Source organism: Cynocephalus volans, chromosome 10 (assembly GCF_027409185.1).
Source record: "Cynocephalus volans isolate mCynVol1 chromosome 10, mCynVol1.pri, whole genome shotgun sequence".
NCBI lineage: Eukaryota > Metazoa > Chordata > Mammalia > Dermoptera > Cynocephalidae > Cynocephalus > Cynocephalus volans.
Window position 1 is genome coordinate 45375833 of NC_084469.1, and position 144179 is coordinate 45520011.

The following is a 144179-nucleotide window of genomic DNA, read 5'->3' on the forward strand; positions in this document are numbered from 1 at the left end:
AATTTTCTACAATTCAAAATGACCTCACTCTCCAAATTCCTATTAAACTAGTCAAAGCTCAAGTACCGTAAACTACTTACATTTCACAAAGCTCCACGGATGTTGAAACCGAAGTAGAAGGTTACAAAAAGGTGCTCCCTGTTCTACTGCTCTTCACTGGATTTGGTTGACATTTGTATTTTTACTTTCATCGAATCTTACAGGAGTGATGAAGACACATCAAGATACAAAAAGTGTCACTTTCTCAATAATATCTTTTCTTTTTAATAATCTGTGTCAATGTCAACAACATGATAAAGATGAAGTTTCCTTGAACCTCTAAAAACCCTGCCAGGGAACTGTCTTCTGTGGGCACATCTCACAGGGCCTGACACGTAGCAGGTGCTCAGTGTGTCAGATGAATCCAAGTCCAACATTAGAGTGAATACAAGGATCTACTTTAGATCAAATATTAAATCTGGATAGTAATTACAGGCCACACTCTGTGTCTGTGCCTCGCAGCAGGGCAGGTGGGGCAGAATAAAGTAACCAAGCTCAAACTTGCTATTCTTCTCCTTATAAGAAGTTTACAACTACCAGCATCTGTAGCTCAGAAGCACGAAGTGTATACAAAGAAATTATTAGAAATTATCTTATTATCTTAACTGAAAGCACTAGTTTAAATAGTCTAGGGTTCTACTGAAATTGTTATTCCAAAACATGCAGAGGCAGCAAGAGTCACCCAAAACCACATTTTATTCTATGACCTTTATATTGCTTTTCTGTTATGTAAAGATTGAAGCAATGTGAAAGGGATAAAAAGTATTTTGTTAAAAGAACAAAATGGGTTAATCACAGCATATACACCTACTAAAAACTTCAGGTCTATGCCACACACTCCAAACACAAGGCTAAGTCCAGTAGTAGCTCATGTTCTGGGTTTTTGTAAAGCAAATGGAAATATTTGGAAAGATCAATATACTTCAGTAGAGGAGCCATAAATGCCTTGAAAGCAGAAAGTTGACACAATTTTAAATATAATTCATATATATATTTAAAATCAAACACAATTAAATAGAATATGGTTTTAAGTACATGAATACTTCGGCTTTATAAGAATAACAGTGGTGGTACATAGTACCAAAAACTTATACACAGCCTTTTTGCTTCTTCTGTTGATGAAACTGTGCCTCTATACAATCAAATATTGCAATGGAATAAATTCTCTATTCATTCAAGACTTTCTCAAGGACAGAGGTGATTAATAATTATATATTTATATATATAGATATTTCTTTTTTCTTTTTTTTTTTGCAAAGTCTGAGCAAAAGCAGTAACTTTCTTTCCCCTTGAACAGTCCTGCGACAAGAAAGCACTGGTGCCACAGGTCAGTGGAGTGTGCTCTCCAGCTGGGCAGCCCTGCTGATAGCTGTGTGTCCCGACACAGAAGCCGACTGAGGCTTCTTTCACTGTCCTGAAGACAGAAGGACAAAGGCCACCAACTGCACACTTCCCAGCTCACAGAAAAAGGGGGATGGGGGTGGGGAGAGACAGTCAAACAAAGTCGAGTGCTTCTCCCCTCCACCCACCTCACTCACCTTATTAAAAAAAGATTAGTACAATCTGAGAATAACCATTTTGTTCAAGGTACCACATGAGATAAACTGGAGTGATCGTTGTTAATTTCTTTCTTTCCACATATACTCTGAAAGGAAAGTTAAGTAACTGGAGCACAGAATTCCAGAGGAGCAAATCCTAACGCTCAAAGTAAACTAGATTCACCCTTTTTTTAGGAGGGGAGAGACTAGTTTTAAATATACTGCATCAGGAGTAATTAAAATGCGAAAATTGTATATTGCCACCAAAGAGGACAATGTCACTGAGACTTGACCTGTCAGCTTCCTTCCAAACTAATGCCTCTGTGACAGAAGACTGCTCCACTGAAGACAGACAAGCTGCTAGCACCACTCTGCCACTCGGAGCTGCCTGGCGCTCGGTGGGGCTGACTCACCTGTTTGAGGAGGACAAAGCAAAGCACCTTTGGCACCTGCTTTATGATGCTGCTAGGGATAACTCACTGATGCAAGAATGTACATCAAATATCAGCTTTGTGCGGATCTCCCTCCCACAGGAAATGGTCCCTGTCTATTCCAGTGGGCTCAAACTCTCATACATAGGTTATTGCCATTAGAAAACTAATAATTTTCTAGGAATGTAAACAATACCACTTTGTATCTCTATGACTTTCACTGTGTGAACATCACGTGCATCACTTATGTCTACATGTAATGCTGCATTACGGTGGAAGTCTAGGACTGTCTCTCATTCTTTCTTGGAAACATCAGTGATGTATCAGTGGGAACAAATACAGTGCTCTGTTTTCATTGGCTGTGTTGAAGAATCCAACCAAAGGAAAAAAGTTCTCCTATTTTTCAAAAGCAGATTTTCTTCATTGCAGGTCTTGAGTCACAGCTGAATAAAATAAAATTTAAAAGGTAAGGTACATTTCTATAAGAAGTGACATGTCATTACAGTTAAGAAGACAACCAACACTTAACTTAGTAAGTATTTACCACATATCAGAGCTTATGACAGCTAGAAGCTGACTACATTCTTGTGAGGTAGAATATAATTATTCTCTTTACATATGAGTAAATGGAAGCTTAAAGAGGTTAAGTAACTTACCTGAAGGTCACATAACAAGGACCAAGCATTGATTTGCTTTTATCTTTCTGTTATGGCAATAGATATTAGAATGAGAAAACATTCTCACTTTTTGACAAAGTAATTATACATGTAGGAATTAACCCTACAGCATACTCATAAGAGAGGGTAAAGACACATACACAGATATTTGTTAAAATACTGTTTGTAACAGAGAAAAACCTGAAACAAACCTAAATGGTCACCCACAGGGGATTCCTTAAATGACATCAGAGCCGTCTTTATAAAGAAAAAAAAAAGAACTCTGATCTGCTAGGATTCCAAGACCAAGCTCACAAGTCTGAGTGCCTCCTTTACTCACAGCACTGGGGAGGAAACAAACACCATGGAACACATGGCTCCTGGTCAGATGGAACATATTCACGTGAAACAGTTCAGTGACGATGTGAGGCAGTTTACACTAAGTGCCCAAGCGCATTCTACAGGCAAACGGTGATTTGGCGGTTCATAACAGAGAATTATCAACATGGGCTAAAGAGACTGAGAATTCTTTCCTGGACCTAGGACTTCCCACGTTCATAAAATCATAGAGTGAGAATTAGAAAGGGAACTTTTGAGGTTTTCTCATCCCATTTCTCTGTTCTACTGATGAGAAAATGAAGGACTGGAAGAGTCACTTGTAAAGGGTCTGTTAACCTAGTGCTTTCACACTACTGATTCCCAAGGTACAGGCAGGGACAGACACCCTGAAAAGTTAAAGAGAAAGCCTAGCAAGCTCAAAAAAGTAAAATATAGCAAAATATATGTATGTCCCAAAAATGAAAAGCACACGGTAGTAAGATCTGAATATACAACTCAAATGAAAGGCCTGCATTTTAAATACTGGCTTTCCAAAATGGTTTGTTTCTGAAGTGCATTTACTTATTGTCAAACATTTGATCATCGACATGATAATGGGGAGTCACAAAAACAGCTACCTTGTACTGCTTTATATACCTTCAGCTTGCTCTTTGCTATTTTAGGTTTGGCTGAGCCAGAAGATAAATACAGACAAAAATTATCACCCTTACACAGGAAAGAGGATAGAGTCTACAAAATGTACAGGGCTTTGGTATGAATCAGCTCAGTGAAAAGTTCACAATTAAACCAAGCTTTGATAATGACAGTTCTTAGAGTAAAAAGTTGGCTAGAAAGTTGGAAAGGAAAGGGTGATGAGGAACCTAAACCAAATTCAAACCCTCCAAACTACTGAGGGTTTTATGGGATGCCATCTGAACACATTTTTCTCTCATTGCTAATGTTTGCTTAACGTAAACGTTTGAGGAGCAGTTTAATGCTTTCACAAAGAATATGAGCAGAAATTCTCCTATCACACTAAGTCTTCATGAAATCCATTCAAATTAGAGAAAGTAAAACTGTTGAAGGAACTGGGGATGCTTGGCTTGAAGAAAAGACTGAGAGGGCACTAAGTAGCTGTCTTAACTTTCTAAAGGCTACTTGTGTGTCTGTCATTGAAAAAGACTAGTTGGTGAAGCTACAGAGACCTAGAGTATTAGCTTTCGAAAATGAGAATTTCCTAACAATTGTAACTGTTTGACCCCCAGGAAAAAATGGTGGATTAATCACACCCTGTCAACTCATTACTTTTTAAAGCACTTTTCTGTAAACCTAAACTCTGGGGTAGAACTGGCAACAACAAAATTTTGGAAGCTGGAAGCAAATGGATGATTTAGCAGACCTAAAAAACTCAATCCTAAGAGAAAAGTGGAGGAAGCCGAGAAGCAACTGGTTTACACAGAACCCCTCAAAGCCCAGGGAACGGGTGGCACCAGCACCTCTGGTAAAGGGAACTGGGTGGTACAAACACGAGGACTTATTAAAAGCCTGGTTTAGAAGCAATGAGATCTACAGAGATTGTTCTGCAACTAATCTCAGCCAGATGACTGCTCTTGCCCGAAACCCAGCCTCAGCAGAAAAATCTGAGATCTCTTCTCTGAGCAGAATAAAATGTGTCCCTGGGCTCAGGTACACTTAGGCATGATCGAGGGCCTAAAAACGGGATTAAGGAGGGGCTGAATATAATGAATTCTGAGCCCCCTCTAGCTTTGTCCTACCTGGCTCCTGGACAACTGGCCTTTTTCTTTTAGGCAGGAGACTGATAAAGAGTTTTCTCTGGGGAATATAATCAGTCCAAGAAGAAAGAACTTTAAAAAAAAAATTCTGTCATTATATTTCCCAAGGAAATGCCTGGCTAGTTTATGTTTAACTGTTTTTTTCAATGTAGCTGTATCATTTTGCATTCCTACCAGCAATGCATTAAGAGTTCAAACTGCTCCACACCCTTGCCAGCACACTGTACTGCAAGTCTTTTTATGACTTTAACTTGCAGTTCCCTAATGAATAATGATGTTGGACATCTTTGTATGTGAATATTTGCCATCTGGATATTTTCTTTGGTGCAGTGTTTGTTCACATCTTTGGGCCATTTAAAATCTGAAATTTAGGCTTGCCTCAGTTGGTTAGAGTGCAGCCTTATAACACTAAGGTTATGGGTTTGGATCCCCATGCCGGCCAGCTGCAGAAAAATAAAATTAAAATTAAAATAAATAAAATAAAATCTGAAATTAAAAAAAAATTTTTTTTTAATTAAGAAAAAAAAATCAGACCACCAGTCTTGAGTTTAAGAGTTCTTTATATATCTAGGATACAATGCCTTTATAAGAAAGATGTTTTACAAATACTGTCTCCCAGTCTGTGACTTGCCCTTTCATTTCTTGTGTCTTTTGAAGAGCAGACGTTTCACTTTTGATAAAGTTCAGTTTATCAGTTTTTCTCTCTCTTATGGCTCATGCTTTGTGCAATCTAAGACAGCTCTGCTTAAGCCAAAATCACAAAGATTTTCTCCTACAAGTTTTATAGTTTGAGCTCTTACACTTAAATCCATGATCCACTTAGAGTTAATTATATATATGTAACCAGCTGTTTGAACACCATAAATTGAAAAAGATAGTCTTTTCCCCATTGAATTATTTTGGCACATATGTCAACTGACTACATATGTGTAGGTCTACTTCCGCCCTCTCTAAGTGTTCCAACAATCTCTATGTCTACCCTTATGCTAGCACTACACTGCCTTGATTATGTAGCTTTACGGTCACTGTGAAGCTAGGTAGGGTCAGTCTTCCAACTTTGTGTCTTTTTTCCCCCACAATTATTTTGGGTTATTCTAGTTCATTTATAGTTCTCAAGAAATTTCAGATCATCTTGTCAAGTTCTACAAAAAAGCCTGCTGAAATTTTGATTGTGGGGAGAAATGGTGCTTTAATCACACTGAATCTTTTCATTCATAAACATGATCTACTTCTGCTTTTATTCAAATATTCTTTAATTTTACTCAGCAGTTTTGTAGTTTATATTATACAGATCTTACACACATTTTGTTAAATATATTCCTAAGTATTTTATGTTTTTGAATGCTACTGCAGATTATATTGTTTTTCATATTGCAATTTCTAATTGTTAACTGCTAGTATATAGAAACACAACTCATTTTTCATATTAACCTTATATCCTGCAACACTGCTAAACTTATTAGCAATGGTTTTTTTTGTAGACTCCTACACTATTGTCCAGCAGAACTTCCTGCAATGACAGAAATATTCTACATCTGCTCATACATGGCTAACTGCTATGATACTGAATAAAGCAGTGTTAAAGAGTTTTCTACATAAATGATCATGTCTTCTGCAAAAAGAAAAGAAAAGAAACAAAAAAGATTATACTCCTTCCTTTACAATTTATATGCCTTTTCCCCCTTGCCTCTTTTACACGGGCTAGGACGCCAGTACAGAGTTCTAGAACGGATATCCTTGCCTTGTTCCTACTCAGAAGGAAGAATTCAGTTTCTCCCCATTAAACAAGATATCAGCTACAGGTTTTATCAGGTATAGGTAGTTCTCTTCTATTTCTAATTTCCTGATCGTTTTGTCATCCATGATTATTGAACTTTATCAAATTCTTTTTTCTGCACCTATTGAGATGATCACATTTTCTTTTTTACTCTGTTAATACGGTAAATCATACTAATTGATTTTCAAATGCTAAGCAACCTTGTATTCCTAGGAGAACCCCCACTTGTCATGACGTATTATTCTTTTTATGTATTACTGAATCTGTTCCCTTATATTTTGTTAAGGATTTTTGCATGTATATTTACGAGGGAAACTAGTCTGTGGTTTTCTTTTCCTGTAATCTCTGTTTTTTTGGTGTCAAGGTAATGCTGGCCTCACAGATGAGTTAGGAAATATTACCCCCTCATTTTTCTGGAACATTGTCTAGAATTGGTATTATTTCTTCTTTGAATTCTATCTAAGTCTGGAGCTTTCTTACAAAGGTTTTTATAACTACAAATTTAATTTCTTTAATAGATACAGCATTATTCAGGTTTTCTATTTCTTCTCGAGTGACCTTTAGTCATGTGTGTCTGTCAAGGAATTTCTCCATTTCATCCAAGTTGTCAAGCTCATTAGCATAAAGTTGTCCATAATATTCCCCTATTATCATTTTAATAAGTGTAGAATCTGTGGTAATGTCCCCTCTTTCAATCCTGGAATTGGTAATTCATACTTAATTTCATATTTTCCCTCAACTAGTCTGGCTAGAGATTTATCAGTTTAATTGGTGTTTTCAAAAAGCCAGCTTTTCAAACAGAAAAGACATTGTTGGGTGGGATGAGGGGGGGGGAGGGAGGGGGGTTTCGGTAATGGGCCACAATAATCAACCACATTGTGTATAGACAAAATAAAATTAAAAAAAAAAAAAAAAACCTAAAAAAAATAAAAGTAAAAAAAAAAAGCCAGCTTTTGGTTTTTCTCTGTGGTTTGCCTGTTTTCTATGTAATTGATATTCACTGTTATCTTTATTATTTCCTTCTTTCTGCTTTCTTTGGGTTTAATCTCTTTTTCTAGTTTCTTAAAATAGGAGACTGAGACCTTTCTTCTTGTCTAATATAAACATTTAACACTATAAATTTCTCCCTAAGAACTGACAAATATTAGGTTTTGTTTTGGGATTTTTTGCAGGATGGTACGACAGAGATCAAACCGCAGACCTCAGTGTTATCCACCGTGCTTTAACCAACTGAGCTAACCGACCGGCCCACTTATATTGTGTTTTCATTTCAATTCAGCCCCAAATATTTTTTAACTTCCCTTTTGATTTCTTTTTATAACTTATGGGTAGTGTTTAATTTCTAAGTATTTGGGCATTTTCCAGATCTCTTTCTGTTACTGATTTCTAGTTTAATTCCTTTGTGGCCAGAGAACAAACAGTATAATTTCAATCCTTTAACATTTATTAAAAACTGGTTTTATGGCTGAGAATATGGTATATCTTGGTGAATGTTCCATACGCACATCAAAACGATGTGTATTTTGTTTTTGCTGGGTACACTGCTTATAAATGTTGTTTAGGTCCAATAGGTTGATACGCTGCTTTAGTCTTCAATATCATTGCCTTATCCATTACTGAGAGAGGACTACTGAAATCTCCAACAGTTATTATGAATTTGTGTATTTCTCCATGAAGTTCTATCAGTTTTTGCTTCATGTATTTTGAAGCTCTGTTAATAGATGCATACACATTTAGGATTCCTTATCTTTTCCTGATGAACTTGTGCCTGGTAATACTCCTTATTTTGAAGTTTACTTTGACATGTAGTATTATAGCTATTCCAGCTTACTTTTGATAATGTACAGAGAGCATATCTTTTCCATACTTTTACTTTTGAAAGCTTTATCATACAATCTGGAGAGCTCTTCTTTTTAACTAGATTAACTAGATTATTTAGACCATTTCTGTTTAATGTAATTATTAATATGATGTGTTCTAAATCTGTCATCTTGCTATTTGTCTCTTATTTGTCCCACTGGTTCTTTCTTCCTTTTTTCTTCTTTTCCTGCATTGTTTTGAATTTTTTTTGGGGGGGTGAAGTAGCTGGCCAGTATAGGGATCCGACTCTCGACCTTGGTGTTACGAGCACCACGCTCTTAACCAGCTGAGCTAACTGGTCAGCCGTGTATTCAGTATTTTTTATGGTTCGGTTTTATCTCTCTCTCTCTCACTACTGGCTTATTACCTTTCATTTTTTATGCTTGCTCTGAAGGTTTACAATGTACATCTTGAACTTACCACACTACCCCTTCAAATAATAATATGCCACTTCACATTTAGTGCAAGAACCTTGCAGAAGTTTACTTCTATTTCTCCCTTTCTCTCCTTTGTACTATTATTGTTACACATTTTATTTCTACATGTTATAAATCCCACACCACATTGTTATTATTTTGCTTTAAATAATTACTTCTTAAATACATCTAAAAATTCAGAAAGAATCAATGACGTTAACCTATCTACCACTTCTTTTGTGTAGATGAAATTTCTACCTGGTATCATTCCCTCCTTCCTGAAGTACTTTCTTAGGATTTATTTTAGTTGTAGATCTGTAGAGAATGAATTCTCTTGCTTTTGTTTGACTGATAAAAACCTTTATTTTAACTTCAATAAATCTCTTTCTCCAGCTATTTTAAGGATTTTCTCTTTATTACTGGTTTTTAGCAATTTGAATGTGATGTGTCTGGTGTATTTTTATGGTTATTTTGCTTGTGGTTTGGTGAGCCACTTGGATCTAAGGGTTTATAAGTTTTCATCAAATTTGGAAGTTTTCTAAACATTGTTTCCTCATTTATTTTTGTCTGTACCTGCTCTTCTTTCTCTGAGACTCAAATTTCATATACGTTGAAATGATCTGATATTATCCTGCAGTTCACTGAGGATCTGGGTTTTTTTTCTTCCCTTTTTTTTTTGTTTGCACTTCAATAATTTCCAATGTTTTCTCTTTTTCTTCTTCTTCTTTTTTTTTTTTAAAAAAAGATGAGCAATAAGGGGATCTGAACCCGTGGCCTTGGTGTTATCAGCACCACACTCTCCCAAGTGAGCCATGGGCCGGCTCCCAATGTTTTTCATTGATCCTTTCTTCTGTGGTTTCTAATCAGCTGTTAATACCATGCAGTATATTTTTCATTTCAACAAATTCCATTTGGGTCTTCTTTTAAACTATCTCATATTTCTCTCCTCATTATATTCATGTTTTACTTGATGTTCTTGAAGATATTTTTAATATTATAATAACTGGTTTATGGTTTTTGCCTGCTAAATTTACCATTTTTCTTACTTCCGGGTCTATTTCTATAGTCAGTTTTCTCCTAGTTATAGGTCAAGTTTTTCTGCTTTCTTGGATGCTTGGTAACTTTTGATTGGATGTCAGCCATTGTAACTTTGCACTGTGGAGTACTAAATTTGGTTGCGTTCCCTTAAAGAGGGTTGGCTTTTTTTCTGGCATGCAGTTGTTTCTTACAGAGCAGTTTGATCCTTTCAAAACTTGCTTTTAAACTTAGTTGAGGTGCTGCTTTACTCTAGGGCTAATTTAGCTTTAGTAATAAGGCATAATCTTTGTACACTATCCAATGCCTTGTGTATTACACTCTGGCCAGGAGGAACATGAACTATTCCTCGCTCCATATTCCTGCAAAATCATTCAGCCTTCTAATTTCTGATGGTTCTTTCCGTGTACATCTACATCTTCACCCCACACACATACAGATTAGTACTTGACCAAGGACTCGAGGGGACCTCTCTAAATAGCTCTGTAGCTCTCTCGTTCTGGGCAGCTCCCTCTTTTCTGTCCTATAAATACTTCTAGCCACATCTGGTTCTCTGAACTTTGGTTTCTGACCCTCAATTCAGCAAAACTACTGGGCCCTATTTGGTTTCCCCTTCTCTGCACTTTGGAAGCTACTTCTAGGCAGTTAACTAAGGATCACTTCAATATTACTCTTCTTTCAAGAATTACAGCCCTGTACGGCTTATTGTCCAATATCTGGAAATAGTTGTTTCATTTAGTTTGTCAGTTTTCTAGTTGTTTTAGGCAGTTCCCATAGCAGTTAATCCTTCAAAGGCAGACTCAGAACCTCCCCAGGTCTTTTATTTTTATATACCTATAACACAATTCTTTTCAGTTTTACACAAACTGGATCAGAACACAAGTCATCCTTACCTTTGTAGATTTCTCTAATGGCTGATCACACTGTGCCTGCTGCATAACATCACTGACTATCATTTTAGCAATCTTCCAAGCTAGTTCTTCTTGGGCCTAAAGAAAGTAATTCAAACTATTAATAATTAAGATGGATCAAGATGCCTATAATTAGAAGGATCAAGATGCATATAATCAGTGCTCTAAACAAAACTGTATGAGAGTACATCAAAAAGTTCATTGAAAAATAGAACTAAAAAATAATATGAAGGCCAGCCCATGGCTCACTTGGGAGAGTGTGGTGTTGGTCACACCAAGGCCATGGGTTCAGATCCCCTTACCAGTCATCTTTTAAAATAACAATAATAACAATATGAATCTTTCCACTTTTTGAAGTACCCTTGTATATGCATATCATTTCTATTTATGTGAATAAGAACATTCCCATGTATGAAAGACTCTCTGGCTATGATCACCCTGTGGCTATGATATGTTACCATGTCATTCACTGACTTCCAGAGTCTACTGGGTGTCCAACATCAGGACTACTTTCATATTAATTAGTCAAAATAAAACATCTTTCTTTTTCCACTCCCATCTCTCAATGTACTTAATTATTCAAAAAGCAAGCCTCTACTGCAGAAAGTAAAATTGACAGTGGAGAAGAAAACAGGTAAGCTTTTGTTCTGCATTGATTACTGATGTCTGCTGGTTGATGAAAAATTGAATGTATGGATACCCCTTAATGGCCACAGTCTATGGACTGAAGATAACTTCACTGCCATCACCAAGCAATTTTTAGATGCTAGGAAGGACCCACCCTTTCTTGTTGTATCCTGGATAAGGGAGCACTCATGGGCCATGCTGCTTAAAGATAAGAATTAAAGAAAGAGAAAACTTGAAACCTTACTTAGACAGGGTGGCACTTGTAAGCAGGAATCTCTTTATACTAAAAGTAGAATTTACCTCATCAGTACTTCCATGGACCCATTTCTTCATAGCTTGTGAGAACATGGATCCTAGTAAACAAAGCCAAAATTGAATGTAGATTTCTTGCACAATTCTACATTTAAAAATGCTCTTATTTAAAAGCTGTTACTTCCAGATATGGATATTCTTTTCTTTTGTAATCTCATCCAAAACAGTAAGGAATATTACCATTAATAAAACCTGACCATACTGCTTCCATAACAGAGTATTTAACTTGCAAACATCATGATTTCAAAAATTTTTGAAAAGCTGCTTCAGAATTCTTGATTTTTCTTACACTCTCTTCATTAGAGGAAAGAATTATCATCTAGTGTTAGATTTGCAGCAAACACTAAAAACAAAACAAAACAAAATCCTAACCAGGATATTGTTCTTTGGTAAGAATCTAGTAATACATCAGGAGACACTGATCCACTCCCTATGTATCAAACCTTCCAGACCAGCTCCTACAACAGGCCTTCTAGTACACTTTATGCTGCTACAAGCTGGATCTCTGGTCTGTGTAGATTAGCCAGGTAACAGCAGAGTTTTAAATAGCCATGCTCTAGCCAAGCCATCATACAGCTCAACTTCCTAGGACGCACAAGCCTACATCTGTACTCACATGCTGAGGAATTATCAAGGAGGTAGGCTAGCCTCTATTTCTACGAATGATATACTCAGTGTGGGGAAAACAGGATAATTTAGTCAGGCTCCCTCGACATTTCTTGTAAACAAGTTATGTGTGGGTGGAGTTAGTGCTGGTGTGCACCCATGTATCTTCCTAGTTAACTGCAATTGTGTGTTCTGCAGTTAGCAGAACTGGCTGGCAGAGCTAGTCTAAAAATAGAGCATGTTTACTCTGCTGGCAGCTGCTCAATTTTCAGTTTTTCTTTGGACTTTGCCGGTAGCAGTTGAGTTTCTGAGTTTCTCTGTGGACTGCTTAGTTCATAGTGTTGTGTGTGTTGAATAAAGACTATTCCTTCTTCAACCAAGGCTCCAAGAACCGTTTTGTCCAGTTAACCTAGCTCACAGACCTGAGTGTGAACGGTTTGTGAATGGGCTCGAGGGGTCTGTGAGCTCCAGACCCTGCCCTAGCTCTATGCTCAGCTTATCCTTTTATTTAATAATTCCAATAGGCTCACTTCTTAACTGTACCTTAAACCAAGTGAATTACTCTCTTTAGAATCTTTTTTTTATTTTTTATTTTTTTAAGGCTCATCAAGTGAAGCAGTGGGAGTAGAGAAGGAAAAAAATCTGTAACTGGTTTTGGTAGATAATTTCTTAAGGCAAAATCCTGACTAATTCAGTAATTGGAATAGGACTATTCATAGCATTCATAAAAAATACAAAACCTGGATTCTTTTCCCTCAATGATTTTTATTATTACCTAAGGGTCTGAATACCAATCTAGTCAAATTTTACTACCACGCAAGGGTCAACATGGCCACAATGCTAAATGATCTGATAAAGTCTCAAGTGGCTGCTGAATCTCCCAATGCAGTGTGCTCTCTTCTGGCTCGCCTGCAGAGTCACACTGCTGAGAATCTCCTACCTGCTGACAATCTCTCCTTTTCCTCCAATACCCATATCTTTGACTCTTCCTCCATGCATTCCCTCCTTTTTAATAGGGAGCTTCTCCAGGATCCCACTGTCAGCCTTCTTTTCCTCCTCAACACATTCTCTTTGGGGCATCTCATCCCCTCCTGTGGCTTTAACTTCCTTCAATAGGCAAATAACTCAGAAATTCCTCCTTGGGTATTAAATCCATACTCCCAAATAATCCAAAGGCACCTCAAACTTAACGTGTTCCAAACTGGACTCATTTGTCTCCCACCTACTCCTTTTCTGTGTTCTCTGTCTCAGCATCTTAATTTTTCATCCAGAGAATCCATATTAAAAAACTCAATCTGCCTTCCTTATTTACTCATTTACATATGAAATCTGTCACCAAATTCCACCTTGGAATGCAGTCTTTTGATTTCAATCTTCGAAGTCTCATAAATCTGACCTTCCTTTTAATTCCTGCCGCCACTACCTAATTTCAAGTCCTCTTCCTCCTCTATCTGTATTACTAGCTAACACTGCTGCCTGACTAGTCTCCCTTATACCAGTCTCTCCCCAACTCCAACTTATTCTTATTCTACTGCCAGAGAAATGCATCTGATCGGTACTCTGCTTAGAAATCCCTATTGCTTACATGACAGAGTGCAAGCTCCTCAACATGGCACGCAAGGGCTCTGCAGGGTCAGTATAGCTTCGTCTCCCAACACGCCATCTAGGCACTGACAGGCTGCCACTACAGGTACACATACTCACAACATTCTTCCACAATTCCTCCTTGTTACACTTCCTCCTAGTTGATTTTCATGTACCTTAAGTTACCTTGCTTGCTCTGAAAGCAAAGTTCTCACATGCTCAGAAGCCTCTGAGATAACACCTTCCTCATAACTCAATCTTTTCCTCTGTGCTTTATTACCAGGGTCTCAAAACCCAAATCAAAACTACAGGCTGATAAGTGACAGACATTCTTTCCAGCTGCCCTCAGCAGAGGAGGAGGAGAAGGTAGAGGAAGGGGAGCTGAACTGCAAACAACTGCTGTTAACACGGTGTTCTGAGCCATAGCTCTGCAGTGGCTATTGTTCAATTACGAGATCCCTAACAAGCCACAATCTCCCTACTCCTCACTTTCTTCATTTGTAGAATGAGGAGGTGGTACACACAGATTTGTCATCTAAGAACTGTATGAGCTTGAAAATGCTAAGATATAGCCACTATTTGGAGTCTAAGAAGAGGGGAAGGGCCTCTGTGAGTATCCTCAGAAGAATGAAGAAATCTGGATAAGGAAATTTAGTGTCTGTATCAGTGTACAAAGGGCAATCAAGTTTTAAAAATGTTATTTTTTCTTAAATAAAATAAATATTACCCATAATCTTACTACCCAGAATATCTCTAATAAAATTCTTAAGTATCAATTAATTGAATCAACAAATATTTAATGAATACCAACCATGTGTCAGGCATAATTTTAGGATAAGGAAATACAGTCCCAAATAAGATAGACAAAATCCCTGCTTTCCGAGAGGTCATATTCTAGTCATGAAAGAGAGACTATAAACAAGTATGCAAATAAATGAACAAGATAATTTCAGACAATGAATAAGAAACTAAAGAAGTAGTATGTTAATGTACAGATGATTTTAGGTCATGTGGGCTGGGAAGGTCTCTCTGAAGAGATATTATTGAGATGAGAAGGAGGAGCCAGTCATTCTGTGAAGGCCATGGCCGGGGACACAGCAACTGTAGAGGCCCTAAAAGGGAAGAAACCTCAGAAAAAGAATAAAGGATACTGCAATTAAAGCTCAGTCTGTGAAAGGAAGAATGGTTCAAGGTAAGGTGACAGAGGCTGGGAGGGGACATTCATAGGCCACAGCAAAGGGGCTAGATTTTATTCAGAGTGCAAAAGGAAGGCACGGGGGAAAATGGGGTGGATGATTAAGCAATGTATATGTACAGGGCAAGGAAATGCAAAGAGGAGAGGAAAAGGGTATAACAAAAATAACAGTAACTGCTGTTAAATTTTTTGCATATCCTTTCAGGCAATATTTCAAAGTTTATAACAATATATAGAAAGCCTTTTAAAAACACCATATACAATATCACCTATAGGTCAGCTGGCTCGGTTGGTTGCAGCATGGTGCTGATAACAGCACAGTCCAGGGTTCGATCCCTGTACTAGCCAGCTGCCACCCCCCCGCCAAAAAGTTGTTCAAACATCACCTACAATGTGTTCTAACAAAAAATGTGTAACTTGAATCATTAAGAGTTTAAATATAACTTCCAGTTTATAAGAAATGTGGGGGAGAGAGAAATAAGCTAAACAACACAATCGGGAAAATCCAGAAGGTTGAGCACTCTGTAAAACAAAAAGCCTCATATGCTTACCACGTCAGGGTCATAAAAAAGGAACCAAGCTAGAGTAAAATAGACTGAGACTATACATTTTTGTTTCTATCCTTGGCATCTAGCATGGTGCCTGGCACACCAGAATCACTCAAATGCCTTCTGAGTGAATGAATTCAATCTCTAGGCTCCTACACTACCAAAAAATATTTGACTTAAAGAGACATGTGGACAACCAAAGGAAGTGTCAAGTTATGTGGATGTCTTTAACCAAATTGCAGAAATTCATATTCATCACTTTATCTAGGCATGTCTCATTTAAATGAATAACGCAAATAACTTGATGGATAGGCTTGCTGGTAGAGATGGAATCCTGTGGCTTCTACCTTGACTATAACCCAAAGCTTACTGTTCTTCCACTACCAGCCTAATCCACAACCACCATCATTCCTCCCTTAGACTATGATAAGAATGTTGTTTCCTTGCTTCTCCCCTTAAAACCCTACTTTCTATTTTTCCAAAGAGCTGCCACAGCAATCCCTTTAAAACATAAACCCCATCACATCACTTCCCTGCTCCAATTTGTATTGCAACCCCAACACTTTCAAGTCCTTGCCATGGTCTCTGGTAACCCTTCCAACTCACTCACCTCTACCACTCAGCCCTTTGCTCACTGCACTCCAGCCACATGGGTCTTGCTGCTCCTGGATCATGGTGAATTCGCTAGCTTCAGGACTCTATTCTTGTCCCTTCCGCCAAGAACACTCTTCTTCCAGATACTGCCAGGGTTTACTGCCCCCCATTGTGTTCAGGCCTCTTCTCAAAATGCTACCTTCTCAGTGAGGCCTTTCTTGACAATCACCTGTACAACAGCACTCCCCACTACTGTTTCAGTCCTTTACCCTGCTTTTTATGTTTATATATAAACAAACGAGCACACATACATACAAGTATTTGTTTATCTGTTTATTGTCTCCTCCACTATAATGTAATTCCATGAGAGCAGGAACTATGTTTTCTTCCCAGTGTCTAGAATAATAGATGCACATCATAGGCACTCCACTATTTTTTAGAATAAATGAACGAATAATATGAAAGGACTGAATGAATAAAGTGAGCAGAGACAGTGGTTTGGGAAAAAAGTTCTTATGTATCTTCAACTACTCATAATATGACTTAATTTACATAAAACAAACAAACAAACAAAAAAACAAGCTGCAAACACCCAACATCTATACTATATGCAATAGCTACCTATATGGAACAGGAGCACTTCTTCATGAGTTGTCAGAGGTTAAAAAAAAAAAAACCAGCTCAGAGGTTTTCTATTAATATTGGAGACCCCCATTATCCTCACTGACTGAAGCTACCTAATGACACTTTTCAGAGTCCTTCCTTGCCAATAACTCACAGAGGTCATTCAGTATTTCCTGTGTTCTAAGGCCACCAGTGATCTCATCCCAGTATCTTTTACCCAATACAAGACACAGAACTACTAGATTGTAAGTTTCTTGATGGAAGGATCTGTATCTTCTAACTGCCCAGTGAATACGAGTACAGAGAGAGGCACTCAAATATTAAATAAAAAATGAACTACATAGATTTTCCTTCAATCTTTACATTCTTCCCAAGTGTGCACCTGAGACTTTCTGACAAAACAGAAAATAAATTCAATTATTTGTATAAATAAGGTCAACTAGGTAGTAGGCTCTTTTTTGGTCTAAATTATTTCAAAAATTGTTGCACTTTTTGCTTTTCTTTTGACAGTGTCAATGCATATCTGACCAGAAAGTAGCTCATTCATTAAAATAAAGTGGTGCACTTTATTACCCAAACAATATTTGCATTAAAAAAAATAAGCATAACAGGAATGCAGTCCTACGAAATTCAACAAGAAGATTAACAATAGCTCTTCATTTTAAATGCACTTAACAAAATGGAGCATTTTCTTCTCCTTACTCAAGACAATATTGTCAATCCAACCACACTGAAAAGCTCCATATGTGCACGGATCCAAAATCTTGTGCAAACCAATTGTCTGGAAGCTGAAATCAGTCACAAAGCATGAGCTTGTCAAAGAGGATTTCTGCGTTTAACTCTTGGACTTGATCATTCACTCTTCTGCTGATCAACAATGTAAGGATCTGAATTTCAATCTACTAACATTTTACATATATATTTCATAATAACTTTCAGCAATTTTGAGGAAATTTAATAAAATATAGGTCTCAAGATAAACCTCACGTCCAATGTAGATTGGTATTTCACCATTAAATAAAAAGATAACCAATATTTTTTCATATTGATGGGCCTTCTGCAGTGGTAAAGCAAGTTCAATAACTTTTGATTCCAAGGAAGAGACTATATAGAGATGAGATGACACAAAGCCCTCACTGTACTCACTAGTGACTATAAACACAGGGTAAAAGACATGGTGGTTATTTCACAAAACAAACAGTTTAAACCTTAAATGATCCTTTACCTGTAGTCAATGACTCATGTGAGTAAAGGCATAATATGGAGTATAAAATACCACAAACCTTTTGATTTCTTTACATCAGGTTCAGGCTCAGATTCTCGGATGAACTGCCCCAAGTCACTGACTCTTCCAAATGTCATCTTCCTAAATAAGCATAAAAAGAGAACATAATTTCTATCAGTTTTAAACTTAGAAGAAAAAAAATCAATTTTTAAGCATCTCATCTAAATCTAGAAAGCTAGAAACATAATTGATAGTTACCCATGTTACTCAAAGGGGGGCTTATTTGAAGTAAAATCTTTCTCCACAGAAAGCAAAATAATCTTTACAAATTCAATGCAATTCCTCTCAAAATTTCCAAAAGGTTAAAATGAATAACAAAGTTGATTCTTGTTTTAAAAAAGGAGTAATTTTATTTCATTTTCCAAGTATTAGTTATGCAGCTCACATTAAATGATATTGGCATTTTTCTACTTTACTTTTATTTTTAAGACTGAGACTCTGAAATAGCTAACGTGTGAATTAAATGAAATGTGCAGGAGGCAGACTTAAACATACTATATAAACATGCCATCATCTCGTATATGGTGGCAGAATAACAATGATATTTACTGAGTGCTGACTAGATATCAGGCAATACTTTAATGCTTTTCATGTATTATTGCATTTAATCCTCTCAACAACCCAGTGAAGTTGTGAAATTATTTTCATTTTATAGATTAAAAAACCTAAGACACTAAGTGGTTAAGCAGCTTGCCGATATGTGGCAGAGCGGAGCTTAAAACCTAGGAAGTCAAAGTGGAATGGGGGAAAGGGGCATGGGGAGGGAGGTCGCGGACAACTGCTTGGGTGGGGGACATGTGGTATAATCACAATTTGTGGTAATGGGCACGCTGCCAGTATGGATCCCGCCATCATATCTTGGGCACAAGTGGTGACAATCAGCTTTGTACCCCATGAATATTCATAACCAATAATAAAATTAAAAAAGACCAAAAAACAAAAAACAACCCAGGAAGTCACTCCAGAGCCTTCACTCTTAACCACCACGTTATACTGTACACAATATGTGAAAGTCCTGGGCATGTAATAATGGGTTAAAAAAATTTAAATTTAATACAATATTTTAAAAGATGCAAAATTCTTTACACTTGTAACAATTCCAGACATGAGCTAAGCTTACCCTGCATATGTCCGTTGATATAAAGATTCTGGATCCAGACTTGCAGCATCTACAATTATCACTTCATCAAAGTTTTTCAGAATTCTAATACTGGCTTTTTTCACACTGGACTACAATGGAAATTGTAAAATTAGCAGTCTATTACTCAGGAAACAAATCAGACCTGTGTATGGCATATGACAGATTTGTACAAAACTTTCTTCAGTGTTTGAAATACACGCAATTTTCACTTAACTCCATCACTACTGAGATGCTTAACAGCAATGATTCTAAATGTGTAACTACTATATAGTATACTATATAAATGTATAGCAACTATAACTACAGGAGGAAAGCACAGCATTAAAATGTGTAACATATGCATTTGCATGCCAAATCTGTTTGTTTTCTCAATGACCTAAGTTCCAACAAATGCACTGTTCTCACAGGCATTATTTCCCCAGTGTTCAAAACTTTCATCTGTCTAGGCTTATGTATCTTGGCTAACAAACATAAAGCCCAACTTTGACAGGGTTAACAATTTTTGATTCTCAGTGAGGCTGTGTGACAAAAAAAGCTAACAAAACCTTTCTGAAATGCCTAGCTAGCTGAGTATAGGAAGTTCCCCTCTAGCATTCTACCTCTTAATCCCCACCTGCACCAGAAAAACAAGTCAGAATTGGTATTTTTATGAAACACAGAGCCATGGGTTGACCCAGAAATTCCACTTCTAAAAATTCAATTACAGACAGATTCATACTTATGCAAAATAACTTATATATAAGACTATTCACTGCAACATTGTTTTAAACAGCAAAAGACAGGAACAAGCTTAATGTCCACAACTAAGGGAAAGGTTAAGTAAATAAAATAATTGAACAGACACTTACAGAACACTCTATAGTGGTAGTGTGGGGGTGTGTGGAAGGAAAGGGCTCTCTTTATGTACTGGGAAGAACAATCTCCAAGACACACATTTAAATCAGAAAGAAAGAGGCACCAGAATAAACAAGAGGTAATACTTCCCAACTAATTCCATGAGGCTACTGTTACTCAGATACCAAAACCAGACATCACAAGAAAACTAAAGACCAGTATCTCTTACGAAGTATAAGTATTATCTTACGAGTATAGATACAAAATCCTCAATAAAATACTAGTATGCTGAATCCAGCAGCAAATTGAAAGGATAATATACCATGACCAAGTGGGACTTATCCCAGGAATGCAAGGTTAGCTTAATATCTGAAAATCAATTAATGTAATACACTGTAGCAATACAATAAAACCCAAAGCCCCACATGATCATCTCAATTGACATAAGAAAGAATATTTGACAAAATCCAATACCCCTTCATGATTAAAAAACCATTTAAAAAATTAGGAATAGTAGGGAACATCCTCAAACTGCTAAAGGGAATATAAAAAACCTGTACCTAACACAGATTAAATGATGAAAAACTGAGAGCTTTCCCTGTGTGATCAGGAATAAGACAAAGATGCCTGCTTTTGTCACTTCTATTCAACATTGCACTGAAAGTTGTAGCCAGAGCAATTAGGCAAGAAAAGGAAATAAAGGCACCCAAAGTGGACAGGAAGAAAGAAAACTATTCACAGATGACATGATCTTACATATAAAAAATCCTAAAGAATCCACGAGAAAACTATTACAGCTAAGAAACAAATTTTGCAGAGTTGAACCACAAAGTCAACATGCAAAAAACAGCTGTATTCCCATGCATTATCAATGAATGATCTGAAAATGAAATTAAGAAAACAACTCTATTTATAATGGCTTCAAAAAGAATAACATACTTAGGAATAAATGACCCAAGGAGGTGCAAGGCTTGTACATTGAAAACTATAAAACGTCGCTGAAAGAAATTAAGGAAGACAATCAGCCAACTGCCAAAACAAAACAAAAAAATCTAAGGAAGACATTAAAGAAGAACATATCCTGTGTTCATGGTCTAGAAGACTTAATATTGTTAAGATGGCAGTACTCCCCAAAGTGATCTACAGATTCAATGCAATATTGATCAAAATGGAAAAGTTGATCCTAAAGCCCATATGGAACTGCAAGGGACACAAAATAGCCAAAATAGTCTTGAAAATGAAAAATGCAAAGTTGGAGAACACACACTTCAGACTTCAAAACTTACTACAAAGCTACAGTAATGAAAACAATGTGGTACTGGCATACAGACATATAGATCTATGAAATAGAACTGAGAGTCCAGGAATAAACCCATACGATTACAGTCAACTGATTTTCAACACAAGTGCCAGGACCATTCAATGGTGAAAGAATAGTTTTTTCAATAAATGGTACTGGGATAACTGGATTATCCACATATAAAAGAATGAAGTTGGACCCCTATCTCATATACTACTGTATGGAAAACTAACTCAAAATGGATCAAAGACCTAAAGTCCTTAGAAGAAAACAAGGGATTTGTAAATCTTCATGACCTCAGATCTGGCAATTGTTCTTAAACACCAAAAGCACATTCAACAAAAGTAAAGTAGATAAACTGAACTTCATTAAAATGTAAAACTTTTGTGCTTTAAAGGACACTATCAAGAAAGTAAAAAGACAACCTGCAGAATTGGAGAAAATATTTGCAAATGACATATTTGATAAGGGGCTTGTATCTAGAATATATGAAGAACTCCTGCAACTCAGTAATAAAAAGACAAACAACCCAATTTTAAAGTGTCTATTTCTCCATAAGGCCATAAACACATGAAAAAATGCTCAACATCATTAGTCATCAAGGAAATCCAAATAAAAACTATAATGAAATAAAACTTTATACACACTAGAATGGCTATAATCAAAAAGACAGATAAGTTCTGGTGAGATGTGGGGAAACTGGAAGCTTCATACATTGATGGTGGGATTGCAAAATGGTACAGCCACTTTGAAAAACAGTCTGGGAGGTTCCTTAAAAAGTTAAAGAGTTCGCTTGAGCCAGCAATTCTTCTCCTAGGTGTATACAACAAGAGAAATGAAAACATATACCTACACAAAAACTTGTACACAAAAGTACACAGCAATATTATTATTAGCAGAAGGGGAAGAACAACTCAAATGTCCATCAACTGATAGGTAAACAAAATATGGTACATCCTCACAACGGGATATTATTCAGCCATAAAGAGGAATAAAGTTCTGGTACATGCTAAACATGGATAAACCTTGAAAACATGATGCTAAGTGAAAGAAGTCAGTTACAAAAGATCACATATTATATGGTTCAATTTATATGAAATGTCCAGAATAGGCAAATCTATTGTCTCTATATAGAGAAAAAATAGTTTAGCAGTTGCCTAGGGCTGGAGGAGTGGGGAATTTGGAGTTAAAGTAAAGGGAGTTTCTTTTTGGGTAAAAAAATGTTCTAAAATTGATTGTGATGATAATTACACAACTCTGTAAGTATACTGAAACCACTGACTTGCATGACGTGAACGTGAATTATCAACCGAAGTTGTACAAAAAAAAAATAGAAAAAAAGAATGCATAATATGATTTCATTTACCAAATGACAAGAACAGGAAATGCTAATCTATGCTGTCAAAAGTCAGGAAAGTAGGTACCCTGGAAGGGATAAGGAGAGTGACTGGAAGGGAACACACAAGAGTGCTTCCGACATGCTGGTTACGTGGGTTAGTTCTGTTTGTGAAAATTCTTCAAGGTGTTATGTAGTCATGATAAGTGCAGTTTTTTGTATACTTCACCAAAAAGTATAAAAGTATATTTTATGATTAGCACCTAGATCATTTAAGTGCCTAAATAAAAACGAAACATTCTAGCCTATACCAAAAATCAAAATGGCAACCACACTCAGAAGGTCACCTCCTATATAAACTTAATAGGAGAAAAAGGTACTCGGGAGAGCATTGTTGATGGCAATAAAATAGTACTGTCTATAAAATTAAGAAAACTTATCCAAGTCCCAGTATCAAAAAATTAGAAGTGTTATTTGTCAACAGTGATGAAGAAGTTATTACAATATATTATTAAACTTATGGTGAAGAACATTTATGGTGAAGATGGGGAATATTTCTAGCTCTATCACTTACTGTTGTGTTTAATAACAATCAGTGAACTTTTTTTTGCAGCTGGCTGGTATGGAGATCTGAACCCTTGACCTTGGTGTTACCAGTACCACACTCTACCGAGTGAGCTGACTGCCAGCCCATCAGTTAACTTCTTAGTGCCTTAAATCTCTTGGGGATATCACACTTCATGTGATTTGCGGGAAAATCAGGTAAGGTTTGATATGTGAAAGCACTCCAAAAAACCAAAAAAGGTTAAGGAAATGTATACTGTGTAGTTCAAAATGAAACCAAAAGGTCTCAAGTGAAATACAAATTGAGAAACCTAAGAGTTTACTCAATTATTCTATTAAAAAGCATCCTGAATTAGTTGATAAAATTTTTCAAATGATTCCATAAAGGTCTCTTCAGAGGCTATAAATATATTTCATATTATTTGATTGTTAAGAAAAACAGCTAGAGTGTCAAGCAGAATAATGGTCTGAATGAAGCAGCATGATACTTTACAATATGGCATATTGTTAACCACCATAAATATTTTAATTAGAAAATATAGTAAGAAGGCCGATTTTATTTATCCTTTATTTATACAACTTAAAACTTATAAACATGTGCTGGCTGGTTAGATCACTTGGTTAAAGCATGGTGCTGACAACATGAAGGTCAAGGGTTCAGATCCCTGTACCAGCCAGACACCAAAAATAAAATAAAGTAAAAACTTAAACAGGATGTCACTGGCATTTGAAGGAGAGGATTTCTAAGCCTTTCTTCCTAACGGTAGATGCAAATCAGTCAATACCTGAGAAGTGGAGCTGTCTGAACCAGCGGGCTGAGACTCATCATGAGGGCCAACAGAGCCATGAGCAATCAGCGAAGCATTCGCTCCCAGAAATTCGTCTCCTCGAACTGAATGGATGAGATCATTCAAATATTTATAATAAAGATTGCTGGACAAAAAGCCAGGCAAAAAGACCTGAAGGAGAAGAAAAGCATTATTTTAAAGTTAAAGTCAAATGCAGGCAGCTAAAAGCTTATTTTAAATAAACAAATTTTACCTACAATTCAATAAGTTGACACAAATGTCCTTACTTCTTGTTACACTCTGAGTACTATCTCTCTGTACATAGTTTACACTGTAACTAAAGCTATAATGTGTTAAATTTTGTTGGCCCCCTCCCCAAAATACTTGTCATAAAACTATTATATAGACTTGATATTATTACTTCCTAGTGAGCAGAAAATACTCCACAGAGTGGATATAATAAGAAACTATATTTTTCTGATTTGTGATTAAAAAGTCTTTGTACATACATTGATTTTTACTTTTGAACTAATTTCCTTAAGATAAATTGCCAGGAGTATAATTACTGAGCCAATTTACCCTTCAAAAAGGATGTTATCAATTTGTATAACTAGCAATATATCAAGGTATCTGTTTCCACACAGGCTTTCCAATACTGGAAAATAAAGTCATTGTTAAATAAATGTGTGATGGTTTTATTTGCACTTAGATGTTTTTTTCTGCATTTATTTGTTTGTTTGTTTCTGGCAGCTGGCCAGTGTGGGAATCCAAACCCTTGACCTTGGTGTTATAAGACTGTATTTGCATTTAATAATTATTAATGGTGCTGAGTAAGTTTCCACGGTTGTTATTTGCATTTTTCATTACAAACTTTTCCTTCAAAGCATTTAGCACAATTGTAAATATTTATGTCCATATTTAATATATGGCTTCTTTATAGACTAAGCTCTAGGAGGGCAGAAACCACATTTCCTTTATTTACCACTGGAATACCAATACCTAGCACAGAAATACTCGAAGTATTTGCTGAATGAATCATTCATATCACTTTCCCACTTATCTAGCAGGGGCTTGATAGTAATCTTAAAATTAGTATAAGTTCCTTACATATACACATTTAATAAAAACTTTTTTTTTTTTTGGCAGCTGGACAGACAGTTCAGGGATCCGAACCCTCAACCTTGGTGCTACAGCACCATGCTCTAACTAACTGAGCTAACCGGCCAGCCCAGTAAAAACTATTTTTGCATTTTGTTTTGTTTCTGAATTTTAATTTTACTACCCCGAAAATTCACATTCTTTATATGATACAAATCTGAAACTTTTCCTTTAAAATGAGAAAGAGAAAGATGTTAATTTTAATACCAAAAAATTATTATCCCTGGGTAACAGCTGATACTCTATTCTGTTTCCTATGACTTTCCAATGATTTGGTTTTTATATGTAACTCTTCAGTATTCCCAGAATTCAGTATTTGTGTATGGTATTATGTAGCAGTGCTTAATTGATCTTTTTCCACCTGCATACACATGACATATGTAAGCAACATAACCTTGTGGGCTTCTTCTGGGCTCCATGCAATTCCTAATAAAATCTTCTCTAGTTCATTACAAGAATAAATCATTCACAAATTTCAACACTTTATTGTTAATAAGCTATTAGTGATAACTTGTAAGTGATCATGATACACAAAACTAGTGTTCCAACACTGTTGACAGATACTAATGAAATATTTGGACCATTCCTAAACTAACTTTGCCCAATACTGCTATCTAAGTATCTAAAAAGATGTAATAATAACAACAATAGTAGCAGTTAACATTTTTTAATTCTTACTAGGTGTCAGGCACTATGTTAATAATAAACACTTTATATACATTACTTCATTTAAATCTTCAAAATAACTTTAAGTATCCATATTATCCACATTTTACAGATGAGGAAAATGGCATTAGAGAATTTCAGTAACTGCCCAAAGTCACTCAGCCTACAGAGATTAAGACTAATATACATATACCAAGTCAGACTCAAAGTCTCTGCTCTTAATCACGATGCTGCACTGCTTCAATTTCCAATGTTCTGTTACATCTGGTTTTTCCCACGTTATGTTTTCTTGGTTCCACCAGTAAAACTTCCTGTCGCTTAATACTTTTGAAGTTCTTGATTACCTTCTCCATGGTCGTCCAGGCCTGACGTAATGGAGTTATGAAACAGTTAGGGAGTGGCCCACCTTCTCTGCAGATATTGGATTCAATTTCTAATCGTACAACATCATCAAATCCAAGAGGATGTGTGGCTTGGAGAGAGAAATACCTAAGGTATAAAAAGACAGCCAGAGTGAAACCAAATTCTATAGTAAGTATTAAGCAACTTTTGGCACCTACACCACAGAATCTCATATGGGACTACTTGACACAGCATGTAAACCTAGAATCATAGAACTGGGTGATGACAGCCCTGCTATAACCTTTATTTATTCCCACTGCCCCAAAGATATCTGGGTCAACTTGCTGCCTCCCTATCTGCCTTCCAACTATCCTTAGTTCTTGCCGAGCAAACTCTGCTGTTGTTTAAGACCTATGAGGGCCAGGCTACAACTGAGGCATACAAGTCAATCACAAATATTTAATGAGCACCTATTCTCTGTTCAAGACTTGGTAGATATAAAAAGATTTACAATAAAGTAAGACATAGTCATTTTCCCTGAAAAGAGAGCAGAAAAGATGTATACTCAAGATACAATGAGAACACACCATCATAACATGGAGGCACAAGCAATAAACATGTAGGAATTCAAAACAAAATGACACTGAAGGTGTAGTGGAGAGATCTGATGTATCTGGATAGTACTAACAGACTTGCTGATGACTTGGTGTGGAAAACAGCATAATTAATATTGATAACTCGAAGATTTCTAACTTGATGGGATATAGTGTAGCTAGTGTTTGGGTAAGATGATTATGAAGTGCACATTAAAAAAAAGTATTAAAAGCAGAGGAAAAAAAAAAAAATACATGCTCTGTTCCAAGCACTCTAGGAGCTTCTATCTCCTATCTATGACAGAAAGACTAATGATACATAACTGTGAGTAGGCATATATAAAATATAAAAACAAACAAGTAGGGATCTGTAAAGTCAAATTTGGCACAATGAACTTGGTAGAATGACAGTGCCATTGGGATGTCATACAGTAATCTTCATTTAAAAACTGCTCCCAATGTGAAAATGGGATCCAGTAGGAAAACAGGGTTGCTGCTCTGTGTGCTTACTGAGCTCAAGCCAGGACCTTACTAGTGCCACTATTCTGTTTCAGAACAAAGAAAACTTTTTAAAATCAGCATTTTAATAACAAAAAGTAGGTCTCCCATGTTATAACAAATGTTTGTAAATACTCTTCGATGATTTGAATTTTCAGACACCTCAGACCTAATTTCTAAACGAAAACTCTTGCTATTTCACCATCCATATAACAATGTTTTTTATATAATATCTTCCACAAATATATTATACTAATCACTGGACAGAACAGTAAGAATTGCATTCCAGTCCAAGTTCTGCCACTAACTTGCCCTGTGACTTTGAGGACAATCACTACCCCTCTGGGCCTTAGTTTCATTATCTGCAATATGAGAAAAATCAGACTAGATCCCTAATCTTGCTATTCATCTGAATTATCTGGCATGTCTTCTAAACATAAAGATTCCTGGTCACACTGCAAACCTGCTGAATCAGAACCTCTGACAAAGGAGCACTGGGAACCTATTTTTAACAAACTCCCAGGTGACTCTTATGCAAATGGCCCAGCATAAGCCTGCAGACCAATGATCAGGCACCACTGGCCTAGACGTTCTTGGCTTTCTTCCAAACCTAACATCCCATGGATTTTTCTCTATCCTCAAGTTACACCTTTAGCACTTGCTTGTGGATACAAATAACGAATTACTTTTGTTCACAGAGTAAGAGAAGTTAAATGAAAAGAAAAACACCACGTGCTGTGGAGCTGGCCACAGTCTTATCACTTGTCTGTGCAGATGTTTTCAATTCCATTCACTGTAAGATTTTTCCAAGCCCTCATTTTCAGTAAAAACTAATGAAAAACTATTACTCATTTAGCGACGTGGCTGAGCAGATTTGCACCAGAAAACACCCACACATATTCAAGGCCTATAACAATCTAGTCCAACTAGTTTCATCTTCCTCTTATGTTCCCCACCCCTTTGATTATCCAAATTCATTTCTTCAAAGTGCCACATTCCCCTAAGTTCTATGACTTTGCTTGTGCCAGTGCCCTCTGCCTAGAATGTTCTTTCCTGTCTTCTCTGGCTAGCAAAACTTAATCTATTCTTCAGGATGCCAATCAAATCGTTGATTTGGGAAACACTCCCTGAACACCACCACCATTGCAGTCCTGCTTGCCGCACGTGAACCTTCCCCTTCCCCAACAGAACTTGTGTTTTAAGAACCCCCAAAGTTTTACACACACCATAGGAAAGCAGCTTTTATGCTGCCCCCCATGAGCTCCTTGACAGCAGAAACTGAGTTTATTCATCTTTATTTCCATAGCACATATCAAATGCTCAATAAGTATGCTGAATGCATCTGTTCAATAAAACTCACTTGTCATACAAAATCATGGCATCATTCTGTGCCTCCTGTCCATCATATTGGCCCTTTTTGGCAGCAAGCTGAGACTGGAAGTTATCTGCTGCCAACCAGAACTGTAAGACATTCACTGCATCCTCTTTTTCCATGTACTAGGAAGGAAAAATACAAGAGAAAATAAGACTATAAACAGATTTCTCTCACCATCTCTAATCTACATGCCCCAAGTATTAAAATACAGGACATAAGCAAAAAGCAAAAAAATGCCGTTCTTCAGTTAGTCAGCAACTTACAGTCATTTGAGTTTGAAGCTTTCAAATATTCTTTTAGAGGGGGAAAAAAAACTCCAAAATTAACAAAATACAAGCACCAGACAGAGGGATGCAAACTTTAGTGAACTCAAATAAAAATTACACTAAATTGGATTTGTGGTTCCTTGCCGGCAAACATACGAAGCGTAAATTAACCAAACCAAATCTTTTACACCTGATCATTTCCATCAGTCCATGAGGACATGCTAACCTAAACAAATGCTGATTTAAACGTATAGCAAAGAAAGAAAATGAAAAAACAAATTCACTGAGTAACTGTCTTCTTGTGAAGAGGAAGAATCCAAGTGTCTAAATTACTGCTTTGTGAGACTGGAAATCCTCTTTATCTCTACTTAATAGTCATTTGCTTTGCAACAAAAGAATTTCATTTGCTGAAGCCTAAAAAAATACCATTATACTAAACTGTATGCCTCAAAGAGATTAATATGCTCATTGTTTGTTGCAAATGCTTCACAGCTAAAGTAAAAATGATGAGAGTAGGAAAAAATTTACAACTTTTCTTTCTCTCTTCTGAAGTCTGGTCTGCAAATATTTGTGCACTGGAATCAAGTATGAAATTCTACGGTTTTAAAAACATGCACATTCTCTTATAAGCAGTAGTTTAATTAGGTTTTTCAAAATTAGAGTTATTTTACACTGAATTTTCATGTCCTCTTTAATCTGACTATTAAAGTACTCTTGCCATTGGATACAACTTAAAATAATAATAGATCTTTTTGGAAATGATTAGTCTTTTCTATGTTATTTTCTATACAGGGCCCCAGCAATTATAGTTTAGAGGCTGGAATGCTCTAATAGAGTGTGAACGAAATGCAGACTTTACCTCAGAGAAATAAAAGAGGGCTGACTCACAGAAGAGAATGTCAGCCAGGTAAACAGTTCCACTGGTCAGCACTTCAATCTGGTATTTACAGAAATGGTGACTTCGCAGAAACTCACTAAAGTGCCTGCACATGGATAAAAAGGGAAAATTTGAGGGAACGACCAAGGAAAGAGCTTAATTGGGAAAAATATACTCTTTCCATATTGTCCCTACTGTATCTTAAAGGCCTGTGTCAATGCTACCTCACTTCCCAGGGTGTCGTTCCTGATTCGTTTACCTGTAAGTAATCTCTCCCATCTCTTAATGACTTTGTAGCACTCCTCTGACATTTAACACATGCTACCTCATATTACAGTTACCAAAGAACATGCCCTATTTCTTTTATTAGGCTGTAACTTCCTTCAAGGCAGGCACTATACCTAACCGTGCCTTACACAGAGCAACCTTTTAATAAACATTAAATGAAAGAATGAACACGAAGATTTTTTTTAAGAATATGCAGCAGTAATTAATCTCAAAAACTCTGGAGGCTATTTCAGCAATCTACATTGAATTAGTTACATAGCATCCATTAAGCTTAAAGCATGAACTAACACATTAGGATAGCCCTCTGAAGACATCCATTATTTAAATGAATAAACCAATTCTAATAGTCACACTATAGTCTCAATCACTCCCAAATGACTTCAGAACTAAAAATAAGTTCTTTCAACTTAGGAAATACTATAGAGTTCACATAATTGATATTTGAAAGAAACTATTAACCAAGATAGTCTTAGAGTATGCTTATATGATCTTGTAAATATTCAAAATACTTAAATCCTCAAAGATACTTTATTTTTAGTTAAACGAATCCTCAAAGATACTTTGCTTTTTAGTGAAGCCCATCCCTAACACTGAACCCAAATTCTCAAGAATGCAAAATGTGAAAATATGAAACTAACTTACTCTTGCTCCATTGCACTAAAGACTACAGACTGTGCCAAAACGAAACAGTTGGGGTCCACCTGTCCATCTTCTCCACAAATCTTTGCTGTAAAACAAATAGTAAATAATTAGATTTCCACTATATTCAAACTGTACACATTTGTAAAACTGGGAAATAAATAGTAAGGGCATATAAATTAGGTTTTAAATAGAACTAAAAGAAAATGCAGCTGATCTTGAGGTGAGAAAAGCCTTTCAAAGCATATATGCAAAAGCAGAAATCAAAAGATTTAACAATATAAAATTAATTTCTATACATTAAACATCCCAAAAACAAAATAAAAAAGCAAACAGAAGAAAGAATTTGCAGCATGTATGATGGTTACAAGATCACTATCATTAATATATGAAGAGCTCTTACAAACTCATAAGAAATGTCCCAAAAGAAAAATGAACAAAGGACATGACAGACAACTCACAGAAGAGCAAACATAAAATGGCCAGTATGAAAAGATATATATGCTCACTAGTAATCAAATAAACATAGGTTAGAATAAGGAGGTACTACACATTGTCTAGTAAATTTGCACAAAAATGTACAGTGTACTAACAGTACATATGTTTAATTGGTTCATAATACATATGCTTGAGCAAAGGCATGGGAATACTATGACTTCTGTTAGTAGGAATATAAATTGGTATATCTCTTTCTGGAATGCAATCTGACAGTTTCTAGGATAAGCTTTAAAAACGAACACAACCTTTCAATCAACAATCCTATTTTTAGGATTGAAATCTAAACAATTATGGATTTGTGAAAATATTTATCTGTAAAAAAGTTTATCAAAATGTTATTGGTAGAAATTTTAAAACATAAAATATGCTAAAATAAGGAATTGCCTAAATAAATTACAGCAAATCAATAAGCTGTTTAACTAGCTAGAAAAAAACATGGCTAGAAAAAACCATATAACCATGATGGCTGGTCTCACTTTAAGTTCATGACCTTAGTAGGACCTTAAGGAAATCCAAGGATCATACTACAGTTTCCTGGTCTGTTTACTCTCGCACTCTCCTAGACAACACACAGCTGTGATATTGTGAAATATATATTTGGTCTTCTTCCAATTTCATAGCATACAGCTCCTAAAATCCTTGGAATCTCCGAAGTTATAAGAGTGACTTTTTTATGCCAATGAGATGACTGGTGGTGGAGGGCCCTTAGATAGCTTCAGGATGGGGGCTAGTCACAAGAAAGACCAAGGCAGGATCACATTGGGACTTTCAGCTCCATCCCCCAACCTCTGGGAAGGGGAGAGGGACTGAAGGTTGAGTTGATCACCAACGGCCAATGATTTAATCAATCATGCCTAAGTAATAAAGCCTTTATAAAAACCCAGAAGGAAAGAGTTGGGGGGAGAAGGAGCAGCTCTGGATAGCTGAACATGTGGACATTCCTGGAGGGTGGTGCACCTGGAGAAGGCACAGAAGCTCCGCACCCCTTCTCCCATACCCTGCCCTATGCACCTCTTCCATTTGGCTGTTCATTTGTATCCTTGTAATATCCTTTACAATAAATGGATAAATATAAGTGTTTCTCTGAGTTCTGTGAGCCATTCTAGCAAATTAAATGAACCCAAAGAGGAGGTCCATGGGGACCATGATATAGTCAGTTGGTCAGACACACAGGCTACACAATCTGTCTTGTGGGACTGAGACCTATGGGGTCTGGCAGTATCTCTAGGTAAAGAGTGTCAGAATTGAACTGAATTAAAGGACACGCAGCTGATGTCCACTGGAGAATCATCTGCAGAATTGGTTGCTGATGGGGAAAAAACCCCACACATCTGGGGTCACGTAAGTGTTCTGTGTTGTGAGTTTACAGCATGAGAAACTGAGTTTATTTTTTTCTATATCCTTACAAGAGCACATCTTCTTACTCAAATGTTTAATACTTCTTCTCCTAGTCTCCTTGCTGAGGACTTTGCTTCCTATTTCACTGAGAAAGCAAAAACAATCAGAAAATTATTTCCAGCATCTCCCACCACATCTTGTAACTTACCCATGCATTCTGCATTCTGTCCTGTTGCTACAGATGAACTGTCCTTGCTCCTAGCTGAGCAACCTTCTATTTGAGTAACAGAATCCATCCTCTTTCACCCCTTCAGGCCTTCTCTCCTATATCAACTTTTCCTCTGCTACTGCTTCATTCGCTTCAGCTATATATACTGTATGCTATACTTATATACCTGCTTGTATGCTATGTGATATATTTTATATGCTTACAATACATCTCACCTTAAAAACAAAATCAAAGAACATTGTCCCTTGACTTAACATCCCCTTCCAGCTCATTGTTAGAGCAAAATGCCTTATAGGAGTTGTCAATACTTGCTGTCTCGACTCCTCCTATTCTCTTAAAACTCCGCCAACTTTTGTCCATAATGGCCTACTGTAACTAAGATGACTAGTGCACACGGGGTTGCCAAATCCATTCAATTCCTAGTCTTCACCTTAGTTAACCTTATCATTTAACATCTTTGATGGCACTCTCCCAGAAACTCCTTTCACCTGGATTCCAGAAAAAAACTATTCTCTTGATCTATTACTCTCTTGATGAAAGAGGGCCAACTTAGTGGCTGTTACTTCTAAGTCTCCTTTGCTAGTTCCTCCTCATCTGCAAGACTTCTAAATGGTAGGCATGCTCCAAGACTCAGTCCTTAGATCTCGTCATCCCTTATTATACTCACTCCCATAGTAATGTTATTCCTTCTCCTAGCTCTAAATCCATTCTACATGCTGATGACTTCCAAACATGGACCTCTAACCTGGATCTCTGTCATGAACTTCTCATGGAGATTCCAACTGCCTACCTGACATTCACCATTTGGATATCTAAAACCAACCTCCTGACTTTCTCCATGAGCCATTACTCCCAGTCTTCCTCGTCTTATAAATGGCAACTCCACTATTCCAAGTATTCAGTTTTTAAAAAACAGATTCATGCTTGATTCCTTTTTTCCCTCTCATACCACACACTTCCAAACCATCAGCAAATTGTCAGCTGTATATTCAAAGCATTTAAAAAATTCTACCACTCCAAAGATTTGTGGAAGATGGAATAGGTAGTGGAAGCATAGTTTCTAGATCATTCTGAATCCCCACATAAAAAGAGTAATTAGACAGCAACATCAAAACCCCATGGATAATATGTACAATAAAACTAGTTAGGATGGATATACAATAATAGCTAAAGTGGAGCCTCCTCTGAAAAAAAAAACAAACTCATTGAACTACAGCTACATTAGAATATTCAAACTGCAAGGGGTGATAAATAATTAGAGCAGGATTCAGAAGAACGAGGCTCAAAGAGGAAAAGTGACTTGTCTAAAGCCATATAGGTAATTAACATTCTAAAATGCACAATAATAGACACTGGAATGGAAACTTTCTCATATTTCATAATCACTAAATGTTATCAACTTGATCTTTCAGAAGATTTTTTCCCTCGTGGGGGGAAATTTGACAAAGTTTGAATAGATGAAAAAACAGAACTGCAGTGGCATTTCATTTTCAAATGTTTCATTTGGCTCAAAACTCCTTCCTCCTTTTCTTTCCCTCCCCACACAGTTTGGTTATCAACTGGTACAAATAGACTTCCAAAGGAATCACTAGCTAACCAATTACTCAAATAGTCAATTTTAATCACAACACCCTACTTATATTACTAGGATAAGTTGGTCTAGGGAAGTCTGGCAAATTCCCATATAAAAATAGAGCAACTACACAGAAAAACCAAAATCCCATGACCAACATCTGTCAACAAAACTAGGTGAAATGATATCACCACAAACCCCAAAATACAAGCAGATGGGGACAGCTCACCAACAGCCACAAGGCCTATGTGTTGTAGGTGTCTGTGAGGGCAAGAGAAGGAAAGTGGAGGCAGCATCTGACAGACCCTAAAGGAGCCAAAGCCCAGAGGACCAACTTAAGACCCCAAATGGAAACTGGAAAGGGTCTTGCTACGCACAATAACAAGTGAGTGCAAAGAACCCACAGTAAGAACTGAAGAAGCCCACGCTGGCAAGAATCTGCTGGGAGTACAATAACATACTTATTTCATAAATCACAAATACTAAACTGAGAAATAAAAATACAAAACTTATTATCAACACTTGTGGGAATATAATATTTGCTGGGTGAACAAATGCACCAATTTTATCTGTAAGTATAGGTCTACCTAAGGTCTTCCTGATGAAATATAGTAAAAGCTTTCAAACTCTCTTTTTTTACTATGACCTACAGAGAAATATATTTGTTGACTCAGTATACAGATACATATATGTACATATGATGAAAAAAATTTCCTGAAGTGATGTTTGTCCTTACCACTCTGAAACACTTTGATTTTTCTATTCCAGTCTTTTTTTTGCAGAGGGGTGAGGGCATAAGAGAAGGCTGGTCTCAACCTACAGTATGAAGAACACTGACGACACAGCATAGTAGTTAAGGTGTGGCAGTCTAGTTTCAAATCGTGACTCTACCATGTCTGAGCTGTGTTACCTTGAAAAAGGACTTAAGTTCTCTGTGCCTTTGTTTCCTTATTTATAAAATAATAAGTGTATTCACCTCCACAAGGTTCTTTAGAAGATGAAATTAGTTTATCCATGGAAAGTGCTTAGAATACTGTCTGGCACACAGTGAGTGTTCAATAAGTGTGTGCTATTACTGTTCTTGCCATTGCTGTTATTCAGGTCAAAGTCTAAGAATTTGGGTCCAACATATAAACTTTTTATGTGAGCTATAATCAGATATAAGAAAGTACTTAGACAACAAACTAGGAAGGGAACAATTATATTCCATGTTCATGAAAAATTCTTAGTCCGTAACCAAAAATATTCAGTTTCTGTTTTGGTGGGGTTTTTTGCCATAAATTCAAGCAGTGCTTACCTATGATGTCATTTCTCATTGCTTCTGTAATTGGTATTGGTTTAGCAGCATCTGGAGATATATATTTGGTAAAAGTATTCACTGCATCTTGTTCTATACCTGCAAGAGAAGAAGGGGATAACTTCAAAAATCAAAAAGCAATGTGGGGCCGAGCCCGTGGCGCACTTGGTAGAGTGCTGCGCTGGGAGCGTGGCGACGCTCCCGCCGCGGGTTCGGATCCTATATAGGACTGACCGGTGCACTCACTGGCTGAGTGCCGGTCACGAAAAAACGACAAAAAAAAAAAAAAAGCAATGTGGACCATACTAATGGACTATATTCATGAACATCAGGGCTTTGTTTGCTGTGTGCCCTTACTACAAAATAAGCTTCCATCGTAAAGTTGTTTTTTCATTGTTTCATTTGTAGAACAGAAGAGTTATATGTGAATTCGCCCCTCCACTCCCTTTATGAGCTAATAAGCTCCTTAATAGTAATTTTTTTTGGTGGGGGAGGCAGGGGTCATGCCTGGCCTGTATGGGAATCCAAAGTCTTGACTTTGGTGTTACAACACCACACTCTAACCAACTGAGCTAACCAGCCAGCCCTATAGCAATTATTGATGTACGTTCTCTTTCCATGTCTCTTCTCCAAAGTCCCAACTTGAAGGACTTGCACAGCAATATAATAGTAGAAGCTCAAAAATTCTTTTAGAAATCTACATTTAAAATATTTTACAAAATCATTTCACATACATAAATACAGTCATTTGATGTTCAACAACTCTGTAAGGTTAAAACAATGAATCTCAAACTTTTCAGTCTCAGAAGTTCTTTGCAATCTTAAAAATTATTGAGGATCCTAAAAAGCTTTTGTTTATGTGTGGTTTATCTATATATATTAAGGTATTAAAAATTTAAAAAGAAAAAATTATAGATTCAGTTATAATTAACAATATTAAATCTTTAGATGTTAACATATTTTATTTAAAAATTTTTTCAAAATGAAAACATTAGTGAGAAGGCATTATTTTACATTTTTATAACTTTAATGTTTGTCTTAATAGCAAACTGGTGGATTCTAATGTCTGCTTTGGCATTCGATCTTGTGCTATGTTGTTACGGTCGACATATATATTAAGAAAATCTGGCCTCACAGACATGTAATTGGGAAAAGGAGTACTTGAATAGCTTTTTGAGATAATCATGGATATATTTTTCTTTGATATTAAAACCAAAACTCCACAAGTAGTAGTTTCTTAAAGGTTAGTTAGAATATAGACTTTGAAACCATCCTGTTACATTAAAATCCACTGATCTATCTTCCATATTTAATGGATTTTTTTACTCATGTATAATTTTATAACTTCATATATTGTCTACTATTTTGGGAAATATTGGTACCTTGACTTAAGCAGATCTTCCATACGTTGACACACTGTATCAAAAAATGTAAAACAAAACAAAAAACCCAACAAACTATCACTAATACTACCAATAACCTTATCAGAACACTCTTTAAAGCTGTCATAGCACATAATGGTAAATAGAAGTTTTCCAAAATTCTGATTTTTACTTGAAAAGCTTGAATTTTATCATTGGGCAACATATACTGCCCGTTTTTTTCCGTGAAGCGATAGGCTCACTTCCTTCATTTCCAAACAAATATCTGCCAAATACCCAAGTCTGAATAACCGTAGTTTGCTGGCAGACTTCTTTCGAGTAAAAATGGTGTTCCATTAAAAAAGCAGCTACTTGAGCTCACAATCAACTGTACACATGCTTTCTTAGAAACAACTGTATACTTCGGTATTCAGGAGTGCTTTATGCATAACTCTCACTTCATCACACATATTAAGAAGACATGTACTCAAAGGTTTACATGTAATAAAATTATTATCTATTGCTCCAAAGACATCCTTAAGTAAAAGTGGCATTTAATTTTAATAGGAATACGTGGCAGTAAAGAATACAATGACTACTAGTACAGTTTGGTCCAATGCCAGCAGGTTTTCCCCACCATTGTTTTTGCACCATTATTACAAATATCAACACAGTGAAAAAGACAAATAACACCTTAGAATTAGTATGAAAACAGTTCTGACCTCATGAACCCCCCTGAAAATGTGTCAGGGACCTCCTAAGAGTGTGTAAACCATATTTCAAGAACCCCTGGGTTAACAGAATAAATCATTATCCCTATTTTTAAAAAAAATGGTTTTTTGGGTGGTAGGCCAGTACAGGGATCTGAACACTTGACCTTGGTGGTATCAGCACCACACTGTAACCAAGTGAGCTAAATGGCTAACTTTATCCTTATTTTTATAAAAAAAGAAAATGTATGTACAAAAAGGAAAATAGCTTATCTGAATAAGGTATTTTGAGTAAAAGTATAGAGTTTTTGAATGCAATTGAAGTTATTAATTAGCTTAAAACAGACTATTCCAAGATGTTTGACATAAGCCCCATAGTAACCACAAAGAAAATACCTATAGAAGATACACAAAAGAAAACAAGAAAGGATTCAAAGCATGTCACGACAAAAAAAAAAAAAAATCAACAAAACTACAACACAGAAAACAATGAACAAAATGGCAATAAGTCCTACCAATAATTAAATGTAGATGTATTAAACTCCCCAAACAAAAGACAAAGAGTGGTTGAATGAATAAAAAATAAGATCCAACTATATGCTGTCTACAAGAGATCTAAATCCTTTAGTTTTAAGGACACACATAGGCTGAAAGTGAAGGGATGAAAAAAGATATTACATGCAAAAGGTAACCAAAAGAGAGCCATACATAAATCAGACAAAACAGACTTAAAAGCTTTCATAAGAGACAAGAACATTATATGAAGGTACTTCAAAAAGTTCACAGAAAGATTCATATCATCTTTCAATTCTATCTTTCCACAAATTTTGTGATGTACCCTCATATAATGATAAAAGGGACAGTCCACCAGGAAGATCAAACAATATTTATGCACCCAATATCAGAACACCTAAATGTATAAAGCAAACACTGACAGAACTGAGGGAGAAATAGACAGCAATACAATAATGGTACGAAACTTCAATACCCCACTTTCAATTAGGTATAGAACCAGACAGAAAATCAGTAAGGAAACAGAACACTTAATATTATAGACCAAATAGACCTAACAGACATGTACAGAACATTCCACCAAACAACAGCAGAATATACAATCTTCTCAAGCACACACAAAACATTCCGCAGGATAGATCACATGTTAGGTACAATACAAGTTTTAACAAATTTAAGGAGACTGAAATCATAGTATCTTTTCCAACCACAATGTAACAAAACTAGAAATCTACAGCAGAAGGAAAATCAAAAATTCAAAAATATGTGGAAATTAAACAACCCATTCTTGAAAAAGCAATGGGTCAAAGAACAAATCAAAAAGGAAATCAGAAAATATCCTGAGACAAAAACACAACATATCAAAACTTACAGAATGCAGCAAAAGCAGTACTAAGAGGAAAGTTTATAGTGATAAGCACCTTCATTAAAAAAGAAAAAAGATCTCAAATAAACATCCTAACTTTACACCTCAAGCAACTAGAAAAAGAACAAACTAAGCCCAAAGTTAGCAGAAGGAAGGAAATAATAAAGATTGAACAGAAATGAACAAAAAAGACAATTCTTTAGCTAGACTAAGAAAAAAGAGAAGACTCAAATAAATAAAATTAGAAATGAAAGAGGAGACATTGCAACTGATGTCACGAAAAGAAAAAATATCATAAGAGACTATTATGAACAAATGTACAACAACAAATTAGATAACTTAGGAGATATGGACAAATAACTAGAAACATAAAACCTACTGAGACTGAATCATGAAGAGAAAATCTGAATGGACCTATTTAATTAGAAAGGAGACTGAATCAATAATCAAAAACCTCTCAACAAAGAAAAGCCCAGGACTAGATGGCTTATCTACTAAATATTTAAAGAAGAATTAACGCCAATTCTTCTCAAACTCTTCTAAAAAAAAATCAGAGGAGGGAACACTTCCAAACTCATTTTATGAGATCAGCATTACCCTGATACCACAGCCAGACAGACACTACAAGAAAAGAAAACTATAGGCCAATATCCCTTATGAACAGAGATGCAGAAATCCTCAACAACATACTAACAAATATAATTTGGATCAAACACCATGACCAAGTGGGATTTATCCCTGGGATGCAAGAATGGTTCTACACACAAAAACCGTTCAATGTACACATCACGTTAACAGAAAGGATAAAAATCACATGATCATCTCATAGGATGCTGAAAAAGCATTTGACAAAATTCAACACCCTTTCATCATAAAAACACTCAGCAAATGAAGAATAGAAGGAAATTACCTCAATGCAATAAAGGTCATATATAAAAAGCCCACAGCTAACATCATACTTAATGGTGAAAAACTGAAAGCTTTTCCTCTAAAATCAGGAACAAGGGAAGGATGCTCACTCTCTCCACTTCCATTTAACATAGTACTTAAAGTCTTAGCCGGGGCAATTAGGCAACAAAAAAATAAATAAATAAAAGGCATCCAAATTGGAAAGGAAGTAGTAAAATTACCTCTCTTTGTTAGAAATGATTTTACACATAGAAAACCCTAAAGACTCTATAAAAAAACTGTTAGAGCTAATAAATTTAGTAAAGTTGCACAATACAAAATCAACATACAGAAATCAGTTAACATTTCCATACACTAACAATGAACTACCCAAAATGGAAATTATGAAAACAATCCCATTTACAATAACACCAAAAAGAATAAAATACTTAGGAATAAACTTAACCGAGGAGGTGAAAGACTTGTACTCTAAAAACTACAAAACACTGAAGAAATTAAAGAAAACAGAAATAAATGGAAAAGCATCAGTGTTCATGGGTTGGAAGACGTATAATTTTTATTTTTATTTTTAAATTTATTTTTATTTAATTTATTTATTGATTTTTTTTTTTTTTTTACATTCTATCATGTTGCAGAGCTGAGGGGGAGAAATGAAAGCAGAAGGAAATGGGATGGAAGGAGGAAGGAGGAGGAGTGGGATTGAGGTCTGTGGCACCCCCCTTATTCCCAAAGGGGAGACCAGGGAGCTTTCAGCAGTGGCTTGGTCATTGCCGGGCTGGGTGCACGTCATGGGGGTGTGGCAAAAGCCCTCACCCCTCCACCACCCCAGCTTGGGAACCCAGTGTCCTTCTTGCTGCAGCTCGGTGGTTGTCGCTGGGCTGGTTGCGGGTGTTAGGGGTGTTTGGCAAAAGCCCTCACCCCTCCCCCCACCCCAGCTCAGGAGAGCCCAGGGCGGAAAGACACAATGTTTTTAAAGTGTCCACGCTACCCAAAGTGATCTACATATTCAGTGCAACCCCTATTAAAATCCCAGTGGCATATTTTTACAAAAATAGAAAAAATAATCCTAAATTTCATATGGAACCATAAAGAAGAGCCAAAATAATCTGGAGAAAGAACAAAGTTGAAAGCATAACACTTTCTGACTTCAAAATATATTACAAAGCTACAGTAATTAAAACAGTATGGTACTGACATAAAGATAGACAAACAGACCAATGGAGTAGAACAGAGTCCAGAAATAAACCCATGCATGTATGACTAACCGATCTTCAATAACAGCACCAATACTACATGATGGGATAGCACCTTCAACAAAGTGTAGTATTATAACATCAAGGCCAAGGGTTTGGATCTCCTACCAGCCAGCCACCAAAAACAACAGCAACAACAAAAACCACAATGAGATATCATTTCACACTGGTTAGGAGGGCCATTATCAAAAACAAAAAAGATAACAAGTTTGGCAAAGATGTGGAGAAATTGGAAATCTTGTATGCTGTTGATGGAATAAAAAATGGTGCAACCACTATGGAAAACAGTACGAAGGCCCCACATGATCCGGCAATCCCACTTTTGGGTATCTATCCAAAAGAACTGAAATCAGGTTCTCAAAAGGATATTTGTACTCCCTTATTCACTGCTGCATTATTCACAATAACTAAGATGTGGATACAACCTAAATGTCCATTGATGGATGAATGGATAAACTGTGGTGTATATATACAATGGTATACTACTCAGCCATAAAAAAGAAGGAAATCCTGCCATACGCAACAGCATGGATGAACCTTGAGGACATTATGCTAAACAAGATAAGCCAGCCATAGGACAAATATTGCATAATTTCACCTAAGAGTATATGAAGCATCTAAAATAGTCAAACTCATAGAAGAAGAAAATATAATGGTGGCTGCCAGGAGATGGATGGAGGGGGAAATGGGAGTTGCTGTTAACAGTTACAAGATTTCAGTTACACAAGGTAAGTTCTAGAGATCTGTACAATATTGTAGGTCTAGTTAACAATACTGTACTGTACCCTTAAAATTTGTTAAGAGGGTGTAATAAATTGAATTATGTCCCCCCAAAACTCACGGAAGCTTGAATTGTGTCTCCCAAGTTTTATGCATTAGAAACTTGGCCTCCACTGTAACTGTTGAGAGGGTGGGAAATCCTATTACGGTAATTGAAAGGAAGAGCCTTGAAAAGTTAGATTGTAGGACCATGCTGTAGTGAATAGATTTAAAATGGTGGTCACAGGCATGGTTTATAGGGCTTTAAAAGGAGAGTGAATGAGGAGGTTACTCTCTCTCTTGCTCTCTGCTTCCACTATTTTGCAATGTAGGACTCCTGGATCACTGTCGCCACCACCAAATGGACTTTGGACTTCCCAGCCTGAGAAACTGTAAGCAATAAACTGTTTTCTTATAAATCACCCAGTTCCGTGTATTTTGCTATAAAGAGCAGACACTGACTAAAACAGAGTGTAATCTTATGAATTGGTTCTTACCACAACAATAAATCAACCAATCAATACAAATTCAAGTGGGGGAACTGGGGAGATGTTGGCTAAAGGATAAAAAATTTCAACTAGACAAGAGATATGTTCAGGAGACTTACTGAACACCATGGTGATTACAGTTAATAATAATGCACTGTATACTTGAAAACTGCTAACAGAATATATTTCAAAAGTTCTCACCACAAAAAAATAAGTATGTGAGGTAATGGAGACATTAATTAGCTTTAATTAGCCATTCCAGAGTGTATACATATAGCAAAATATCATGTTGTATGTTATAAATAAATATAAATTTTATTTGTCAATTTAAAAAAATTCTTACTTAAAAAAAAAAAAAAAAAAAAGAATTCACAGGGAAAAAGAAAAGAAAGTACCAGAGAGAGAACTAAAGCTCAGGTCTGACTTTAAGCCAGTATTGTCTCCAAGATACAAAGTTATGAAAAGAAATGTTTAGGGAAATGTGCTTGTTTGAATTAATCCTCTCTATAACCAGGGCCTTGATGAAGGACAGCATTTGTGAAGGTTTTGAGGGACAGTTTTCCCTTTCACCAGATCTAAAATAATCTAAGTTAATTCCATTTCTTCAGTATAGCTACTGCAAGTAAATCACTAAGCAGAACAAAGACATATGTTTTGCAGAAAACGTGTCAAAAAGCTTCAAAATCAGAAGTTGGGTTATTTCTTAATGCTGCTTTTCCATTAATCAAAAACAGCTGCCAATCCCAGACAAATGCAGTAGGAACTGGTTTAGCTCTTTTTTATTACCCTGCATCACTGTAGAGGTTGTACAGCTATTAATGCATATTTATTTTCTGGAGGATTAAATCCACGTAAAGAAGTTTTGATACCCATAAATAAAACATTAACTACATTTCATTTCAGAAACACAACTAGGTTACAACCTTCTTTTGGATCCAAAAATGTCAATTTTCATTTATTTAATTTATGAATAAAAGGACATTTTTATTCATAATACATTTTTAGCCATTTTAATAAATAATAAAATTAACATATATTTTAAAAATTTTACCTTAATAAATACTAAGCTAAGATAAATGCTTTGGTCCAATTTCTAAAATACTCTTTAGTAAAAGAACAGAGAAATTGCTTAAAGCAACTGTATTAGTCCATTTCTGTTGCTTATAACAAAATATCTGGAACTGGTTACTTATAAAGAAAACAAAATTTACTGCTCACAGTTTCTGAGGCTGGGAAGTCCAAAGTCAGTCTGGTAGTGACGACAGTGATCCAGGAGTCTCACATTGCAAGATGGTGGAAGCAGAGAAAGCAGACAGATTCACTCTTCTCTCTCATTTTTAAGCCCTCAGAACCACACCTAGACCACCATTTTTATTCCATTCACTACAGCACGGTCATACAATCCAATTACCTCTTCAAGGCTCCATCTTTCAATTACCATAATAGGATTTCCCACCCTCTTAACAGTCACAATGGGGGCCAAGTTTCTAATATATAAAACTTTGGGGACATAATTCAAGGTTCATTGAGTTTTGGGAAGTTGTAATTCAATCCAATACAGCAATCTTTTTATTTTTTAAATTTTCTTTTTCTTTTTGGCAGCTGGACAGTAAGGGAATCTGAACCTTTGACCTTGCTGCTGCTAGCACCATGCTCTACAGAGCAAGTTAACTAGCCAGTCCCCCTTCTTTGCTTTTTAAAAACGTAATTTGTCGAAACCTGTGAGGCCAGATAACTGCAAAAAAATAATTTTTCTTCAAGCACTGTGGCTGTTGTTTAAATACTAAGTTACTCAATTCAGTATTTCAATAAGAATTTAAAAATTTTTAAATATCTCAAAACTTGTCTTTTAACTCAAACTAATCCTTAACAACAACAAACCTCAAAACACAAAATACTTACTGCCTCCATGAGATGACACAAATGTATCTGGAACTTTACCAAGACTTTCATGTAACTAAGACACAACAGCATTTCATTAAAATGTACATACTTTAGATCACTGGTTTTTAAGGACAAAGCCAAGGTAAGATAGTGCCAGGGCAAATGAAGGAACAGATTTAAATATAAGCAATTAAAGTATAAAAGGTAATGGCTGGCCATCTGGCTCAGTTGGTTAGAGCACAGTTTTATAACAACAAAGTCAGAGAGTTTGGATCCCCATACACATCAGCCACCAGAATAACAACAAAAAAAAGTATAAAAGGTAAAAATTCAAATAAAAGGAATTCCTCAGACTATAAACTTTATGCAATGGACAAAATTTTTTCTGAATGTCCAGCTTGTGACTATTCCATCCATTCCTGCATCCTTGGCATGCTGGCATATATAATAAGTGCTTTCTAAATACCTGTTGAAAAAATTAACTTACCATAAACACCCATTGAAAGAATGAATTTACCATGTACTATCACCACATTTTCATTTTAAATTGTTAGCAATATCTTTATGAAAAAACTTAAGGTCAGGAATTCTTATGTAGAGGGAAGATGTCTAATGGTAAAGACAGCTTGAAGCAGAGAAGATAATCAAGGGAAGTGGGCTCCACCACAAGGAACACAATGGACAGGCCTATTCCTAAAAGACCATTCATTAGGCAGCGAGGTAAGTGGCTATGAGATAGCACATGTACCAGCAAAATGCAAAATTTATAAACTTATCAAAGTCAGCTCAGAAAAAATGTTGTTAACCCCTGTCTCTTTGCATAAAGATCCTAAAACCAAACTCAGTATCTATTTAAATGGAAGTATAAAACATCAGTACATCCTAAAGAAATTACTCAAAAGAAATTATACTCCTCTTGCTGGCCAGCCACCAAAAAAAAAAAAAAAAAAGAAAGAAATTATACACTGTTTTTGAGTTAACACTGATCTTCAGTTACAAAAGTAGTAGGCCACTACAAATCCCCTCATTGGTAAATGGAGTTACAAGGACATATTCAGAAAATCTTAAGCACCTGAGGATGATATATACAAATACAAAAAGAAGGTTTATTCAAGAAAGAGACTTCATTCTTTATGAAAAATGGGAGCTGGAACCACAGAGAGAAGAAAGAGTAAGAATTTCTAGGGTCCAGACAAGTTTTATATATAAATACAAGAGGTGTTAATACATGGCTATCTTCTGTAGCTCAAGAGGTTTTAATACAATGAAAGTAATTATGACAGGAACCAGCATAGCAGGTGTTAAACCATTATCTTCCTAATGTGCTTTCTATTTAAGGGGAAAATAGCAAATCCATACAGAAAACTTCATCCTTTAATTTGATTTGAAATCCTACTGAGCAGGTCAAGATGAAATAAACATACTCTACCCTGTTTCTCCCACAGAATGCAACTAAAAGTATGGGACAAATGTACCTGAGGACCTGGAAACATAAATGGTGGCAGGTGGGTTGACAAAGGAAACCAGAACTCAGGAAGTTTCTCACTTTGTTTCTCCAGTATCTCCTGGCCTGGACTCAAGCTACAACTGCACACCAGATGCACAAAGAAAAAGCTCCAAGAGAGGCCCTCTATTTCTCGTTTGAGGAGCGGAAAGAGGGCTTCTATGGATCCGAGCAAGTGGGAGAAATCCCTTGGGCTTTTTCTGTTTTTTTTCTTTCTCTCTTGCCTCAGCCCCCAGGCAATATCAGAACAGCAATGGTGACAATGGCAGCAGCAGACTAGGCAGGCTCCAAAAGCTCCAAGAATTCTACTCTCTGACAGAGACACTGTAGTCCCAAGAAGGGGAGAATCCCTATTTATTTTTCTTCTGTCCTCTTGCTATTTGGCCAGAGGCTGACAGAGTTGTGGGAAGTATGCTATAGTAAGGGGAGACTACAGCCCCAGATTTCCAGCAAGACAACCAGAAAGGGGTTGGGGTGATCTCAGGAGTCAAAAAATGTCAGGGAGATGGCAGAAAGGAGGGAGCTCTTGAAAACTTATAAAATTGTATGTGTGCTCCTGGGGTCACCCCGAGCTGGTCATGCATGGACCTGACTCCAAGGGCATACCAAAGGCTTAAAGAACTGACCTATGACCTGACCACCAACCAGGTCCCAGAATGGACACCAGGAGGCACAAATGCGGGTAAGATCCAAAACTAAACTGACACTGGAACCACAGCCTACATAATGCTGGTTGGAACTTGTGGCCTAAACCTAACTAAGTCAACTACTTACTAGCAAAAACTTCAACATTTTCCACAGGATTTAAATAAGACCCTGATGGAGTTTGGATGTGCTGTCCTCTCCAAAACTCATGTGGAAATTTGATCCCCAATGTGGCAGTGTTGGAAACTGATTGTGTCATGGGGGCGGATCCCTTATGAATGGATTAATGCTCTCCCTGGGGGAGGGAGGAGTAATGAGTGAGTTCTCGCCCTATTAGTTCCCACGAGACCTGATTGTTTAAAGGACCCTGGAACCTCTCCCCCCTCTTGCTTCCTCTCTCTTGCTTCCTGTCACCATGTGATCTGCTTGTACCCACTGGCTGCCTGCCGCTTTCCTCCATGAGTAGAGGCAGCCTGAGGCCCATGCCAGATGCAGCTGTCCCAGAATCACAAGCCAAATAAACCTCTGTTCTTTATAAATTGCCCAGTCTCAGGTATTTCTGTTACAGCAACACAAAACGGACTAAAACAGACCCAGAATCATACAACAAACAGTCCAGGATACAATCACAAATTAATTGTTATACAAAGAACCAGAAAATCCCATTATCTCACTTGAGAAAAGACAAGAGGACACAGATGCTGGATTATAAAACAAAGATTTTTTTTTTTAAAGAAGCTACTAAAACCATGCTCCAAGAAGTAGGGTCAAACACTCTTGAAACAAATAGACAGCCTCAGCAGAGAAATAGAAGATGCAAAAAAGAAATAAACAGAAACTTTAGACCTAAAAACCTAACAGACAAAGTTTAAAATTCACTGCAAAGACTCAATAACAGAATGGAAATAACAGAGGAAAGAATCAGTGAATTTTTTTTTTTTTTTTTTTTGCCTTTTTCGTGACCGGCACTCAGCCAGTGAGTGCACCGGCCATTCCTATATGGGATCCGAACCCGCGGCGGGAGCGTCGCTGCGCTCCCAGCACCACACTCTCCCGAGTGCGCCATGGGCTCGGCCCAAGAATCAGTGAATTTGAACAGAGATGAATAGAAATTTTCAAAGCTGAATAACAGGAAAAAAAGATTAGAAAAAAGTAAATAATAGAGCGTCAGGGACTGGCAAGACAATAACAACTCTCTAACATTTGGATCATCAAAGCCTTAGAGAGGAGAAAAAGTACAGTGCCAAAAAAATATTTGAAGAATCAATGGCTGAAAACTCCTCAAATTTGACCAAAAAACCCCCACAAACATACAGAATCAAGAAGCTCAGCGAACCGCAAACAGGAAGTAAAGCAAAGAAATCCATGTCCAGATACCATAACCAAACTGCTGAAAACTGAAGAGGAAAAAATACTGAAAGTAGCTAGAAAAAAACAATGTGTGAAATATAAAGTAATAATAATTTAATACTGCACATTAAATCACCAGACACCAGGCAGCCAGAAGGCAGTGAAACAATATTTCTGAAGTGGTAAAAGAAAAAAACTGTCAACCCAGAATTCTCTATAAAGTGAAAATTCCTTCAAGAATGAAAGCAAAATAAAGACATTCTTAGATGAAGGTTAACTGACAGTTCTTTGACAGTAGACCTGCTTTAAAAGAAATGCTAACGGAAATTCTTAAGACGCAAATGAAATAACAGAAATGATAACTAAACTTTAGGAATGAAGGAACAGGGGCATATATAGCAAATATCTGGGTAAATATAATAGATAATTTTCCTCCTCTTAAGTTCTTTAAATTATGCATAACAGTTGAACATAAAAATTACATTGTCTGATAGGGTTTCAATGTATGTAGATGACAACTACAAGTGGGAAAATAAAAGAATCTACATGGTAGTAAGGATTCTACATTCCACTTAAAGTGATAAAATATTAATTTTAAATATACTATGTAAAGTATGTATATTGTAATCCCTAGAGAAGCCACTAAAAAACCTATACAAAGAGATACAACCAAAAACTCAATAGATAAATTCTAAAAAAATTCAAACAATCCAAAAGAAAGTAGAAAAGGAGAAGTCTAGGAGGGGGAAACAGAGGAAAACACAAATAAATAATAAACAGGTAGACATAAGCCCAAATATATTAATAATTACATTTAATATAATTACATTTAAATTATATTAAAACCAGTATTTATGTTTACACATTGTAAGTATTCACAATGCAGTAATCACATTTAATGTAAAAAATCACACTAAAATTTGTATTGAGAGGCTGCCCGGATAGCTCAGTTGGTTAGAATGCAGTCTTGTAACACCAAGGTCAAGAGTTCAGTTCCCTGTACTGGCCAGATGCAAAATAAATAAATAAAATAAAAAATAAAATTTGTATGGAAATAATTAAATTTACCACCACCAACAAAAAAAACAGATTGACAAAATGGGTAAAGTAACATGACCCGACTGTAGCCTGCCCACAATAAACCCACTTCAGGCTGGCCAGTTAGCTCAGTTGGTTACAGTGTGGTGTTACAACACCAAGGTCAAGGGTTCACATCCCTGTACAGGTGAGCACCCTCCCCCACAAAAGATACCCATTTCAAATAAAATTATAAAGGTAGTGCAAAAGTAAAAGAGTGGAAACATACCTTATACCAAGTAAACATTAATCAAATGAAAGCTAAAGTGTCTATACAAATCAAACAACAGATATTTCTGACCTTAGATCAAGAGGGACATTATATAATGACAAAAAAAGCAATTAACCAAGAAGATATAATGATCCTCAATGTGTATACACCTAATACTAGGCCTCAAAATACTTGAAGCAAACACAGGTAGAACTGGAAGTAGAACTGAAAAAGCTTACAATTACAGTTGGAGACTTCAACACTCTTATCTCAGTAAGAGAGTAACATGACTGCATACAAAATATCAGCAAGGATATATAAAATCTGAACACTACCATCAACCAATTGAATCTAACTGTCATTGATAAAAAACTATCCAACAGAAGAATATACATTTTTTTCATTGTACATGGGACATTTACTAAGATGGACCAAATCCTAGTTCATTTAAAAAATTAACAAATTTAAAAGAATTGAAATCATTCAAAATATGTTCTTTGACCATAATATAAGTAAATGAGAAATCAATAGTAGAAAGATAACAGGAAAAAAAAAATCTCCAAACACTTGGAAACTAAACAACATATTTCTAAATAGTGCATGGGCAAAAGAATAAGACTCAAGGGAAATTAGAACACTTTTGCTTAGTTCAAAACATCAGAACATTTTTGTAGGGTGTAGCTAAAGCAGGGGTTAGAAAGTTAGAAGAAAATTCGGCATTAAATGCTTATCTTAGAAAAGAAGGGTCTCAAATCAGCCATCTGTTTCCACCTTAAGAAACTAGAAAAAAAAGAGTAAAATAAAGCAAGCAGGAGAAAAGAAATAATAAAGAGCAGAAAACCAACAAAATTGAAAACAGAAAGACAACAGAGAAAAATCAAACCAGAAGCTGGTTCTTTAAAAGACTGATGATAAATCCCTATACATTCTGACAAAGAAAAAAGATGACACAATTACCAACAGATTTAAAGATAATATGGGAATGTTATAAATAATTACATGCCCATAAATTTGACAATTTGATAAAAATTAACAATTCCTTCAAAGCCACAAACTACTAAAATTCACTCCAGAAGAAATAATTTAAATAGTCCTATATCTATGAAAGAAACTGAATTCATAGTTTAAAATATTCTGAAAAAGAAAATTCCAGGCCCAGATGGTTTCACTTGCAAATTCTACCAAACATTTAAAGAAGATAACACCAATTCTACACAATCTCTTCTGGCAAACAGAAGAGGAGGAAAAACTTCCCAACTCATTTCATTAGGTCAGAACTACACGGATACCTGTCTTAGTCTATTTTCTGTTGCTATAACAGAATACCTGAGAATGGATAATTTATAAAGACAAGAAATGTATTTTTTGCAGTTCTGGAGGCTGGGAAGTCCAAGGTCAAGGGGCCACATGTGGTGGGGGTCATCTTGCAGGGGGGGACTCTCTGCAGAGTCCCAAGGTGGCACAGGACATCACATGACAAGAGGGTTCACAAGAGAAAGCCAACCTGGATTTTATAACAGACCCACTCCAGTGATAACTAACCTACTCCCACGAAGACCAATTAATCCATTCATGAGGGCAGAGTGCTCCTGACATAATCACCTCTTGAAGGCCCCACATCTTAACACTATTACATTGGGGATTGAGTTTCAACATGAGTTTCAATGGGACAAACATTCAAGCCACAGCAATACTGAAACCAGACAAAGATAGTACAAGACATAGATACAAAAATGTTCAACAAACTATTAGGAAATCAAATCCAGCAACATACAAAAATAATAAGACATCACAACCAAGTAGAGCTGATTCTGGGAATGTAACTGATTTGACATTCAAAAATCAATCAATGCAATCTCTTACATTAACAGACAAAAGAAGAAAAACCACTTTTCACTGATACAGGAAAAATCATTTTCCCTGTAACAAATGACAAAGGAAAAAAAGTTCACAAAATTCAACACTCATTCATGATTCAAAACAACATCTTTCAGCAAACAGGCAAGGGAAGGGAACTTCGTCAACCTGATAAGGGGCATTTACTTAAAAACAAAACAAAACTCTATAACTAACTTCATACTTAGTGGTAAAAGACTGAATGCTTTCCCTCTAAAATCAGGAATAAGAAATGAATATCCATTTTCACCACTCCTAATCAACATTTTACTGGAAGTCCTACCAAGCGCAGTAAGGCAAGAAAAAGAAAAAAAAATAATAAAAAAAAAATAACAGTCTTGAAAGGAAGAAATAAAACTGTCCCTATTCCTATTCACAGATAGCATGATTATCTATGTAGAAAATCCCACGCAATCTACAAAAAAGCTCCTAAAATAAATGATTTTAGTAAAGTCACAAAATACCAAGTCAACATACAAAAATCAATCACATTTTTTATACTAGCAGTAAAAAAATCAGAAACAAAACAAAACAAAAAACTATTCACAATAGCATCAAAAAGAAAAAAGAGAAATACCTAGATATAAATCTAACAAAACATGTCAAGAATCTGTATGCTGAAAACTATACAATGCTGATGAAAGAAATCAGAGACCAAAGTAAATGAAGAGACATATCATGTTCATAGATTGTAAGATATACTTAAGATGTAAATTCTTCCCAAAATGACCTATAGATTGAATACAATTTCAATATAAAATTCCAGCAGTTTTTTGCAGATGTAGACAAAATTATTCTAAAATTTTGAAAAAAAAAAAAAAAAAAAGCCAAACCAAAACAAACCAGAACATCCAAAACAAGAAAACAACAACAACAACAACAACAAAACACCCAGGAGGACTCATATCATACTACCTAATTTTATGACTTATTATAAGGCTACAGTAATCAAGACAGTGTGATACTGATACAAAGTAAAACCACAATGAGATACCACGGCACATCTATTACAATGGCTAAAATACCCCAAATAAACAAAAAATTGACTATACTAAGTACTGGCGAGGACATGAAGCCACTAGAACTCTCATACATTGCTGGTAGGAATACAAAATGGTGCACTCTACAAAACAGTCTGGCAGTGTCATATAATACACACTTACCATTTAATACAGCAAACCTACTACTAAGTATTTATTCTAAAAAAATAAAAACTTATGTCCACACTAAAACCTATACACAAATGTTTATAGCAGTTTTACTTATTATCACCAACAACTGGAAACAATCCAAATGTCCTCCAACAGGCAAATGGATACTATGAGGGGTCTTCAAAAAGTTTATGAAAATATTCATATTATCTTTTAATTCTATTTTTCCACAAATTTTTTGAAGTACTCTCGTACATCCATACAAAGGACACTACTTAGCAATAAAAAGGAATTAACTATTGATATAATCAACAACATTGATGAATTTCAAAGCTATTGTACTGAGTGAAAGAAGCCAGTCTTTAAAGGTAACATACAGTATAAGTCTACTTCTATGGCACTCTAGAAAAGGCAAACTATGGAGAAGGAGAATAGATCGGTGGTTGCCAAGCACTGGGATAGAGGAGGATCTGACTACAAAGGTGATAGAACTAGCTGTTCTTCATCCTGATTATGGTGACAATTACAGGAACCTATGCATGTGTTAAAACTCATACAAGTACACATTTAAAAAAGGTCAAATTTACTATATATAAATTTAAAAAATAATAATGAAAAAAGGAAAATCTTGGCTAGTACTCTTTTAATGACTCCACGGCTATTTCTATTTTTTATTGAAATAAATTACCACCAAAGCAAAGACAGTTTCCAAAACAATAAAGTATATTACAACTAAAGAAACAGATTCTGGACTTTGATTTCTAGAAACAGGCCAGACTGGATGTCCAAAGAAGCTCTTTTCAATAATGAATTCCCTCAAAATGCTTTTTAAAAGTATATCAGAGCTCGTGTAAAAGTAAGGGAAATAGTCCAAGGCAGAAACAAGTACAGGTAGTTCCCTTACCTGAAGTCTTTGGGGCCAGTAGTATTTTGGAATTCAGAATTTTAAAGGTTTTTACAGAGGTAACACACTGTGTTTAACATATGGCATATTAATACCCCAGCAGCATCTGGAACAATACCCCACAATTAAACATATTCATATTTCTGCAATAAGTTCATAGCAGTTCAGGCCAAATTTTGTTCATTTTATTTATTTATTTTTTTAAAAGATGACCGGTAAGGGGATCTTAACCCTTGACTTGGTGTTGTCAGCACCACACTCTCCTGAGTGAGCCACGGGCCAGCCCAAATTTTGTTCATTTTAAAGATGACTGTTGATAGTCAAAGCTTTCTGGATTTCTAAATTGCAGATAAGGAATTGTCGACCTGTGGGAGTCAGTACAAATCAAGATGGGTAGAAGCTCAAGACAGGGCATTCACCTGAGGAAAAAAAACCACCACCCTCAAGACCTCCCTCGCGACTTCCCTTGCACTTTATTTATTTATTTATTTATTTTTTAAGATGACCAGTAAGGGGATGATCTCAACCCTTGGCTTGGTGTTGTCAGTACCACGCTCAGCCAGTGAGCCAACCGGCCATCCCTATATGGGATCCGAACCCGTGGCTTTGGTATTATCAGCACCACACTCTCCCGAGTGAGCCACAGGCCGGCCCTTCCCTTGCACTTTAAAGGGCAGTTGCCCAGGGCCCGAACAGGGAGGATTAGACCAAAGGCATGCCTATGGCCAGAATCCCAAAAGCATACCTTGGTGGGTTAACTAAGTGGGGGTGGATGGGCAGGGAGACCTCTCAGAGGGAGACAACAGTACTCTAATGTCAGAGAGAAAGAAAAAAAAATCTCCCTTGACAATTCCTGACCAAAAGCCTATACTCACATGGGTTTATTATGAGTATCTTAGACAAAAATTTAGTTTTAAGTGGTGCCAGGAGAGTAGTAAAGCAGGCCCCAGGTGCATGGCAAAAGCAAATGCAAATACATCTGAAATAGCCTAATTTATAGAGTACCTACAGAATTCCCTCAGTCACAAGTCCAAGAAACATGTTTACAGCCCAAAATGACAAGGCACCAAGAGCGTGATTCTGAAGAAACAAAGATGCTGAATCAGAGCCGCAAAAACTGTAGAGTGGAATTATCAGACAATGAATATATGTTTAATAAATTTAAAGAAAAAAAAAGATGAGATCAAAAGTGGAATGAAGGGTAAAAGGAACCAGAAACTATGAAAAATAATCAAGCAATTTTGAAGGAAAAAAAAAGAATTTCTGGAAATTTAATACTGAAAAATTCAGTAAATTTAAGATGAAAATAACATGATTAAAAAAATGATTCAATAGCAGATTAGATCCTACTTCAGAGAGAATCAATTACCTAAAAGACAGATCTGAAGAAATCACTTACAGGAGAGAGAAGAGGAATAATATGGAGGCTGCCTAATCAGAATTCCAAAAGGTGATAATTAAGAAGTAAGAGTGCAATTTCTAAACTAATAGAAGGAAAAAAAAAGAGAGGTGCTGTTGTCAAAATGCCTGGGTTTTAATTCTAGCTGCTCACTTACGGTACAACCTAGGGCAAGTTACTTAACCTTTCTAAGTCATGGTTTCTCATGTGTAAAATGAAATAATAATGCCTACCTCATAGAGGTGCTGTAACTATTAAATAAAATCCAAATATACACTTAGCACAGGACCTGATGAAATGTCATCTATTGGCAATTTAAAATATAAAATTTTATCTGCAAAGTGCAATAAAATTAAGATTGAGGCAAGGAGGAAATAAGCCTATCCGGATGATGATTTGAATTCAAAATGTGTGGAAGGGAAAAGGAGGATACTTGACCTTCTTCATTTATTAATTCTGTGACACACTTCTTAGAGGGTCCAGTCACTCTAGACTTCCCCCATGCTCCTCTTTCATACACTGATCTGACTCCACTCCTCTCTTCAAATCCTCCCAAATTTGCTAGTGGTTAGAGGAGAAAAGAAACCATTCTAATCCTTTTATTCTTCATTTTAAGTTTTGTTTTGTGAATTGAGAGAGAGGGAGATATACACACACAAGAAAATCACATACTTACTTTTCATTAGTTTTCCTGATAATTCCTTTAGTGGAGAAGAGGAACTATTTCTACTGGCCATTGTAAGTATGGAGGAGGACTCTTGGGTTTCCATGGAAACTTGATGAGTCCCTGCTTTGGCCATTTCAAGATGGAGAAAATGGGCACTGTCACATTCCTGGGAAAGCAGCAAGTGATTCTGAGTGTTGTTAGTTCTATAATTCAGGTCAATTCCTTCTGACTGAATCATAAGCATTTGGGCTGAACTAGAATCCTCCAATCTTTTGTCAAGAGACTCAGTTAAAAAAGATGCTGTAGTTTCATGCTTTTTAGATGGAGAGACCGGCTCAGCCAGTGAACTGTGCTTCACTGTGTTCAGACTGTGTGCTCTTATTCGAGACCAAGTTGTAGAGTGAAAACTTTCGGCCTCTAACCAAAATTTAACCAAATGCTCCATTCTCCGAAGTTCCATGAATTGAATGAAATAAGGGAGGACAAAAGTGTCATGCAAGACTTGTTCAAGTGTCTTTGAAAGACTTGATTTGGTGTCTTGAGTCTGGTAGTCCAGACAAGATCTTCCTAAAAGACAGAAGCAAAAGAATTAGCAGTTCAGTAACAATTTCAGACTGATGTTATTAATCACCTTTAGCAACAGCGGTATCAGAGGTCTTGAATAAAGTTTACTTTCTAGCAATAAAATGAATAAAGAACTAGAAATACTATGGTTTTGGTTACTAAACAAAGTGAAGAAACAACTGTCTAAAGCTTATTTAAATTTTATATTATTTTTCATTATTTCTTAGGTAAAAAAAGTTCTTTGTTACTCAATGCTCATATCTCTTTAATGGCAATTCAGATCATGAAAATTCTTAAGAAAAATAATTTTTATAGTAGACCCAAAGAAAGAAAAAAGGCCAATAAAAATATGAAAAAGTACTGACCTCATTAAAAATCAAAGAAAAGCAAATAAATACAAGATGACATTTTTGGCCTAACAAATTGGATTTTTTTTTTCAAAAAATAATAAGTACTAACAAGGGCACAGGAAAACAGGCAATACTCTCATTGACTGGTGACGAGAATGTAAACTGGCAAAACCTTTTTGGAGGAGCAATCAGGAACAGAGAGCAAAGCCTTAGCAAACTGCATGATTTTCAATCCAATAACTCAACTTGTAGGCACCTATCCTGGGGAGAAATTGTGGATGCATGGATATAGCTACGAAGACTCTTAGTATTATTTATAACAGAATAAAGAGTAGCTTTGGAATTTTATCTTGAGAAAGGAAACTAAAATTAATACTTATTTAACTACATTTAGGTTATGATTATAGCCACAAGCTAATTATTAGAACAAAAAATTTTTAAAAAAATTTGTTTGGCTTTCACAGCATGACCCTAAATAGGGTCATTTTTACAAAATAAACTGAGGGTTTCATCAATTTTTCAAAAGGGCTTTTCTTAATCCTTGATATTCAAATCATTTTCTTTTGAAGCACATCATTATTCTCGCTGACTACCTTACTGTCAATGTTAACTAGTCCATCTTCATGAACTTGAGGAAATCCTGATCTTTTGCAAAACTTACAATTTATTTTAAGTAAACTCTTTGAGATAATGGTAGTTTCACATGCAATTTTAAGAAATAATATAGAGATGCCTGTACCCTTAGTTTCCCCCATGGTAACATCTAGCAAAACTGTAGTACAATATCACACCAAGATATTGACAGTGATACAATCCACCAACTTTACTCACATTTCCCCAATTTTACCTGCACTCATTTGTGTGTGCTTGGGTGTATTTAGTTCTATGCGATTTTATCACATGTAGATTCCTGTATCCACTGCCAATGCACAGAACAGTTTCAACACCACAAGTATTCCTCACGTTGCCCTTTTATAACTACATCCATGTACCTCTCTCACCTCCCAAGCCCTATCATCTGGCAAACGCTAATCTATTTTTCATTTCTTCAATTTTGTCATTTTAAGAATGCTATGTGGGTGGAATTGGACTACATATAACCTTTTGGAATTGGCTTTTGTCTCTGCATAATTCACTTGAGATTCATCCACATGGTTGCGAGTATCAAAGACTTGTTTCTTTTTATTGCTATGTAGTATTCCATGGTATAAATATACCAGTTCCTTCATATATCTGTTGAAGGACATCCAGTTTTTCAGTGTTAAGCTGCTGTGAACATTTGTGTACAGGTTTTTGTGTGAACATACGTTTTCATTTATCCGGGATAAATGCCCAAAAGTGCAATTGTCGGGTCATATAGTAATTGTATGTTTAGCTTTAGAAGAAACTGCCAAACTGTTTTCCAGAGTGGCTGTATCATTTTACATTCCCACCGGCAATGTATGAGTGACCCAGCAAAACTTATACTTTTACTTTGTGATCATATGCATTTTGTTTACAGTGTATTGCTGAGTGTGACCCACAAAGACACTGACACCATGGCTTTGAATATAAACAAATATTAAGGGAGAGATGTCAAAAGAGGGGCTAATTTTATCAGAGGTCAATTCACTCATGGATCTTTTCCAATTTATGACATTACATGCAAATTTTTATAAGTGCAGAAATGGGTAACAAATATTCAGAAAAACAAGGATCTCCTGCCTATCTTTTCATTTTGGGAGAGATTTTAACATAACAGATCTTACCGCACATACTGCTAACGTGTCTTAGACATTTTTCCACGTCTCTTTTAGACCTTTAAATGGCTACACTGTAGTCCAGAATATGAGTATACCACAATTTGATTATTTCTCTATTAACAGATATTTACATGTTATTCCTAATTTTTTGCTATCACAAAAAATACTTCAACAAATAGCCTTATACATACTTATATATACAGCTGTGCATATATGTAAGCATATCTGAGGGCTAGGTCTTAGAAAGAAGTGTCACCTACATGGGATGCATATTTTATATTTTGATTTAATACTTCCAAACTACTTTCCCAAAAGTCTTCATCAATTTACATTATCACTAAATGGGAGTGGCCATTTCCCTGCATCTTCTCTAATATTTAAATGATAGAACTTAAAATACATGCTCATGTGTTAACATATAGTGTGTTAACTCATTATCTTCATCTGCATTTCCCTGAATACTAGTAAAGTGAGGCATCTTTTTCATATACTTATACTTAGTGGTCAAAATATTTCTTCTTCTGGAAATTGCTCATTTTCCTACTGGACATGCTTTATATTTTATATTTATAGGAATGCAACATAGTGCCACCCATCACACTTATTGATGTTATTTTAGTTTAAATACACTTTTTCAAAATGCCTTCAACTTATATAGTCCAGTATCCTACGACAGGAGTTTCACATATTGTACTCAAATCCTTTCTCCAGTAGGAAGTTAACAAAAAATGGTAATCACTTACCTAGGTCACCAAAATGAGCGGCCTCCATGTGGCTTGGCTGCTTCTTAAGTGTTGCTGTCCTGCTACTTGAAAAGGAGTCCATGTTGGCAGAAATGGCATTGATTGCAACATGACTTGGTCCTGCAGCCTCCAGCAAGGCATGATTTTTAGTGCTTTTTTGTGGGGAATGTACGCATACTGAAGCTATAATTTTTCAAAAAATTGTTAAAAATTAAACACAATTTAATAGTCTAAAACTCTCATAACAGGACTTTAAGAGAACTTTAGAAATTAAATTTTGTAACACCTGTCTTTAGTCAGCATGCTGGACAAAAAATACTTAAGAGGAAAGGTAACTTAATCAAACAGCAGAAAATTGGAAGGAAACATTCTATTATTATTTATAACTCTCAAAATACTGTGCCAAAAATGGAACTCAAGGTGAGAGAGATCTTTCTTTGGGAACAACTTCTACTGAGAATAGAAAGTATCAAAGCCAGAAAGCATTTTAAAATAGGGATTCTTTTCAATTCCTTAATCCTTGCTTGCTTCAGGAGCGAAACTAAAATTGCAGAATGCTAAAGGGAAAAAAAACTAGAAAAAGATTCTTCAAAATACTTATTTTTTAATTGAGTAACAAAATTCTTCCATGTAATAAAACACATCAATGACCAAAGTTCAAGCTGCTTTAAGATAAAGTACACTGAAAAATCACAAAATATATTTCCTTTGCTAATCTGAAGAAAGATTCATATCATCCTTTTGACTTCAGAATAGAGGTTAATTACCGATATATTAATAGGAAATAATCAGTTCAATATTACAATATTACTGTTATAGTAATCCTATGAACTTGTCACTAGAGGAGAATTAAAATTCTACCTATCCTATTTATTCCACACAGGTATCAATGACTCTTATTAAAAGTTTTTAAGAATTTTTGGCTTAATACATTGCTATAGTGAGAAGGACAGAAATTACACAGGTCAGCTATCATTCCAGTCCTCACGATAAACGCTCTCAGGTAACTAAACTTGTATCTACTAGCACCCCTCATTTTACTAAGCAGTCAACACGTAAGTGCCCTCCATCTCAGCAAACAGTTCCTGGACCCAGAATCTGAGTAGTAATAAGTAATACTTGGTAATATTTCTTATGAAAAATACTTAGTAGTGAAAGTCAATCTATCATTCTTTCAGATGTGTTTATAGGATAAAGCAGATAAGAATGTTAACATCTTTCTCAATTTTCCTGTTTCTATTCATTCTACCAGTCTCCAAAGTTCAAAATCTTGGTCCCATTCTTTTTTCACTACATCTGTCTACTTGCCAAGATCTGTTGACTTCTCCTTTAAGATGTTTAAACATCGGTCTACTTACCTATTTATTTTCAACACCACAACCTTAATGCGGGTCTTTCTGTAATTCAATAAAAGAACTTCAAGGGTCTCCATCTTACATAACTCTTCCAGACTAACCTTTCATAAACACCATAGTTCTAAAGCCTACAGTGGCTCTCTGTTTCCTCTGTCTCAACTCTCTTTTCTGGTCTTTACAGCCCTCCATAATCTCACTTTAATCTTTCTGTAAAAACTTCTCTTTACTTGTCTGAAGGCCTCTCTGCCCGATATATACTCAAAGAAATAAAAAGCTGGGCTGGTAGCGAGAAAAGAGAAAGAATCTCCTCCTTCACTCAAATCCTTCTTATCCTTCACCTTCTATAAGGGTGAGTCTCATTTCCATGAAGTCTCCCCTAAACTTCAGAAATCATTTGCTGATTTTTAAATTCCTTCTGAACCCCTTGCAACACTTCACTTTGACTAATTCCACATATCAAGGGCCCACCATGTTAAAACTAGATAATAATAGGTACCAATGAAGTATATCTACAATGTTCCAGGCACTATGTTGGTTTCTCTATGCACATTTTTTTTAACATTATTTCACTGATCTCTTACCTCAATCCTTCAAAACCAGTATTTTCCTCATTTTAGAGATGAGAATGCAAGTGGAAAAAAGTTAAGTGCTTTGACCTCAGTCAAAGAACCATTCCAATAGGAAGGATTTCAATCCAGGTCTCCTAAGCTCTATAAAATCATTCTTTCATCTTTGGTTAAAAACTCAGACTCTAGAATTACTGTATACATAAGATAACATAGGTAAATGAATGACTCACAAGCACCTCCCACCCAACATACTAAAACCAAACATACCACTTTCCAGCTTGGTTCTCCACCAGTCACAATGTTGTGCCAGCCAGAAAGGTAAATAACTTAGATCTCCTCCTCCCTCATACTTCCTATTTAATCAATAACAAACTTCTACCCATTTTACCTCCTAAATTTTTTTCAAATTCATCCAGAGCTCTTTATTTCCATCACTACCAATCTAGCCCAAACCATCTGTGGAATTATTTAACTTCCTCTCTCCTACCAATCAATAAGTTGAATGAGGGCAACATCCAAGTATTTTTTGTTCACTGTTATAGCCATAGTTTTTGTCTAATGCCTAGAACAGGTGTTCTATAAACGATAGCTATTATTATTTTGGTTTATTTGCTACTGTTCTGTGTCTAAGTTTGTCTGTCTAACTGAACTGCAAACTTCTTGAGCGACCGTTTCCTGCACTGCTTCTGTATTATCCTAAAGTTTAATCAGTGAATGCTAAGCCCAGATTATATGCTGTCATAAATAGAGTATAAGCATGGAATTTTTTAGCCTATTAGAGATTTAGAAATTAGCTAGGCCAATCCCCTCATCCTACAAATGAAGAATCTGAAGAAAGTTACATGACTTCCCAAGATCATACTGCTAGTGCAAAGTTTAGAGTGAAAGATTGGTGTTCTAACTATCTGAAGCTCTTTTCTACTACAATCAGATCTAGTCTTCACAAGCCTGTGTTTGCTAAAGGCTTTAAGCCTTTAGCAATGCCAGGCAAATTTTGCTTAAAGAAGATAGTTTGAACTAATGTGGAATCTAACTGGCTTTAAGTTATCAGAAATAAGGAGACAAAAAAGCTATAAGGTACCCTATTTTTTTCCTAATCTTACAAGTCTCTTAATAAGATATAATTACTATTTCTCTGGCAAATTGAGCATATAGAGTAAATTACTCAATAGCCATACAACATGAACATTGGAAAGAAAAATCTAAAAAGTAGCAATCCACAGATTTTATATAAATAAGTTACATTTATAAAATTTATATGTAATGATTATGGAAACACTTTCCACTGTCATTTTCCCATACCAGTCAATCTACACTGGACATAATGAAATCAGAAAAAAATAGAACAGAGATTATAATCTAAAGAAAGCATGCTCTAACCTATAAATAAGGACAAAGTATTGATCCCAACAATGTACTCCGAATAAATTTTAAATTAAAGCCATTCATCCAAAGTAATAAAGAAGTGAAAACTATAATTATCCCCACACTTCTGGATAAATGACGGAAAACTAAGCCTTATAAGTGATAGTGCTTTCCCTCAAGAGTCTTCTTCGATTTTTGTTTTAGTAAATAAAATCACCTAATTGCTTTTAGAGAAGAATCAAATGTGTGATTAATAAGGAGGGCACTTGTTCACCGTAATCATGACAACAGCCAGCAGATGCCCAGTAAAAAAACTGTATGGTATGTGCTAGGTGTTAAAGAGTATATAGGTTAAAGAGGGAAATAAGACACAATCATAAATAATTACGAATTGCTTCTCGGCCTTTTGGCTAAGTCCAAGTGTAGTATAATTATGAAATATGGCAGAAATGATTCATGCCAAAAGAAGGGAGAAGATAAAGAGCTGATAAATGCAAGTACATCACCTTTTAATCCAATGGAATGCTGCTGAACTCACCTTTAACGGGCTTGACATCTGAGGTTTTCTCTTGTTCTTTGCCTTTCACTAGAAGATGAAAGAGCATCATGTCCAACTTTTGCAGTCAAAGAGATCCATTCTATACATTGTAAAAATTAGGCAAGCCTTTATTCTGACAGACGAGTATTCAAAGCTCTAGAACGACAGACTAACTGCCTTGGAGGGGGACACAGTAGGTCAATTGTCAGGGAAGGTTTCTCTGAGGAAGTACCTTTGAACAGCATTCAGTCAAAGACATTGAGTGCTTACGGAAAGACAAAGAGATCCCAACATTTAGGTTCAAATTCTGGCTCTGCCACTTATTAGCCATGTGATCTTGGAGAAGTTACTTTACTTCTCTGGGTCTTAATGTCCTTGATTTATAAGATTAGGTCAATAATAAAACCCTTACCTTAGAGATTGTTGATGAAAAAAGTAAATACCTGTAAAAGGCTTAGAAGAGTAACTACCACAATAAATTCAGGATAAATGTTAACTAATATTGTTCCCATGTGCTACCCACTGTACTGGCTACTAGAAGTATAGCGAAGAAAAAGAGTTCTCTGGTTGTACATCATATCTTACTTCTTTTGTATTACCCTCACAGCATCAAGAACAAGCATTCTAGACTTAAAAACATTCTAAACTTCCAATATTCAAGGTTTAACAACTTGTCTCTAAAATAATCATATAATCTCTCCTTTATTACACAAAGCACTGAAAGTTCTTCCACAGAGAAGCTAATGATATAACACCCAAGAAAGGAAGGGGCATGGCAGCTTAAGCCAAGTGTGAACTCTATTACAGGATCTGACATAAGACTATTTTTAACCCTCTTTACTGTTCTTATGTTTTTTCAACATTAAGCTTTCTTTAACCTCACCCTGAAAAGCTTAACAAAATACGAAATACCAAAATGTGTCCATCTCTCAACTTGTGCTCTTAAACATTAGAAGCTGAAAGGCTAGTAGCAGGAAATAACTAGCTCTCAGAGTATCTGATTGAAGTCAATCCATCAACAAGTACGTAAGTGCCTAGTATGTGCTAGAAAGACACTCCACTAGCTCAGTAAAGACAGAGATCCTGTCTTCAAAAAGTCTGCGTTCAAGTGTGTGGAAACTAACATGGTGAAAAAAGGTAAGCTCATTCCAGGTACTGGTCACTGTCATCAGGAAGATAAAGGATATGTGGTAGACTGATGGGGTTCGCAGCCCTCTCGGCAGCATCTGCCAATCCTACATCTCCTGCTTGAAATGTTAATTGGTCTTGGCTTCCGTGACCACTCTTCTTCTCCTGGTTTTCTACCATTCCTGCTCAGTTTATCGCCTTGCTGACCTCTCCTCCTCTGCCCACTAGGAATTTCTCAGGGAAAGGGTGGGTCCTTCTTTTCTTTTTGCTACATATACATTTTCTGGTTGATCTTACCAATTCTTAAGGCTTTCAGTAACATAAATATACTGTAACTCCTAAATTTATATCTCCAGTCTAAATTTTTTTCATCTCAAATTCATATGGCTAACCATCTAGGGGCCACGTTCCATAATTCCTCTGATCCAAAATGGAACACATTCTCTTTTCCCAAACTTGTTCCTACCTCAGTTTTCATCTTCTCTCTTGAATGACACCATCATCTCCCAGATACTCAGGCCAAAAATCTGAGAGTCATCCTTGTTTCTTCCTTACCTCCCGTGCCCAAACCACTTCTAAGACCAAGTATCAAAATATACCTCCACGGTCCCACGTTTGCTGCTCTCAAAACATTCTCCTCCTATCAATCAGATCTCCTGTGTAACACTTCAAACACAAAAGTGCACACACAACCTGACTTTCAAATATTAGCATTCTGCTTTATTTCCACTTCCTCCTCTAAGTATTACACATATAGTTTAAGGTTCCTATGATTCGCCACCTGACCCCATTGCTCTTCCTCCCTTCCCACCCTAATTAGATGTCTTCCTGCCACGTATGTTTTTAGACTATTACCACATACGAATGTATTTTTTAAAAATGTATTATTCTGCACATCTTTAAAAATTACACAGATACTATTCTGTACATATCTGCTTTGTATTCATTCAATAATTTGTCATGTCTATATTGATGCAGATCTAGTTTCTTCATGTAGCTCTAGTTTATTCATTTTAGCAACTTAGTTACTTTCAAATATACCTTTATTTATCTCTAGAAATGGAATTGCTAGTAATAAATTGTGTGCATTTTTAATCCAAGTGGCTGTACAAATTTATACTCCTATAGCCATGCTTCATAGTCTCATCCTTGGTATTTTTAATTTTTGCCAACTTACTAGTTTTGAAATGACATTTGATGCCTGAAATTCACTTCCCTGTTTTCTGAGGTTAATCATCCTTTTGCGTTTATTGACCATCTGGGTTTCCTCTTTTGTGAACTGCCTTTTCATGTCCTTTGTCTTTTACTTACTTCTTGTAGAAATTACATACATATTATGGATACTAATCCTTTGTTGTTTCTGTTGCAAATATCTTAGACATATTTTATTGTATGTAAGTTTTAATTTTAATGTAGTCAAATTTACTTTATGTGGATTGTATTTTCCTGTGTCTTATTTTTATTTTTTATCTTTTGGCAGCTAGCTGGTAGTGGGATCTGAACCCTTGACCTTGGTGTTATAATACCACAATCTGACCAATTGTGTCTTAGTTTTTAAAATATCCTTTTCTACCCAAGATTAGATTTTTTTTCCCTATATATGTTCTTCTACACGATTTCAAATTTTGCTCTTATCTACCTAAAATTTATTTCTATATATCAGGGATTGGCAAACTACAAACCATGGGCTAAATCCAGGCCACGATCAGTTTTCTGTAAAGTTTCACTGTAGTACAGCCATGCCTATTTGTTTACATACTGTCTATAGCCACAATAGAGGGGAGTGTGACAGGATCCATATGGCCCACAAAGCCTAAAATATTTACTATCTGCTCTTTACAGAAAAAGTTTGCTAACTCCTGATGTGTATGTCAGGAGGTAGGAAATCTTCATTTTATTTATTTTTTTGGTCAGATGGATAACCAGAATCATCTACTGATTAGTCCATCCTTTCCCAACTAACTAGGGTTTTTTAATATACCAAATTTCCATACATACCCAGGTCTGTTTCAGTGCATTCATTCTGAAAATATATCATAGGGGTCAAGAATGGAAAAAGGGAAACCAAATAGAAAAGGACTTCCTTAAGCACCCAATCAAAACACAGATGACTGCCTAGACCAAGGTGTTAATTGCCAGGGATGGTCAGAAGTGTTTGGATTTGGATATGTTCTGAGAAAGACCTAAAAGACCTAACAGATTTGCTGATGGATCAAGATATAGGATAGGAAAAAAAGAGTTTCAAGGATGTTTACTAAAGTTTTAGCCTGAGCAGTTAAATGATCAAACATGCGAGTTATTGAGGTGAGAGAAACTGATGAACGGATTTAGAAGGACTAAATCTGGAGTTAAATTTTAGATACTGTAAGTTAAAGATATCTATCAGATAGTCAGGTAGAGATATAATGGACCAATGGTTGGATATACCAGTCTGGATTCAGGGGCAAGGATCCAAGCTGAAGATGTAAATTTGGGAATCATCAACATACAGGTGGTATTTAAATATGGCCTTTAAAGTCTGAATGGGATCCCTAATCTGGACTGACTCCAGCTTCTACTCTTGCCACATCCAATCTCCAAAAAGCATCTAAAATGATCTTTTAAAAACATAAACTAAGATCAGATCACTCCCCTTTAAAATTTTTAAAATGATATTCTCTCTACACTTGGAACAAAATCTAACCATGGCCTATAAAGTTCAGAATCACCTGATCTTGCCTATCTCTCTACGCCCCAGCCTTCCTTTCTTTCTTGAAGGGCACCAAGCTCTTTCTGGCCTCATGACCTTTGAGCATGCTATCCCTGTGCCTACAGTGCTCTTCCCTGGCCTCTCTAAAGTTACCTCCTACTGATCCTCCAGCTCTAAGTTAAGGTCACCTGCTGGACCTTTCGCTAACATCCAACCAAAGTATGTGTTCACTCTCAAATTAAATTTTTTATAACACTTTACTCAATTTGTAAATATATGCCACACATACATTTATACAGAGAGAAAGAGATTTGTTTATTTATTGTCTGTCTACCCCAGCAGACAGCAAATTCTATGGATGCAGGGGCTCTGTCTTGTTCACTGCTCAATCCTAAGGAACTAGCACAGTGCTTGGCAGACTGTAGATACTCAAAAGTACTACAAATAGAGACGACAGTCTGTTGGACAACATGCACTTTGTCTCATTCTTAGAATGCTCCGCCCCTTAAAAAAAAAGCTAACCACATAAAACCTGTCCGACAAATTAGACAGCTATTAACTGTACCTAGGTACCTTTACCAAATAAAGCTTCCTCCTACCATTTTACCGGTTTCATTCATTCATCACTGTTTCATTCATTCTTCATCTAGCATTAGTTACCAAAACCCTGTACCTACCGAAGAGGAATTTTTTTCGAAGTCCATCAGAGTTGAAAGGGCCCTTAAGAATCATCTAATTCTCAGTTGAGAGAGAGAGAAAAGTGGGTTAACGGGCCTGTCCTAGGCTACAGTGCTGTCATGTGAACCCATGTCCCTGATTTAGTTTAGTGCTTTTTCCAAAACCAGTTTCTGTCTCGTACATTTTCTCTAAAGCAACAAGAATTGATAAAAGAACCGCTACCATTCAAAGAGACCCAAACTTGTTCACTCTGGGTATGTATTTTTAATGAAATGTAACAATAACCTTACCCAGGATCAAAGTCAAGCTGCCTCTACTTAAAACCTGGGCAGCTATTACAACTGAAAAACATAAATAAGTAGTTCGTTTCTAAAGTTAGGGTTCCAGTAATTAGCAAACTGGCCAAGTCATCAAAAGAACAGTCTTCCTCATTAGGGAACTTTAGCAATAAGTAATTTTATTTCAGGAACAGCACTATCCCCCCCACCCCCACCCCACAAAAAAAGAGAAAACTGGAAAATAGCACCGGTTGAAGAAAACAATTTTTTCACGTGTTGCTTTTAGACAGAAACCCTCAATATTCGGAAAAGTAAGAAACTGTCATAGTAAGGTACTAAAGAGATTTCCTTGATCTTGATCCACAGTACGCAAAAAAAAAAAAAAAAAAAAAAAAAAAAAAAAAACCCAAACCCAAAACGCTGGTCTAAGCAAACAAGCACTAACTTCCCCGGGTTTCAGCAAACACTTCTGGCCCAGCGCGACCATTCCCCTGCGACTTCGTGCGAGGAGGCCACCTTCTCCCTCCCGGCAGAGTCCGGAGCAGAGCAAGGCACTTAGGGGGCGTCTGCACGGAGGCCGAGGGGCTCGCCGAGGACCTCGCGGCCGCCCTGGAGGAAGCCTTGCAGGCCCACCTGCCCCACCGCCGCCCCTGAGGCCCGGCCGGGCTCCCCGCCGGCGCCCCCTCAACTACCTTTCCGCCGGAAGAAGGACATGGCGGGGCCAGGGTCGGGGCGGAGGGCGCGGGGGGACTGGCGCGGGGAGGGCCCTGCTCCCTTCATTCAGCAACCGGCCCGGACTTCCAGGTCCGCAGGGGCCGCCGCACTAGCCCGAAAAGAGACTCTTCTTCCGGGCGTGGGTCCCACCGCCTCCTCTAGATGCCCAGGCGGCTCCTGCCGCCATATTATCAACAAGCCACCCGCCCGGAGTTCCGGTCCTTCCCCGCGCGAGGCTTCACGGGAGGCCCCGCGGCGGCCCCGCCCCCTCCCGTGGGTGCGAGGGCGTGCGCCGCCCACGTGACACTGCGCGCACGCGCGGTCAGCGGCCGCCTTTGGAACCGGGTCCCTGCGGCGGGCTGCGGTTCCCGCGGTGGCCCTCGGTGGAGCGCTGCGGACCCAGTGTCCGTAAAACTTAACCCTCCTGGAGCGGGAGCCCCTCTGGAGCCGGAAGGTCCTGGCGCCTCCCCTCGCCCGTGGGCGCCATTTGGAGCGTGCCCTTCTGGAAGACCCCGCCAGGGCCGCCACACTCCGCCTGGACCCTCCCCAGTTGCTCCGTTGGAGGTTTGATGGCCGGCATGGACAGCCTCCCCCTGCACCCCAAACCCCTGATGGGGAGTAGGAGGCACAACCTGCTGGATGAGGCTCCAGTGGCTTCCGCGGCCACAGTGACGTCAGGGGTGAAAAAGTGGGCTTAGTTTCTGAACACGATTCCGGCGAAGGCTGAGGTTAGAAAGGGACCCGCCATTATTTACCAGGCAAACTCCAGTAAGTCATCCTGCAAGTCTTGTTCAGAATCTGCGGACCCTCCCACTACCCCCAGCACAATGAATCAAGCCTCTCACCGCAGTGCTCCCCACCACCCTGAGTGCACCCGGTGACCGGTGGTCGTTGTAGCCGCAGCTCCCGCCGGGGAAGGAGCCGGGAAGGTAGTAGCTACTCAATAAATACTCGCCGGGGTCTTTTAATCAATGGAGTCCACCATGGGACGGACGGGGAGACCGAGGTCCAGAGGAAGAGGCGACTTGCCCGAGATTGTTCAGGGTGTCAGGGTTGAGACTGCGACTGGAACCCGCGGTCTTTTCCCCATTATTCTTGGAGCAGGTAAATAGGTTTGCCTGCTCATTTTCGGGGCGTGGTTGCAAGTGCATGAAAGGTTATCAGTGCTGACATTTATGGAAAGCATACTGTGCTAAACCCTCCAGATTAGTCCTTGGGGTAGGTTTTGGTATGGGGAAGGCTCGGCACAGAAAAATAAAGTCACCTGCACAAGGTCACAGGCTATCTAGGAGTGAAGCCTGGACTTCAAGGTCACCTTCTCCCCGGCTAAGGAGAGCGTGTCCAGGAGCGCTGGGCCGGAGCTCTGAGCGCCCCGACTGAGCTGGCCGTGAGGACCCACCTGCGTCCCGCTGCTGCTCCCGGCGCGGCGGGGCCTGCAGAGGGGAGTCTGGGCAGCGCCCCCGGGGCGGAGGTGCCCTTGGAAACCAGTCTGCGCTCTGAGCGATCGCACGCCACTGTGGCCGATTAAACGTCTGATTGTGCCCCCCACCCTCCCAAAAAGAATGGCTGAGGTCGAGGACGAGCGGGCCTGGGGTGCGGTCTGAGTGGGACTTTCTACTGAACCACCCTGAGGGGCAGGCGGCTGCCTTGCAGGTTCCGGATCCAGGACCGGAGCAAGAAAGCGCTGCACTGTCCTCTCACACCCTTCTGGAGTCCAGTCAGCTAATAATAGCCGTCACCATTTATTAAGAACTTATGTGCTGTCCATGTACTAAGTGCTTTACAATCGGGATCTCACTTAATCCTTCACCCCTGCCCCCCCAGAAAGAGACCCTCTGAGGTGGCTGCCATCATTACCCCCAGTTTACAGGTGCTGACCCTGAGGCTCAGAGTATACCCAGTATCACAAGGCTAGTGAGAGGTGGAGACAGGATTTCAGTCGCTGTCAGCTTGATTCCAAAGCCATTTGCTTATACCACTTCCTCCCCCCTCTCCCTCCACCGTCAGCTAATACCCCCCATTTATCCACTTTGCAGAACAGGATGTCTGTTGGGCGAGTACAAGAGGACACGTAACATCTAGTGGTGCAGATTCTCAGGTGCCTTCTGAATCATCAGCCAATAAAGTGTTTATAGGCTTAGGTAAGCTTAATGTTAAGTGTATTGTCATTTAATCTTTTAAAATTAACAGATTAATAAAGTTAAAACAAGAATGTAAAAATAAAGAAAAATATTCCATTAGCTTGAATACTCAGTTGTGGTAAACTGATTCTGTGCATTGCATTTCTAAATTAATCTGTTAGAGTCACTTTAATTTACAGGTAAAATAAATTTTTTTACCAGAGAAGTTTCTTTAATTATGTTTCTAATGTGAAGAAAATCCTCACAGTCTTTTTGTACCAGTTGTATTAGTTACAACAAATCAGTGAGATAAAATCAGTAAGTTAATTATCACAAAGCCAGTGAATAAAATTAATCTCCTATGACAAATGACAAACACTGTTTACAAATTAATGAATGGTGTTATACAACAAACATTCCAACAAACGTATTCTGTATCAAACATTCATGACTTCAAGGAAACTATTCAAACAAATCTTTTGATATTACAGGGAAAGAAAGCTCCTTGTTCCTTTTCCATAAGCAGATATAAGCAAACTCAAATTTATGACCTCAAGGTTGAGAATACATATTGACATAACTTAAAATTCTCATCAACTCTCTAAACAGAGACTAATTCTTAACGTAGTGTTTTACATTATCAAAAAGCATTTGCATCAATAGCTTTTGTGATACTTATCTCTAAAAAAATGGTGGCCTCTGATTTTAGTTTTAAACAAATCAGTTGCTTCTATAGTCTCTAATCATGCCAGATAAATAGAAGTTTATTGCATATTTTTTTCATCAAAGGAACTCAAAGAAAGCAGCCAGATTATAACAATAATAATCTCTTAAATTTGTACAACAGAGACTTCAAAACAAGCAGTCAGGCTATTATAATAAATAATAATCTCTTAAATTTGTACAACAGAGACTTCCACTTTTTTTTTTTTTTTTAAAGATGACCGGTAAGGGGATCTTAACCCTTGACTTGGTGTTGTCAGCACCACGCTCAGCCAGTGAGCAAACCGGCCATCCCTATTTATAGGGATCCGAACCCATGGCCTTGGTGTTATCAGCACTACACTCTCCCTAGTGAGCCACGGGCCAGCCCGAGACTTCCACTTCTAATAACAGTGGGGTAAGTAATTTGGAATAGCCACATGCTAAGGAAAACTAAAAAAGGTGAACAAAATATTAAAAGACATTGGAGCAATAAGGTAAGGAAGAATTACCAGATTAAGATAGAGAAGAAAAACAAAATACAGAGAGTTAAGTCCTGTATTTGGGGCCTCTTGCTCTGGGATCTTTTGCTGTTCATGAAAAACAACTAAGAAGCTGAGTTGAATGATCTTGTTGATAAAGTCACAGACTTGAGGACAAAAGCTGGAGCCCAGGGCCTGCTTTGGGTTGAGATTCTGAAAAAGCTACACCAGAAGTAAGCCAGCCATGACAGGGGTTGCAACCCAGCTTCAAGTCATCTGGGTGGTCCAGGAAATCTTAATCCCTAATAGTAAATTAAGAAAATCCTGATTGCTGGTGCCCTTAGGTACCTGAGAGGAGCAAATGAAAATCCTCTTGAAATAAGATAACATCACCCAAGTTCTCAAATTATTTCCACAGTTTTTCAAATATAATGTCTGGCACACAGTCACAGATATCTAGACTCATGAGAAAAGACATTAGGAACAAGTGAAACTGCAAGCAATAGAAACGGTCACATGGGACTGCCTGATAGTGAAATTATCAGACACAGATTTTAATGTAACTATTCTTACTATGTTCATGGAGATAAAAGACAAGATTGAAAATTTGGGCTGGAATCCTGGATGGTTAGGTCAGTTGGTTAGAGTGGGCTTTATAACACCGAGGTCACAGGTTCAGGACCCCATACCAGCCAGCTGCCAAAAAAAAAAAAAAAAAAAAAATGGGGGCTGGAAATTTTCAAATGGAAGCTATAAAAACTGATAGTAGATATGAAAAAGAAGCAACTAGAGATTCTAGAACTTAAAATAACTGAAACTGTCTACTAAATGAGTCTGCAAGAAGAGTTACAGCTAACAAGAGAATTTGTGAAATGGAAGACAGGTCAGAAGAAAATATCCAGAATGAAGCATACAGGGAGGGTAAGAAACATAAGAGAATACAGTGAGAGGGGTTGACCATATATTTGATCAGAGTACCAGAAAAGAAGAGATAATGATGCAGAGGAAATATTTGAAAAACTAGTGGTTGACAGTTTTCCTGAGGTGATGACAGAAACCAAACCACAAATTCAAGAATCACTATGAACTGCAGCAAAATAAATAAAAAGAAATCCACACCTAGATTTATGAATAACAAAGCTTCAGGAAACAAAGAAAGGAAAATTATTAAAAATTGGTGATAGAGGAGACAGATTACCTTCAAGGGAGTTACACGTGGGCAGGCAGCTGATTTCTCCAAAAGCTGCATTGGAAGCCAGATGACTGAAATTAAATCTTCAATCTGCTGTAAAAAGTAACCAACCTGAAATTCTATACCCATCAAAAATATATTTCAAGGGCCAGCCCCATGGCTCACGCGGGAGAGTGTGGCGCTGGGAACGCCGAGGCCGCGGGTTTGGATCCTGTACAGGGATGGCCAGTGTGCTCACTGGCTGAGCGTGGTGCAGACAACACTGTGCCGAGGGTTGTGATCCCCTTACTAGTCGAAAAAAAGAAATATATATATATATATATTTTTTATATATATATAAAGGGCCGGCCCGTGGCTCACTCAGGAGAGTGTGGTGCTGATAACACCAAAGCCATGGGTTTGGATCCCTATATAGGGATGGCCAGTTAGCTCACTTGGGAGAGTGCGGTGCTAACAACACCAAGTCAAGGGTTAAGATCCCCTTACCGGTCATCTTTTAAAATATATATATATATATATATTTTTTTTTTTCAAGGATGACACAAAGTAAGACATTTTCAGAGAAAAACAAAAATTGTCAATAGCAGATCTCACTAAAGGATATTCTAAAGGATTTACTTCAGGCAGAAGTCAAGTGACACGAGATGAACAAAGATAGTGGTAAGTATGTGCACGAATGTGAAGACCTCGAGTGTAAGCAGTAGGTAGTAATAAAGTTGTGAAAGTTAGCCAACTATGAAGTTAGTGGGCACAGTCCACACAAGAGCACCCTCACTTCTCAAACAATTGCAAGTTCAGGGGCTCCCAAAACTACCCTTAGGTTTGATAAGCTGCTAGAAGGGCTCACAAAACTCACTGAAAACTGTTATACTCATGGTCATGATTTATTACAGCTAAAAGATACAGGTTAGAATCAGCTGAGGAAAGAAATGCATAGGGCAGAGTCTGGGGGAGGTTCCAAATGCAGGACTTCCAGTTGTCCTCGCCCCGTGAACTCAGGAAGGGTTAGTGTCCTAGCATGGAGTATTTCCTACCAGGGCAGCTTACCCCAGCCTTGATGTCTATAGTGGAATGAATTATGTTCCCCCAAAACTCACTGAAGCTTGAATTGTGTCCCCTAAGTTTTACGTTATTAGTAACTTGGCCCCCACCGTGACTGTTAAGCGGGTGGGAAATCCTATTATGGTAATTAAAAGGTGGAGCCTTAAAGAGGTGATTGGATTGTAGGACCTTGCAATAGTGAATGGATTAAAAATGGTGGTCAGGGGCATGGCTCTGAGGGCTTTAAAGGAAGAGGAGAGTCTGTCTTTCTCTCTCTGCTGTCTCTGCTTCCACCATCTTGCAATGTGAGACCCCTGGGTCACTGTCACCACCACCAGATGGACTTTGGACTTCCCAGCCTCAGAAACTGTAAGCAGTCAATTTTATTTTTCTTTATAAATCACCAGTTTCGGGTATTTTGTTATATATAACATAAATGGACTAATACAATGTCCAAAGTCTTTATTGCGGTTCCCTCATGGAAGCGTGGGTGACTGGCCATGTGGCTGATCCCAGTCTCCAGTTCCTCAGGAGGTTACGCTGATGCCACGTGACCCAAAGCCCCTAACCCAAATCACGTTGCTGCTATCTGGCTGGCCCAGGGCCTCAATCAAAACAAAAGCATTCCTATCGGGAATGACATTCTAAGAGCCTAAAGATGATCACTTCCCAGTAGCCAAGGTAAATGACCAGACCTCTCTTTGGGCACGGTTAAATTCTTTTCTATACAAACATCTAACACATTTGAAAATTTCACCAGCATGGCAGGCCCCTGAATCTTTATAGGGCTTATATCCCACTTTCTGGCATGTCTTGCTAACATATCTAGAACACCTGCCATTTGTTGCTCACTGGGTCGAATTAGTGTGATGTCATCAATATAATGCCCCACTGTCATGTTCTGCATAATGTCCACACAATCAAGGGTTCTTCAGACCTGAACTGTCCAATATGGTAGCCACTAGCTGCTTGTAGCTTATTCAGCACTTGAAATATGGCTAATTGAATTAAGATGTGCTCTGAGTGAAAATGCACACTTTCTGTGCACTCTAGCCTGACAGCTTCCTACTGCAAACACCTGTGACTCTTGTCTGTGGTCATTCTCTAGCAGATGGAGTGCACCTGATCTTGCATGGAGCAGGCTAGAAGTGTCAGAGAGATAACAACCATAGCCAGATTTCAAAGACTTGATAGGAAAAAGGAATGTAAAATATCACATTCATGTTTTCATATTCAGTTTCTGCTACATTATCCCAGTTCCTACTTTGGGGCTGAGGAAATAGCCAGAGGGTGGACCTGAAGATGTAGTAGGTCCACTCCGGGCTGGACCTGAGTCAGGACTCTATAAGACTTGGTTCTAGGCACAGGAGTGTATGATGTTTTGGGTCCCCTAGTTTCAGTCAGTCATGTCTCAGGTCCTATATAGCACAGTCCCTGGAAATTCTGGGCATTTTCCTCTCCCTGCTGCTGAGTTACCCTGAAAAATGACCTCAGGTCTTTTGGGGAAATACTCTATATACCAATGGTGACATAGTAAGGTCATTCCTTGAGAACTGTGATTCCTCTGTGAACTGACTTACATCTGGGAACTTGTGATTTTCCATTGTGACAGCTGACATCAGTCTTCTACTCATAAGCTCTTGTAGGGCCGACCCCCATGGCTCACTCGGGAGAGTGCAGCGCCGGGAGCATGGCGGCGCTCCTGCCGCGGGTTCAAATCCTATATAGGGATGGCCGGTGCACTCACTGGCTGAGCGCGGTGTGGCGACGCCACACCAAGGGTTGTGATCCCCTTACCGGTCTCAAAAAAAAAAAAAGAACAACAACAACAAAAAAAATCCTCTACTTTTGGGCCGGCCCGTGGCTCACTTGGGAGAGTGTGGTGCTGATAACACCAAGGCCACGGTTTCGGATCCCATATAGAGATGGCTGGTTCCCTCACTGGGTGAGCGTGGTGCTGACAACACCAAGTCAAGGGTTAAGATCCCCTTACTGGTCACCTTTAAAAAAATAAATAAATAAATAAGCTCTTGTATTTTTTTAAATTATATAAGTCAAGTGTGCCCCAATCTGTTGTCCATCTTTCTCCCCATAAGGAAAGCTGTGATCCATTAGCCATCTCTGCAGATCCCTGTGGGTGAAGGAACCCTGCTGGCCAGTCCAGCCTTGCTTCCCATATAATAGTAACACTCATCTTCCTTTGATACTTAAGTGCAGTCACCTGGCCTTTGCCATTCTGGAATTCCATCATCCCCACTGGTAGTAGCACCGCCCACTGTCCACACTGGCCTGCAGAGGACGGCCACCACCGAGCGTCTCAGAGATGCCAGCACCCTAGTGAAGGCGGTGTCCCCCGCTGGCTTCTCAGTCTTGCATAGTAAGTCATTTCCACCATGCCTGCCTCCTTCAGCCTTCTGAGCTCCTCAGAGGCATGTGGAGGAAGTCCTGGCAGTATCCCCTTTTACTCCAGGCCAGGTTCCATCCCAACAGTCTATGAGGACCAGCTCTGGGTGTTCTTTCCATGATACTGGATCTTGAGTTGTGGGGGAAAAACTCCCCCTACCCAGGCTTATCTTCCCCCCTAGCCTTGGTTCAACAGCTTCAGAATCCATTCTCACTCCTGATCCCCTGGTTCCTCCTGCACACAGTAGCCAGGGCCAGCGAGTTAGCTCAGGCTGTGCAGGGACCTGACTTGGTTATTTTCCTAGAAACAATCAAGTGGCATCCTGCAGGGCATCTGTCTCATCTGAGGTCAATCTACAGGTCCTCTGGGGAGCAGACATTCAGACCATACCACTTGTGTATAATTTAAGTGCCACGGCTACCACCCACTTTATCTCAGTTAATCACAGGTGAAAGCCTGAGCAATTGTGATGCTACTGCTTGCACCCCCATTCACCACCAGCAATAGTGTTCTTATTGCTGCCATACTGGTGAGTAACCTAACTCCCGAAGCCCAACCCTCTTTTAGGGCCACCCAGTGCTTGGGTGCCTGGGTTCCCCAGAGAGCAAAGCTGGAGGCAGAGGGCTCAGGGCAGGGCTGTGTTAAGGAACAGCATCCCAGGGAGTAGGAATGGGAGACAAGAGAAACAAAGGAGGGAAGGAGGGAGAGCCAGCTCTAGACTGTGCTGCTGAGATTGCTGCCAGGTATGTCGCACTGCGCCCAAGAACCCGTACACACCAGGATGTGTTTATCCACCAGCTCCCATTTCCTACCGATCAGTGATTCACCCTGCAGGGCATTAACTCTCCTGCACTTCAGGGCTGCACATATGTACACACCCGTGCATGGTAAACGCAGAAGCCAGAGTAGGGGAGACGTACGTAGCGGGCAGGAGGTGAGGTGCTGACTTGAAGCCATCCAGAGCCCATGTAGAGCTAGAACCAGAACCAGATGAGACCAAGAGATGAGAGGGGTCAGAAACAGCAGGCAAACACCCCCGATCTACCCCCACTCGAGACTGGCAAGTTCACAGTGGCCAGGAGTGAAGCTGAGGCAGTGTGTTTGGGACAGTCCCAAAGTGGCACGGACTTCAGGGAATCTTTAGACCTTTGGCCATATCTTTAACATGCTGCTGGTAGTGAGCTGTAAAGAAACGGAATGAATGGAATGCTGGAATAACCTGTCTTGACTGTTGTGTTGTTCTGTACTCACAAGAGGGGCAGCTGAGTCAGGTCAACCCATCAGGAGTAGCTGACCCTCCAGAATTAATTAAATTCCTGCATCTGTAACCCTTGCATGGTCCTTCATCCAGATGTCTCAAACATATTTCACTAGAGAACCCTATAATCAGTGACTGTCAAAGCTAGAAGGGCCTTAGCAATGGTCTCATGCAATTTCCACACTCTACAGATCAGAAATCTGAAGCTTCTTGCAGATAACAACAATAATGACCACCACAGCGATAATATCAGCTATTGTTTTTGAGTACCTGCTAAACATACTTTAAAAAAAAAAATCCTGTGACAGCTCTCATTTTACAGATGAAGCAGAGTCTCAGATTAGCTCTGATTTAATCAGTCTAGGTGATTCTAATGAGCAGCAGGTTTAAAAATCTAGAGACAAATTTAAGTTAAAATTGTTTTTTTTTTCCCTGAAAGGAGATTACCAAGCCTGAAGCTTCATAACCAATCCTCTTGTCACTCTCCTTTAATTGCCACACTACCTGCAATAATTTTAAATAAATTTGGATGATATTTCACCAGTATTCCATTATTATGAGGATCAGTTCCAAGATGTTAAGTATCTAGATGGAAGGATAGAGGCAAGTCTGTCCTTGTCAAGTGCATACTCTATGCCAAATATTGTCCAGGGAGCTTTTCATTTAATTAAATGTAATGTTGCATTTAATTCTCACGACAGCCTGGGATGGTAGGTATTATTTGCCTCATTTTGCAAATGAGAAAATGAGTCTTGAAAAGGTTAAATTGCCTCAGATCTTGCAGCTAGTAAAAAGCAGAGCCACGGACTGGAAGTGTAAGACTGGCCTGAAAGTGCGAATCTTACTTGTTGGGAAGGCTCATCTCGCAAAGACCAGGAGACAGAGATCGCTGCAATCAAGCAAAAGGTTTTTTCTTTCCAGCATGCTGGGGTCGCTCTGTCTTCAGGACAGAAATGGCCCCGAGCCTTTAACACAAGAGCTTTTTATACATTTTTTTTAGACAGACTTTCACAACAGGATGAGTTGTATACAGCTTATTGGTCACCTGAGGTGACTTTTTAAATTCATTGGTGGCTTTTAGTGGGGTGGTATACAGACAAGGAACTGGGGAATTGCCCAACAGCCCACCCCTTGTGTGGTTAGGCCCTTCCCGGAACTGGGTGAACTTTGGGCGGTTTGGGAAAGTCCTTCATCTGCCCTTACCAGAAAAGTCCCACCCGCAGGGGCTTGTAAAACCTTGCGCAAGCTAATTACAGAAGCAGAAAAGCTAGTCAGTTAATATTCAAGGGTGGGGGAAGGGGTTCAGGTCCACAGAAGTCAGTTCTGTCCGTCACCAAAGCCCCTTTTCTTCATGCCATACTGCATAAAGCTTTGGTTTGGTGAATCTGATTTTTAACCAGCATTTGTCCTTGGGTAAGTTACTGGCCTTTGATGAGTGGCATCTGTAAAATGGAAGTAACATCTACCTGCTAGGGTGGTTGTGCATTTAAAAATAATATAATGAAAGCGATCAGAACAGAACTCCTTCAGAAGGCATTCAACAGATGGGGGTTGCTATTGCTGTTACTGCTGCAACAGTTTTGCTGCTTTTGTTATTTACTTATGTTGAAGCTCTAGGCCCCAGGGGCAGATGCATAAAAGCTTGGACCCTTTGCTGCCCTTGAGAAGTGTGGGCTAGGGCTAGTGTATGAGACAGAAACCTATGCTCCCAGGAGGGAGAGGGGAGGCACCACCTGCACTAGTAACAATCCAGGGTGTCTGTCTGCTCCTCTGTCCAACTCCTACTGTTTCTTCAGGATTCAGCCCAAGACCCACCTCCTGCAGGAAGCTCTCCCTGACTAATCCAGCCCTTGCTGACTTAATTGCTTCTCAGAGGTCACCGATCCATGAGCCCCTGTGTGGGAAGAAGGTCAGGAAGGCTAGTGGCTTTGCTCTAGCGACCTTTAGCAGCCTGCCTGGCCACTGTCCCTGCCCACCTGGGCTGGAGCTCCAGCTCCTGTAGTGTCACCCTGCAGGTGCCAGCAGCAGTGCTATTGTATAATCCCAGGGGCACCATCCACACATTCCAGGGATTCACTGACATGTGTTACCCCTGGGTGCTATGACCACCTAAGCGTGAGTCTCAAGGGTTGGGAGAGAGGGGAAGGCTGTTCTTGGGGTCTGTGGTGAGAGACTTTGTTTTAAGGGTTCCAAGAGGAGCCTGGCGTCACAGGGTGTGAGGGAGGAAGCTGGGACCCTGCAGCTTTCAGTCCTTACAGAGCAGTGGGACTCAAGGAAGTAGAGGAGGAAATCCCTGGGCAAGAGTTTGAGGGGCTGTCATGAGAAGGGAGCACAAACCCACACACTCCCAGTACCAGATAACATAAATCTTACCTGGAGTTTATTGGGGCAAAGCCTATAAGCAGAGCTGTCTCATAGCACACATACTGCCCAGTCGCCCAGTCGGCCTAAGCCACCAAGGACAAACCTGCAGTGCCACAAAGTCATCCTGCTGACTCCTGCAAGGAGACACCTGCACACCTGAGCAGCCTGGGGCTGCCTCACCAAACAAAGGACAGGAGGGGGTTATTCTAGGACTTGGGGGAGGGTGGAACTTAGGTGGCATTTAAATGAAGCAGTGCTTGGATAGACTCAAAGCAAACCAGGGCTGTGTGTTGAGGGTCAATGTCAGGTATGGACTGTGACATGAACCCAGGGTCTTGTTTCTTTGGAAACAGTAAATTTAAGATAGTCGAAGTTCTGTTTACGCATCAGAAGGTAAGGCTGGGTATTAGAGGCAACGAACTGTTTCTGCCTCAGTGGCCCAGATTTGGAATGGATTCACCTGACTCCAAAACCAGTGCTCCAACCTTGACTGCTCACTTAATCCCATCTATAGGGTGAGAAACGTTTTTATTCCTGTGATGACTGTGTGCTACACAAACACCTACAATCACATGCATGCACGTACCGCCGTATGAATAAAAACAAAGTTGTCCACTTGGACGTGGTGGCAGCTTACTGGATTTTCTAGTAAAATATTCTTCCTTCTGTCCCCAGTTTTGTTGTCCGCTAACAAGGCAAGTGTGAGGAAAAATTTGGAAGAAAATTTTTATTTTATTTCATTTTGTTATTTTTTCTCTCTCTCAAAATTTATTTTTTTATTTTTATCTTTTTGAAAATTTTAATTTATCAATATACAGTGTAGTTGATTTTCATGTCCCTTTACTGATTCCTTTTTACCCCTCCCTCTCCTATCCTCCCCCATCAACATCATATCTGTTCACTTGTCTTAACATGTTCAAGGAATTGTTGTGATTATCGTGTCTTCCCCCATTTATTTGTTTGTATATTTATTTATTTTTAGCTCCCACAAATAAGTGAGAACATGTGGTATTTCTCTTCTGTGCCTGGCTTATTTCACTTAATATAATTTTCTCTAAGTCCATTCATGTTGCTGCAAATGGTAGTATTTCATTCTTTTTTTAATAGAGTGGCATTCCATTGTGTAGATATACCACATTTTCCTTATCTTCTCACCCAGTGATGGGCATTTAGGCTGGTTCTGACTCTTGGCCATCGTAAACAGAGCTGCAATAAACGTGGGAGTGCAGGTGTCCCTTCGACATGATGACTTCCATCCTCTGGGTTAGTGGGAGAGCTTTTACTCCTTATTCATCTTCTTGGCACATGGCCCAGGTCCAGACACAGAGTGGATCCTGTGAGGTACTATGCAGCAAGCTGACAAAGTCCTTGCTATTCTAGGGAAGCCAGCAAGGCTGGCATCCCTTTTGCCTACTTCCCCCTTCTCCCTCCCCTTGAGGTCTGACCTTGGATTGAACCCAGGACCCTGGAAGCTTTGTAAATGAGAAACTTGTGTTCTTATTTTGTTGATAAGTAGTTAGCTATGAATCTTCAAGCACCATGGCAGCTGAAAATGTTCTATAAATAGCTTGGTGCCAGACATAATTGATTTAATCCGTACGATTTGTTATTTTCACTGGCTTATAAAAAGAAACCTAAAATAAACTGAGATGCCTTACATGTTAGCAGCCTGAAATGCCCTCCTGATCCTATGAAGCATGTCTCTTCATTTCCCACTGTCTCCCCTTGGGGTACTGGTCAGTGACAGGATCCTCTAAACATGGAAGGAGGGACTGGCAGAGAACATGGCAGCACGACCCGTGGCGACTGGAATATGCCACATTTGCAGAAGCAGGTTTCCTTCCTTCATTCCTGGTCACTCTGCTGCCACAGGAAGGAATAGACCTTCGGTGGTGTCCACAGGGAATGGCATCCCACGTGCATGGGCCACGGGCCGGGCCGTGTTGGCCCTGCTCAGTGGGGTGGCCCAGGTCATTACCATCTGCATTTCCTGTGTGTAGTTCTTGCTACAAATGCACCCAACACAAGTCTCCCAAATCCACCTGAGATGGGAGGTGCCTGGGAACAGGGATCGTGTCTCTTCCCCTGCCCCATATTGGGCTGGGTGCTGGGCGTGGTGCTCAGGGAGGGGTTAGAGGAGCTGGACCTCAGGGTGAGGTCTCAAACTGCGGCATCACGCAGCTAGAGGCAGGGAGGCAGGGAGCTGTGGGTGGTTTACCGGCACCCTCCTGACCCTGGCGGCTGATACTGCCAGCCCCAAGCAGGCCCAAGTTTCAGTACTCAAACAACATGAAGCCCAATTTAAGATTCTTGGGTGGTGGAGGTGGGGGCCAATAGTGCACTGTGGGGCAAGAGACTGGATTGAGCGGTTGGAGCCTCACGTGCCCACCCAGTGGGTGATCTGGAGCAGTGTGAGTTCTCTGGGCCTCTCTTTGCCCTCTTTTTGAACCTGGCAAAAGGAGGAACTCATCTCCAACACAGTATCCCAGCCTCAGGGACAGTCTGGCATCTCCTGTCCCCACAGGCTGGTGTCTTCAGCAGAGCACCTGCCCCCGGACTCTGGATTCTGTGAGAGGCAGAATCCCCCAGTGCTGGAGAGCACAGGCTCTGGAATCTGCATGCTGTTGGACAACTCATGTTGCTTGTCAGTGCCTTAGTTTCCTACTTGTCCGTTATGCGGGGACTGCAATGTGCCCCCTTGAAGGTGCTGACAAGGTAAAATGGGCCTGTGATGTAAAACACCCAGTGCAGTGCCTGGCACATAGAGAGAGCTCAGTAAGCAGGAGTTGCTGCTGTTGTCACTGCTGACCCCAGGGGAACAGGGCAGCCCCCAGCCCCTGCCACAGGCACAAAGTGACAACTCCATTTGTCTGATGCTTTAGTTTGCATGTCCTTTTACATCTGTCATTTCATTGCATCCTCCAACACCAATGTCCCATTTTACAGAGGTGGAAACTGAGGCTTGGCAAGGTTAAGTAGCTTGTCCAAGGGCACCCAGCTGATGCTCCTGGGATGAGACCTGGCTCTCTCTTCCTGGAGCCCTTTGGGAATCTCTCATGCCAGGATCTTGAGTGCCAACAGGGAGGGGACTGTTTGGCTTGCTGTGGGATCCTTCATCTGCTGCAGGGGACCCTAAGCATTTTTAATTGTTGAGCCTTTCCCTTTTCCACTTGAGAAACTATTTTAGAAACTTCATGCTCCACTGGAAACTAGAGCCCCTGCCATTTACACGGCTTGCTTCTTGGGCCCGCCCCTATGAGATAACAGCAGCCTCACACCCCTCCCCCAGGGGCCAGAGGCAAATCAGGCTCCTAAAGTGACCAACAGACTGTGTCCCACAATCAGCCAATCCAAATTAGCAGGACAGCATCCCTCATTTACATAAGAGGACTTGAATGAGAACCTAGGAGGAAAAAGGGTGGGAATTTAGGCTATAGAAGGGGGTCGTTCCCTTTGTTCTGGGAGACACTGGCTTGGGAGTTTTCTGCCCTCTAGTGACCTCCTTGCTTGCAAGCAATAAAGTGCTGTAACACGGAACAAAGAGCTGCAACACTAAAATAAAGAGCTATGAATCTACAACTGACTCTGATCTTGGATCCCTCTGTGCGTTCGCCCCACAACATGTCCCAGGCCTTTTGCCCCCAGTCCTTAGAGATGAAGGACGGTGCCTGTAAGTCCCGCTACTTATCCCAGCGTCTGGTGCAGCCAAGCCACACTTACCCAGCTTTGGACGGGCTCAGCTCCTCCGTGCTGCGTGCAGTTTCGGGGGCTGGGAAGTCCAAAGTCCAGGGAACACATCTGGTGAGGGCCTTGTAGTTCTTCGGTGGACTTCATAGCAATTCCGGTCGTCATATGGTGATAATGGCAGAGCAAAAGGAAAGAACCAGAGCGCGCACGCGCTGCTCACGTGCTCTCCATTTAAAAACCCACCTGGGAGGAATCCTCCTTTTAGCTAAGAGCAGCCTCCAGCTCAGGGCCCTGAGTTTCTGCGCATACAGGTCAGTACCAGATCGATCCACCAGGTGGCAGCAAGACCCTCAAGGTGAACATTCGGAGGGGCCGGCTCTTTGCTCTCTGAATTTTCTTGTCACATTTCCACCCCCCACCCCCAATGCCAAGGAGGGACCCCAGATCCGGAGCCTTCTCAGCTCTGTCAGCGGCTTCTCTCAGCGTGAGCTAAGTGTACTCAGTTGCTGTTCCTATTTTACTGCTGTGTGTTTGGGTACCAAGTTGTGACTGTTGCATCGATGTGGCTCAGATCCTGGGGCTGTGCATGCTGGCCTTCCTGGAAGGACACATCTCCCCCCACCTAAATTGGAAACACACCACAGTCTTGAACTGTGTGCATCCTCAGTCTGTGGAGGGGAGCCGGCTGAACTAATGAATCAGCGAGTTAGCACGAGACTGCACGGTGCTGGGTGTCGCCTGGCCCGGCTTGAACTGCTGGACGCACGGAAGCCCCAGGGCACCAGGCGATTTTCTCGGGTGCAAGCAGCAGACATCAGCGCGGGCTCTCTCGAGCACAGAAGAACTCACTGGAACGATGCAGCGGGAGGACCAGGAGGAGCGTCAAAGCAGGCCCGGTAGGCAGCAGCGGCAGCGCAGCGAGTCCCCTGTGGCCTGTCCTCTCCTCTCTGCACCCTCATTCCAGACTTTTGGGTGGATCAGTCCTTCCACAGAGGTAGTCACGTTCCAGAGCCCTGGATGCCAAAGGATGAAGGGCGGGAAGGTCTCCCTCCTGCAGTCCCCCTGCGGGGACAGGGTGCTGGGCCAGCCACGGAGTACACGGGGGGGTGGGGTGGGTGGGGGGGTGGGGCTGTCGGGCTGTCGCCAGCCACCTGCTCCAGGCAACTACTAGACAGGCCTTGCCGCTGGCCTCTGCACTGTTAGTCTTTCTGTTCCCACTCGTTTCTTCTTGACTTGTTGGACTAGTCATGAAGACTGCAGACGTTCTTGGCTTGACTTTTAATGGGAATGCTCCTAATGTTTCACCGTGGAGTGATATGTATACTGAAGGTTTCTGGTAGTTAGGGTGTCTGTCTGGTTTAGGAATTTTTCTCATATTCCTAAACTCACTAAGAGTGTTTGAAAACAGAAACTGGTATTATATTTTATCAAATGATTTTTGTGTACAAAGTTTTCCTCTCTTAATGTGTTATGACAGGGTATGACATTGATTTTGTAATGTTGACCCAGTCTTGCATTTGTGAGATTAATTCATTCAACCAATATTTGAGTACCTCCTACGTATAAGCAGAGTCCTCAGCATTGGAGGTGAACAAAAGATGGTGTACAGAATTGAACAGAACAGAAATGAGCAAAACAGAAGGATACTGCCTTCTGCAGGGAGCATGCATTCTAGTTGGGGGAGATAGAAAATTGTTAAAGAAAGTAAAATGTGAACCGTGTCAGAGTGATAAGTGCTTTGATGAAAAATAAAACCTGGATAGGGATGTGTGTGTGTGTGTGTGTGTGTGTGTGTGTGTGTGTGTGATTTTAAACATGGTGGGCTGGAAGTGACATTTAAGAAAAGGCCCAAGGAAGTGAAGGAGAGAGCCATGTAGCTGTCTGGAAGAGCATTCCAGGCAGAGGGAAAAGCAGATGCAAAGGCAGAAGCAAAATCTGGGGTATTTAAGGAACAGAAAGGACAGTTGTATGGCTGGAGTGGAGTGAACAGGGGAAAGTAGGAAGTGATATGAGGTAGGCAGATCCGGTAGCTATGGGAAAGACTCTCGCTTTTAATATCAGTGAGAACAAAATGGGGGAATCGCTGCAGGGTTTTGGGCAGAGCAGGGACATGATCTGACTTTCGCTGTGAAGGATCCCTTTGACTACTCTGTGAAGACTATGCTGAAGCGGGGCCAAAACAGCATCAAGGAGACCAGGGAGGAGGCTGGTGCATGACCCAGGTGAGGGGTACATGGCTCGGACCAGGTGGTAACAGGAGAGGATGAGAATTCATTGGTTTTCACTGGGCCGCCTGGGATTGCAGAAAGGTTGGATATGACGTGTAGGAGAGAAGAGTCAAGAACGACTTCAGAGTTTTGGCCTCCAGGACAGGTTTGGCACTAACCAAGAAGGGGGAGACGACAGGAGAAGCAAGTTCGGGGAGGAAAGTAGGCGTTTACTTTTTAGCACGTTGCACTCGAGATGCTAATTATTGAGTTGGATATATGACTGTGGAGCCCAGAAAAGAGCTCCCAGCATGAGGTAACAGTGCAGGTCACTGGTGTGCAGGCAGCCTGCAAAGCTGTGAGACAGGACGGGTGTAGATGAGGAGGTGGTCTGCAGACTGAGCTCTAGGGGTTCCAAGGTCACAAGGTGAGGAAGATGAGGAAGAACCAGCAATGGAGACTGACGGTGTAGCCAGAGGAGCAGGAAAATCAGAGGGTGTGCTGAGAGAAGTGTTCCTAGAATGATCCGCCAGGTCCAACGCTGCTGAAAGATCTGGTAAATTTAAGAACTGAACATTGAGCAATGGATGTGGCAGTGTAAAGGTCATTGTGACCTTGACAGTAGCAGTTCAGGGAGGTGGGAGGTGGGAGGACAGGGGAACTGAGCTAGGTCTGGTGACCAGATCTGTAATACCTGTGATATGCCTATGTGGGGGAGCCCTGAACTACCGTGGCTCTTACCTGTTCCACACTAGAAGCCCCATGGAGGGGACTGTAATATTTCCAGGGATGGGGTGGTGGGGGTGGGGGTGCACACAAAGCTGCCCAGTCAAAATAAGCCTGCAAATAGAAACTCTAAACCATACAGTCCAGAGATATGCACACCATAGTTACTCAGAGAATAACATTTCCATAAATTCTTCTTGAAGAAACTACTAGAGCAGAATCTTACCCTGCCACAAAATGAGTGGGGGAAAAAACAAAACCAAAAACAAACAAACAAAACTATGGTAAATAGCTAGAAGTTATTCTGAATCTGTTTAAACTGTAGAAGTAGGACTATAGCAAATGTGGGGATTATGGTTACAGAGCAGATCGTGTGATTTTATAAATCCAGTGAGGTGGAAATGGTATAATTAACAAAAACCAGGAAGAGAAGGGAAGGAAAAGGAAGGAGTATTTAAGCACATTGATTTCCTCATCTTTTATAGCCAGGGATCTCATTAAAGATGATAAAAAAAAAAAGTAACAGAGGTATATATAAACATACTTAATGAAAAAACAGCAAACACTGAAGAAAGATGAAACATTTACATTGGGTGAGGAATAGAAAAGGGGCTAAAGAAGAAAAAGGAAAAGTACTGTGTGATCATTCTTCAGAGCAGAGAGTCAACAGATGCAGTCTGAAACAACAGAACAAAGAGTGAGATAGGAGGTGCTCAGTTTCCATGGGTTCTGGTTTTGGGACACACCTCTGGGTTTCAAGCCTCTCCCGGAGGTCTCAGGCCCTTCCTCTAGGCCCTCACCTACAGAAGAGTTACTGTTGCCAGTTGGACCTATTTTTGGCACCAACATGGGGAACTTGAGACCTCAAGGAGTTGATTGATGCAAATCCAGTGGCTGAGCATGCTCAGTAGAGAGGGGTTATAGAACCATAGCAGCCGAGCATGCTCAGGAAAGGGGAGTTTATCCTTTGAATGACCTTCTGCTAGAGGCACTGGAGAGCACTGAATATTCTAGGTATTTTACAGTGGGTATGTTGGAATTCAACCAACAAGCAGGCTCTAAAAAAGAGACCAACTGAGAATGTGCAGGACTATGTTACATAACTGGGAACCACCCCACTAGTTGAATATTCATTAGATATGATGAATATGTATAGATAGTGAAACTATAAAAGTTGAATTCTGGTAGAAGGTGGGGCTGCTGCTGCTCACTCTACAGCCAGCCTGCACCTTGCCTGGAGAGGTGTGTGTACTTTACTTTTGAGTTAAGCTAATTTTGAAGGGGCTATTGCTCACTCTCTTGAGCCAGCCTACAGTTTGTACTAAGCTATGTGTGCATTTCTTAATTTTGTTTTAAGCTTGGTGCAGACCCTGCTCAGTCTCTAGAGCTAGGCTGCACTTTCTTTGTGAAGGCTATGTTTCTTAACTGTTACATTAAACCTGTTTTCACTTTGTACTGTGACTCTGTCCTTGAATTCATTCCTGTGGCAGAGCCAACATCCTGCTAGAGGACAGGGTGGGTCGAGGCCGGCTACCAGGCCTTCCTAGACCCTCTCCTCTGATATCAAGAATATTGTATGAAGTTATGTTATAAAGGCAACTACTTGAATTAAAATACAAATCTCCAAATTACCAGAAGAAACACAACACACAGCAAAGCAAACAGAAAGCACTTAATAAAATAGTAAAAAATTACTAAAAAGGCTACAAAAACATAGCATAAAATAATATAACTCACATGAATAAGGCTAAACTCATCTATTGCAAGAAAAATGATTTTCAAATTACATCACAAAGCAAAACTTGGTGCTGTAATTTAAGGGATTTACTTAAACAAAGGCTTCAGAAAACATTAAAATAAAAAGGCAAAGGTGTATTGTGGAGTATGCATAAAGCAAATGTACTTCACAGGGCCTGGTTTTCCAATACCTTCCCGTTTCAAATATTGACCTTGCAAAGGACAGGAAATTTTCCCCAGGCTACAGTCTCTGTTGTAAGATAAGGAATTGTAACACAGTAAGGTTGCTGGCTCAAAGACAGACAGGTTACTGATTGATATGTAAAGATACTAGGAAATTGCTGTAAGAAGAGAATGTTTGCTAAGATCAAGCTTTTGTTAGTGGATTGACTTAACTTCTTGAAAATTGCATTATAGAATGTCACCTTGCTTTTCTTACTGAATGTTACCAGCTTCTATTGTTAAACTTGTTAAACTGTACTTAGAAAAAACCCCACCTATGTTCTCTTCCTGAAACTTCCTGGTCTGGAGAATAAATGTGGGAAGGGAACCCCAATTTGTGGTTAATTTCCCAAATGGAAGGAACGCCTTGCTCTTGAGGGTTCTGGGAGATTAACCCCTTTTCGGGGCTTCTCACTACTCAGAAGAGATGGGCTTTGAGTAATCTTAGGTGGCTCCGTCACCCAGGGGAAAAGGGGTGACAAATCTGTGGTAGGTAAAGCAAAAAATGGTGACTCCAACATGATCAATTCTGGGTCCACGGATCAGGGACTGACCTGCCAAGCCTTGGAAAGGAAAAGAAACAGGACATCTGCCACTCATCCTTATGAAAGGGAGGCCCCAACAAAAGCAGGGAAAAGAAACAGGATGTCCACCACTTATCCCAACAAAAGGGAGGCCCTGACGAAAGGGGGAAAAGAAACAGGACACCCAGAAAAAGGAAGAGGACGTCTACTCATCCCATCAAGAGGGAAATCCTGGTAAAGGGGACTCACCCTGGTAAAGGGGATCACAGAGGTGGCTTTCGATTAAGCAATTGCACACCTGTTGCAGTGTCTAGCTAGGGCTTTGCCCAGAAGTTTTGCTTTCTTACTCTCTCAACTTTCTATCTATTCTTGTGATTATGGGTAGTTTACTGTCTAAGAGGGAAGTTCAACATAGTTCAGTCCGTCTATGTCTCCTTAAGGCAGTAGGTTATAAAGTAACTAACCGTCATCTAACTAAATTATTATTGATTATAGTGGTTTGGAAATTTTGTCAAATTGCCTTAAAAATTATTCAGGACCTTAACAAAAGGAAAAAATGTGTTTATGCCATTAAAGAGGATGAAATGCAATCCTCACCCCCTCCCCCCACCTCCACCTTTGGAGGCAAACAATTCACTTGTTCCCTTGCTGGAGTCCTGTCTTAAAGAAGGACATAGCATGGGAGCTGATGCTCGTCATGTCTCTCCTGTTGTGAGAACTGGGACTCAGTCGAGACATGAAAACCTCCCATTCTCCTTGTTTGAAAGATTTGAAAGGAGCATCACACAAAATGGCTTACATAGTAGTTTTACTAAGGGATACTTAGAATCAATTGCTAATGGGTATAATATGACCCGTTGGGATTGGAAAACGCTTGGAAAAGCTGTTTTAACTCCTGCTCAATATACCGTATGGCTACAAGAATATTGGGAAGCCTTACATGCTATTTCACTTGAAAATCTACAAAATGAGGTTCAAATTAGCATGGACACGTTACTTGACCAAACAGCTAGAGCAGCCATACAGGCTTGGGACAAAATTCCTGAAACAAAATCTAAACTTCAACCTCTTGCTTCCCCTGATGCGTTTTGGATACAGAGATTAGATAAGACTCAGCCACTGTTGACATTATCTGTTGAACAAAAATTAATTACAGATTCGGGGGCTGATGTTACCATAATTGCTAAAAAGGATTGGACTCCATTACGGAAAGTAACTTCTTCACCAGTTACACTTACTGAATTAGGCGGGTTCAAAATCCCTTATCAAAGTAAAAATCCTTTGTTGTGTGCTGGCCCCGAGGGACAGACTGCTTCCATTACGCCCTATGTTCCAGATCTACCTCAAACTCTAGGGGGCCGAGACCTCCCTGCTCAATGGGATGTTTATACTGGGACATCTGGTTCAAAATTTATCATGATGGCCATGGCCACACTCCCACCATCCAAATTACAATGGACCCCTCGTCCTCCGGTTTGGGTGGAACAGTGGCCTCTTAAAGGGGAGAAATTAAATCAAGCCACTTTACTTGTTATACAACAGTTACAAATGGGACATTTAGAGCCATCACATAGTCCCTGGAATGCTCCCACTAAATCTTTTGCTACTGTGAGACAGGGATCCATTGAGCCTTATATAGATTTTATTAATTGTCTTCAAGATGCTGTAACTAGACAAATTGACAATGCTCATGACAATCCAGAGCTGCTACCACAAGTTTATTTACATTTAATCAAAAAAGTTAATAATGCTGGTTTACAAGTAGCTCCAGATAAAATTTTTTAAAAGGAGCCTTGGAAATACCTTGGTTTTTTGATCACTCAGAGAAGTATATGGCCACAAAGTATATCTTTCCATATTCAGGAGCCTTTTACTCTAAATGACTTACAGAAATTACTCATTACACATTAACTGGCTCTGCCCTTCTATGGGTGTCCCAACTTATCAATTACAACATTTGTTTAATACCTTGAAGGGAGACCCGGATCTATCCTTCCCTCCTTATTTATCTGAAGAAGCAAAATTAGAATTAAAACAGATTGAATCCTTCTTTTTATGTTCCAGACTATTAACACGTATTGTTAAATCTCAAGTCATTCATTTCATTATTTTAAACACCCCACATAGTCCCAGAGGTTTGCTTTGTCAATTTTTTCCTCAAATAGGAGTCATTGAATGGATTTTCTTACCCCACTGACAAAAAAAGAAACTATATACTAAATTAGAACAACGTATTCATTTACTCACTAGTGAAAGACACCATTGTCAAATACTTACTGGGTATGATCCTGATATTATTAATCCTGGTCTTTCTAAAACTGATTTTTGCATTGCCCTTGAACAATCACAGTCTTTACCAATAACTAAGGCTGATTTTGTTGGTAAGATACAATTCTCATTACCCCGTGATAAAATTTTACAGGGACTCCAAATACTGCCCATACAATTAAAATCCTGTTTATCCCCTGTTCCCCTCTCATGGGTGCTGGCTGTGTTTATTGACTGTTCTGGCAGATCAGGAAAGGGATCTATAACATGGCAGGAACAGGGAATCTGGAAACATTTTGTTACGATCCATCATAAGTCCACTCAAAGGGCTGAACTGGCAGCTGCCATTGCAGCTTTACAGCATTTTTACAATCAGCCACTTAGTTTAGTAGCTGACTCATCTGTCCATGAGGGAAATGATTTTCTTTTATTTGAAATGTTTCAACATTTACAAAAACTTATTCAAAAAAGACATCATCCTTTCTATGTAACTCACATGCGTTCTCATTCTGGTCTTCCTGGCCCTTTATCAACTGGAAATGATATGGCTGATCACTTTGTTATGTATAATAACGTTTTACAGAAAGCTATTGATTCTCATCAGTTTTTTCATCAGGGTGCACGAGCTTTGGCTAACATGCATCAGATCTCTTACAGGCAAGCTCAAGATATTGTTCGTGCTTGTCCCAATTGTCAGAGGTTTTCTAAATCTGATTTCCCTGGAGGAGTTACTCCTCGAGGAATAGAAGGTAATGAAATTTGGCAAATGGAAGTCACTGATTATTCCTCTTTTGGACGTCTTAAATATTTACATGTTTCTGTTGATACTTACTCTGGTCTTATTCATGCCACTGCCCAAACAGGAGAAACTGCTAAACATGTTAAAAAACATTGTCTTTCGGGCCAGCCCCATGGCTCTCTCTGGAGAGCCGTGGTGCTGGGAGCACGGCGGTGCTGGTAGTGCCGAGGCCGCGGGTTCGGATCCTATATAGGGATGGCCGGTGTGCTCACTGGCTGAGCGTGGTGTGGACGACACCAAGCCAAGGGTTACGATCCCTTTACCTGTCACAAAAAAACCAAAAACAACAACAACAAAAAAAAACATTGTCTTTCTGCCTTTGCCATCTTGGGGATTCCAAATCAAATTAAGACAGATAATGGGCCGGCATACACCTCCAAAGTCTTTCAAGTATTCTGTGACAACTGGAACATTAAATATGTCATAGGAATCCCATTTAACCCCACTGGCCAGGCAATTGTTGAAAGAGCTAATGGTCTTGTTAAATATCAAATAAGTAAACAAAGGAGGGGTAATATAGGTATAGGACTGGCCTCTCATGAACAGGTTTTTTTTTTTTTTTAAAGATGGCCAGTAAGGAGATCTCAACCCTTGGCTTGGTGTTGTCAGCACCACGCTCAGCCAGTGAGCAAACTGGCCATCCCTATATAGGATCCGAACCCGTGGCCTTGGTGTTATCAGCACCGCACTCTACCGAGTGTGCCACGGGCTAGCCCATGAACAGGTTTTTAAAGCTCTGTTTACACTAAATTTTTAAAAGTGTAATTCCCCAAAATTAATGGCCACAGAGTGACAATTTATACCTCCTAAAAAGAGACCTAGACCCTTAGTTTTATTCTGCCCCCTGCCGATGGGACCACAATGGTTGAGACCTGTCAAATTGTTAACATGGGGAAGAGGGTATGTGCCTGTTCTCTCACCCACAGGCTTGCCACGGATTCCTGCTAAGGCTGTTAAACCTTATGTGGAACCCCAAACCAGACGAGGAATTGAATCTGATCCCCAAATCTCAATGCCTTGCCATCACACCTCAACCCATCTCACTGGGGATGGTACCCATCAGACCACCAGTAATGAAAATTATGACAACAAGCTCCAAATTGACCTGGGGCAAATTTAAAAACTTCAACAGTCAAATAGCTTTCAATAGCTCAGCCCTTAAGCTCAGTAACTCATTTGAGAAACAAAAAGTAATCTTAAATCTACCTGTTTAACTAGATGGTCTCAAATTTTCTGGCATCCACTTGGTTATCTTAAACAGACTTCTAAATTCTCTTCTAGTCTCATCTATGTATTTCTTCACAAAATCCTATGGTAGAATTCTATGCTATTTTCTTAAAAGGAAGAAAATCTTCTCTGCATCTTCTTGAAAAGGCTTGCATACTTTGTTTTACAATGTAAATTTATTAACTTGCTTTCCTTAAGCAGGGTGAGGCCTCACTGATAAGTCTTTTTAAAAAAACACAATCTAAACCTGACTGTCATTTTTACTAGTGAGATTTTTTTACATCTTGAACAAAACCTATAAGATCCTTGTTTGTTCTTGTTGTTTATGTCTGCATATATGTGTGTGTAAGCTGTATGTTATGTCTATATGTTCATGTCTGTATGTGTAATTGTGTTGTCTGCAGGGTACCAAATTGGCTTATAATTAATGCACACTCATTAAATAAATAAGTATACTTTTCAAGTTCATGTAACATAAGTTTTCTAAACTTTTGATAAATATATTTTCAAAATTTGATTTAAACCTTTTACCTAAATTTGTCTCTAGGTCAATATATCTCCTTGTTATCTCAGCTCTGCCTCCTGGCCATGCTGGGAGAAGCAATATCTTTTAGACATTATCTTTGTAAATATCACCCTCTGTCTTAAGCTCCACATGGCTCCAAATGCCACATGGAAACCTGGGACCCAAAATGACTGGTGAAAGGATACCTATGCCCAATATCGCATAGGCCCTAGTTAACATTAACTGATAAGGGTATAGATCTAATTCACCAAGTTTTCAGGTTGGAAACCATAAATTTGGTAAAAACAGCTAAAACTCAAACTGGGCTTTACATAATTTGCTCTGATAAATGGACACCTATTTACTAACCTGAATGTATAAAAATGTTCTTGTCAGCACACATCATTGCCTGGGTTTACATTTTATTTTTATTTTTATTTTTTTATTTTTATTTATTTATTTATTTATTTATTTTTTTTATTAAGTTTTATTTTGTCGATATACATTGTGGCTGATTATTGCTCCCCATCACCAAAACCTCCCTCCCTTCTCCCTCCCCCCCGCAACAATGTCCTTTCTGTTTGCTTGTCGTATCAACTTCAAGTAGTTGTGGTTGTTATATCTTCTTCCCCCCCCCCCCGGTTTATGTGTGTGTGTGTGTGTGTGTGTGTGTGAGTTTATATATTAATTTTTAGCTCCCCCCAATAAGTGAGAACATGTGGTATTTCTCTTTCTGTGCCTGACTTGTTTCACTTAATATAATTCTCTCAAGGTCCATCCACGTTGCTGCAAATGGCAGTATTTCATTCGTTTTTATAGCTGAGTAGTATTCCATTGTGTAGATGTACCACATTTTCCGTATCCACTCATCTGATGATGGGCATTTGGGCTGGTTCCAACTCTTGGCTATTGTAAAGAGTGCAGCAATGAACATTGGGGAACAGGTACAACTTCGACTTGATGATTTCCATTCCTCTGGGTATATTCCCAACAGTGGGATAGCTGGGTCGTATGGTAGATCTATCTGCAATTGTTTGAGGAACCTCCATACCATTTTCCATAGAGGCTGCACCATTTTGCAGTCCCACCAACAATGTATGAGAGTTCCTTTTTCTCCACAACCTCGCCAACATTTATCGTTCAGTGTCTTTTGGATTTTAGCCATCCTAACTGGGGTTAGATGGTATCTCAATGTGGTTTTGATTTGCATTTCCTGGATGCTGAGTGATGCTGAGCATTTTTTCATATGTCTGTTGGCCATTTGTATATCTTCCTTAGAGAAATGCCTACTTGGCTCTTTTGCCCATTTTTTAATTGGGTTGCTTGTTTTCTTCTTGTAAAGTTGTTTGAGTTCCTTATATATTCTGGATATTAATCCTTTGTCAGATGTATATTTTGCAAATATTTTCTCCCACTCTGTTGGTTGTCTTTTAACTCTGTTAATTGTTTCTTTTGCTGTGCAGAAGCTTTTTAGTTTGATATAATCCCATTTGTTTATTTTTCCTTTGGTTGCCCGTGCTTTTGGGGTCGTATTCATGAAGTCTGTGCCCAGTCCTATTTCCTGAAGTGTTTCTCCTATGTTTTTTTAAGAAGTTTTATTGTTTCAGGGTGTGTATTTAAATCCTTAATCCATTTTGAGTTGATTTTAGTATACGGTGAGAGGTATGGATCTAGTTTCATTCTCCTGCATACGGATATCCAGTTATCCCAGCACCATTTGCTGAAGAGGCAGTCCCTTCCCCAGTGAATAGGCTTGGTGCCTTTGTCAAAGATCAGATGGCAGTGTGTGGGTTGATTTCTGGATTCTCTATTCTATTCCATTGGTCAGTGTGTCTGTTTTTATGCCAGTACCATACTGTTTTGGTTATTATAGCTTTGTAGTATAGCTTAAAGTCAGGTAGTGTTATGCCTCCAACTTTATTTTTTTGGCTCAGCATTGCTTTGGCTATGCATGGTCTTTTATTGTTCCATATAAATGTCTGGATAGTTTTTTTCCATTTCTGAGAAAAATGTCTTTGGAATCTTGATAGGGATTGCATTGAATTTGTATATCACTTTGGGTAGTATGGACATTTTCACTATGTTGATTCTTCCAATCCAAGAGCGTGGGATATCTTTCCATCTTCTTGTATCCTCTCTAATTTCTCTCAGCAGTGGTTTGTAGTTCTCATTATAGAGATTTTTCACCTCCTTGGTTAACTCAATTCCTAAGTATTTTATTTTTTTGGTGGCTATTGTAAATGGGCAGGCTTTCTTGATTTCTCATTCTGCATGTTCACTATTGGAGAAAAGAAATGCTACCAATTTTTGTGTGTTGATTTTGTATCCTGCTACTGTGCTGAAATCATTTATCAAGTCCAACAGTTTTTTTGTAGAGGTTTTAGGCTGTTCGATATATAGGATCATGTCATCTGCAAACAGGGACAGTTTGACTTCATCTTTTCCAATCTGGATGCCCTTTATTTCCGTCTCTTCTCTGACTGCTCTGGCTAGTACTTCCAACACTATGTTGAATAGGAGTGGTGAGAGTGGGCATCCTTGTCTAGTTCCTGTTCTTAAAGGAAAAGCTTTCAGCTTTTCCCCATTCAGGATGATATTGGCAGTGGGTTTGGCATATATGGCTTTAATTATGTTGAGGTACTTTCCCTCTATACCTAACTTATAGAGGGTCTTTGTCATGAATGAGTGCTGAACTTTATCAAATGCTTTTTCAGCATCTATAGAGATGATCATATGGTCCTTGTGTTTGAGTTTATTAATATGGTGTATCACATTTATTGATTTGCGTATGTTGAACCAACCTTGCATCCCTGGGATGAATCCCACTTGATCGTGATGGATAATTTTACGTATGTGTTGCTGTATTCTGTTTGCTAGTATTTTAGTGAGGATTTTTGCATCTATATTCATCAAGGATATCGGCCTGTAGTTTTCTTTTTTGGTTATATCTTTACCTGGTTTTGGTATCAGGATGATGTTTGCCTCATAGAATGAGTTTGGGAGATTTGCGTCCGTTTCAATCTTTTGGAATAGTTTGTAAAGAATCGGTGTCAATTCCTGTTTGAATGTTTGGTAAAATTCTGCTGTGAATCCATCTGGTCCTGGGCTTTTCTTTGTTGGGAGCCTTCTGATAACAGCTTCAATCTCCTTTATTGTTATTGGTCTGTTCAAATTTTCTACGTCTTCATGGCTCAGTTTTGGGAGCTTGTGTGTGTCCAGAAATTTATCCATTTCCTCCAGATTTTCAAATTTGTTGGCGTATAGTTGTTTATAGTAGTCTCGAATGATTTCTTGTATTTCAGATGAATCAGTTGTAATATCGCCTTTTTCATTTCTAATTTATGTTATTTGAGTCTTCTCTCTTCTTTTTTTTGTTAGCCATGCTAATGGTTTGTCAATTTTATTTATCTTTTCAAAAAACCAACTTTTTGATTCGTTGATCTTTTGAATTGTTTTTGGGTTTTCAATTTCATTCAGTTCTGCTCTGATCTTAATGATTTCTTTCCGTCTGCTAACTTTAGGTTTGGATTGTTCTTGTTTTCTAGTTCTTTAAGGTGAAGTGTTAGGTTGTTCACTTGCCATCTTTCTATTCTTCTGAAGTGAGCGTTTAATGCGATAAATTTTCCCCTCAATACTGCTTTTGCAGTATCCCACAGGTTTTGGTATGATGTATCATTGTTTTCATTAGTTTCAATAAATTTTTTGATTTCCTGCTTGATTTCTTCTTGGACCCATGTGTCATTAAGTAGAATGCTGTTTAATTTCCATGTGTTTGTATAGTTTCCAGAGTTTTGTTTGCTATTAGTTTCTAGTTTTAATCCATTGTGGTCTGAGAAGATACATGGGATAATTGCAATTTTTTTGAATTTATTGAGACTTGATTTGTGACCTAATATGTGATCTATCCTGGAGAATGATCCATGTGCTGCTGAGAAGAATGAATATTCTGAGGTTGTTGGGTGGAATGTTCTGTAGATATCTGCCAATTCCAATTGGTCTAGAGTCTTGTTTAGATCTTGTGTTTCTCTACTGATTCTTTGCCTAGATGATCTGTCTAATATTGACAGTGGGGTGTTCAGGTCCCCTGCTATTATGGTATTAGTGTCTATTTCCTTCTTTAGGTCTAATAGAGTTTGTTTTATAAATCTGGCTGCTCCAACATTGGGTGCATACATATTTATGATTGTTATGTCTTCTTGATGGATCAGTCCTTTTATCATTAAGTAGTGTCCCTCATTGTCTCTTTTTATGGTTTTTAGTTTAAAGTCTATTTTGTCAGCTATAAGAATAGCTACTCCAGCTCGTTTTTCTTTTCTGTTTGCATGGTAAATCTTTTTCCATCCTTTCACTCTTAGTCTGCGTGAATCTTTACGGGTGAGGTGGGTCTCTTGTAGGCAGCATATAGTTGGGTCCTGCTTTTTGATCCAGTCAGCCAGTCTGTGTCTTTTAATTGGGGAATTTAAGCCTTTTACATTAAGAGTTGTTATTGAAAGGTGTTGATTTATTCCTAGCATTTTGTTGGTTTTTTGGTTGTCTTAGGTGTCTTTTGTTCCTTGCTTTCTGATTTACTGTTTGGTTTCTGTGTTTGTTGGTTCCTTAGGTTGTAGATAGCGTTTTTGTTTGCTTGTTTTTTCTTCAGGAATGCCATTTTTATTATACTAGTGGGTATTGATTTTTCTTGGGTTTTTATGGCAGTGATAGTTATTTTTCAGGAACCAAACCCAGTACTCCCTTGAGGATTTCTTGTAAGGGTGGTCGTGTGGTAGTGAACTCCCGCAGTTTTTGTTTGTCTGAGAAATATACTATTTGCCCTTCATTTCGGAAGGATAGCCTTGCAGGGTAGAGTATTCTTGGCTGGCAATCTTTGTCTTTTAGTATTTTGAATATATCATCCCATTCCTTTCTAGCTTTTAGGGTTTGTGATGAGAAGTCTGATGTTAACCTGATTGGGGCTCCCTTATAGGTGATTTGACGCTTCTCTCTTGCAGCTTTTAAGATTCTCTCTTTGTCTCTGAGTTTTGCCAATTTGACTATGACATGTCTTGGAGAAGGCCTTTTTGGGTTGAATACGTTTGGAGATCGTTGAGCTTCCTGGATCTGAAGATCTGTGATTTTTCCTATAGCTGGGAAGTTTTCTGCCACTATTTTGTTGAATATGTTTTCAATGGAATCTCCATTTTCCTCCCCTTCTGGAATACCCATGACTCGGATATTTGAGCACTTGAGGTTGTCTGATATATCTCTCAGATTTTCTTCAATGTCCTTGATTCTTTTTTCTTTCTTTTTGTCTGCTTGTGTTATTTCAAACAGCCCATCTTCAAGTTCAGAGGTTCTCTCTTCAACTTCGACAAGCCTGCTGGTTAAACTCTCCGTTGTGTTTTTTATTTCGCTGAATAACTTCTTCAGTTCAGCAAGTTCTGCTACATTTTTTTTTCAGGACATTGATTTCCTTGTACATTTCCTCTTTCAGATCCTGTATACTTTTCCTCGCTTCATCACGATGTCTAGCTGAGTTTTCTTGTATCTCATTCAGTTTCCTTAGAATTATCACTCGAAATTCCTTGTCAGTTATTTCAAGGGCTTCTTGTTCTATAGGATCTAGAGTTTGAAATTTATTAACTTTTGGTGGTGTACTTTCTTGATTTTTTGTATTTCTGGTATCTTTTTTTTTGATGTTTATTCATTGTGGCAGGGGGTTTCACAGACCACTGGTTTGAGACTAATGACTAACTAGGATGTTGCTGTGGTTGCCAATTTCATATGGCTCCCTCCGTGACTGCTCAGTTGGCCTCTAGTGCCTTGTGTGTGTGGTTGCCTCGGGTCTTTGGCTTCTCCGGGGAGCCACCTTTCTGGTCAGCTTGGACTCTGCTGGGCTGGTGGATCACATACCACAGGGTGTGTGATCTCTGTTGAGCTTTCACTTCCTGTGCAGGACTTCTCCCTGTTCCGTGTGCTCTGGCCCAGGCTGTTAGATCGTGCAGTGGCGACCCCACTGGGTGTGTGGTTTCTGTCGAGTCTCCACCTCCCAGGTCGCACGTCTCCCCACTCTGCACACTGTGCTGGGCTGGGGCGTGTCTTCTGCGCCCCTCTTCTATCAGCTGGGCCTTCAAGACCCTGCTCGGCACCGCCTCACCCAGGAAGTCTACCAGGTTTCTGCTAGGCACAGGCGACCGGTCTCTCTGGGTGCCTTTGTAGCACTGTGTAGATCTTTCTTGGGTCTTGTTCACCTTTGTATCCCCCCGGAATAGACCGAATCTAGTGCCCACCTGCAGCCTGCTCTCCGGCAGGTTCAACTGGACCTGGGAACTCTCTTACCACACTATTCCCAACCAGAAATTGGTTAGGCTTTTTTTCGAACTGGTGGCTGCAGAGATGGTATCTGCCTCCCAGTAACAGGAAGTTTACTGGGGGCCGGAGTCCATGGTGTGGGGGAGTGACAGTCGGCCCGCCCGTACTTCCTTGCCCTCCGACACTGGCCAGGGACGCCCCCGCCGCCAGCCCCGCCAGAGAACCGCGGAGGGAGTGGGAGGGGAGGCCGGCCCGCAGGCTCCAGAAAGCCCCGCGCCAGGCCAAGCAAGTGGGAGGGCTCAGTGATGGCCGAGCCGGGCGGAGCTGCCCGCACCTGGGAAAATGGAGGCAGTCCTGGGGCAGTGAGTGGCCTGGTGGTGCAGGCGGGAGCCGGGTGGGCATCCACCCCCCGAACAGAGATGTGCCAGGGGTCACTCACAGGGCTGTGCCAGGTCGGGCGCTCACTCTGTCTCTAGTTTGCCGCCTTCCGCGTTCTCGGCCGATGCTGCCTCGGGCTGTTCAGTCGCGGCGCGGCTTGGGCGCTCCCAGGAATCTTCTTTTATGCCAGCCTGAAACCTCGAATCCTGAATAGGGCAGCTGGCCGCCTTCAGCACGGCCCCGGCCTCCGGGATCCTGGCTGCATCCACAGCAGCCCTGGCGCCGCATTCCCTGTTTCAGGACTCGCTTTTGCAGCTAAGAAACAGTTCTTTTCCTGCTCCACACTTCAAAGCTGTTGCCTGTAAATGAGGCAGCCTCTCCTGCCGAGGGCAAAGTGGCGGTCACCCCCCACTACCGGCCAGCAGCAGCGGTCCTCCCTTAAGAGATGGCAAGAGGAAGGTCCACAAGTTTCCCAGCTGCCTGAGGCCCAGTGGCCGCCTTTTCCACCTCAGCTACTCCGCGCCAACCGCCGCAGCCACCGCCATCTTGAAACTCCTCCCCACCAATCTTTATTTACAAAACCGCCTGGGTTTACTAATCAAACAGGATTACTAGAGGTTTTTTCTCTTGACTGCTCTTAATACAAAATTGTAAAAGGTTTTCTTTGTCCCTTAGATAACTAGTTTAAAAAACTTATTTCATGATAATTTCTTGTGCTCTCTGCCTTTGAAACCCTTTGTCACTTTGGTTTTACTTTTTATAATAATTTGTGATTTTATTCAACTAAGTGTTGTAAGCCTTTTGTTATTTAACAAAGCTAAATTCTGAAAGCTCAACCTTTTGGTTTAAACTAACTTTGAGGAGTTCCAAGGGCTCTGGAGCTTCTCAAAGGATATGTAAAAGATGTATCAAAACTAATTGGCTTATTTAATAAATTAGACTATGTGGGAAAGCATTATCCGTACTGAAGGTGTTAGGGCTATGTGTTCCAAAATCTTGTAAGGTTCTTAAAGATCTGTGTCTTGATATAAATGCTATCGGTCATAATCTTGGTTTAATTATAATTTTAAAATGTTATGTCTTCAAATATTTCATGAAAAAATTCTGATAGGTACAGTTTCCTGATAAACTTTGAGTTCATAGCTTTAAACTAAAATTCCAAAATTCTCATGAAGAAAATGATGGGTTTGTGAAATTGTTCACAAAGGTTAAAACAACAAAAGTTAATTAGTGAACTAATTAAAAAGAATTATGGGTTTTTACAATTTCCTTATTTTGAAACACTGTTGATTCTCTTAGTGTTTTGTTTTCCAAATGTAAAAAAACTCTCTCTCTCTCTCTCTTAAGCTATCTATAACTAACAACAGTTTGGTAAAATATCATTTAAAACAGAGATAAAAGTATTTGTTTTCTCCCTATTTGATCTCCCCCAAATTTAATAACTTTATCCTTATAATTATTATGGCAATGTGGCTATTTTTATAAATTCAATGAAAATTAACTCTCTCTCTTTATAACAGGATATAATTTAAAACTTTGGATATAAGATAGCATGTCTCACTTCTAAGTTGCCGATGGAGTTTGGATGTGTTGTCCCCTCCAAAACTCATGTGGAAATTTGATCTCCAATGTAGCAGTGTTGGAAACTGATTGAGTCATGGGGGCAGATCCCTCATGAATGGATTAGTGCTCTCCCTGGGGGAGGAGGGGTAGTGAGTGAGTTCTTGCTCTATTAGTTCCTATGAGAGCTTGTTGTATATAGGACCCTGGCACCTCCTCTCTCTCTCTCTCTCTCTCTCTCTCTCTTGCTTCCTCTCGCCATGTGATCTGCTTGTACCTGCCACTTTCTGCCATGAGTAGAAGCAGCCTGAGGCCCGTGCCAGATGCAGCTGTCCCAGAATTGTAAGCCTAATAAACCTCTCTTCTTTATAAATTACCCAGTCTCAGGTAATTCTTTTATAGCAGCAACACAAAATGGACTAATACAGTTGCTGATCCCTCTTTCATGTTGCCTTAATTTGGCCTACCTGCTGCTTCATCGTGCTGTTCATCTTTACCCCCGATGTGGGACAGATCACCACCTGGGAAAGGGCCTTCCCAGCAGCATGGGATTTATACAAAGAAAAGTAAGACGTTTTCAATCAAGATATTGATCATCAATGCTTTTATGAGGAATGCCTTGATCGTAAAGGGGGAAATAACGTCTTCTCTACAAAAGCAGTTCTCTAAGTTTTCCTGGCCTTAAAGAGGGTGTGGGTAACTTGGATGAGACATCCTGTTCTTAAACAAAAGACTAGTAATTGATCAATAATTTTACAAAGACTAGATGCTTTGAAAGCAGTAATGTCCTGGACAGGTGAGCATTAACAAACTCTCTGGACTCAGAATCAACTATTATATGGAGCAGAATCCCATTCTGGAATTTCAACAATGGGTAATTACACCCAATTCGCAGCACCTGGAAGGATGCTGATGCAGCCACTCTGAGACCATGACATCATCAGTCCTCACCTGAAATAAATTAAAAGGACTTGCCATGCTAAATGATACCAACTTTGCTTTAATTGCTTTTGTCTTAACTGTGAAAACCTGATCTATAGCTTTTTCTTTTCCTTTAAATAAATAAAATGGGGGGAGATGTGGAGTATGCATAAAGCAAATATACTTCACAGGGCCTGGTTTTCCAATACCTTCCCGTTTCAAATATTGACCTTGCAAAGGACAGGAAATTTTCCCCAGGCTACAGTCTCTGTTGTAAGATAAGGAATTGTAACACAGTAAGGTTGCTGGCTCAAAGACAGACAGGTTACTGATTGATATGTAAAGATACTAGGAAATTGCTGTAAGAAGAGAACGTTTGCTAAGATCAAGCTTTTGTTAGTGAATCGACTTAACTTCTTGAAAATTGCATTATAGAATGTCACCTTGCTTTTCTTACTGAATGTTACCAGCTTCTATTGTTAAACTTGTTAAACTGTACTTAGAAAAAATCCCACCTATGTTCTCTTCCTGAAACTTCCTGGTCTGGAGAATAAATGTGGGAAGAGAACCCCAATTTGTGGTTAATTTCCCAAATGGAAGGAATGCCTCACTCTTGAGGGTTCTGGGAGATTAACCCCTTTTCAGGGCTTCTCACTACTCAGAAAAGATGGGCTTTGAGTAATCTTTGGCGGCTCCGTCACCCAGGGGAAAGGGGGTGACAAATCCATGGGAGGCAAAGCAACAATGTGTTGGGCTAACACAAACAAAATTCAGTAGGCTTGTTGTAGTGTCAAACAACAGCAAATTTAGGGCAAAGGTCAAAGACACTAAATGAGACAGGAAGGATCATTTTATAATGAAAAGGGACATTACACAAGAATATAAGAGGGATGAATATTTATGCACAAATAACATGGCATCATAATTTATAAAGCAGGATTCCAGAGAAATTAGGAGAAATAAAAATACAACAGTAGTAAGAGATTTTAGTTTACTTCTCTCAGATTACATCAGGTCAAAATACATCTAAGGATATGGGAGACTTAAATAACATAACTGATGAATTATATCTCATTGAACACATTTCCCTCCAATGCCCATAAAACACTCAGAAAAATTGACCCTGTTTTATGCCACAAAGAAAAACTCAAATATTTCAGAAGTAAAAACTGGTACAGACAACATTGATCTCGGATATCTGATCACAATGAAATAAAACTAAATATTAATAACAAAATCAGAAACAAAAGACCCTAACACCTGGAAACTTAAATTCTCATACTCTTGCTTCAAATTTTAAAATTCTACATCAAAGACAAAACAACCAAAATTTTAGAATACCTACAAAATAACAATAATGAAAATACATCAGAAATTATGCAGTATATCTAAAGCAATATATATCTATATCTAAAAGCTTAGTCTTAGCCTTAAGTACTTATATTTACAAAAAAAATGTTAGAATAAAAATAAAAAATAAGTTCTGGTACAAAAAAATAAGTCTCTTCTGGTACTAAAGTACCCAGAAAGAAAGCAGAAAGAAGGAATTAATAAAGATAAAGGCAGAAATTAACTAATTAGGAAACAACTATAATAAAAAGAGTAGAACTAAAAAAATAAATCTAAGACCTGGTTCTCTGAAAAAAACATTATTTTAAAAGTTAACACAAAGAAAGCAAAAATAGACAAAAAAATTAGGGGGAAGTTAGAAGGTATACAAAAGACTACTTTGCTCAACTTTATGCAAATACAGTTGAAAATCTGGAAGAAACAGATATTTTAAGGAAAATGTGATTGTCAAAATTAACTCTAAAAGAGTTTAAAAAATCTAAATCATAAAATTACCACCGAAGAAATAAAGAAGTTTGTCAAAGAATTACCCTCCCCATAGAAAATATCAGGCCCAGACATTTTCAACCAGGAAATGATCAAACCTCAAAGAATAGGTAATTTTAATGCTGCTTAAATTGTTTCAGAGTAAAAGAGCAAAAGCTTCCAATTTTTTTATGACATAAGCATAGCATTGATTCTGAAATCAAACAACTTTAGACATTCATAAGGAAAATGATGACCCACTCTCATTTTTTAATATTAATGCAAAAATTGTAAATAAAATATTAGCAAACAGAATCAAGCAGGATACGTTATTTATTTAATAAAAAATTTATCAATATACAATGTAGTTGATCTTCGTGTCACTTTACCAATTCCTCCTTTCCCCCCTATTTATTATTCATTTTCAAGCAGTATAAGTTTTAAAAAGAAGAATATAACATGACAAGTCAGTTTTTTCCAGGAATAAATTGGAGTGTTTATTAGGAATTTACTATGACGAGGATTCATTAGTTCAGTACTAGGAAATCCACTGTCCCAGGGTTTGGGGAGACTGCAAACACCAGGACCCACGTCTTCCCAGCCCGACCTGTGGAGTGAGGCAAATTTTCATCCCCGTTTTCAACAGTCAGCTTCCAAAATATCACACCACCACCCTGTGTCCCCTGCTCTGTTTCTTGCCCCTGATTTCGTCCACTGCTCACTTCCCTTGCTCCCTCCCTACGAGCCCACCGCCCAGGCTCTTTCTGTCCGGACCTGGACTCTTCTTGTCACAAGCCCTGCTTCATCAAGGCGTCCCTCGTCCGACTTTATCACCCTCTCCCCTTCCTGATATGTCTGTGACTTTCTCACTCATTGAAGGTGGCCGGCCACGCTGGTGGACGGTTTCCACGCCCACGCGCCTGACTTGGCCTCTCGGCTCACTCCTGTATCCAGGGCTGCTCTGGGCACTGCACATGGCATGAGGCTACCCGGTGACCCCGCCTCCACCCCACGCTAGTCATCAGTCCAGCTGTCTGTCTAGCTGCTATAACAATAAAACCTATAGACTGGATGGCTTTGACAACAGAAATTTGCTCCCCACAGTCCTGAAGACTGGGCAGTCCCAGTTCAAGGTGCGGAGACCCCATGTGTGGGAAGGCCCTCTTCCTGGTCCCCAGATGGCCCCTTCTCGCTGTGCTGTCACATGGCAGAAGGGGTCAGGGAGCTCTCTCTGGTGTCTTCCATAAAGCGCTAATCCCATCCAGGAGGGCTGCACCCCACGACCTAGTCACCTCCCGAAGGCCCCACCTCCGACACCCTCACATTAGGGATTAGGTTTCAAAGTACCAATCTGGGGGGACAGAAACACCCGGTCGATGGCACCCTCCACCCTCCTGTCCTGACTCGGCCATCATGCATCATCCTTGTTTTCTTACCAGAAACTCCCCCCAGCTTGGTCCTTCACGGGCTCCGGTAAAATCGATGCGTGTGACTCCCGTGAGAACTCTGGTCGGAACCCTCCCAGCTGCTCGCTCCTGCACCCCTTCTTCCTCGGCTGGGTCCCAGCGTTTCACCCCTGCCCACCCGCACAGATGACTTCCTCGCTTCCCTCGCCGGCAAAGCTCCTGCGACTGTTCTCTGCCACCGCGAACCTCTACCCTCCTCTTCTCCCAGCAGGGGCGTCGTTGCCGTCTAGGCTCGGGTTTCCCACCCTTGGCACAGTTGGCATTGTCGTCCTGAGTGTTGTGTGCTGTGGGGCCGTCTGTGCATCGCAGGGTGTTCACCCTCTACATGCCAGCAGCACCCCCACCCATGCCATGACAGCACACACTGTCTCCGGACATTGCCAGATGGGCGGGTGGGGGCACAATGGCCCCGCGCTGAGAGGCACCGGCCCGGGCTCCCGGTGCTCGCGCTGGGCGCCGCCCGGCCTCGCGCGCGCGGGCTTCCCAGGGACCGCGCAGCCTGAACCGTCTCTTTCTTTCCTGCCCGGTCAACAGCGCCCTGACGGGGATTCTTTTCATAAACGTGTAAACACGCTGAAGTTTCTCCCATTTAGAAAAATAAAAACAAAGAACCTTCGACTGCCCTCGCCCTGCGGCCGCCAGGGCCCCCCGTGCCTCGCCACCAGGTCCTGCACGAGTGGGGCGTCCTCCCCTCCTGTGGCCCCCGTCCCCGTCGTCCCGCCCTGGCAGCTCGCGCTAAGGTCTCAGGCGACGTCTACGTTAGTAAGGACCGTGGACGTTTTCCAGCCCCCGGGCCCAGGGCGCACCGGAACGGAACCAGATTGAGGGACGCGAAGACCCCGAGTGTGGCCGTGGCTCGTGGAGCCTCGGGTGCCTTCGAGGCATCCTGGAGGAGACGCTCGGTGGGCATCAGGGCGGGCAGGGCTGGAGGGACGTCCGCGCTGCGACGTGCAGGACCATGGGTCCCTCGAGGGTGGCGAGGGGCAGTCCAGGGCAGTGGCTCTCCAGCTTGAGCGTGTGTCACCGTCGCTGAAGGGCCTGCGGATGTGCAGCCTGCTGAGCCCACCTTCCGACTTCGATACAGTAAAAACCGAGCAGACTCTGGGCCTGGAATTTGCATGTTTATTAAGTTCCCAGATGACGCTGGAGCTGCTCCGGGCACCCCGCTCCGAGAACCACTGTCTCCGAGTGCACAGAGGGGGCCCGGGCCTCGACCGGGCGCTGCGACATCGGTCATTCGGAAGCGGCGGAGGAGCCCTTGAGGGAGACGGCGACGGCCGAGGGAGCACAGCCCCCGCCGGGGCGCGCGGGAGCGCGGGCGGGGACGAGCAGGGCCCGGGGACTCCGCCTCCCAGGCAGCCCCGCGCCTGCGCGCACCGCCCCCTGGAGGCGGCCGGAGGGAGCGCGGGGGATCGCAGGGAGCGCTCGGGAGCGTCCGTGAGCGCGGGAGCCGGGCGGCTGCGGGCTGTGGGCTGCGGGCTGCGGGCTGCGGCGGCGCCGGTAAGTAGTAGCCGCGCGGGCTGCCCGCCGCTCTGCGCCTCCACAGCGCCGTCTCCCCGGGGCAGGCGACCGCGGGGTCCGGCAGTCCGGGCGCGGGGGCGCAGGGCTGCCCTTCTGCGAAGACGCGGTGCGGTCGTGGCCGCGGTGGCCCCGGTGCCCCTCCGCGCGGCCGCCCCCGCACCCAGCCCGGGAGGGACGTCTCGTTCTGTCCTGCGCAGCCCGGGAGCGGCGGGACCCGTGTCGCAGGTGGCAGCGGCAGGTGGCCGCCCCCTCCCCTGAGGGCCTGGGGGGTTGGCGCAGGAGCCTGGGACAGAGGACCAGGTGGCTCCTGACGACTGCGGCCCTGGCAGGCGCCCCCAGCCCTTGCTCTGGTGGGACAGGTGTGTGGGCGCGCCGGGCCGCGGTTCCTCGGACCCGGGGAGCTTCCTGCACCCTCCGTTGGTGCTGCCCTGGGGTGCCTTGTGGTGTTGGGGGCCCAGAAGCCCTCGGCCATCCTTGGCGTCCACAGGACAGCGGCCCCTTCTCGCCGTGTTCCTGCCCTGGGGTGACCGGGGAAGGGCGCGGGCTCGCGGTGCCACCGCGCAGGGTACCCGGTGTGACCGGGGGGACCGTGCGCGTGCCTCTGGGTGTCCCGGTGATGCGGACCGAGCCCGCCCTGAGTGCAACAGTGTCAACGTCCTCCCCAAGTGTTTTTGAAATAACATTAGTTTTATGTGCTTATTTTTTTTAAAAAAAGCCAGTTTGACTCTGAATATCTCCTTTTTATTTTGTGGGAGCTGCATTTGCCAGCGTGTAAGTTTACATAATAAGCAGGGAACGGTTTGGGAAAAATCCTCCCGTGAGGGCGCTCTGCCTTGCCCTCTATGGGAAGAATGACGTTGGAGTGTGACGGGCTTATCCACTAGTGACTGCAGTGGCTGCAGGCAAGAGATAAAGGGGTTTTCTGAGTAGAGTCCCAACTAGACCTTTCAGAACTGTCTTTGGTTTCAGCAGATGTTGTTATCCAGCCTCACGCTGTGTTATGTCAGTGATTAAGATGGGGCAGGAGGTTGCAGGCGAAAGCTCCCCGGTCCTACTTGCTTACTCTGCAGAAAATAGCTTCGCATGATTCCCTCTCAGAGCGAGCAAGTCCAGTTTGGTCCAGGTCGGTCATCTCATTATCTGTTGACAAACAGCAGATGTTTCTTTGTAGTGTTTGTCCTGCTCATTTCTCTCCTTCCATTGATCACACTCTACAGTGTTGAGTATTAACGCTCAATAGGGCGTCTTTGTCCTGGGCTTGGCTTTAGGGGAATGTTCCCACTGTACCTGCACTAATTATACTCTACTATTAAGTAAATTTCCATTTATGCTTAATTACTAAGAGTTCAAAAAGTCGGGGATGGGCGTTGATTTTTTTCCAAATGCTTTTGTATGACCAAGTAGGTTTCCTTATTAAAATGAACCTAAGTGATTAGATTGCTAGGTTTTCCTTTTCTAAAGTCTTGGGATAATTTCAAATGCACTTTTGTGTTGTTTGATAGATTCAATAAGCTAACATTTTATTTAGAGTTTGGTATTTGCATTTATAAATTAGTTCATAATTAGGATCATGCTGGGCTGGCCTGGGCTCACTCGGGAGACTGTGGTGCTGATAACAACAAGGCCACGGGTTCGGATCCCATATAGGGATGGCCGGTTAGCTCACTTGGGAGAGAGTGGTGCTGACAACACCAAGTCAAGGGTTAAGATCCGCTGACTGGTCTTCTACTAAAATAAATAAATAAATAATAAATAAATAAAATAATTAGGGTCATGCTGTGTCCTCACTGATTAGGCTGGGAAGCTTCCCATTATTTTCTGTGCTCTGGAACAGAAGAATCATCTGTTCCTTGAAGTTTGGCAGAACGTGACTGCAGACTGCTTGGGCTGCTGGTGGCGCTTTTTTAGGAAGTTGATATCAGTATTTAACTACCCTTTCATTCTTCCCACGATCATTGATTTTTCTCAAGGTTTTCTATTTCTTCAAAGTCAATTTAATATTTTCTAGTCTTCTAGAAAATTATTGGCACTATTGAAAATTATTGTATGTTAACATAATGTTGAATATAATATTCTGTTGTAAGAAAATAAATTTACATATCTGTGGTATGTTCTTTTTCTTGTTAATACTAATTTTTTTTTTGCCTTTTCTTTTTAATTGGTCAGACTTGCTTAATGATTGCTTATTTTATTAATCCTTTCAAAGAACCAGCTTTTGGATTTACTTATTAATCCTATTGATTTTTATTTTTTTATGTCACTAATTTCTGTTCTTTATCTTTCTACTTAATTTGAGTTTATTTTGTTCAAGTTCTGGCCTTGAATTGAGAACTTGGCTTATTTATTTAATCAATCTGTCCTGTAATTTTTCCATTCTGGTCACCTGCCATTTGGCTTTAGCTGTATTATTACTTTAACCCTTTAAATCAGACATTATTGCTGCTGTTATTATAGTTATTATTTTCTAGGTCAATACTTATTGGATTTATCTACCTGTTTACCATTTTCTTCACTTTCCGTTTATTCTTGTATCGCAGATAACTCTTCTTTGAACGATTTTCCTTCTCCTCTAAGTATTTGCTTCAGAAGTTCCTTCAGTGATGATAAATTCTCTGTTTTTATAATATCTGAAAGTGCCTTTGTTTTGCCCACATTCTTGAATTTTGGCTTCACCATGTTTCTCCCATTGATTTCAAAAGTTATTTGTATATTTTTTCTAGCATTTTAAAAAGATGTTTTGTAGCTGGAAGGTTTTGGGATCTCTATTCTGCCATGTTGCTGAAAGAAAAATAAGATTAAAAACAAATTAATTTGTAGTTTAATGAACTGTCAGTTTTGTGACTGTTCCCGGTATCCTTAGTATATTGGGTATATAGTTCTCTAATTCTTTCAAGTTCAGTGACTATAATTCATGTTCTCTGTATCCCTAATTTATTTTTCCTCTCTGTGACCTGTTGATTGAGAGTTATGTTAAAGACATCCATTAGGATTCTTGTATTTTTTTTTATTCTATTTCTATCAGCTATGTGTGTATATATACACATATATATTCACATATATGTGTGTATCTATGCATACATATGTATATTTTAAACATTGTATTTTTTGCTTTTTTAAAATGAAATTTATTTTATTTTTCTGTATTTTAACTTTTTATTTTGAAATAATTTAAGACTCATAAGATGTTGCAAAAATAATGCGGAGAGTTTTCATGCACACTTCACCCAGCTTTCTCTAAAGATAACATCTTATAAAAACCGTAGTACTTTATCACATCAGGAAATTGGCATTGGTATAATCCTATTAAACTATGTACTTATTCAGATGGTAAACATTGTATTTTTGAAGCTACATTTTTAGGTGCTTAAAGGCTCATAATTCTTATATCTTCTTGGTGAGTTGAAATTTTGGGAATAAAATAGCCATCTTTAAAAATTATTTTTGCTTTTTATTGTATTTTGTCTAATATTAGTATTGCTATACCTGATTTTTGTTAACATTTATCTGGCATATCTTTTTCCATTTATTTATTTTCAATTTTATGTGTTTTGTTTTAGTTGTTATTCTTGTGATTAGCTAATAGCTAGATTTTGTTTTTATTACTTTGTCTTTGTATAAAAATTGTGGTAAAATACATATAACATAAAATTTACTATCTTAACCATTTTTAAGTGTGTAGTTCACTAGTGTTAAGAATATTCACATTTTGTGCAACTGATCTGCAGAACTTTTTCATCTTGCAAAATGATGAAATGAATTATGTACCCATTATCAAATACCTGTAGCCCCTGGCAACTACCATTCTACTTTCTGTCTTGATGAATTTGCCTGTTTTAGGTACCTCATATGGTATTTGTCTTTTTGCGACTGGATTATTTCAGTTAGCATAATGTCCTCAAGGTTCATCCATGTTGTAGAGTTTCCTTCCTTTTAAAGGCTGAATGATAGATATTCCATGGTATGTACACACACATTTTTCTTATCCAGTCCTCTGTCAATGGACACTTGTGCTGCTTCCATGTTTTAGCTACTGTGAAAAATGCAGCTATGATCATGGGTGTACAAATATCTCTCCAAGACCCTGCTTTCATTTCTTTTGGGTATATACCAGAAGTGGAATTGCTGGATCTATGGTAATTCTATTTTTAAATTTTTGAGAATATGCCATACATACTGTTTTCCATTTTACATTCCCACAAGCAATATATGAGGGTTCCAACTTTTCCACATCCTTGCCAACACTTGTTATGTTCTGTCTTTGATAGTAACTATCCTAATGGGTGTTAAATATTTTTTATAGGTGGCTTTACCCATTTAAATTTATTGTGATTACTGATATTTTGGTGCTTATTCCTCCCATCTTATTTTATGTTTTCTATTTCTTATGCTTATGTCCTGCCAGCCTCCATGCCTTTCCTACTTTTTGTTGGATTGACTAAGTTTTTCTTGTTCTATCTTATCCCTCTCAAGACATAGAAGTTATGGGTATTATCCCTACTCTGTCTATGGTAGGTACCCATATATTTGGGGGCAACTTCTTTTTGAAGTGTAACATAAATGTGTAAAGGTACACAAATTAAGTGTGTAACATGATGAATTCTGATAAACTGAACACACATAACCAGCACTGAGGACAAGAAGCAGCCTTTCCTACACTCCAGAATCTGTCTTTTGCTGCTCACCACCAAGGATTCATATTATCTTTTAATTCTATTTTTTTCACAAGCTTTTTGAGGTACCTTCATGTATCTACATGCAGAATTGCCTGGTCATAGAGTGTGTGTTTATGCTCAGTTTTGAGTAGATGCTGCCAAACCGTTTTCAACAGTGGTTGCACCAATTTATTTATCCCCAAAGTGCATGTGGTCGCTCTGCATCCTTGCCAACTCTTAGTAGTTTCTGTCTTTTCCATTTTAGTCATTCTGGGCAGCATCACACTGTCATTTTAATTTGAATTTCTCTGATAATAAATGAAATTGAGCTGCTTTGGAACCCTTAGTTTATCACACATATCCAAACATTTTTTCTCTTGCGGCTTAAAGATAATTCTGTGTATATGAACTCTCAATGAGTAAAGCAAAAAAGAACATTAACATTATTTTAATTCTGTCCCATGTTAAAATCATAGGAAATTTTGGGCTTGTGATGGGCAATTATTTAGACAAGCTGTAAATTTTACTGATTATTTGCCCATCACTGATGCATTTATCTCATTTGTTTTGCTTGAGTGAGTTCTTAAATAATTGTTTTGTTTCATTGTCAGAGATTATGTGGGTGGTAAACTTTCAGAGCCCTTGCATATTTGAAAATATTTTTTATTCTGCTTTTACGTGTCAATATTCTTAGCTGAGTATAGAATTCTAGGTGAATGTTGAAGATAATGCTCCATTATCTGTTGGCATCTAGTGTGGTTGATGAGACGTCTGTGCAGTCTGATTCCTGTTTCTTTAGCCTATTTATTTTCTCTGAAGCTTTACAGTTTTTTCTTTTTCCTTAGTATTCTAAAATTTCACACTGTTTGTTGAGGGGCGGATCTTTGCTTTTCCTGCCCAGCACCCGGTGGCCCCTTTCATTCTAAAGATTAATACATTTCTTTGGCACTGGAGAAGCTTTGGGTATTTCCTCACCTCCTTTCTAGTTTCTGGGTATTAGAATTTCATCTTTCATGTTTCTTGAAATGGACATTTTTCTTTCAAATGTTCTGTCTCTTTGTCTTTAGGGGCTGCATTCTGTTCCTTAGCTTGATTTTCTAGTTCACCAATCTAGTGTTTAGATTTGTCTGGTCAACTCTTCAGCCCATCTCTTGAATATTTTGTAATGTTGATTATCATATTATTTATTTTCAAGATCTCTACTTTAAAAATTTTAATTGTTAGAATAGGCAATATATTCAGTGTTCAAAAACAATATTCTATTAAAAAGGTATGAAAGTGAAGGTCTCTCCACCACCCCTCCCTAGTTATCCAGTTCTCTCTCAAGCAGATAATTATTGTTACTCATTTCTTAAGTATCCTTCCAAAGTCTCTTCATGCAAATACAAACAAATATGAATCAGAGTCTTCTTTCGTCCTTTTTTGCGCAAATAGTTGCATTATTCTATATTTGCCCTTCATCCTGCTTTTTATTTCACAATGTGTCATAGATACCTTCACATGTCAGTAAGCGGCTTGCTTTTCATAGATGCGTTGTCCCCTCAGATCCTTCCAAGGATATCTGATAATTTCTTCTACGTGCTCTAGTGACTATCTTCCCTTGGGTATATGTTCTCCTGCTGATTTGGTATCCCCAATTTTTATTGCTAAATAAACATTTGGAGATTCTTGCTTTGTGTGCTCACGGTTGAGTGCGAGAGTTCTTGTGCTCCTGCCTGTGCTGTTTGCCACAGGCTGCCCTTTGACTGTTGAGGAGTTGTGGAGTGTGTGTTACGGAGGAGGGGGTTTTGCTGTGGGCTGCTCGGGCTGTGTGGGGAAGGGTCCAACAGTCCTGGCCATTCTGACTGCAGTTCCCTGGCTAGTCACCTTTTCAGAGTCTATCGCTGCCCTTTTCTATCTGCTGGTTGGGAGCCTGGAGCCTGTTACCATTTTCCACTGCATGGATCCTTCCCCCGAGCTTGAACTGGCGTGTGGTTGCTCAGGTAATCTGGGTCTGAGTACTTTTACCTTTCAGAGATCTCTTAGACATTTTATTTGGCCATTGGCACTGTTTCTTGTTTTCCAGATCTCTTATTGATTTAGTGTTGCAAACATAATATTTCTACCATTCCATAGACTTTTAAGCCACTCAGAAAGCAGAAGTTCTATGTTTAGTCCACCATCTTGGTCCTATCTTTTGAATTTATTTCTGCATCGGGGGTCCCCAAGACCACCTCCAGATTTGGCGGTTCACTAGAAAGACTCACAAGACTCAGCGTGGACGTGACTCATGCTGCACTTTATTACAGTAGAAAGACACTGAGCAAAATCAACAAAGGGAGAGGGGTGTGGGGCCAAGTCCAGGGGAAGCCAGGCGCAGGCTTCCAGGAGTCCTCCTGCAGAGCAGGTGCTCAGGCCGTGCTCAACTCTCCTGGAAAGGAGCTGTGAGAACATGCGAGAAATGCTGTCGGCCGGGGCAGCTCACAGGGGACTCAGAGCCTGGGGATTCTTCTGGGGGCTGGTCACGTCGGCCCCCCTGCCTTACACATACCACATTCCAGACTCCTAGAGGAAAGCTGCTGTTCAGCATAAGCCACAGAGTCTGCACAAACGGTTTAGGCCCAGCGAGCCACTCTTACCAGTTAGGATGGTGGGAACCCTCCTGGAATCCAAGTTTCCAGACACCAGCCAAGGGTCAGCCTCGTATTTTAAGGGTCGTTTTAAGAATTGCTATCTCAGGCTTCTCTATTAACGCTTTTCTGCAAAATTTCCCTTCTGTTTTCCTCAGAATAAGATGGACACTGTACCTGGAAATGACTTCTCCCAGCCAGATTACCACGTGTCTGAGGAGAGAGCAGCATTTGTGAGCACTAAGGTGCAGACCCTGGGCTTCCTCGGCCTGGAAGGCATGTCAGAGGCAGAGCATGGAGGAACCACGCAACCTTCTGGAATTATTTCTCTTAGTTGGTCTTTAGCCACTTCAAGATGAGAGGTGGCTCGTTGTTCACAGCCATCTGCATCTTTTCTGCAGAGCCTGCGGATCACCGCGGCCCATGTTAGCCTCTCGTCCAACTCTGGCGTCGGCCCTCTCGGGTGGCGTCCCTCCGCTTGCTCCTCTTCCATGGAGTGTTAGGTGTTTTCGTTGCTTCCCTTTGTGTCTGTGTGAGTTTAATCTCCCACACCAGTGAGAATTCCTTGAGGATGGAAGTGCAAGTCATACGTAGTTATGTTCCCTGTGCCTCCCTAGCAGGGTGACCTGCTGAGAGTTTGTGCCTGTTAATGCCTGTTGAAAGAACAGCTGGAAAGAAGTAGGAAGCAATCGTCTTCATGCGATCCCCTCCTTCCATGTAGCTGGCTTTTGTTCTGTGCCGAGGACGGTGATGTAAAGAACAAGCAGACGTCAGCTGCCCGGGCTGTCTGGGCTCTGTCTCTAGTAGGTGGTATAATTAGACGTTTTAGTGCAAAAGGCTTTTTGAGGTCATTGAACCTGAGTGTGGGCTTAGATTGTCAAGTCATCTTTCCTGTCTAATTCTTATAGGCTGTATCTAGTTGTAAACCTGTATCCTTCTGTTTCCCATGTTGTTAGACCTCAGGCTTGGGGAACTGAATTAATTTACTCCCATTCTTAGCGCTTTATCATCACTGGTCCGAGCAAGCCCTCTACTGTTTTGCTAGTTCATGCGTTTGTTGGCTCATTTATTCATCCTTTCCATTTCATCCCCACACCCTGCTGTCAGTCTCCCCCAGAGCCAGCTGTTTAAGGTGTTTCCTATACAGTCATGCATCGCTTAACAATGGCGGAGCGTTTTGAGGAATGTGTAGCTAGGCGATTTTGCCATTACGCAAACATCACAGAATGCATTTACACAACCTAGATGGCACAGCCCATGACACACCTAGGTTGTGTAGTACGGCCACTGTTGTATACATGGTCTGTGACTGAACTAAATGCCTTGTGTGGTGCATTACTGTACAGTTGACCCTTTGAATTGTACAGGTCCATTTGTGTGGGTTTTTTTTCAATTAATATATTGGAAAATTTTTGGTTAGGTATGCTATTAGTGGATTATTAGTAGTTGAGTAGTTAATTTTGGAGGAAGTTAGTTATATGCAGATTTTCGACTGTGTGGGGGTTGGAGCCCCTAAACCCTATGTTGTTGAAGGGCTAATGTATATGTTTTTGTTGTATGTATACTTAAAAACATGTACTGTTTTGTGTGTATACATTTGTAATTTACATCAATGGTGTCATGTTATAGCCTTTGTCTGTGTCTTAGTGTTATCCCTCACCACTGCTCTGCTGCTTGGTGACTATCTGGTTTTTGTGACCACCACATTTTGCCTGTCTCCTCTCCTGGGGACAGACACCCAGACTAATTCCTGCTCCCAGACACCATAAATAATGCCAAGTGAAACTCTCGTGCTTGGTCCCTTGTAGACTGGTGTGAGAATCTCTTCGGGATTTAGACGCAGGAGCAGGATTGCCTGGTTGTAGAGTGTGCCTATACTTAATAAAGGGTACTTCAAAAAGTCTGTGGAAAAATGGAATTAAAAGATAATACAGGTTCTTCCCTGAATTTTTTGAAGACCCCTCGTGTAACCAAGTACTGCCAGATTGTTCTCCAGGACAGCCATGCCATCCTGCATCCCCCAGCAGCTCACAAGGGTTCCAAAGGGACTGGTTTCTGCAAACACCTGGCATTATTCAGCTTTCTAATTTTTAGCTGTCTCCCTCTTTTTGCCTTTCTCTGATTACTAACGAGTTTGAGAATATCTTTATATATGCTTGCTATCTTTTTGAGTTTCCTTTAACATAAATTGCCAGCTCATGTCCGCTCCCCATGTTTCAATTGGAATTTCTGCCTAGACTATTGTAGACATTAGCGATGGGTTGATTTTTAGACAACACAGATATTTTCTCCTAATATGTTATGTGTCTGTTAACTTTGTTGTTGGTATCTTTGTTGAATAGAAATCCTTAATTCTATAACCCAAATAATCAGTCTGCCCCTAGATCACAAGATAAATGCCTACATTTTTGTATGTATGAACTTGTTAGTTTTACCTTTTGATATGTTGATTGACAGCATTTAATATTCAAGGCATTTCACGTAAAAATCCAGATTTCTAGCCTCTCTTGAAAAAGTAAGAGGTCTTTCAGTGCTGGCTGTAGTGACTGGGTAGTGGGTTCCTCCTTTAGCTAGAGCACAGCTCCGCCACCCACATGTCCTCACTCATCTCCTGACCTCCTGGCCCTGCAGCCATCTGAGTGATCAGACCCTGCTGTATGCAAAGCAATGCCTTGAAAATAAATGAGCACAGTGATGATGTCCACACAGTGATGGGGTGAGTGGACTCAGTTGAGAACACAGCAGTGGTTGCTGTATCTCACAACACTATTGAAAGAGCCCACACAGTCATAGAAAACTGACTGTGCTCACCCTCGTTCAGCAGTAATGCCTCATTCTTCTCAACCTTTTCTGGATTGTCTTTTATTTCTTATTTTGATGCACATGCACAGAAAAGTCCATAGCTTAGTGAAATTGCTTATGAGTGAAAGCTCTAAACTAGGGACCTGAAAACTTTTTCTATAAAGAATTGTACAGTAAATATTTTAGGCCTTGCAGGCCGTGTGGTCTCTCTCACAATTGCTCCACTCTGCTCTTGCAGTGTGAAAGCAGCCAGAGACGATATTTATGCAAATAAATTTGTCCTGCTCATTTGGTCCATAAACAATATGAAAATGAACGTGTCCTGTTCATTTGGTCTGGACTTGGGCTGCAGACCACAGTTTTCTGATCCTTTAAACTATAGTATTGGACTTAATTTTTTCTTCTCCTGTTTCTGAGGTGCAAGGTTATGTATAACATTATGCTAATAAATACATAGTAAGTCCCTACTGTGTACAGCCACTGAGATTATAGTGATGGACAAGACACAAATTCAGTCTATTAAGCTTAATGTCTGGGTGGAGAGACAGAGAAGTGAGCAGGCAGTGACCACGGGGATAACAGGCCAGGACGGAGGAGCACAGAATGGCGCAGTGGGGGTTGGGAACAATGCATATCAGATAAGACACCCTAGAGGAAGAAAAATTCCAAAAGAATTTTCCCCCTAAAATGAAGGTGGAAGAGGACTAGGTGGGACAAGGCAGGGGCCTGTTTGCGCTTCATCTGCGAATTCCATGAAGTAAGAGTTTAGCTCAGGATGGCTGGAGAGCAGGAAGCAGGGTTTTGTGCTGTCAGGAAAAGGGAGAACAGGGATAGGCTGCAGTAGGAGTGGTTATCAGTCAAAAAGTGAGTAGCAGAAATGACAAGAAGGAGACTGAATAAAAATTCCACGCATGGAATCATGAGTGCTTAAATCACCAAAGGTCGATGGTGACGACCCGTGCTATTAAAATGTGTCTGGAAATAAGAAAACACAGAGAGCATCTCAACTAATTGTATGAAGTTGAAATAACCTTGATAGAAAACAGTAGAAGCCCAGAAAAGTAAACTGTAGACCAAGCCTGCATATGATATATACACACATGTAAATCAAATCAAATCGCTAAAATGAGTTCAGCAGAATATTAAAGTAGTAATAAAGTTGAACCGAGTAGGTTTCATTCTAGGAATCCCAGAATAGCCTGATATTAGGACATATGTTAGTTTAATACATTATACCAATAAAAAGGGAAAGCTATGTAGTCTTCTTGAGGGTTTCAGGAAAGCGCTTGATGGAATTGGACTTTGGATCTTGTCATTCCTTGAGAAGCTCTGGTGCACTGTGCCTTCAGTTAGTGCAGTGTTGCCTGCCTTGCTGACTTTCCCACATTTTAACGTGTCTGGCGAATCCTTGTTCATTACTTTTATAACTTTTCATTCATCATGCCCTTTGTGAATCCATTCTCTTCTCTCTCATCCATTCTTGCATTTCCGTTGTAATCTTCCGTTTCTCTCAATACTTGATTGATTTCCATCGCAGGAGCCGGGTGCTGTGTTAGGCACTGGAGATACAAAGATCAAGGAGACAGTGCACAGGGCGTTTGCCTCTTTGCCCTCGGACTCATTCCCTGCGCTTCTGCTCTTCCCTGTCTCAGGGGGAGATGACTCCTACAAACTTCATTTAGCAGGCTCCCTTGTCAACTGCCTCTGGCCGAGCGTGTCTAGTGCGAGGCACTTGTGGGAGATTTGGGAGGAAGATAAATGTTTTAATTTCTCCTGGGTATAAACCTAGGAATGGAATTGCTGGGCCATTTGATAACTTAATGTTTATTTGAGGAACTGCCAGAATGTTTTCCAAAGTGGCTGCGCCATTTTACACTCCCATTAGCAGTGAGCGAGGGTTCTGAATTTTATGAATCCTTGCCAACACATGTTATTATCTTACTTTTTCATTCTAGCCATCCTAGTGTGTATGAAGTCGTATCTTATTGTGGTTTTGATTTATGTTTCCCTGATAATGATGATGTTAAGTGTCTTTTCATGTCTTTATTGGCCATTTGTAGATCTTCTTTATAGAAATGCATATTCAAGTCCTTTGCCCATTTAAAAAAAACTTTTTTTTTTGTAATGAGTGGTAGGAGTTCTTTATATATTATGGATATTAAATCCATATTAGATATATAATTTGCAAATATTTTCTCCCATTATGTGAATTGTCTTCACACTTTCATGATGGGGTTGTTTAAAGCACAAAAGTTTTACATTTTGATATAGTGCAACTTACCCATTTTTATATTTGTTGCTCATGCTTTTGGTGTCATGTCTAAGAATTTGCCAAATCCAAGGTCTTTAAGATTTACCTGTGTTTTCTTTTCAGATCTTTATTTTAAAAAAAAATTTTTTTTTAAAAAGATGACTGGTAAGGGGATCTTAACCCTTGACTTGGTGTTGTCAGCACCATGCTCTCCCAAGTGAGCCAACCAGCCATCCCTATATAGGATCCGAACCCGTGGCCTTGGTGTTACCAGCACCGCACTCTCCCGAGTAAGCCATGGGCCGGCCCTATCTTTTCAGAGCTTTATAAGTTTAGCTCTTACATTGAAGTCCTTCACCCATTTTGAATTATTTTTTGCATATATTGTGAGGAAGGGTCCAACTTCATTCTTTTGCATGTGACTATCTCCCAGAGTCATTTGTGGAAACGAATATTTTGTCCATTGAATGGTTTTAGGGCCCTTTTTGAAAGTCAGTTACCATAGATGTTTGGGTTTATTTCTGTACTCTCCGTTCTATTCCATTGATCTATATGTCTGTCTTTGTGCCAGTATCACACCCTCTTTATTACTGTTGCTGTGTAGTAAGTTTTGAAATCAGGAAGTATGAGTTGTCCTACATTGTTCTTATTTTTCAAGATTGTTTTGGCTGTTCTGCGACCTTGCAATTCCATATGAATTTTCGAATCATCCTGTCAATTTCTTTTTTTCTTTTTGTTTATTTGTTTATTTTTTTGCAGCTGGCTGGAACAGGGATCTGAATCCTTGACCCTGGTGTTATGAGCACCACACTCTCCCAATTGAGCTAACTGGCCAGCCCCATCTTGTCAATTTGTACAGCAAAATCAGCTGGGATTTTGATAGGGATGGTGTTGAATCTATAGATTAGTTTGGAGAGCATTGTGATTTTAACAATGTTAAGTCTTCTGATTCATGAATATGGGGTGTTTTTTCATTTACTTAAATCTTCTTTAATTTCTTTTAACAATGTTTTGCAGTTTTTAGAGTATAAGTTTTGTACTTCCTTGGGTAAATTTATTACAAAGTATCTTGATTCTTTTTGATGCTATCGTAAATGGAATTCTTTTTTTTTCATCCACAAGATATTTTTTTTTCAATTTTTCAATTTTTTATTTTTAACATTGATATGCACATATTTGTGAGGTGCAGTGTGTTGTTTTAATACATGCATATACTGCACAATGATTCATTTGGGATAGATAGCAAAGCTTTGTACCTGTTAATCCACCACTTCCTGACACCCCCTCCCCTCCTGGCCTTTGTTAACCATTATTCTACTCTCTTTGTCTATGGAAACCACATTTTTTTTTTTTTTTTTTTTTTTTTTTTTTTTTTAGTATTCCACATGTGAGTGAGATCATACAGTATTTGTCTTTCTGTTCCTGGCTTACTTCACCTAATATGATGGTCTCCAGTTCCATCCATGTTGCCGTAAATGACAGGATTTCAGTTTTTTATAGCTGAGTAGTATTCCATTGTGTATATATACCACAGTTTTTTAATCCATTCATTTGTCGATGGATGTTTAGGTTGAGTCCGTCTCTTGGCTATTGTGAATAGGGCCACAGTGAACATGGGAGTGCCGGTGTCTTTTCAATACATTGATTTCATTTTCTTTGGGTACATACCCAGTAGTGGGATTGCTGGGTCATAAGGTAGTTTGATTTTTAGTCTTCTAAGGAACTTTCATACTGTTTTCCACAATGGCTGTGCCAACTTACATTCCCAACAACAGTGTAGGAGAGTTCCCTTTTATCTGCATCTTTGCCAGCATTTGTTATTTTCTTTCTGATAATAGCCATTCTAACTGGAGTAAAATGATATTTTATGGTTTTAATTTGCATTTTCCTGATGAATAGTTATTTTGAGCACTTTTTTGTGTGCATTTTGTCCATTTCTATGTCTTCTTTTGAGAAATGTCTGTTCAGGTCCTTTGCCCATTTAAAAAAAATTTTTTTTCTGTTGATTTGTTTGAGTTCCTTATAGATTCTAGATACTAGCCTCTTGTCAGAGGTGTAGTTTGCAAACACTTTCTCCCATTTTGCAGATTGTTTCTTCACTTTGTTAATTATGTACTATGCTGTGCAGAAGCTTTTTAGTTTGATGTAGTCCCATTTGTCTATTTTTGCTTTAGTTGCCTTTGCCTTTGTAGTCTTGTTCAAAAAAGAATTGCCCACTCCCATTTTGTGTAGTGTTTCCCCTACGTTTTCTTCTATTTTCATAGTTTCAAGTTTTCAATTTAGGTCTTTAATCCAATAAATGGAATTATTTTCTTAATTTCATTTTTGGATTGTTCATTGCAAATATACAGAAATACAATAGGCTTTTGTATATTTATCTTGTATCCTTCAGCCTTGCTCAACTTGTTCATTAGTTATCACATTGTCTTAGTAGGTACCTTAGGATTTTCTAAATACAAGATCATGCCATCTGTGAATAGAGGTAGTTTTTTAAATTTCTTCCTTTCCAATCTGAATGCCTTTTCCCCCTTTTGTTTCCTAATTGCCCTGACTAGAAGCTCCAGTACACTGTTGAATAGAAATGGCAGAACAGACATCATTGTCCTGTTCCTGATCTTAGGAGGAAAACATCCAGTCTTTCAACATTAAGTATGTTCTTAGCTGTGGGTTTTTAGTGCTTTTCCTATATCAGGTTGAGGAAATTCCCTTCTATTCCTAGTTTATTGAGCATTTTTATCATGAAAGGATGTTGGATTTTGTCAAATGCTTTTTCTATGTCTGTTGAGATGATCATGTAATTTTTATTTATTCTGTTGATATTATTAATTAATTTTCAGATGTTAAACCAACCTTGCATTCCTGGGATAAATACCATTTGGTCATGGTATACAATTCTTTTTATATGTTGCTGGAATTGGTTTGCTAGTATTTTGTTGAGGATTTTCATCTCCATGTTCAGAAGAGATGCTAGTGTGTAGTTTTCTTTGAAGTCTTTGTGTTATTTAGGTGTTAGGATAACTCATAAGTGAGTTAGGAAGCTTCCCTCCTCTATTTTTTTTTTTTTTTTTTTACCGGGAAGGGGTTTGTAACCCTCCGGCATGGTGTCGTCAGCACCACGCTCAGCCAGTGAGCACACCGGCCATCCCTATATAGGATCTGAACCTGTGGCCTTGGGGCTAACAGCACCGCACTCTCCTGAGTGAGCCATGGGGCCAGCCCCTTCCTCTATTTTTTTGAACAATTTGTAAAAAATTGATATTAATTCTCATTTATATGTTTGATAGAATTTAGCAGTAAAATCTTCTGGGCCTGAGATTTTCCTTGTGTATAGTTTTTTGATTATTAATTCAGTCTCTTCACTTGTTATAGCTCATTTCAATTGCCTGTTTCTTCCTGAGTAAATTTTGGTAGTTGATATCTTCCTAGACATCTGTCCATTTCATCTAAGTCATCTAACTTGCTGGTGCACATTTGTTCATAGTATTCTTTTACAATCCTTTTTTTTTCCTGTAAGGTCATTAGTAACGTCCCCTCTTTCATTTCTTTCTTTTTTTTTGGTGGCTGTCCAGAATGGGGATTTGAACCCTTGACCTTGGTGTTATCAGCACCGTGCTCAAACCAACCAAGCTGACCGGCCAGCTCCCCTCTTTCATTTCTGATTCATTTTCTTGGTCACTGTAGCTAAAGGTTTGTCACTTTGGTTGATCTTTTCAATGAACCAGCTTTTAGTGTTATTTATTTTGACTGCTGTTTTTGTATTCTCTATTTCATTATTTTTTGCTGTAATCTTTATTATTTACTTCCTTCTGGTAGATAGGAGTGATGCAGCTATAAGCCAAGGAATATCTGTGATTACTGGGAACCACTGGAAGCTGGAAGAGGCAGGGAAGGCTTCTTTCCTGGAGCCTTCAGAGGGAGTGTGGCTGTGTAGACACCTTGATTTCTAGCCTCCAGACTGCGAAGGAAGAAATTTCTGTTGTCTTAAGCCACTCAGTTTGTTGTAATTTGTTACTGCAGCTGAGGTAACTAGTACAAATATTTAATTAATTTTTTAAATGATTTTTTTCAGTATATATTTTTGAGTTGTTTTTTTAAGTCATTGCTCTAGAGCTTACCATGTGTGCCTTAACTTATCAGAATGTACTCAGATTTAAACTAACTTAATTCTAATGAAATATAGAAATGTTACTTCTATGTAGCTCTATTCTCTTTTACTCCTTTTTTGTGGTATTGTTATACATATTACTCCTATTAATATTGCAAACTCAACCATGCATTGTTATAATTATTATTTTACCATTTGCAGCAATTTCCGTAGCCCAATATAGCTTTGCTGCAACTCACCCTTTTGTGCAGTTATTGGCAAATATAGCACACGTATATTTCTATATGTTATAGGTCCAACAATATATTAAATGTGAAAGGACGAGTCGACACCAGTTGACGATCCACCGGAGAGAGCTCGTTTATTAGGTGGCACATACACATATGTATAGGGCTTCTAGGGAAGGCTGATTGGCTTAAAATACAATCCCTACTTAGAGGGCAACCAGCGCCATGATGGGGTGTGGCCGAGAAGGACTTATGTGATCAGGGTGTGATCCCTTGGGGCATTTGGGTTCTTACATTCCTTGGTGTGATCCCTTGGGGTATTTGGGTCCCTACATTCCTCCCTTTTTCTTGTTTTAGGAAAGGGGACGTTGAAGTCATCGAGCTACTTCCTGCTGAACTGGGGCGTTGTGGGGGGGGGCAGAGGGAGGAAGGTACATAAATACCCATTATGAAACCCCAAAGGAGGGTGGAGAAACAAGTAGTTTCAAAAGGGGAAAAGTCCATAAACGTTCCTTGAAGCCACAGATCGAATATGCACCGGTTCCATTGTTCGTAGTTGGAGACTGGAGGGAGCAGCCAGGCGTCCGTGGCGAGGGCGTGTAGGAATGCGTTTCCTCTGTAAGGTGGTGTCTGTTCAGCATCGGCTGAGGCGCTCACGAGATGAGGCGGGGGGTTCATCGGTACCTAGAAGCTGGTAGTTTCTAAGCAAAAGCTGGTTAAAGGCCTGATTAGAGATTTTTCCCACTTGGATTTGAAGAAACCTAATGATGCAGGGCAAGAAAAGGCAGGTTATGAGGATAATGATTAGAGGTCCCAAAATGGGCCAAATCCAAGTTAGGATAGGGTTTAAGATAAAAGAAGAAAAGGGGTTAGAACTGGATGTGGTTCGTAGGCTGGAAGCTAAGTCGGTGAGTTTGATGATGTTTGTTTCTACTAGACCGTATTCATTAATATAATAACAGCATTCTTCCCCAAGGAAGATGCAAGTACCTCCTTTTTCCGCGGTGAGGAGGTCTAGTGCTCTGCGGTTTTGGAGCGTGACCTGAGCTAAAGAGGTAATTTGTCTCTGTAGAGAGGAAAGAGATTCGGCAGTGGAGGTCAGAGCCCCTTCAAGTTTAGCATTTATGTCTTTGACGGCCCATAAACTGTGTCCTAAGGCTCCTCCCGACAGGCCGGCTCTGACTGCTGCTGTTGTTAGGGAAATACCTACCGTGATCGGGAGGAAGGTGGCCCTTTTTTGCCTTGAGGGGGGATGAAGAAGATGGAACAGTTCTGAATTGGAGTACAGAGTGAATTGAGGGACAATGGTGAAGAGAAGGCATGGGGCAGTAAGATTAGGCAGGATGGAGGTAGAGAGGGTTCCATTGCACCAGAAAAAAGAGCCTGGTGGGGCGAAGGTGTGGTTATAAATGGTTGAGGAAGGGAAACGTTTAAGGGGACGGCAGCCAGGAGCGGTCGCATGAGAAAAAACAATTTCCGGGAGAGAGAGAGAAAGATGAGTGTTTCAGAAATGATCTGTTGCCAGGTGTAAATGCGTGACCCTGGGGAGCTAGCAGAGCGGCCTGAAAGCTCCCTGGGTGAAATGAAAAGAACAGGAGATGGCCAAGGAGAAGGTTCATGTCTCCGGAATTGGGGGTAAGGCTGAGGTCTGGGATAGGTGGAGTTTGAAAGGGTCAGTAGGATGAGGGATACACTTAAAAGAATGGTGTGTTAAGTTCTTTTGCAGCTTGTTATTGGAGTTCTCGGTGGCCGAGGGCAGATCCTGAGTGTAAGGCTTCAGCCTGGAAATATGAATCCATGAAGTAACATGATTACCTGGCAGGGCAAGTTTAGCAGCAGTTGGAGTGCAAAGGATGACAGGACACGGGCCTTCCCACTTAGGGGTTAGGGGGGTTTTGGGTTCCGGGGAAGTGTAGAATACTAATTGGCCTGGGCTGAGTGAAAGGTTATTTTTGGAAAGTGACGGATCTGGAAGTAGCCAGTCCTGGTACTTCCATAATTCGGTGCGAAGGTGGGAGAGCAAGGGTAAGGCCATGGTGGGTGGTATGGTCCTTCAGTTGCTGTGATCCCCGGGGGTAGGAGGGGCCTACCATACATGACTTCAAAAGGGGAAAGATTGGAGGGCCTTTTGGGAGAGCTCTGGTCTTGAGTAGAGCGAGAGGTAGAAGACGGACCCAATCAAGGTGTAATTCCAGAGACAATTTAGTTAGTATGGTTCTCTCTACCTTTCCAGATGCCTGAGGTCGGTAAGGGCAATGTAGGTGCCAGGGGAGAGAGAGTGACTGGGAGAGTTTTTGTATTATCTGGGCCATTGTCAGATTGAATGGAAGTGGGCATCCCAAATCGTGGGATGATTTGGGAAAGGAGAGTCTGGGCTATGGTGGAGGCCTTTTTATTGGATGTTGGGAATGCCTCCACCCATCCTGAAAAGGTATCAACAAACCAAGAGGTATTTGAGGCGCCGGACAGAAGGCATGTGCATAAAATCGACTTGCCAGTCGGCCGCGGGTGTGAGACCTCTGGCCTGGTGGGAGGGGTATGGCCCAGGTTTGAGAGGGGTGTTAGGATTGGTACGCTGGCAGATTGTGCATGAGGAAGAAATTTTTTGTAAGAGGGTTTTGTCAGATGGGGTGACTGAGAAGAAGGCTTGTAAAAACTGGGATAAAGCTTGGGGGCTAGAGTGAAATAGGTCATGGAGCAAGCAAAAGAGAAAGGACTTATCATCATTAGGCGGTTGAGGCTGAGAGGGTGTCTGTGAACCCTGGGAGCCGTATGGAAGAATGGGAAGTTGGTTTTGTGTCCGCGGGTGCCATGCCGCAGTGCGTGCGGCGAGGTCAGCCTTACAGTTCCCGCGAGTGATTGGGGAATCGTCCCTCTGGTGGGCTCTGCAATGAATGACTCCTAATTTACAAGGTAAATGGGATGCCTCGATTAATGTGGAGATTAAAGCTGAGTTGGTGATTGTGTTACACTTGGTGTTAAGCAGCATGAGAGAGAAGTATATGAAAGACATATTTGGAGTCAGTGTATAAGTTAAGAGTTCTTCCTTCAGCTAGAACGCAGGCTCGCGTGGCGGCGATAAGTTCAGCCTGCTGGTTGGTAGTACCCGTGGGTAAAGGTTGGGCTTCTATAACCAAATCAAGGGAGACTATGGCATACCCTGCGTAATGAGTATTTCCTTCCTCGAATGAGGACCCATCCGTGAACCATGTGAGATCAGCGTGAGACAGGGGCCCCTCAGTGATGGAAGAGCGGTAAGGTATGAAATTCTGAAGGCTTTCTACGCAGCTGTGCAAAGGCGTGTTGGGGGAATCTGGTATAGGCAGTAGAGTAGCCGGGTTTAGGGGTGGGCAGGTATTGAAGGATAGGGCAGGATTTTCCAGAAACGAGGATAGGAGGGTTAGAATTCTGGAAGGTGGGAGGGATTGGAGAGCCTTATAGGTAAGGAGGTATTTGAGGTGATGTGGTGAGAGAATGGTGAGAGGTGCCCCAAATGTTAATTTGGATGCCTCCTTATGCAGTAACTGCCCCGCTGCTAGGGCTCTTAGACAGGGTGCCTGGCCTCGTACAGTGGGGTCCAACTGTTTTGATAGGTACAAGGGGGTGAATGGGAATGACAGCGGCGTTAACAAGGTGAAGATCTTGGACGAGACAAAAGGTGCCATTAGGTTTTTTTACAGCGAGTATGGGAGTATTGAAAGGGGAGCGAGTGGGACGGAGATACCCCTTTTTTAATAGGTCCTGAATGATGGGGCTTAACCCAAGGAGGGCTGTTGTGGTTAATGGATACTGAGCCTGACAAATATATTTGGAGGGGTTTTTTAGTTTTATGTGTACAGGGGAACACTGGGCCAGAGCGGGGCTGGCAGTGTCCCAAACTGTGGGGTTAACAGGGTGCGTCAGGATGGGTAAGGACTTTTTTGGAGGGGTGGAATTAGTAGGATCTTGGGCTTGAACTAGCGCTAGGAGGAAGGAAACGGGGGAAGAGGAAGAGGACAGGGGCAAGGTAATGGAGACTTGAAGCCGTGATAGAATGTCCCGATCCAACAAGGGGACGGGGCATTGTGGCATGACTAGAAAGGAATGGGAGAAAACGGATTGAGTGCCTTGAAGGCAGCAGGTTAAAAGAGGGGTTTTTTGGGGAAAGATTTGTTTACCTCCTACCCCGACTATAGGAAAGCTGCTGGAGGTAGTGGGGCCTTTATATTCCCTTAAGACCGAAAAGGTGGCTCCAGTGTCCAGGAGGAAAGATATTGGGTGGCCGTCCACAACCATGGATACCCTGGGCTCCTGCTTTGTTATAGAGATGGTCGGGAAGGGCCCAAAGCTCCTTCAGTCCTCCTCAGCGAGGCCCACCATAGGAGGAGTCCACGGTTCGGGTGACTGTGGGGCAGTTGGTCCCTCACCCCTTCGGGCGAGGGGGCAATCAGATCCCCAATGTCCCTTCTTTTTGCATTTTGGACAAGGAGTGGTGGGTGGCCTGGGGGTGGGGCAAGCCTTTGCCCAGTGCCCTTCCTTTCCACATTTAAAGCAGGCTCCAGGTGGAGGCTTAGAGGTGGAGGCTGTGGGAGGGTGCCCAGGGGGTTTGATAAGCTGGGCCAACATCTGGAAGTTGGCGTGGTCGGCCTTTTGTTTTCGACATTCCTTTTCCTCCTCCCGATTATGAAAAACCTTGAAGGCCACTGACAGGATTTCGATCTGAGGGGTTGCAGGACCCTGCTCTAATTTTTTAAGTTTACTTTTAATGTCAGGGTAGGATTGGGCCAGGAAATAGGTCATAAGGACATGCCGGCCATCTTCTGAGTTGGGGTCTAAGTTAGTGTATTGTTGAAAGGCCTGAGTTAATCTATTGAGGAACTCGGAGGGAGTTTCTTCCATTTTTTGGACAATTTCTTGAATTTTTTGGAAATTGACGACCTTGTGAGCCGATTTTTTGAGGCCAATTATTAAGCAAGAGGCAAAACGGTCTCGAGCCTGGATTCCCTGGGCTGTGTTATAATCCCAATTAGGTTCCTGTTCTGGGACTGCTTGGGGGCCTGGCGGGTGATCTGGATTGGTACGATGGGTGTCAGTGGCATGGGTTTGGGCTGTATCCCAGACCCTGTGGCGTTCCTCGGGGAGGAGGGTATTGGCTAGGAGCATGAAGATGTCATGATGTGTGAGGCTGTAGGCCTGCAGGATCCATTGGAATTCTTTAATGTAGATGGTAGGGTCGGTAGAGAAAGAGCCTAGTCTTTTTTCTAATTCTGTAAGGTCAGCTAGGGAAAAGGGAACATAGACCCTAACTAGTCCTTCAGCCCCAGCTACCTCACGTAGTGGGGCGATTGTTAAAGGGGCGGGGGGAGGTCCTCGGGAACGGGTGAAAGGGGGGCTTAGTGGGTCAGGAGTAGGTGAGGGTAAAGACGGGGGAGTGGATGGCGCAGGAGGTGCAGAAGGTGACGCGGATGACGGGGTAGGAGGAGGTCAGTAGGGTGGGGGTTCATCAGCAGGGTCGAAGGTGGAAGGACTGTGAAGAGGGTTTACAGGCTAAAAGGACTTGAGAGGGAGCACAGGAGGAGCAGAGGGCGGGGTTCTGCCAACAGGCGAAAAGCCTCGATGTAGGGGATCTCCTTCCATTTTTTTAGGCGCTGGCAGTAGTTAAAGAGGTCTCATAGAATGTTAGGATCTAGTGTGCCCTCAGGGGGCCATGTGTTTTGATTATCTAAAGGATAATAAGGCCAATCTTGTGTACAGAATTTGGTGAGGAGTTTGGGCTCAATATCCGGCCTGAGGGAGGTTTTTCAGAAGGCATTGAAGTGGAGAGTCCCCTAGGGAGGAGGAGGAAGTGCCCATTCTGGTCTCTTAATGGGAATTTAGACAGAAATTGGACAGAGATTTAGTGATAGGACAGATCCTTCGGCTGGCTGGGAAAGGCGGGATCCTAGAGGGCGTCCCCAGTAGGTCACGTCAGTCCCAGCAGGTTCAGGTACGAACCAGGAGGAGAGAAGGGAGGTGTGGGTCGTCACTCACACCTCCACTTCTCTAGGGCAAAAGCCCGGTGCCTGAAGGAACCTAGCGCCAGGATTTTCTGGTCAGGTCCCGGACCGGGAAGTGGAGAGAAGAGAGTGGTGGGCAGGAGGGTGAAGGAGAGAATAGAATGGGGCTTTTAACCTCCAAAAATGAAAGTAAAAGTTTACCGGGGCTTTGGAACCTGTTATAGTTTGGGAATTTATGGTGGTCGTGAAGGCTGTGGTGGGGTGGGGTATGGGCGTTAGGAGCTACCGGACGATCTAGACTCCCTGTGGTAGCCTGAAAACGGGCTGGTGCCCTTTAGGAAAGGGGGCTTACCTAATGATGAGCCGGTGGTGAGTGGAAGGAGCCAGCACCGAAAAGAATGGACGAGGGTGGACCGTCAGTGGTGTGCGGTGGAAGGGAGGCCGGTCCTGGTGGGACGGAGTTCCCGAGGGGCGACTTGGAAAGTGCTGCCGCTGCGATTCGAAAAGTGTTACAGCTCAAGGGAGCCCTGAGGGGCGACTTGGAAGGTGTTGCCGCTGCGATCTGAAAAGTGTCGCTGCTCGAGAGATGCTCCGTCCCGGGTTTCGGCACCAAATGAAAGGACGAGTCGACACCAGTTGACGATCCACCAGAGAGGGCTCATTTATTAGGTGGCACACACACATATATATAGGGCTTTTAGGGAAGGCTGATTGGTTTAAAATACAATCCCTACTTAGAGGGCAACCAGCGCTATGATGGGGTGTGGCTGAGAAGGACTTATGTGATCAGGGTGTGATCCCTTGGGGCATTTCTGTTCTTACAAAATGCATTATATTTTATACAATTAAAAAAAATAAGTTCAAGGAAGAAAGGAGAAAAGTATGCATTTTTACTGTCATTTATAATAACATGATGTCCTTTGATTTTTTTGTGTGGATTTAAATTACCATCTACGGTCACTTTCTTTCAGCCTGAAGAACTTCCTGTAGTATTTCTTGCAAGGCAACAAATTGTTTGTTTTTGTTTATCTGGGAGAGTCTTTATTTTACTTTCATTTCTCACCCAATTTTTTTGTTGTGGTAAAATACACATAATATAAAATTTCCCATCTTAGTCGTTTTTAAGTGTACAGTTCAGTAGTGTTAAGTATGTTCGTACTGTCGTACAACTATCACAACCATCCATCTCCAGAACTTTTTTCATCTTACAAAACTGAAACTCTATATCCAGCCAACAATAACTTATTTATTATTAAAAAAATAATAACTTATTTATTAATAACATAATTATTCCCTCCCCTTAACCCCTGGCAACACCATTCTACTTTCTGTCTCTATGAGTTTGACTACTTCAGGTATCTTATATAAGTGGAGTAATACAGTATTTGTCCTTTTGTGACTGGATTATCTCAGTTAGTGTAATGCCTTCAAGGTTCATCAGTGTTGTAGCACGTCTCAGAATTTCATTCCTTTTTAAGGCTGAATACTATTCCATTGTGTGTAAATACCATATTTTGTTTATCCACTCATCTGTTGATGGACGCTTGTGTGGTTTCTCCCTTTTGGCTATTATGAATGATGCTGCTATGGAAATAGGTGCACAGGTATCTCTTCAAGATCCTGCATTCAGTTATTTTGGATATACACTCTATTTCACCTTCCTTTTTGAAAGGTACCTTTGCTGGATATAGGAATCTTGGTTGACAGCTTTTTTCCTCTGAGTACTTTGAGTATGTTATCCCATTGCCCTCTGGCCTTCATAGTTTCTAAGTCAGCTGTTCATGTTATTGTGGTTTCTTGGTAAGTGATAAGTCATTTTTCTATTGCTCCTTTCAGAGTTTTCTCCTTGTTTTTGACTTTCAGCATTTTTACCATGATGTGTCTGTTTGTGGATCTTTTTGTGTTTATCCTATTTGGAGTTCTTTGAGCTTCCCAATTGCGTAGTTTATTGTATTTTAAAAATAAATTTGGGAATTTTTCAGCCATTAATTCTTTTTTTATTTTATTTTATTTTATTTTATTTATTTATTTAAATTTTATTAGGTCGATATACATTGTGGCTGATTATTGTGGCCCATCACCAAAACCCCCCTCCCTTCTCCCTCTCCCCCCTCCCCCCCAACAATGTCCTTTCTGTTTGCTTGTCATATCAACTTCAAGTAATTGTGGTTGTTATATCTTCTTACCCCCCCCGTTTTTTTTTCTTGTGTGTGTGTGTGTGTGAATTTATATATTAATTTTTAGCTCCCACCAATAAGTGAGAACATGTGGTATTTCTCTTTCTGTGCCTGACTCATTTCACTTAATATAATTCTCTCAAGGTCCATCCATGTTGTTGCAAATGGCAGTATTTCATTCGTTTTTATAGCTGAGTAGTATTCCATTGTGTAGATGTACCACATTTTCTGTATCCACTCATCTGATGATGGACATTTGGGCTGGTTCCAACTCTTGGCTATTGTAAAGAGTGCTGCGATGAGCATTGGGGAACAGGTATACCTTCGACTCAGCCATTAATTCTTTAAATACTTTTTTCTTCTCCTTTCCTTGTCTTCTCTCCTTCTGGAACTTACACTGTACATATGTTAACGTGTTTAATGGTGTCCCACAGTTTTCTGAGATGCTGTTCATTTTTCTTAATTCTTTTTTGTTGTTGCCCTTCACTTTGAATGTCTATTGATCTGTCTTAAAGTTCACTATTTTTTTCTTCTGCCAGTTTAAATCTACTGTTGAGACTCCTCTGGTGGATTTTTTATTTTAGTTATTGTACTTTTCAATTCAAGAATTTTCATTCACTCTTTTTTTATAATTTCTGTGTCTTTATTGATATTCTCTGATTGGTGTGATGCTACTATCATACTTTTCTTTGCTTCTTTAGTCATGCTTTCCTTTCATTCTGTGAACATATTTATATGGTTACTCTGAAGTCTTTCTCTGTTACATCTGATTTCCGTCCACTCTCACTTGCAGTTTCTCTTGTCTCCTTCCCCCTACCCCAAACCCCACTTTGTCTTAACCACAGAAAATATGGGTCATACTTTCCTGTTTCTTTTCATGCCTCAAATTTTTTTTTGTTGGAAGCTGGATCTTTCAAATATTGTAGCAACTCTGGGTACTGGTCTCCTACCTCTGGAGCTTTTTATTGCTCTTCATTTGTTTATTTGTTTAGTGACTTTAAGGATTATTTTAGTGAGGTCTATTTCCCTCTAACAGTGTTAAAGCTCTGATCTTGCTCCTCAAGGAGGCACAACTTTGGGTATGTCACAGTCACCCTCAAATAACAGTAGTATTGGTGGGCCTCTCTTCCTGGCACCATCCAGCTGTTGAACTCCGCTAATTGCTGGCTGATTGCTCTGTGGTTTTCAACAGTTCCTTGGGGCATAAAAATTGCTCTAAAGACTAATCCAATCAATTTCTGGCTCCTTTGAATAGTTTCTGAAGTTAGTGTTTGATATTCTGACCCCAGGAAGGCTCCTCCCAGATGTCTTATTCCCCAGTTCTCTCCTGCAAACTAGCCAGCCTATGGTTTAGGCTATATTTTTAAATCCACGAATCTTCTCTCAATTGCCTTTCACCACAACATTCACTGCTCTTGAGAGTATCTTTAGGCTTGAACTTCTCCTCTGATGCAAATGAAATTAGTTCCTTGCAGAAGAGATTAGGAGCTATCTATTTTACAGCCTGCTTCTCCCTCCAGGAAAAATTACTGAACCAGAATTTTAAAGCTGGGGCTGAGACAGTGGTAAGCTTCTCTCTGAGTGATACCCTGCTGTAGGAGCTGAGTACTCAGTGGGAGCGGGGGCAGTGACCTGAAGTCCTCTCAGCTTGCATCTCCTGGTATGAAACCACCACCTCATGAGCCAGGGCAGGGTTGATCAGGGACCCAGTATTCTCAGCACACTAAGCCCAACATAAAGCCTCTGTTCGATGAATAGGGGCTAGGAAGAAGGGATCCCTCACCTCTAAACCACACTTTCCCAGGACTTAGCATCAGCAACAGGTAGCTACAGCAGGATGAGAAACACCAATGTCCTGCTTCTCCTAGGACGAAAACCTTCTTCCTGGGAGTTGGGAGTGAGAGGGAACCTTGTGTTCTTGGACTGGGGGGAGACGGATCCCCCGTTTTTGGCTGTAGCCGTCTTGATTGGAGTCTATTTCTGGCTAGCTGGGAGCGGTGAGGGAAGATGTAGCCTTGGTTCAGATACCACAGATTCTTGCCTTTCTTGCTGAATATTCATATATTTTCTTGGGTTGATGTTTGTTTATTTGCTGTTTGCCCTTAGGATCACTTATTTCCAGAGGCTTTAAGTGGTTGGTTTTATAAAAGGTAATTTTTACCAGTTTCTCTAGGGAGTGGGTCAGTGGAGCTCCTCACACATTCGTGCTGGAAGTCGATCTCCGTTCCCCCCAATTTTTATTTAAAAAAATTTCAAACATACAGATATGTTGGAAGAATAATACCATGAGCTTTTATATGCCTTTCCTCTAGATTCACTAGATGCTGACATTTTGCCACATTTTGCTCTCTTCTCTCTTCATATATGTGCAGGTATATGAGTCTATGTATGTGTTAGGTCTGCATGTGTGTGTGAGTGTGTTCATATGTGTGCACATGCATTTATTGTCTTTTTTCTTTTCTGGCTGACATATTTGAACATATGTTGAAGATATTGTGATACTTCACCTGTCAAAATTTTAGTATGCATTTCCTAAGGCAGAAATATTCTCCTATATAACCTTAATATCATTATTACAGCAAAGAAATGCAGTACTCATTCAATAATATCATTTAATATATGGTTCATATGGTTCATATTTAAATTTCCTCAGTCACTTCCAAAATGCGTTTTAAAGCTTTTGTTTTTAAAATCCAGGTCAATCAAGTTTCACATATTATATTTGATTATTGACTTTTTAGTCTCCTTTAATTTTATTTTGACATAACAGCAGAATTACGTACAGTTGTAAGAAATACAAAGAGAACCCTGTATACACTGTGCTCAGTTTCCCCAGTGGTAACATCTTTCAAAACTTTAGTACAATACTGCAACCAGGATTTTGACATTGATATAGTCAAGATACAGAATGTTTCTATCACGACAGGGGTCACTCGTGTTGTCCCTTTTGTAGCCACACCCAAACCTGTGTTTCCCTACCCCATCCTTAAACCATGAAAACCACTAATCTGTTTGACATTTTTATAATTTTGTCATTTCAAGAATTTTGTATAAATGGGATCATAAAGGATGTAAGCTTTGGGATTAGCTTTTTCACTCAAGAATGCTGTAGAAAATAATGCAGGTACACAACAGCTTGTTTAACCATTTACCCATTGAAGGACTTCTGGGTTGTACCCAGTTTTTTGCTATTAAGAATAAGGCTGCTGTGAACATTTGTGTACAGGTTTTTTCATGAACATAAGTTTTCATTTATCTGGGATAAATGCCCATGACTGCGGATGCTGAGTTGTATGGTAGTTACATGTTTAGCTTTTTTTTTTTTTAATTTAATTTTAATTTATCAATATACAGTGTAGTTGATTTTCGTGTTCCTTTACCAATTCCTCCTTTTCCCCCCATCAACATCTGTCTGTTCACTTGTCTTAACAAGTGCAAGGAATTGCTGTGATTGTTGTGTCCTCTTTTTGTCTCCCCTTCCCCAGTTTATTTGTTTGTATATTAAGGTGAAATAAGTAAGCCAGGCATGGAAAGAGAAATACCGCGTGTTCTCACTCATTTGTGGGAGCTAATACAAATGTTTAGCTTTTTACGAAGCTGCTGAACTGTTTTTCAGAATGGCTGTGTCCATTTACATTCCCTCTAGTAATGTACGATTTATCTAGTTTTTTCTCATCCTTACCAGCATTTGTCGTTGTCACTATTTTTTTTGAAAAAGATCTTAATTGGCTTTTGTTTCTAATTCTGGAATTGGGCAACACCTCATTCCATAAAATGGAATGAGTGTTCTGATGAGCCAAGTGGAGGCGGTTGGTTTTATAGGCAGAGAAGAGCTGAGGGTAGCAGAAACGGAAAACAAAAAGTGGACTGGTCATTTAAGTTACTTTTCTTGTAAAGGTTAGAACAGAGAGACTTCCTTATTATGCCAGCTAAAACTGGCCTGTTTGGAGATTTGGCTATTATCTCTCTCTCTCCTGATATGAGAGAAGGTCAGATAAGCAATTTAGTTTTGGCTTGGTGGTTGGAACTTTAGCATGAGTGACTCCATTTTGGTTTGGTTGATTGGGGCTAGTGCAGGAGCTCAGTTCAAACCAATGGCTTCCTATAAATTTTACTTAACAATCTCCCCTTTTTGTTCAGGCTTTCACCCAGGTGAGAGAGTGACCAAAACTTAGTGCATTAGTGCTACTCTCAGTGACCATCACTCTAGATTTCTGGTCTCAACATGCCACTCACAGGTTAAGGTGTCCTTATGATAATGCATTTCTTTGAGTTTTCTTTATTCCAGCCAGAGAGAGACCATTTAGCGTTCAGCAGATGGCTGCATGTGGATATTTAACACTTTTTGAGAGGATACAGCACATCAGTGATCAGTCACTATCATGACTCTCAGGAGGATAATACCGAGAGTTTGGAGTGTGCTCCTTAGCCAGGGTCCCCATGAGCCAAACCAACTAAAATAAAATAGACCAAAAAATGAGCCAGACAGGGAATCTGCCCATTCTAGCCAAACAGCCTGTTCATTGCATTTATCGATGTGCAACAGGAAGTGTCAGCAACTGCACAGACTCCTCCCTGTCCAGCTAAAAGGAAATCTAGCATCCCAGGACTATTAGATTTAAATTATTAAAGGTTAAATTAAAACAGACAGTGAGAACAAGTGGATCTAGAAGTCTTACTCTATAAGAGGGACCACTAGTATAGTTTGAGCAACAGTTGCGTTAGGGATATTGCTAAAGTTAGCCACTGGGTGGACTAAAGCATTTCTTAGGTCATGTAGAGTTTTGAGTTTGACAGGATAGATGCAATCATTTCATCACGTCAGCCACAGAAGTTTCTGACTGCGAAATGTGATCTACAGCATTACCCAGCAAGCGAAAAAGGTAGGCATAAGCAAGGAAAACTTAAGAGGGGTAAGAGTCTTATTATGATACAGGGGGTCTTGTTCTGATGTCTTGCAAAAAGCTGTCCACAACACGAAGTCGTCATTTTCTCACCTTGGCTTACAGTTTGTATGTCTCTGGTTATGGCATCAGGAATTTTGGTGAACTCCGTGTGGCCCACACATCAGGCTGGTCCTTGACATTTGGACCGAGTTGTCCAGTTTCACCTTATAGGGCTTCAGGAACAGAATAGCTCTTGTTCTTAGTTGGAGAGTTGTAGCCAGATATGGAAGGAAATTAGAAGAATTCAGGATCTAGTGCAGTCTACTGGTAGTTAATCAAAACTGGAAAACAGTGAACAGGGCTACAGTCTAATAACTGGTGTACTGTAGTTTTTCTTCTGAAACAATTTTTTCTCTTTACAGTCACCCCCATTTCCACCAGTGGTAATCTAAGTAAGACTAATTTGTTTGCAAAATAAGTGTAGCTTCATCAGACTTAAACTGATCATTTAAATAAGTACAGCAAGGATAGTAATTGACCACAGAGGCTCTTTTTAACTTTGCTTTGCTGGAACTTTTGATGAGGAATCTCAGATTGGACTTCTAAAATCTTTTCAAGGCCAGGAAGCCAATTATATCCTTTATATGTTTTAAAGAGAACAGATTTTTATTGAATTTATGCAAATAACTATATTGCTATAAAGATATGGATAGTTTTTCATTTCTGGAGGGTTCAGATAGGGAGAAAAAGCTAATACTTCAATTTTTGTTCACAAAAATATACTTTACCAAATTTCTGTAAGCTGTAATAGCTGAAAAGAAAAAAAGTTTCCTTAAATCTGGAAAACAAAACATTAAAGAACCAGCAATGTTCTAAATAAAAAAGTCATGAAAACTCTTTATTCTTCTTCATCAGTTCATACTGTTTTTTATTTTAGCCATTCTGATAGGTGTGTAATGATATGGGGGTTTTAATTAGTATTTCCCTAATGACTAATGATGTTGAAAATCTTTTTACGTGCTTATTTGTCGTGCGTATATTCTCTTCAGTGAAATGTTTGTTCGTGTCTTTTGGCCATTTTCTAATTGGATTGTTTGACCTTTTTACTGTTGAGTTCTGTGAGTTCTTTACATAGTCTTTTTTTGGGTGGCTGGCTGGTAAGGGGATCCGAGCCCTTGACTTTGGTGTTATAACGCCGCATTCTAACCAACTGAGCTAACTGGCCAGGCCATATATATTCTTGGTACTAGTTCTTTGTTTTCTAAGTGTTTTATACGTTTACATCCTATATTAAAGGCTTTGATGCATTTTGAGTTAAGTTTTGTATAAGGTGTGAGTCTCAGGGGTGATTCATCTTTTTTGCCTATGGATGTCCAATGACTGCACACCATTTACTGAAAAAGCGATTTTTCCTCATTGAATTGCTTTAGCACCTTTGTCAAAGATCACTTGGGCATATTTGTGTGTGCTGCTTTCTCAGTTTTCTGTTTGGTTCTACTGATCTGTACGTCTGTCCCTCTGTCAATATCATGTAGTCTTGATTTGTAGCTGTGTAAGTCTTGAGACTGGGTAGTCTGATTCTTCCTACTTTTCTTTTTCTTCTTCAAATTTGTTTTAGCTATTCTAGTTCCTTTGCATTTCCACGTAAATTTGAGTATAATCTGGTCTGTATTTACATAAACTCTTGCTGAGATTTGATAAAAATTGTGTTAACCTGTATAATAATTTGGATAGAATTGACATCTTTACTATATTGAGTTTTCTAATCCGTAAGCATGGTATGTCTCACTCTAAGTCTTCTTTGATTTCTTTCATCAGTATTTTGAAGTTTTCAGCATACAAATCCTGTACGTGTTTTGTAAGAGTTACACCTACGCATTTCATTTTTGTGTGGGCGTTTAAAAATGGCATTGTATTTTTAATTTCAGTGTCCATGTGTTTGTTCTTAGCATATAGTTATACGATTGATTTTTGAATGTTCATCATATAGCCTGCAAACTTGTTAAACTTACTTATTAGTTTTATTTTTTTTAAAATTAAGTTGTATTACGTTTTCTTTCTTTTAAAATTTTTATTTTAATTTTTAAAATCAACAGATAAAATTGTATGTATTGTGTGCAACATGATGTTTTGAAGTATATATACATTGTGGAATGACAAAATCTAGCTAATTAACATATGCATTATTTCATATAGTTATCATTTTTGTGGTAAAATACTTACCCACTCTCTTAGCATTTTGAAAGAATACAGTATATTATTATTAACTACAGCCATCATGTTGTGCAGTAGGTCTCTTGAACTTATAAGTTCATATCCTTTGACCAGCGTCTCCCCAACCCCTTCTCAGTTGCTTTATATTTTTCATGTAGATAATCACGTCATCTGCAAATAAGAACAGTTTTATTTCTTCCTTTCCAATCCGTATATCTTTCATTTTCTTTTCTTGCCTTGTTGCCTGGGGTAGAACTTCCAGCATTATGTTGAATAAGTGCAGTGAGAGAGGGCATCCTAGCCTTGTTCTTGATTGTAAGGGAAAGCATTTAGCTCTTCACCGTTGAGTATATGTTAGTGAAGCCTTTTGCAGGTGTTCTTTATCAAGTTGAGGAATTTCCCCTGTATTCCTATTTTTTCTGAGCATGTTTATCATGGATGGCTGTTGAATTTTGTCACATGCTTTTTTCTGCATCAATTACTATGATCATGTGAGTTTTCTTCGTTAGCACATTCACATGGTGGTAACATTGATTTTCAAATACTGAACCAGCCTTGCTTTTCTGGAATAACCCCCACTTGAGCATAGTGTATAATTGTTTTTAAATATTGGCTCTACTTGCTAATATTTTGTTTAGAAGTTTAAGGAGTTTTATGTCTATATTCATCAGAGATATTGGTCTGCACTTTTTTTGTGCTGCCCTTGTCCAGTTCTAATATCGGAGGAACACTAGCTTCATGAAATGAATTGGGAAGTGTTTTCATTTCTTCTGTTTTCTCAAAGATACTATGTAAAGTGGGTGGTGATTCTTCATTAGATATTTGGTAGAATTTTCCAGTGAAAGCATCTGGGCCCAGAGATTTCTCTTTTGGGAATTAAAAAAAATTTAAGTGTTCATTCTTCAAATAAACCTCTAGTTTTCTAAAGACGTTTTTCACACAAAACTCTGGATTTAGTTACAAAATAATTTGTCATTGTTTTTATTTGCTAGGGAAGGAAATAATTACCTTATTTATTATTTGTAAAGTTTTAAATTTAGTGTTTCTGTTTTGGAGTTTTTAAATTACAAATTTAATTTTTCAATAGTTATAAGGCTATCCACATTATCTATTTCATATTGAGTGAGTTGTGGTAGTTTGTGTTTCTTTCAGAAATTTGTCCATTTCATCTAAGTTGTCAGAATTTACATGTGTAGAATTATTGTGCTATTCTCTTACACTTGCGATGTCTACAGGGTCTGCATCCCTGTTTCATTCTGTTAATCGGCAATGTGTCTTCTCTCTTTTTTCTACAGGTTTTTCCATTTTATTAATTTTTAAAATAACACTGTCTTACTGATTTTCTCTATTGTGTTTTTGTTTTCAATTTCATTGATTTCTTTTATCTTAATATTTTTTTTCTTTTTCTTTGCATGCTTTGGGTTTCTTTTGCTCTTCTTTTTCTGAGTTCTTGAGTGGGAGCTGATTTTAGACTTTTCCTCTTTTCTGACATAAGCATTTAGTGCTATAAATTTTTCTCTCAATATTTCTTAGCTGTGTCTCACAAATTTTGATATGCAGTATTTTATTTTCATTTAGTTTAATGTATTTTTAAAAATTTCCCTTGAGACTTCCTCTTTGGTCCTGGATGATCTAGAAATCTGTTAGGAAACTTTCTTGTTATCTTTCTATTATTTATTTCTAGTTTGATTCAATTAGAGCACATTCTGTATGATTTCTATTCTTTTAAATATGCTGCTTTAAAAAACAGCATTTTTGAGATATAATCCATATACATTTCACCCATTTAAAATGTACCATACAATGGCCTTTTGTATATTTACAGAGTTGGGCAAACATCACCACAATTTTAGAACATTTTTATTACACCAAAAAGAAACCCTGTGCTCCTTATCTGTCACCTCCCCCTCCCCACCCAGTACTTTCACTCTCTATCCAAGCCTTAGTCAATCACTAATGAGTTTTATTTTATGGGTCAGTATATGGTCTAAATATGTTCGGTGAGTACTTGAAAAGAATGTTTATTTTGCTGTTGTTTGGTGAAGTGTTCCATAAATGTCTGTTATATCCTATTTGATAGTGTTGTTAAGTTCTCAAATGCTCATTGATTTTTTTGTCTAGTCATTCTATCAGTTGTTAAGAGAGGGTGTTGAAGTCTCCAACTATAATTATGGATTTATTTATTTCTCTTTCAGTTCTATTAATTTTTGCTTTACATATTTTGTAGCTGTGCTATTTAGTGCATCTACATTTAGGATTGCTGTGTCCTCTGGCAGATTGATCCTTTTATTTCTCTCTGTCTCTAGAAATTTTCTTTGCTCTGAAGTCCTACTTTATCTGTTATTAATATAGCTACTCCTGCTTTCTTTTGATGTTTGAATGATGTATTTTATTATTTATTTATTTATTTGGTTATTGGCAGCTGGTTGGCATGGGGAACTGAACCCTTGACCCTGGTGTTTACAAGACTGTGCTCTAACCAGCTGAGCTAACTGGCCAGCCCTTACTTTTCTTTTAATTTCAATGAGCCTATATTATTATGTTTAAATAGAGTTTCTTACAGATGTATTTTGAAATCCACTCTGTCTTTTCATTGAAGTAATTAGATCATTTATATTTATGTAATGATTGATAGGTTAGGGCTTATGTCTACTATTTTACTTACATTAAAAAAAATTTTTAGTTTGTTCTCTCTGTTTTTCATTTTTCTGTTTTCTTTCTTTCTTTTTTTCTTTAAAGAAAATGACTGGTAAGGGGATCTTATCCCTGACTTGGTGTTGTCAGCACCATGCTCACTGAACTGAGCTAACTGGCCATCCCTATTAGGGATCTGAATCCGCGACCTTGGTGTTATTAGCACCACGTTCTCCCAAGTGAGCCACAGGCCGGCCCTCATTTTTCTGTTTTCTTTTTTCTAGTTTTTCTGTGGATTATTTGAACATTTTTTAGAATTTCATTTTGATTTGTCTAAAGTGTTTTTTGTTGCATCTCTTTGTGTAGTGCTGTTAGTGGTTGCTGTATTATGTTGTACATACATAGCTTTTCACAGTCTACGGTGTCATCATTTTACTACTTTAGTGAAGTGTAGAAACCTTGCCTCTCTTTACTTTTCCCATTTATAATTCTCTACACATATTTAGAAGCACATCAGACAGGTTTATAATTTTTGCTTCAACCAAACATAATGTAAAAGTCTTAATAGGAGGTAGAAATTTTATTGTAATTACACTTTTTTTTTTGAACCATGTTATTTCTTCCTTCCCGATCTTCCTAGATTCCTTCTTTCATCATTTCCTTTCTGTTGAGCAGACTCCCTTTTGTCATTCTTTTCGGGTAGTCTGCTGGCAGCACATTCTCTTTATTGAAGAATGTCTTGATTTCCCTTTCATTCCTGAAGGATATTTTCACTGGATATAGGATTCTGGGTTGACAGTTCTTTTCTTTCAGCACTTGAAAAATGTTGTGTCAATTCCTTTTGGCCTCTATAGTTTCTGCTGAGAAATCTACTCTTATTTAAATTATTTTTCCTGTATAGGTAAAGTGTTGTTTCTCTCACTGATTTCAATATTTTTTTGTCTTTTAGTTTTTTCAGAAATTTGACTGTGATGTATCTTGGTGTGGATTTCTTTGGGCTTTCAGTTTGGGGTTCAGCATTTTGAATCTGTATATTTATATCTTTTGTCAAAATTAGGAAGTTATCAGCTATTATTTTTTGAGTACTTTTTTAGCTCTTCCCTTTGTCTCTTCTTTCCTGGAACCTGATGACAAGCATGGTAAATCTTTTATTATACTCCCCCAGGTCTTTGAGTCTCTGTTATTTCTCTCTCTTTCTTTCTTTTTCTTTTCTTTTCTTTTTTTTTTTTTGGTCAGTTTGTTTTCTCTGTGTTGTTCATATGGGTAATTTCTATTGTTTTATGTTCAAGTTCACTGATTATTTCCTCTGCCCCCTTCAGTCTATTATAAGCCCATCCATTTGATTTCATTATTGTATTTTTCAGTTCTAAAATTTCCGTTCTTAAAATATACATCTTTTATTTCTTTGCTGAGACTATTTTCATTAGTTTTAATCACGATTATAATAGTTTGATGAGGCATTTTTATGATGGTTGCTTTAAAATCTTTGTCAGATGATTTTAACGTCTGTGTTATCTCAGTGTTGGTGACTGTTGATTGTCTTTTCTCATTCAGTTTAAGATCTTCCTGGCTCTTGATATAAGTGATTCTCAGTAGAAACTTGGACACTTTGGGTAGTATGAGACTCTAGATCTTATTTAAACCTATGTTTTGGCTGGCTTCCCCCACCTTGCTCTGTTAGGGGAAAGGGAACATCCCCTTGTTACTTCCAGTTGGGGGTAAGTATCCAGGCTTTCCACTGTGCTTCCATTGATACTCAGTGGGCAGGGGGACCCTCATTACTGCTGGGTGGAGGTGGATGTTCTAGTTTCCGACTAGGCCTCCCTGATACCTCCCTGCTGGAAGGGGTAGGAGTGCCTGTGACGGCTCACTGCAATGCTTTCACTATTACTGTGTGGGAAGAGGGAAGAAGTGTGGCCTTGTTACCTCTGGGTGGAGGTGAAATCACTGAATCTCCACTAGGCCTCCTCTGATACCACCCCAACAGGGAGGGGAAGGGGTGCTTCATTACTTCCAGGTGGGAGTGGTAGCCCAGGACCCACTGACACTGCTGGGTGCGTTCCTCATTCCTGATAAGAAGGGATAAAAGTCCCAGTCCTTACTTTGCACACTGCCCTGGTGGGAGTGTTGTGTGCCTTGCTGTAGCCTCACGAGGGTGGAAGTCTAGGCTCTCCCCTCAGTCTTTGCTGGTACTAGGGGCTGGGGCCACTTACTTCTGTGGTATT

General features: G+C 39.6%; 1 protein-coding gene across 3 annotated transcripts; it reads right to left on the bottom strand.

Moving 5' to 3' along the window:
• Positions 1-710: 710 nt before the first annotated feature.
• Positions 711-68220, bottom strand: AKAP10 (A-kinase anchoring protein 10). 3 transcript variants are annotated; one of them, XM_063110950.1, is made up of 15 exons: positions 67987-68220; positions 62522-62569; positions 58695-58877; positions 55305-55862; positions 35750-35848; positions 30818-30902; positions 29870-29993; positions 28730-28866; positions 26281-26425; positions 24110-24283; positions 19270-19379; positions 18148-18230; positions 11702-11754; positions 10757-10852; positions 711-2451 (listed from the first exon to the last, which is right to left on the bottom strand). In XM_063110950.1, the coding sequence occupies exons 1-15, from the start codon at positions 68072-68074 to the stop codon at positions 2446-2448; spliced, it is 1989 nt and encodes a 662-aa protein (XP_062967020.1). In that variant the 5' UTR covers positions 68075-68220; the 3' UTR covers positions 711-2445. The 3 variants fall into 3 exon arrangements, with proteins under 3 accessions (XP_062967020.1, XP_062967022.1, XP_062967021.1); XM_063110952.1 differs by lacking the exon at positions 67987-68220 and adding an exon at positions 67016-67066; XM_063110951.1 differs by lacking the exon at positions 55305-55862.
• Between the last annotated feature and the right edge of the window lie 75959 nt (positions 68221-144179).

What these genes read in the sequence shown, in the direction of transcription:
- AKAP10 (XM_063110950.1), bottom strand. Translation starts at nt 68,074, where the DNA reads ATGAAGGGAGCAGGGCCCTCCCCGCGCCAGTCCCCCCGCGCCCTCCGC. An exon ending in GTCCTTCTTCCGGCGGAAAG is followed by an intron (nt 62,570 to 67,986) that starts GTAGTTGAGGGG and finishes TTCATCTTCTAG; the next exon opens with TGAAAGGCAAAGAACAAGAG. An exon ending in GCCATGATTTTGTATGACAA is followed by an intron (nt 26,426 to 28,729) that starts GTGAGTTTTATT and finishes TTTATACCTTAG; the next exon opens with GTATTTCTCTCTCCAAGCCA.